General features: G+C 45.5%; 1 protein-coding gene across 1 annotated transcript; it reads left to right on the top strand.

Annotated features, from left to right (window-relative positions):
- The first annotated feature begins 29,767 nt into the window (after nt 1–29,767).
- SCAMP5 (secretory carrier membrane protein 5) lies at nt 29,768–103,548 on the top strand. Its single transcript, XM_082255408.1, has 7 exons — nt 29,768–29,881; nt 66,847–66,899; nt 78,749–78,877; nt 83,768–83,924; nt 85,782–85,883; nt 92,615–92,732; nt 102,501–103,548. The coding sequence occupies exons 2-7, from the start codon at nt 66,893–66,895 to the stop codon at nt 102,693–102,695; spliced, it is 708 nt and encodes a 235-aa protein (XP_082111534.1). The 5' UTR covers nt 29,768–29,881; nt 66,847–66,892; the 3' UTR covers nt 102,696–103,548.
- The last annotated feature ends 7,408 nt before the right edge of the window (nt 103,549–110,956 follow it).

Below are 110,956 nucleotides of genomic sequence, written 5' to 3'. Positions count from 1 at the left end.
GCTGTAAGGACACTGATCAACGGATCTACATACCAGATCCGTTTTATCAGTGTCTTTGCAGCGAGGAGAATGACAGGCAGTTTGTTTACACAAGCTGCCTGACATTCTCCCTCTCCCCCGCCGATCGCCGAGTGGCCGGCGGACATCGGGTCCGCTGGTCACACGCGCGGGGGGGTCCGTGACCACGCGGGAGCGCGCCTCCGGGGGCGCGCGCTCGCTCCCTAGACCCTCACAAGCAAGCAACGTAGCCCTACGTTAGTTTGCCTGTGAGGGGCTGACCGCCGACGTAGATAGTCGTGCGGCGGTCGGCAAGTGGTTAACCGATTTTCCAGATCTTCGAGTTTATAATTTTGTCTTTCAACTATGAACTTCAGAGACTCCATCTCCTGTTTCATGGGTAACATTCCATATTCAATCCCACTTACTCTGTCTTCCAGTTCTGTAGTGCGTTCCCGCACTTTTTGTAAATCATGTATCACTGATATCAGTTCCTCTTTAATGCCCTTAAGCTGATCTGTCATTTCTGTTAAGGCGATTTTACATACATTAACTGCTGACAAAACCTCTCTCAAGGATGTCTCCTCTAACAATGATGCTTCCAGGCCCGAGAGGTCATGGGGTCCTGCTGCATTTGGGGTACATGGTGCCGATGTTGCCTTAGTGGGTCTACTAAGCGTACTAGACCCCTTCAAACCTGGAGAGTGTAGTGGGGACAGTTTTAGTTGCTGGCCTTTTCCGCTATGACTCTGTGATGGGTTATGTGCAAATTTCTCTAACTTTGCAGCCTCGTCTTTATTTTTTTCCTTAACCTTTTGCATCTGTGGATTGGCTGGATCTTGTGTACCCAGTGTATCCCCCTTTTTTTGTGTCATCATAACCCTTTTATAGCAGAAAGACCAGAGAACAGTATATAACACAAGGAAAATAGGGAAGCGGCGATGAACAGTTCCTTCACTACTTTTCTCCTTATCTCAAGAATTTCTGCAATATTACAATGAGAAGAAGATTACTTAACTGTGTCCAATTCATGGTGCAGAGATAGGCAGGCCAATAGCTTAGAACCCCAGAAGACACAGCTGAATTTCTCCCACGCGCTCCATTAAAGGATAGCGAATGCACTGTTTTACAGAAAGGAGAAAGAGGGTTTAGGCAGTAGATAAGTTTCACTGGGGCATGATACCCTCCAGCAATATCCATCCATCCATCTCAGCCTGGTTAGCACAAGCAGGGGAACAGAGGAGGGAGCTTTCCCTAGATAAATCACTCCTTTCCCAGCCACTGACGGATACCGAGCCGCCTACACACGCCACACCAAGGATCCTGGAGACAGAGGAGAAAGAGGCAGCCGCCCCAAACAGCTGATCACCTCCAGCTCTTCACGGTCAGCTGACTACGGCTCTCGGTCCTCCCCAAGCAGAGACGGGACTCGACCTAGGCGGCCAGTGGGTCGGCAGCAGCTCAGTGTCTTCGGCTAGTCAAGATAGCATGTCTCCAACACCATACAGCCGTGCCATCTCCTCCACACTACCTCACGTTGCAGACAAACAGCTACCCTGCAGGGTCCAGGATCCAGGCAGAGCAGAGCAAAATCAGGATGGAGGAGCTCAATGTTTCCTTTATTATACATGGGATTCAGGGTCAGGGACTTAGCTTCCCCACTTACATTCTTAGCACCAGCACAGAACCACCAAAAAACATTGTCTGGAGCTGCCCCAGCTCCCATAAAATAAATACCTGCCATAAATGACAATAATTAAAGCGGAAGTTTAGATAAAAATTATTTTTAGCACTGAAGCTGTATTGACTTATTTACCTGTAAGGAAGAATGCCCCACATCATTCAGGCAGATGGGTTCTGTAGACATTGAAGGAATGCCATCGAATAGTAAGTTAATATCTATGGGTCTCTGGGCTTAATTCAATTGAAAAGGTTCCCATTGGGGACCTACCCCCTCCTTCCCTCATCGACTGAGAAAAGTTCTTTCACTGCTTTTACTACCGGTAATCTGTGAGTGGTATGCCATGGGCACAACATGCTGCAATGCAGGAGTCTCCAAGCTGGAAGGGCAACTGGGGATAAGTCCTTGGGGGGGGGGGGGCCTGAGGATGGCAGCAAGTTGTACAAGCCTTAAAGTATTATAGAGGTATCAGTTTTAGGAAGCAGTTTTCTGATGCCTAAAATGCAGATGCATGTGTGTACTTGCAACGTCTGCACTGTGCTTTCCATATTCCTGACCCCTGCACTCTGTACTCTTGATCCCTGAACTCTGTGTTTGGCAGCCTTGACAGCTGCATTCTGCATTACATATTCTGGGCCCCTGCACTCTGAGTTGCATGGACCCCTGTCCCATTGGTACGAGTGACACTCCGCGGAACTAGGAACCCCCACTGCCTACCGCTCACTGTTAGGATTCCAACAGACCCCAACTACTTCCTCCCAGGAATCCTCCTCTAGCACGGGACCCTCGAGGGACCACCCAAGACGTCCAACCTTAGGACCCGCAGAGGATAGCAAGAGCCACTCATCGGATCACTACGTATACCCGCTCTATGTGGGGTGGGTATCTCTGGTGAGTGTGTTATTCACTAGAGGGGTAACCGAGCACCTTATTGCCCACCACGGCGTCACTCACCATATGTTTACACACAAAGATTGTCACCTGCTGTGAATAACGGACTTTTCCAACCACTTTATATTTATATATTATTACCTCACTTTTATATTATAGATTACGGTTCTATATTTGACACTTTGGTCACTGGCTCATTTATCTTATTTATTTATCAGCAGCACCTGTGCACTGGCCACTTTATATATACATAGCACTTTAATTTAGTGAAAGTTTTATATTGCATATTTTTTGATTTATGGAGTACTGTGTGCATACATTTTTTTGAACATCAACTTTTGTGGTCACTAATGCACATTTCACTTTGATTATTGGTTTCTACCTCAGTCTATATTTACCTATATATATTTATGCATTATTTAACACCTTTTTATCTATGTCACCTTAGAGTACGTTTGCACCTGTCACTTTATTACATGCACATTAGATCTTTTGTGACAGTATACGCTATATTAATTTTCTGGTTTATATTTTACACCTGTATTCACATTGTTTCCTTTACATTGTATTTACAGAGCATTATACTGCTTTAGCACTTTATATCACTCTCTTGTCACTAGATAGTGACACCCCCCTTTCCTCTTTTTTAGAGTGCATTATATTCCATTCCGCACATCAGCACCTTATTAGCAGTAGCCCTCACTAGGCAGCGCCATTCCCATACCCTCCTTTTCCATTTTCATATAGTCCTTTGACTATAGTTTAGGGAGGCTGCAGCCTAATATTCTTATGTTTATTTATTTATATCCAAATAGACCACAAGCGTGGAGTTTTAAGATACTCATTTCTATGTAGTAAATTGTCCCATGATGCTAGGAGCTTCCTAAACCTAGCTATGAGGCCCAACTGGGCACCCCCTCTGTACTGGGGAACTGAACAGTCTGTCCCCCAGTATAATCCCCCCATGTGAGTCTATCCCCCTGTACATCCCTCCCAGATTAGTCTGTCCCCCAGTATAATCATCTCTCTGGGTCAATCTGTCCCCCTATGTATAATCTACCCCAGGTCAGTCTGTCCCCCTAGTACAATTCCCCTGAGGTCAGTCTGTCCCCCCCCCCCGCATACAATTCCCCCCCCTCCCCAGGACAGTCTGCTTCTCAGGTATAATTCTTACCCCTCCCATCCCAGATCAATCTTTTCCCCAGTATATTCTCTTCACATCAGAATCCCCATATTATATCAGACGTTCTCCCTTCACATCAGAATCCCACCTCTATATCAGATGTTTTTCCTTCACTTGAGAAGACCCCCTTCATGTCAAAAGTCCTCCTTACACATCAGAATCCCCCAATCACATTAGAGGTCCTCCCTTCACATCAGAAGCCCTCCATCATATCAGAAGGCCTCCCTTCACATTAGAAGCCCCCCCCCCATCCCCCAATACATCAAAAGTCCTCACTTCACATCAGATTCCCCTATTATATCAGAAGTTCCCCTTCCCTTCACATCAGAATCCCCCCCCCCCCCCCATCATATCAGAAGTCCTCCCTTCACATCAGAAGCCTCCCATTACATCAGAAGTCCACCTTTTACATCACATAACATCAAAGCCCCCTTCATAACAGAGTCCTGCTTCACATCAGAGCCCCCCTAATCACTTTATAGCCTCCTTTACATATCAGAGTCCCCCTAATATCAAGGTCCCCCCTCAGAAGCAGAGACCAGCAGATCTGAATCCTAAGTCTGTGCACTAGTCTAAGGATATGCCCCTGAACATAGCTGGCTGCGGGCTGGATAAAATCTCATAGCGGGCCAATTTGGCCTGCAGGCTGTAGTTTGGAGACCACTGGTTTAAGGCAATGCTAGGGCAAAAATTTTGTCTTTTTGGCATCCTTCACGGAGGCGCTGAGACCCGTACACCGTGAACATTCATTTATTTATGCAGCGATGGGGATGTAGCACTTGTTCTAATTTGACAGGTGCATGGGTGAGCAGTCCCAAACGTACATTGCGTGCATTTATGGTTACTCACCTACAGCTGCACGCCTGTCAAATTAGGGTGAGCATGTAGGCCGTATGTTTTCTCCACTGTAGGTAGTGCTCGACAGTAGTGTCATTGCAGCTAGAGGAGAAGTCAAGAGAAACATGATTCCTCTATGGTTTCCTGGGTCATTAGGGAAACTATCCGATTGGATGCTGCTGCCTAATGTGACTTTGACAGCCATCTTAGGTCAGATGAAGCCTATTTAAAGAGGAGCTTCATTCTCCCCCAACAAATAAAAAGTACAAATACTGTAGCTGCTTACTTTGAATGTGAGGACACTTACCTGTCCGGGGATCCAGTGCTGTTCTTACCCAAGCCCGTTCTTCACTGGGCATCGATTTCCTAGCATCGGCATCCTAACTAAGGGAAACTGGCTGCACTTTGTGAATAGTCCCGCAGTCTTCTGGGACCTGTGATGTATTCCAGAAGGCTGCAGGCAAAGTGGGGGGGGGGGGTGAACTTCCGGAAGTGGAAGCAGGTACCTGTACAAATCAGGTACCTGTTCCCCCCCAAAAAACAAAGTGCCAAATGCTAAAGAGGAGTGTGCAGGAGGCAAACAAGCAGAACTTGTTTTGGGTGAAGTTACGCTTTAAGGCCCTGGCTCCCTGGCTTGGCGCACATTTTGCATGTGGGTAGTGTAGGGATAGGTTACCTTTCCAACAGGGTTTAGCATCAGGGAGAGGTTCCAGATGAGTAGGGAAAGGATAGATACATGCTATCCCTCTGTATACCGCCCCATTTGGGCTCAGATTGGCCAGACCGCATTTCTACTCTCAAGACAGATGCTGTCGGCACACCTGTGATCCACTTTGCTACACACTGCTGTTGTTTTCTTTGAGTTTTCCTGGCCGGGTGTCTTCCTGCCAGGCTTGTTGTGAATTGCTGAATTTGAACATTAATACAAGTTCTGTTTCCTATAGCTGGACTGAGTGTTTACTGCCGCCGCACCACACTGCACTTTCACAAGCAGTTGTGTCTGTACAGCTCCTGTGTCCCCATAGACATACACTGGCTGCCTGCACACCGCACCTAGCAGCATAAAAAGTCAAATTCACTGTTTACAAGCCTTAGTGTCTGTGTGAATGAGGCCTTTTATGTAGTAAAAAAAAAAAACTTTTGCAATGCACATACAAGAAACATATAACCATTCCTAAGTGTTACAGTATAGCAGGGATACTTAAAATGACACTTTTTGATTACTGCATGTAAAAGCGCAGTATGAAGTGTGTGGTTTTTCTCACTAATATACAGTAAGTTTGGATCATATTCATCACTTCCTGTAAAATATGCATGTTTTAGCACTTTTTATTTTCCTTTGTTTCGACCATTTCCTTTTGTTCTTATAAACAAAATATATTTTGACACGCTAGTGATTAATGCTTTCCTGCTCCTTCCCTAATGTTTTCCTATCATTTTCAAGGACAATTACTAATGAGCACAATATATTTAAACAATGAGCTGATACATTAGAGAAATTGTAAAAGTTTTGTAACTAGCTAATTAGGTTAAGTACTCGCTGACCATAGAGCTCAATGTACAGTTGTTGAGCGAAGAGTATAACTGATGAAGGAATCAAAGTCCAGTGGATCACTGTAAGCATCTTAAAGGATAAGTGCACTTATCCCCCTTTCCCCCCTTTGCTAACCAATGAAAACCCCCTTCCCTTCACCCAGCTTAATACTTACCTTGCAATTTTGCCCACTACTTGTTGTTTGCGGCCACCAACGTATTACGTCAGGGGAACACCAGCATGTAAATAAACTCAAAGATAGCAGCTTGGAGTTTGTCTACTCTTTTAATGCCAGCTTTTAGAGCTCACCTGTCTATCCTAGTTGCCCAGGATCTCCATGGCGGGTCACAGGATGGAAAGTAGCTGGAGATCGGCAAACATCTGTTTGCTGATCTTCCCTGGGTTGTATGACCCCAGAAGTGCTTAGCTCTGAGCACTTCTGAGATTCAGAGCTGTCAATCCCTGGCCACTCTGGTCAGGAAAGCTGATCAAACACAGTCTGCTCAAGCAGCTTCAGCAGACTGGCAAATAACATTAGGGTCTAACAGACCTCTGATGTCTCCCTAAATTGGAAGTAAACCCATCGATTGAATAGTTTCAAAAGACAGTTACATTCTCAGCATGCCGGAAACGCTAACTGTGACATTGGTTGTGCTCTCAACCAAACTGTCAAACCATCCAATGGCTGAAGTCTTAACTGATCACATGTGCAGCATCAAGGCAGCTGAAAATTAAACAGAGGCCAAGATGGCAGCTTCCGTGGCTGAAAACAATAGGGGGGTTTACTTCCACTTTAAAGAGAACCGGTTACCTGCACTTTGCTATCACATAGGCTGGTTATCTGCCCATTGTGATGGCACAAACATTACGTTTAAAAATATTATAAAAAAAGTTTGAACATTTTAGTTTAACAAAATAAATTAAAAAACCCAAATCATTTTTTAAAAGCCCCCACCCCTATGTAAATATATACTCAGATGTGTGTGTGTTGGGTGTACGTTATTTACTTGATGACACCTCGTCAATTTTATTTGACCATAAAATTGGGTATTATATAGTGTATGTATACAATAAATTTAATTGGAGTATATGTTTGAAAGAGTGTATCAACGTGCCTTACTGAAATATATTTCATAATACATTTCAGCTCATGCCCACTTTCCAATGGAATGTGGTCCCTTGCAATTACATATTAACGAGTCAGACTAACACACCTCATTCACACACCCTGGACACTTGGCAGTTGGATATTTTGCATATAGACGACAGACAACACCTGAACACAATTGACAATTGCTTACATTAACACATCAGACTGCTGAACACAGACGGAGCGGCTTTCCCACAAAACACAATTTTGACAGAGATGTATGGGAACACAAGGGCCTTTTCATGTATTGTTTCTGTGAGATATGTTCTATTGATAAGTTGACCCATGAATTGTAACTGGTTTAAACGGGGTTTTGCCGCCCAAATTTCCTTTAAATGTGTGAGCGAAACTTGAAATAAACTAGATGTGTCTACGCTAAGCTTAAGTTGCTATGTGTCGTCGCATCTCCTGGCCAGCAGACGGAGAATTCACTATACAGGGGGAGTTGGGACTGAAGGGCCGTATATCATCTTGTAATTGCCTCCTGACGAGATTGAGCTAACAATGTTTTACTATAAATATTGATTTGATGAACAGTAGAGCAAATATCATGTAACATATACCGTAAATGCAACTGACGATCTGCCTCAATGTCCTGCAATAACCATGGAAGGAGGGGGCCTGGTAGTTCCAAATGTTGACAAGTACTTTTTGGCTGGAAAATTGGTCTTTGCACATAGGTGGTTGATGGGCCCTCTAGATGATGCCGCGGTGGCCTTAGAAGTAGCTGTAGTAGGCTCTTGTGAAGAGCTGACCGATTTAGTGCACAGAGGTCCCCACTCCCCTCACACCCAAATGAGCTCCATGAGATCGGTCCTACGGGCCTGGAGGGTGACTCATGGGATAGAGTTTGGAGTCAGTCGCAGTGCTGGGGGGATGGAGTCAGTGGCAGTACTGGGGGGATGGAGTCAGTGGCAGTGCTGGGGGGATGGAATCAGTGGCAGTACTGGGGGGGGATGGAATCAGTGGCAGTACTGGGGGGGTGTAATGAATGTCGGGGGGGATTGGATGTGATCAGTGTGGAGGGGGGATGGAATAAGTGGCAGTGTGGGGGGATAGGATGAGTGACAGTACGAGAGGAGGGTGAGATGACTGGTAGTGCTGGTGGGTTGTTGGGATGAGTGGCAGTGCTGAGGGGGAGGAGATCAGTGGCAGTACTGGGGGGATGGAATTAGTGGCAGCGTGGAGGGAGGGGATGGGAAGAGTGGCAGCGTGGAGGGAGGGGATGGGAAGAGTGGCAGCGTGGAGGGAGGGGATGGGAGGAGTGGCAGCATTGAGGGAGGGGATGGGAGGAGTGGAAGCGTGGAGGGAGGGGATGGGAGGAGTGGCAGCGTGGAGGGAGGGGATGGGAGGAGTGGCAGCGTGGAGGGAGGGGATGGGAAGAGTGGCAGCGTGGAGGGAGGGGATGGGAAGAGTGGCAGCTTGGAGGGAGGGGATGGGAAGAGTGGCAGCTTGGAGGAAGGGGATGGGAAGAGTGGCAGCATGGAGGGAGGGGATGGGAAGAGTGGCAGCATGGAGGGAGGGGATGGGAAGAGTGGCAGCATGGAGGGAGGGGATGGGAAGAGTGGCAGCATGGAGGGAGGGGATGGGAAGAGTGGCAGCTTGGAGGGAGGGGATGGGAAGAGTGGCAGCATGAAGGGAGGGGATGGGAAAAGTGACAATCTAGAGGGGGGATATAGGAGAAGTGGCAGCGTGGAGGGAGGGGATGGGAGGAGTGGCAGCGTGAAGCGAGGGGATGGGAGGCATGGCAGCGTGGAGCGAGGGGATGGGAGGAGTGGCAGCGTGGAGAGAGGGGATGGGAGGAGTGGCAGCGTGGAGCAAGGGATGGGAGGAGTGGCAGCGTGGAGGTTGGGGAGGAGTGGCAGCTTGGAGGGAGGGGAGGGGAGCCAGTGTGTAGGGAGGCAGCATGGAGGGAGGAAAGGGGAGTAGTGTCAGTGTGGACGGAGGGGAGGAGTGGCAGCGTGGAGGGGAGGCAGTGTGGAGGGAGGCAGCATGGAGGGAGGGAGGAAAGGGGAGTAGTGTCAGTGTGGAGGGAGGGAAGGAATGGCAGCATGGAGGGAGGGGAGGAGTGGCAGCATGGAGGGGATGGGATGAGTGGCAGTGCTGGTGGTGGGTGGCATCAGTGGCCATGCTTGGTGGAGGGATGGGATCAGTGACAGTGTTGGGGGGGTCAGTGGCAGTGCTGGGGGGATCAGATCAGTGACATTGCTGGGGGGAGATCAGTGACAGTGCTGGGGGGGATCAGTGACAGGGCTGGGGGGAATCGGATCAGTGATAGGGCTGGGGGGAATCAGATCCGTGACAGGGCTGGGGGGGGATTGGATCAGTGACAGGGCTGGGGGGGAATCGAATCAGTGACAGGGCTGGGGGGGGAATCGGATCAGTGACAGGGCTGGGAGGGGATCGGATCATCAGTAACAGGGCTGGGGGGGGGTGCGGATCAGTGACAGGGCTGGGGTAGGGGGATCGGATCAGTGACAGGGCTGGGGGGGATTGGATTAGTAAAAGGGCAGGGGGGAAATCAGTGACAGGGCTGGGGGGGAATCGGATCAGTGACAGGGCTGGGGGGGATTGGATCAGTGATAGGGCTGGGGAGGGATTGGATCAGTGCTGGGGGGAGTCAATGACAGTACTTGGGGGATCAGTGGCAGTGCTGGGGGGGTCAATGACAGTGCTGGGGGGATCAGTGGCAGTGCTGGGGGGATGGGATCAGTGACAGGGTTGGGGAGATGGGATCAGTGACAGGACTGGGGGGGTGATGGGATCAGTGACAGCGACAGGGCTGGGAGGGGGGGATTGGATCAGTGACAGGGCTGGGGGGGATCGGATCAGTGACAGGGCTGGGGGGGGGGTCAGATCAGTGTGACAGGGCTGGGGGGGGTATCGGATCAGTGACAGGGCTGGGGGGGTCGGATTAGTGACATGGCTGGGGGAGGGAAATCAGATCAGTGACAGGGGTAGGAGGAGGGGATCGTATCAGTGACAGGTGTGGGTGGAGGGGATCGGATCAGTGACAGGGGTGGGAGGAGGGGATTGGATCAGTGACAGGGGTGGGAGGAGGGGATCGGATCAGTGACAGGGCACGGGGGGGAATCGGATCAGTGACAGGGCTGGGGGGGATTGGATCAGTGGCAGGGCTGGGGGGGGGGATCAGATCAGTAACAGGGCTGGGGGGATCGGATCAGTGACATGGCTGGGGGAGGGAAATCAGATCAGTGACAGGGGTAGGAGGAGGGGATCGGATCAGTGACAGGGGTGGGTGGAGGGGATCGGATCAGTGACAGGGGTGGGAGGAGGGGATCGGATCAGTGACAGGGGTGGGAGGAGGGGATTGGATCAGTGACAGGGCACGGGGGGGAATCGGATCAGTGACAGGGCTGGGGGGGATTGGATCAGTGGCAGTGCTGGGCGGAATCGGATCAGTGTCAATGCTGAGGGGAGAGGGGTCAGTGGCATTGCTGTGGGGTGGGGGTTAGTGGCAGTGCTGAGGGGGGTCAGTCAGGCAGTGCTGAGGGGGATGGTCAGTGGCAGTGCTGTGGGGAGGGGTCAGTGGCAGTGCTGAGGGGGGGTCAGTGGCATTGCTGTTGGGGGGGCTTAGTGACAGTGCTGAGGGGGGTCAGTGGAAGTGCTGAGGGTGGGGCAGTGGCAGTGCTGTGGGGGCGGCAGTGGCAGTGCTAAGGGGGGTCAGTACTCACTGTGTCTCCGGTTCCGTGGTATCTGGCAGTGGTGACAACTAGGCTTAAACCCGAAGATTGGGTCTCCTGAAGCCCCTCCCACTTCACAGGCCTCATGGATCAGCTGACCTCTAGTTTCCGCCTCCCGGTCGTGCCATGGACTGAATGGGCGGCCGTGGGCTCCAGGGACAGCCCAGCTGTGTGACCGCGAAGAGGCTGGGAGAACGGCGCTGGGCTCCAGGGACAGCCCAGCTGTGTGACCGCGAAGAGGCTGGGAGAACGGTGCTGGGCTCCAGGGACAACCCACTGAGCCCAGCGACCACTGCTCCCTTGGGCCCCACATGCAGCCCCGGAGGCCTGCAGCACACCGGGCAAGTGCCTGGTGTGCCCTATGGCCAGTCCGGGCCTGCCCCTGGCTACTATTTAAAAGTACCTGTTCCCTGAAACAACCAAAATTATAGGAAGGGATAGCTCCTTCTCCTGCTGGTGTTGTTCCTTCCCTGGATAAGACTTTATGCAGATCTTTTTGGAATGCCTGCCCATACAAGCATTTTGGACAGATGCCGTTTAGTGTATTCAATCCATTACAGTATATCCCTCAGCTCTTCTGTCAGAACATGTCTTTTAAGATTAGTAGATGGTCTGGCCTTCACTCAAGCTATACATACTGTACACTTCTTAAGTTATTATTGTATTATGCCAGAAAACTCATCCTCATCTTCATTTTTTGGAAGAAAGCAGCGGCACTGTCCGTGGCAGCCCGGAAAGCTTCAGTACATAAGGCACTCCCCTTCTATTAGGCAACCTACGCCAGTAGAAGGCAACATGGAAAGTTGGTAAAGTGTGAAAAGGGTGGGTTGGGTCTCCACCTAATTATGAATTAACCGAAGTAACGAATGCCACATCTAAACAAGTGCAAAAATAAAGTTAGTAACCGCGCTAGTGGAACAAAAAAATACAGCTGCAACTTCAAGTGTGACCACACCCCAGTGAAATAGTATAAATTAAGTCGCGCTAAACATTAAAATGGATCAAATTAAAGTCCATAAAAAGTCCAACAAATTGTATTGATAATAAGAATCAGTGATGTTCAATCCAGACTCCCAATTGACATGTGCTTACCAAAAGGTGAACAAATAAAGCGAGTTATTTATAACCAAGGCCTTGTCAACTTGATTGAAGAAAAACAGGTAAGGCTCGCAATAAAAGTGTAATTGTTGGGTCATAAATAATAAAAGAAAAACCGCAATAGCGTAAAACCCAACAACAATGGATACATTCAATAACAGAAATGACACCAATGTGAATATATCCAGTGATTAAAGGAAAAGAAAAAGGTTGGTACTCAAATAGTGAATAGGTGAAATCCTCCACCAATATTTGCGCTGCTTACCAGAACACAAATTGGATATGCATAGAAATAAATCAGAGGGAGATAAGATCCAGTGCAGAAGGACACCTGTAGATACTCCTTACCAGAGATCAAACTGACAATCACATGAAACAACCAAGGAATAGTGCATCTAAACAAGTGGAACGGAACGAAAAGGAATGCATCCGAATTTACAAATTATCAGATGTAACGAATGCCGCATCTAAACAAATAGAATGGAACGAATAGGAATGCATCCAAATTTACAAATTAACAGATGTAACGAATGCCGCATCTAAACAAATGGAACGGAACGAATACGAATGCATCCGAAGTTACGAATTATCCGAAGTAACAAATGCTGCATCTAAAAGAATAGAACGGAACAAATAAAAATACATCCGAAGTTACGAATGATCAAAAGTAACGAATGCCGAGAATAACGAATGATCCGATAAACGGAAAAAAATTTTAAAATGAAGCAAACGAAAACTAAACAAAACGAATTTTTCGGTAGTGCACATGTCTAATGTATTTAGGAACATAGAAAAGTGAAGGCAGAAAAAAGGCCGAATAGTTCATCGAGTCTGCCCATGTTTTAAATTTTTTTTTCTTTTTTCTTTTTCCTCCAGTCTTTTGGGGGTCATGTTCCCGCGTTCTTGTTTTTGGTTTCATATTGAAAAAACTGCCCTCCTGAACCTTATTAACACCTTGATGTATTTACCACTTTGGCTCTCACACCTGTTTACCCCTATGGACCAGAGATATTTAAACATTTTTTGCTATGAGCCTGTTTATTGGGCGATCATTTTATCACTTTAACATAACAATGTAATACATACAATATTTTTCAAGGACAAACAAGGCTTTTTTTATGAATATTGTCCTGCAACAATACTTTTTTTTCACATTCCCTAGACAATTAAACCTAATAAAACTAAACAAAAGGCATTCTTTCGTTTTTGAGCAGTGTAAGTTCAAACATAAATAGTGTTACTGCACATAAAAAAGAGTGTATTTTATTCAGTAATTTGTCCTATTTAAACCAACACTAAAATTATGAGTTTGGTTCAAAGCATTGCAAAGTTATTTACAATTGAAGTAAAGTGTGTTTTTGCAATGTTGTACTTTTTTCAGTGTGATACGTTAATACGAGTTAATTAGTGCTGATTAGAGTAAACTAAGGGGTAATGAGGGGTTAAACAGAGGAACATTTAATTAGAAAAAACATTTTTTTTTTTTTAACTTGTCAAGGTTGCTTTAAAGAGGTTGTAAACTCTTTTTTTATTTTCTTTTTTCTTACTTACCCTGCAAGAGAAACACATAATGAGCTAGTATGCGATGCATACTAGCTCATTATGAAATACTTACCTTAGAACGAGCCCCCGCCGTGCCGTCCGCTTAGCTGGATGACGGGCGACATGTCTAGTCGCCCGTCTTCCGGGATCGCGGCATCCGGCCATCTGATTGGCCGGAGCCGCGGTGACGTCACTCCCGCGCACGTGCGCGGGAGCCGACAGTCACGGCACGGAGTTCTGAAGGAACGGCACGAGCGGCCGTTCCTTCAGTGCGCCTGCGCCAGTGACGTCACTGGATGCTTCTAAGGTAAATATCTCCTAAACGGTACATGTTTAGGAGATATTTACAGTACCTATAGGTAAGCCTTATTATAGGCTTACCTATAGGTACAAGTTGTAGAGGAGGGTTTACTTCCTCTTTAACTCTTCTCATCTGCAGATTGAAGTTTATTCCTTCAATCTGTAGATTAGAAACACAGAAAGATACAAATGATACAATGTTTCAGTGTAACTTACTGTATTCCCTTCTGAGCAATGTTGTTGATAAACATTGCCAGACTGCTTTTTTTAACAGCTCCTGCTGCCGAGCTTCTCTGTGTACTCTTCAACGCAGCTTTGATTAATTACAGCTGAATTGCATTGTACTGGGACAGGGGAAATCCTCGCAGCAGAGCAGAAGGACTGGACCTACTAGACACACCATTTGTACAATGATGACATGTTTTTGGGTGTGTCTAGTACGCCAAGAGTCTGCAACTGGTCAAAAGTTTTAATCATATCTCCCCCTTTCCCTTCTTACCGCCAGACTGTACATATTAAGTTCCTGAAGTTTCTCTTAATGTGTTTTATCTCCCAGACCTTTCAGCATTTTTGTTACCCGTCTCTGGACTCATTCTATCAATATATTTTTGTGGGTGAGGTCTCCAGAACTGGACACAGTATTCTAAATGAGGTCTAACTAAAGATCTATATAGGGGAATCAGAACCTCCTTCCTCCTGCTGGTCACCCCCTCTAGTAACACATCCTAGAATTCTATTTGCTTTTTACACTGCCTAGTCACACTGTTTGCTCATTTTGCAATCATATGAAATAAGTGCCCCCAAATCTTTTTCTTCTGTAGTGCTGGTAAACACTGTACCCCCCAATGTTATACTCTTTCAAGGGATTATTTTTTCCTAGATGTATTATTTTACATTTAGAAACATTGTACTGCAGTTTTCAATGCTTTGACCAAACTTCTAGCGATGCCAAATCACGTTCTATGTTACAGGCACCTCCAGGGATTTCAATCCTATTGCACACCTTTGTATTATCAGCAAAAGGCATTAACCAGTCTAGGGGTATGCTATTTCTAAAGCTTTATTGAGAACTTGGATAGGTGGTGGGTAATGGTAGGATACTCCAGTAACCCTTAGTAATGATTAAAGGACACTGAACTTTCTCTTGTAGAATTATGAGCCAAGTCCTTGCATAAGTAAAGGATGGACTGGGCTTTGTAGTAGCAACTTGAGGAGATTTATCTTTCTCTGTGGACAGTCCAAGCAAAGTCCTTTCACTAAGAACACAGAACACAATGTCCTCAGCACACAGTCTCTAGGATCTCTCCCACCAGTCTGTACTCACAAATGTCTTTGGTAACTTGGTTGTCTCCTTCCAATCTCCTCCAGAAACTTTCACACAGTGATACCAGACTAGATCTTCAGACAACAGTCCCTCAGTCAGCTTTCACAGCAACTTTCAGCAAAGCAGACCTTTAGGTGGCCCACCTGAAGGCTTGACACCACACAGGAACATGGTAGAATGGCCTAGTGGGCTAGAAGCCCCCCTAGGCTGTTATAGGATCACAAAAATAGGCTCCTTCTCAGGAAAAAGATCAGACTGCTCTCCGTCTCAGAGTAGTTATAGAGTCCCAGTCACCATCTGGGCACTTCTCCTCAGGGATTGGCCAGGGCTGCATAAATATTCAGCTGCCAATTAGATGCCTCCTGCCCACTAATTTCCAGAACATTTCTTGATCAAGAAATCAAGTTGCAGTCAATCCTGCAGCCAATGAAACATAGAACAGGCCAAAACAATCAACAAGCCACACTGATTACAGTGAGCCAACACTAAATTTACCTAACAATGAACTGCAGCTCCACTTAATGCAATGAGCCAGAACTAACTTTACCTAATCCTAGCACCTATCTTGGAGTTTTCTACAAAGCTTTAGATTTTTCAGATTTTTTTATTAACTTTAGGCTTGCCTTAAAGTGATACTAAATTCTGGTTTAAAAATAAAAACATTCTATTCAAGTGTGTATCATTAATTCAAAAAGCCCGCTCCACATTTCAGAATTATTTTTTCTTTGCTGCTGTGATCTGACTTCCTCTTAGAGGTTGGCTATAATTGCTTTCCATGATCCCACTGTATGTAGGAACATAGCCACCCTCTCTTGCTTGCTCTTAAGATGAACTGTGGACTTTGAGATTTGTAGTGTGTATAAAGCAGTGCATATGACCACAACTAACATGCACTGCTTGTATAGCTACCAACTGTCCCTGATTTTTGGTGGCTGTCCGTGATTTGGTACAAAGTCCCTCTGTCCCTCTTTCCTCATTTGTCCCTCATTTTGGTCTGATCTGTATAGTTGTAAATAAAAGTGCTAAACATTTCATCCAATTTCTAAATTGTTGTATTTGTAAATTTCAAAAGCCAATATAAAGGAATAGTAGTGGTAAAAAAAGCACTTGTGGGTTTAACTAATACATTTTTTTTGTAAAATTCTCCTTTAACCACTTAAGCTCCAGAAGGTTTTTTTCCCCCTTAATGACCAGACCATTTTTTGCGATATGGCACTGCGTTGCGTTAACTGACAATTGCACGGCCGTGCGACGCTGTACCCAAATAAAATTTGATATCTTTTTTTTCCCCCGACAAATAGAGCTTTCTTGGTGGTATTTGATCACGTCTGCAGTTTTTTATTTTTTGCGCTATAAACAAAAAAAGACCGTCAATTTTGAAGAAAAAAAACAATATTTTTTACTTTCTGCTATAAAACGTTATAACGTTATATCCAATAAAAAACTTTAAAAATCTAATTTTTTCATCAATTAATACCAATATGTATTTTGCTATATATTTTTGGTAAAAAAATCATAATAAGTGTATTTTGATTGGTTTGCGCAAAAGTTATAGCATCTACAAACTATGGGATACATTTGTGGACTTTTTATTTTTTTTTTGTTTTTACTCGTAATGGCAGCAATTAGCGATTTTTTAGCTTGACTGCCACATTGCGGTGGACAAATCTGACACTTTGTGACAATTTTTGGGGACCAGTGACACCAACACAGTAATCGGTGCTAAAAAAAAAAAATGCACTGTTAATGTATAAATGACACTGGCAGGGAAGGGGTTAACACTAGGGGTGATCAAGGGGGTAAGTGTGCTCCTCGGGAGTGATTTCTAACTGTGTGGAGGATGGATGTACAAGAGGAAAAGAGAGATCTGTGTCTCAGCTTAGCTGAAACACAAGATCTCTCTTATCCTCTGTGACAGAATAGCGGTCTGCCTTGTTTTCAAAGGCAGACCACCATTCTATCATTCTCCTGCATGATCGCGGGTGGCCGGCAGCAATCACGGCCTCCGGACATGCTGATTGGCTCCTGCTGTGTCTAATCACAGCAGAAGCGGCGCTCCGGCGGTGCGCGTGTACCCCTGAGAACAGATGCACAAAATCACGTACCAGTATATATGCGGGGGGCTGTCCGGAAGGGGGTGTGGCAGGGGGTGTGTCCTATGCCTTCATACTTTTGCTAATAGAGGTCCCTCGTTCTTATCTTAAAAAATTGGGAGGTATTGTATGTGTTTGCTCCAAACAAACAGCTGCAAAGGAAAAAAGGAGAGCTTTAGGAGCTCATAGAGAATGTTACAAAGTGGCAGAAAAACACAGTAAGAAATACTTTTCATGAACACAATAAGAAATGCTTTCATGTCCCCATTGGAAGATTTCCCCTCTATTCGTTTTCTGGGGACAGCTCAAAATTTTCTTTTACTTTCACTTTTAGAGATAATGGTAAACAGAACAAATAGAGAGGGTGAATCTCCACAATGAGAACACAGGCAGAAATAAAAACTGACCAGTGTTTTAATCCATCTCCACTCTTTAGTTATACTTCAAGGGTTCATGCACAGGGGGCTTATACTGGAATTTTACATGCCCAGCGTAATTTTCCCATGCTTTCCCGCTCCGAAGGAGCTAAGATGCCTCATCCAACAAATTTTCTGAACTTGAAACTTCCACATTTGGAAAATACACTGGATGCGCATACGCAGGGCACATATATCTGTAATGTTTACTTATCTCTCTCCAAGGCCCTAAGTCCTGTGTCTTTCTGCTGCTCCCTTCCTCTGTTACCAGCATGATAACTTCCGACAAGCTCTCTGACACATGAGATAAAAGCAGCTGAAAATTAGTGTCGGGGTGGGTGCAAAGATATAAATAAGCAGAGCGCTGGTCTATTCACAGCTCTGCATGTTTCTTATTTCCCCTGCCTATGTGGAGCGTGTGTGTGCTTTTCCTCCAATCAGCTGTCACACAGTGTATGCCAAGATTCCACACCTAGTGCTGGAACAGGAAGAAAAAGATCTAACACAATGTCCACTTTCTATACAGTGTAGAAAGCTGAAGAAAGCGATATAGAGATAAAACTTATGTAGGGAGATTTGTTTCATCTCTGTGTATCATATAAGGCTGTTCACTTCACTGGGTATATGTGAGGGTTTACATCCACTTTAGGGTTTGTTAAATGCTTTGCAATGAAGTTTATGCTCTTAAACTATCATTCACAAGTGATAAAACAAACATTAACAAATGACTAAACAAATACATGTGTTTAGGGCTTCAGGATACATTTTTCGCTCGAACACTTTTTTTTTGTTGAAGGGCTCATGCACACAGATGGATTCCGATATACACAGCAAGAATTCAGTATATTTCTTTGCCCCGGAGTCACAGGTGTTGGTGTATAACTGCAGCTAGTAGCCTGTACAAATCAATCACAGGCTGATAGATGTCATTGCTGTACGTCTGAATCTCACATTTAAGTGGTTATTTGTATACAGGGATGGATGAGCATGAAAGTGATTCCAGAGCTTTTAATTTTTTTTATTTTTTTTAATTATTATTAAAATAATAAACAGGCTTCCTGCCACAATCAGCTTACAGAAAATCACTCACACTACACTTTATTAACGCAGCCAAAATGTGCGTCCCCTGCCATTGGTTGTCCACATCCCCTCCATCCATAGGAGATTGGCTCAAACGCATCGCCAAAGTAGCAGAAATGGAAGACTTAATTCACCAAGCAAGAGAATCCCCCAAAAAATTTTACACTACTTGGGCCCCTTGGCTGGAATTCACCCGTTCAAACGAATACTGTAACTACTTAGCCCCACCCGCCCTACTAACAGCTGTGGGGTAATAACCGCTCTCTTAGTGTCTGTCTCGTCGTTTTTTGCCTATGTCCATTCATGCTTATCCCTACACTCTACTACTTCCTCTATGTACCCGATCTTCTCCTCTTTCTCCACCTGTCTTATTCTCTCTTACCCGTGTCTCCCTCTCCTTCCCCTCTCTCCTACTTGGTACCCTTTACTGTTGACCTACCCTAATAGGCCTTCCCTAACGGCTCCCGAACCATCTTGCCTCCTCCCTATCCGAGTTTTACTTCTTGCCATGAGAGGGGCCTACCCTTCAACCCTTTTCAACTGAGTACCATTGGGAAGACCCATCCTTGTCCAGGTGGTCTCTTCCTAGGCCTGGACACAGCATGATCCCCACGGGGGGGTCTGGGCCTTGGGGGGGACCTTCTAGACGCAATATACCCTTTTTAGCCCCCTACTTGGTTGCGCTGGGTCCCCACTATAAGCTTTAGTCCTTTATATATCTAAAGCTCAAATGTCTTTAAATTTTTCTTGTTACTTCTTATCTTTATGCTGCATTACAAACTGTTACATGCATGTTATGTACTTCGTGACCTTTGTATTTCACTATGTATTTTGTGTTTGCAAAATCTTAATAAAATGTTTTGAAAGAAAAAAAATATATATAATAATAATAAACAGGTTATACTTACCTGCTCTGTGCAGTGGTTTTGCACAGAGAAGCCCGAATCCTCTTCTGGGGTCCCACGCCGGTACTCCTGGCTCTTCCCTCCTGTCGGGTGCCTTAACAGCAAGTAGCTTGCTATGGGGGCACCCGAGCCAAACCGCTGCTCTCATGGCCGGCCCTACCATGGGTCCCGGTTGGACCATCGGACCCAGGCGGCACTAGAGAGGGGCGGCCCCCGACCGCCTCTTCTCTTCTTTGGATATCGGTAAAAAAAAAAAAAGGTGACCCGCGGCCGGCCTGACATGCACACTGCGCATGCGCCGCCGCCGCTCGGCAAAGCCCGTAAACGTTCGGCTATTTCTGGGAATGGCTGAACATGTATTCGCTTTCCCGAGCGGCGGCGGCGCATGCGCAGTGTGCATGTCAGGCCGGCTGCGGGTCACCTTTTTTTTTTGAAGTGTGGCCCTGGGCGGCGCCATTTTTAAATACTGAGGCGCCTTTACAAAGGTAAGTGAGACTGCTCCACACACACTGCAGCCACACTACCTGCCAATCTGCCATTATACAGGGCTGCAGGCATACTACAGAAGATGCAGTGCTGCAGGCATTGTACATGCCCACAGCACTGCATCTCCTGTAGTATGCCCGCAGCCCCGCATTCTCTTGTACCATACCCACAGCCCTGCATTCTCATGCACCATGCCCACAGCTCTGCATTCTCCTGTACCATGCCCGCAGCTCTGCATTCTCCAGTACCATGTCCGCAGCCCCGCATTCTCCTGTACTATGCCCGCAGCCCCGCATTCTCATGCACCGTGCCCGCAGCTCTGCATTCTCCTGTACCATGCCCGCAGCCCTGCATTCTCCTGTACCATGCCCGCAGCCCTGCATTCTCCTGTACCATGTCCGCAGCCCCACATTCTCCTGCACCATGCCCACAGACCCGCATTCTCATGCACCATGCCCGCAGCCCCGCATTCTCATGCACCATGCCCGCAGCCCCGCATTCTCATGCACCATGCCCGCAGCCCCGCATTCTCCTGCACCATGCCCGCAGCCCCGCATTCTCATGTACTATGCCCGCAGCCCCGCATTCTCCTGCACCATGCCCACAGCCCCGCATTCTCATGCACCATGCCTGCAGCCCCGCATTCTCCTGTACCATGCCCGCAGTCTCCTGTATCATGCCCGCAGCCCCGCATTCTCATGCACCATACCCGCAGCCCCGCATTCTCCTGTACCATTGCTTACCGTTTCCACCGGGTTGCCCGAGAATTGATCTGACGGTGTTGCCGGCTGGTCACAGTGCCGATCTAGGAGTAGATTGTCTTTGATTGCCTCTTTGGCTTTGGAGGACCAGAGTGACACCATGCGTTACTTACGATCCAGGGTTGAAGTAAACTATTTTTTTTTTTTAAAGCAAAAGGTCAAAACTTTTTTTTTTTTTTAGTTTTGATCTTTTGCTTTCAAACAGTAAGGAGAGGTTTGGGGTCTTTTTGACCCCAGATCTCTTCGTAAAGAGGACCTGAAATCCTTATTTTTATTACAAGGAATGTTTACATTCCCTGTAATAGGAATAAAAGTGATCAAAAATTAAACAAATAAAGAAACAGTATGAAAAAAAAAAATGTAAAGCGCCCCCATCCCTAAGGCCCCTTTCACACCTAGTGATTTGAAACACACATTTTTCACACTTTTTTTTTGCATGTTGTTAATGCGGCATGCATAGGACGGATCATTGCTTTCAATGGGCTCCCCTATGTGTGACAAACATGACAAAGTAGCTTGTGTAACTTTTTGCTGTGATCTGGTTTGCACATTTTTTTTACTGCTCTTTTTGCTGCATTTGTTGCGTCTTTTTGCGTGCAGCAAAATGCATGTTTTTGTCTGACATACAAGAAGTAGATCTGCAAAGCGGTCTTGTAGGTTCGAATCCCCATCCAGGACAAGGGATGGTGGATATAGAGAAAAATCATCCTGCAGGGGGAGAAAGAAAAAAGTGGTTGATGATCAACACAATTATCCCAATGACACTTTATTTGTTTTTCTAATAATACAGCTACTGTATCTGATCACAATTTGTTGGCTGACAAGAAGACCTCTGAAATACCTCAAAATAATGTGGTTGCCGTGGCTACCAACACCGCACAAGCGGCTTTAACATCTGATGCTATTACAGCTGTTCTAGTATCACAAAGCGCTGTTAACCCTTTGGTGTCCACTATGCATTTGACAAGAGGTGAGTCATTTGATGCCTCGTTCTTAAAAGAATTAGCTGTGTCTATTTCTTCTTTAATGTCCAAATTGTTGCCTTCTGCTCCAAACGTGACACAACCCTCTGGTTTAGGGATTGCGTCAGTTTGGGGAGAAAGCTTGCCGAATGTTGTTTCTCCTATTGCACAAACTGTGTCTATATCTTCCCCAGTAATGCCAGCCAGACCGTTGCCTCTTACATCCGCATTAGTCCCTGAAACTTGTATGAAAGAAGTCCTTTCATGTGAACTTTCACCTTTAGGGTTTCATCTCAATGCAGCGATTAAAGAAAAAATATGGAAAGGAGAATATATAGATATCCTATCTTTACTGCCTTTGGCGAAAGAGATTAGGATAGATAAGAAAGAAAGGGAAAAAATTGAAGATGACAGATGCAGAGTGGTTCCTGGCAGTTTTAACAACTCGTTACAGGCCTTTTGTATTTTTGCTAGTATCATGGGCAAGCGAAGACCAGAACTCTGTAGTGGTCTCTTCCAACACGTAGAGATTATTCTAGAAGCATACAAACACTTACCAGGAATTTCTTGTTTTTTTTTATGACGAATAATTTTGTCAAAAACTTTCAGTGCACCATTCTTTAAAATGGGCCATGAAGGACATTGGCCTATGGCTGAATCTGCTATTGCCACAGAAGCAATTTTCTAAACCATCTGTACCTATGGTCAGTGGCGGTTCTACATTAAATTGCTCCCCGGGCAAGACTCCCTCCCGGCGCCCCCCCCCCCCCAAAAAAAAAAAAAAAATAACATGACAACATAACAATAAATGCAGAGTGCCACAGCATTGTTGCCCCCAATAAATGCAGAGTGCCCCAGCAATGCCCCCTTTAATGCAGAGCGCCACAGCAATGCCCCCTTTCAAGGCAGAGCACCACATCAATGCCCCCTTTCAATGCAGAGCGCCACAGCAATGCCCCCTTTAATGCAGAGCGCCACAGCAATGCCCCCTTTCATGCAGAGCGCCACAGCAATGCCCCCTTTCAATGCAGAGCGCCACAGCAATGCCCCCTTTAATGCAGAGCGCCACAGCAATGCCCCCTTTCAATGCAGAGCGCCACAGCAATGCCCCCTTTCAATGCAGAGCGCCACAGCAATGCCCCCTTTAATGCAGAGCGCCACAGCAATGCCCCCTTTAATGCAGAGCGCCACAGCAATGCCCCCTTTAATGCAGAGCGCCACAGCAATGCCCCCTTTCAATGTAGAGATGAAACAGCATTGCCCCCTTTCAATGTAGAGATGCCACAGCAATGCCCCCTTTAATGCAGAGCGCCACAGCAATGCCCCCTTTCAATGCAGAGCGCCACAGCAATGCCCCCTTTCAAGGCAGAGCACCACATCAATGCCCCCTTTAACGCAGAGCGCCACATCAATGCCCCCTTTAACGCAGAGCGCCACAGCAATGCCCCCTTTAATGCAGAGCGCCACAGCAATGCCCCCTTTAATGCAGAGCGCCACAGCAATGCCCCCTTTCAATGCAGAGCGCCACAGCAATGCCCCCTTTCAATGCAGAGCGCCACAGCAATGCCCCCTTTCAATGCAGAGCACCACAGCATTGCCCCCTTTCAATGCAGAGCGCCACAGCAATGCCCCCTTCAATGCAGAGCGCCACAGCAATGCCCCCTTTCAATGCAGAGCGCCACAGCAATGCCCCCTTTAATGCAGAGCGCCACAGCAATGCCCCCTTTAATGCAGAGCGCCACAGCAATGCCCCCTTTAATGCAGAGCGCCACAGCAATGCCCCCTTTCAATGTAGAGATGAAACAGCATTGCCCCCTTTCAATGTAGAGATGCCACAGCATTGCCCCCTTTAATGCAGAGCGCTACAGCATTGCCCCCTTTCAATGTAGAGATGCCATGCCAGAGTGCCACTTTTCAATGCAGAGCGCCAGCGTTCCCACATCCCCCCGCGAGACCCGTCCCTGCACTTACCTTACTTCTCTTCACGTCTCCTCAGTCCTCCCGCGGCGCCTCCTCCTCGGCCAATGGCGTGGGGTTTGCCTTTCGGCCAATCAGGAAGTGGGAGGACCCGCTCCCTGATTGGCCAGGAGGAGGATCAGTGTGACAATAGCGAATTTTCATTCGCTATTGTCACACAATGGGCGGGCTCGGGGGGAGCAATGCTCTGCTCCTCGGCTCGAGCCGCTCGACTCGGCTGCAGCGGTTTTAGGCATGGGCGAACGGGGCTCGGGCGGTCCGGTACCATTTGATCCACGGACCGGTACCGGTCCACGGCCCGGGCATGTCGCCCCCCACGTGTTATGAAAAAATGCCGCCCCGGGCGGCTGCCATGTTCGCCCGTGCCTAAAACCGCCACTGCCTATCGTGGGTTCAAATTGCAAAGGTTTATGCTTTAATTTTAATGAAGGTCAATGTAAGTGGCCTAACAATTGCAAGTACAAGCATGAATGTGCTCATTGTACTGGAGCACACCCTGCTGTACTTTGTTTCAAGAAATTGGCTCCTAATGCGGCTCCTACCGCTAAGGATCTTTTTCTCAAAAGCGGTAACACTGGTGAAATTGGAATTTTTTTTTACCGTGGCTGCAACTTTATCCAGATCACAAGACGGAAGTCATAATATTTGAAGGTTTTAGTTGTGGTTTTAAATTACCTTCTTTTTCAGGTACGGTTGTGTAATTTTTACAAATGTATCCTCTGTTGAGGAGCACAAAAATGTAGTTAGAGTTAAGATTGGGAATGAAGGGAGAAGTGCCAGCCCCTTCTCCGCTCCTTCTTTTTTGAATTTCCAGATTTCTCCATTAGGGATCATTTCAAAGAAAGAACCAATCACATTTTGTGTAATTCATCATTTATCTTATCTGGACGGTTTTTCCTTGAATGATGAAATTGATCCTAGTGTGTGTTCAGTGTCTTATTCATCCTTTGATGATGCATTGCATAAAATTTGGGAAGTGGGCAATTTTGCTCTGTTAGCTAAAGCTGATATACAATCAGCTTTCCTTTTATTACCTATACATCCTTCAGCGTTCAATTCGCTGAGTTTTGTTTTTCTAGGTGAATATTTCTTCAACAAATGTCTACCTATGGGTTGTTCTATTTCTTGTCATTATTTTGAATTGTTTTTAACCTTTTTGGAATGGGTGGTCTGTTATAAAGCGGGTTCTTCCAACTGTTTGCACTATTTAGATGATTTCCTATTTATAGGAAAGGTAAACACTATGGATTGTTTGTACTTCAGAATTTCAAATAATTTGTCGGTTGTTCGGGGTTCATTTAGCATGTGAGAAATCAGTATATCCGACTTCTTGTTTAGAATTTTTAGGTGTACAAATTGACACTGTAGCTATGGAGTTTCGTCTTCCGATGGAAAAATAATATTGAATATCGATAGACTGTTATTGGATCTGATTGTGGAAAAACGGAAGAATAAATTGCGGAAGATTCAGTCGTTCCCATATGGAAGAAAAATATACATTCTTTTTTAGAAATATATTGAATATGGCCAAAATTGTAGCATTTCAAATATATTTCCAATATATTTGGGGGAAAAAATGATTTTTTTAAATATATATTTTAAATATATTTTTCTTCCACGTGGGTTATTAGGACTATTGACGTTTGCATGCAAAGTTATGCCTATTGGTCGAGTTTTCTCTAAACGCCTGTACTGGGCTAGTTCTGGAATTTCTTCCCCTTTTCATATTGTTAGAATAACTTTCGACATTCGTGAGGACTTAATAATTTGGCACAAATTGTTGTCCTCTTTATTGGTTGCTCTTTATGGCAAGCCCCCTTTTGTGTTTCTTCTGCCATTAATCTGTTTACCGACGCTTCGGGAGCTTGTGGATATGGGGCATTCTGGCAAGGACACTGGTCTGCAAGTGAATGGCATCCGTCTTGGATACGAAAGGGTTTTACGGCTAACATTGTCCTTCTAGAGTTTATTTCCTGTTCTTGTGGCTCTGGAATTGTGGGGTTCACATGTTCGTGACAAGAGAATTCTCCTGCATTCTGAAAAAAAAGGTGTCGTTTTTGCTATCAATTGTTTGCTATTCGGAGTTTATTGGCTCCTTCCACGTGGGCATGTTATAGAACTGTGTGGACCTTGTAGTGTTCATTCTTAAAACAACAAAATATGGCGAGTAATTGCTTTACGGAAGGTCTGTGTCAGGGAAATGGGCGTGGTGAGACTGGCATTTCAGCCAGTACTAGTAATAGGCGCTTCAGGCACATTCCCGTGTGCATGGGCACTGGCAGAAGATTGGCTAATGGGCTGTCTGTTCTCCTCTCCTGGCTCTGACCCTCTGGCTTGTCTCTCCTACCTTGCTCCAGTTTGGCTGTTCAGTGTACCTATGTGTCTGTTCTCTAGTATATGACCTCACCTTGTTTCACAAACTCTGCCATTGCCTTCTACCTGCCTTCCCGTTGTGACCTTGGCCAAGTTCTTGTTGCACCTACCTACCTGTGCCCCCGGACTGTTTATCGGTGCTTAACTCTCAGCTTACTTCTACACCTGTTCCCTGGTTTCACAAGTTGTCTAGTTCATCTGGAGTCTCCCAGAAGACTTCTGCCCAGCATCCTTCATGTGATCACCGGAATACTCTACTGACCCTGTTGACAACCTGTGCTTCTTTGGGCGCTACACTTCCTGTTCCATCCTCAGGGGTGTGCCGCACTCAGCCGCAAGGGGAGCCCTCTTTGCATTTCGGCCTTGGACCAGGTACATTACATTTACATTCCGGATCTGTCATTTTAAAATTATTTGATGGGTTGTCAATATTCTTTAAATTTGTATCAGCGCTACTCAAACTGGTTAATATGCAAAATATATAAAGTGCCAAAGGTTTAGTGCAAAGTATACTAAGCAAATTGCAAATCCTAATCCAATAGGTAGTACAAAATTACAATCATAAGCTGCTGCTGATAAAGGTGAGTATCCCTTTAAAAAACAAATAATTTGTGAATAAGCGCTGCTATAATAAATAAATAGCTGAAATTCCAAGTTAGCCAAAATAGTTAGCCAAAATAGTTCATAAAAATCAATCCATAAATAAATAAATTAATAAATAAGTTTGTGTGGAAATAAATAATTCTTATATAACAGTGGCAAAAGTTGATTGAAGTGCTTGTGCTGAAGATAAGAAGATAAGATATGTATGTGATCACGCTGTACTCCCCTCCTGTTTCCCCACTCACCAGACAGATGGGCAGAGTTGTGCATAGATATGATGCAGCATAGAAAATCTGTAATAGCGTTACAGATTAGCCAGGCTTCAGAAGACGCCCAGTGGGAGGGGCGAAACGCGTAAAGCAGGAAATCAGTGCCTGACATCACATCCGGTGGTTGAAATGCACGCTGCGGCGGCGTTCAGCACACAGTCGACACTTGCAGACCACCTTGTATTCTAAATGTAAGTGAATTGTTTTTATTGTGAATAAAAGCGGTTTTACACTATGGGGATCTCTTTTTAACTTACATATTCCGCACAATTGTGCCCTGGTTTTCTCGGAGATCATACCTCGTTTAGCTTGGCTTAGTCCCGAGTTGAAATATTTTGATAAAATTTGCAAATGAATTAATAGGGCAATGGGTAAATTTATGCCTGTGCTGAATGGTTTATCTTTCAGGCATGTGGATTTTGAGGTTGGAGTATTATATCCCATAGTTTGTAGACGCTATAAGTTTTACGCAAACCAATCAATATACGCTTATTGAGATTTGTTTTACCAAAAAGATGTAGCAAAATACATACTGGCCTAAATTGATGAAGAAATTGGATTTTTTAAATGTTTTTATTGGATGTGTTTTATAGCATAAAGTAAAAATTATTTTAAATTGTTGGCCTTTTTTTTGTTTATAGCACAAAAAATAAAACCACAGAGTGTGAAAGATAGACTTGGCAATAGCATGCAATGTCAAGCTGCAGCTGCCAAAGTGGGCAGAATATTAGCATGCATAAAGAAGGGGATGTATTCCAGAGATAAAACTATAATCCTACCACATTATAAAATTCTGTTCTGACCTCATCTGGAGTATTTTGTCCAGTTCTGGTTGCCAATCCTAAGAAGGGATGTGAAGGAGCTGGAGAGAGTCCAGAAAAGGGCAACTAAACTGTTTAGGGGGTTGGAGGACCTTAATTATGAAGAGCAAATACAAGCACTTGATTTATTCTCCCTGGAGAGGAGATGCCTGAGAGGGGACATGATAGTGTGATACAAGTACCTCAACGGTGATCTCAACATAGAAAAAAAACTGTTCAGTTGCAATGAATGCATGAGGACACGAGGCCATACAATGCGATTAGAGGAGAAGAGATTTAAAGCGGAGTTCCACCCAAAAGTGGAACTTCCGCTTTAGGTAGTGCTAACCCCCTGACATGCCACATTTGGCATGTCATTTTTTTTTGGGGGGGAGCGGGTACTTCGTTTTGACAGGTACCCTCTCCCACTTCCGCTCGGAGCGAAGTTCTCCTCTCCCCCTCCCTCCCTGCAATCTTCTGGGACATGTCAGAGGTCCCAGAAGATTGCCGGCCAATCATGACGCGTAGCGCAACTCGCGCATGCGCAGTGCGTACCCGGCTGTGAAGCCGCAAACTGTTACGGCTGGGTGCCCACACCAGTGATGCCGGCGCCGGAGAGCAGAGAGGGAGAAGAGCGTGGCTTCTGGCGGCCGCATCGCTGGACCGTTGGACAGGTGAGTGTGTTAGGCTGGAACTCTGCTTTAATCTTAGGATACGCAGGGGATTTTTTACAGTAAGGGCTACAAGATTGTGGAATTCTCTACCACAAGTGGTAGTAACTGCTGGAAGTATGGCTTTTTTTAAAAGACTCTTGGACGTACATCTCAATGATCGCAACATTCAGGGGTATGTAAAATGATTACAGCCACACACACCTACACAGGTTGAACTGGATGCACTATTGTCTTTTTTCAAACTCAGCTACTATGTAACTATGATTAAATACCACCAAAAGAAAGCTCTATTTGAGGAAAAAAAAGGACATCCATTTTATTTGGGTACAACATCGCACGACCGCACAATTGTCAGTTAAGAAACGAATGGCCTGGCCGTGAAGGGGGAAAACCTCCCGGAGCAGAAGAAGTTTAACCCACTCATAAAACAAGGGCCCCATCATTTGCTAGCAGAGGACATGAGTATTCTTCACCCCGGGACCTGGACTTTGTTCACTGTACCTGTTTAATCCATTTTTATTCTTTACCTCTCAACGGTGTTGGCGGCCCAGAGGACAAACCTTCTCTCCTCCCTCTCAGCGCCCGTGTTAGGGGTGAATGGATTACTGTTTCTTTTTATACTGAGAGTTGCTAGATATTGTAGGTTGTTGTTGTTATTGTATCAATACTCTGCAGGAAAAGGTTTAACGCTGGCTGCTGTGAGTTTCCACATGTTTTAAACCGTGATAATATATTAAACTTGTTTATCACTACCAGGTGTGTGTCTGTTTCTGGTAACAATTCACAGCCAGGATAACGGTATTTTCTGTTTGCAGGTTTTTTTTAACTAGGTGTGCCAGAGGGGCTGGGGTCATTTTAGGGGTTAAGGCGGAGATTAGAGAACCCAAAATCACCAAGTGGCTCCTTCGGGGGTGGCGCTACAAATGGAAATGAGGGGTAAAAGAAGAGGTGCAGGAGCTGTAAGGGGAGGTTACAAGGAGACAGAAAAACGCAGTAAGAAATGATCTCATGAAATATAGAATACAGTTCATATGTATGTTTTATATGGGAAATAAGGATTTCAGTGTCACTTTAAAATGGTTTGTTAGCATGGGTAGTAGAAGTGGTGGGCAGGCCGCGCATGCGCTGTAGCAGGCAGAGGACCGATGACGCAGGGGGAGCCAGTTCTGTACACACACCACACTGGACTCAGGGAAGGATTGTAGATATCGCGAGACTGGGACGTGGGCAGATCGGGAGAGGTAAAGCGGCTGAAGAGCGGTGTGTGCCCGGGGCTGGAGGAGACGTCTGTGGTATGGAGAGGGATCTGTGTACGGTAATGATATGGGGGGTGGTAATCGCTGTACTGGGTGGATGGACTAGGTGTCCCCGGGTCATCAGATCAGCCCGGCATCGGTCACTGTCCTCCGATCACCGGTGCACCCGGCTTATCCTACGTAGTGCTGGTGATCAGCCGTGTGTGAGAGTGGCGTGCTGCATCGCTCAGGATGGCTCGGGGGCCGAGTGACATTTATTGACATTGAGGGTCTCTTGTTTGTCAGAGGGGATCACACCCTGTGTGTGTTATCACACCCAACCGATTCCCCGTACACCCCTCCAATCCCCTGTACACCCCACCGATCATCTGTACACCTCATGCACCCCGCTGATCCCCCGTACACCCCACCGATCCCCCGTACACCCCACCGATCCCCCGTACACCCCACCGATCCCCCGTACACCCCGCCGATCCCCCGTACACCCCTCCAATCCCCTGTACACCCCACCGATCATCTGTACACCTCATGCACCCCGCCGATCCCCCGTACACCCCAACGATCCCCTGTACACCCCACCGATCATCTGTACACCTCATGCACCCCGCTGATCCCCCGTACACCCCACCGATCCCCCGTACACCCCACCGATCATCTGTACACCTCATGCACCCCGCTGATCCCCTGTACACCCCACCGATCCCCCGTACACCCCTCCAATCCCCTGTACACCCCACCGATCATCTGTACACCTCATACACCCCACCGATCATCTGTACACCTCATGCACCCCGCTGATCCCCCGTACACCCCACCGATCCCCCGTACACCCCACCGATCATCTGTACACCTCATGCACCCCGCCGATCCCCCGTACACCCCAACGATCCCCTGTACACCCCACCGATCATCTGTACACCTCATGCACCCCGCTGATCCCCCGTACACCCCACCGATCCCCCGTACACCCCACCGATCATCTGTACACCTCATGCACCCCGCTGATCCCCCGTACACCCCACCGATCCCCCGTACACCCCGCCGATCCCCCGTACACCCCTCCAATCCCCTGTACACCCCACCGATCATCTGTACACCTCATACACCCCACCGATCATCTGTACACCTCATGCACCCCGCTGATCCCCCGTACACCCCACCGATCCCCCGTACACCCCACCGATCATCTGTACACCTCATACACCCCGCCGATCCCCCGTACACCCCACCGATCATCTGTACACCTCATGCACCCCACCGATCCCCCGTACACCCCACCGATCCCCCGTACACCCCACCGATCATCTGTACACCTCATACACCCCACCGATCATCTGTACACCTCATGGACCCCGCTGATCCCCCGTACACCCCACCGATCCCCCGTACACCCCACCGATCCCCCGTACACCCCACCGATCATCTGTACACCTCATACACCCCGCCGATCCCCCGTACACCCCACCGATCATCTGTACACCTCATACACCCCGCCGATCCCCCGAACACCCCACCGATCATCTGTACACCTCATACACCCCGCCGATCCCCCGTACACCCCACCAATCATCTGTACACCTCATGCACCCCGCCGATCCCCCGTACACCCCACCGATCATCTGTACACCTCATACACCCCACCGATCATCTGTACACCTCATACACCCCGCCGATCCCCCGTACACCCCACCGATCATCTGTACACCTCATACACCCCACCGATCATCTGTACACCTCATACACCCCACCGATCCCCCGTACACCCAACCGATCATCTGTACACCTCATACACCCCACCGATCCCCCGTACACCCCGCCGATCCCGCGTACACACCACCGATCATCCGAACGCCCCACCGATCATCTGTACACCTCATACACTCCGCCGATCATCTGTACACCTCATACACCCCACCGATCATCTGTACACCTCATACACCCCGCCGATCCCCCGTACACCCCGCCGATCATCTGTACACCTCATACACCCCACCGATCATCTGTACACCTCATGCACCCCGCTGATCCCCCGTACACCCCACCGATCCCCCGTACACCCCACCGATCATCTGTACACCTCATACACCCCACCGATCCCCCGTACACCCCACCGATCATCTGTACACCTCATACACCCCGCCGATCCCCCGTACACCCCACGATCATCTGTACACCTCATACACCCCGCCGATCCCCCGTACACCCCACCGATCATCTGTACACCTCATACACCCCGCCGATCCCCCGAACACCCCACGATCATCTGTACACCTCATACACCCCGCCGATCCCCCGTACACCCCACCGATCATCTGTACACCTCATAAACCCCGCCGATCCCCCATACACCCCACCGATCATCTGTACACCTCATACACCCCACCGATCATCTGTACACCTCATACACCCCACCGATCATCTGTACACCTCATACACCCCGCCGATCCCCCGTACACCCCACCGATCATCTGTACACCTCATACACCCCACCGATCCCCCGTACACCCCACCGATCCCCCGTACACCCCACCGATCCCCCGTACACCCCGCCGATCCCCCGTACACCCCGCCGATCCCCCGTACACCCCACCGATCATCCGAACGCCCCACCGATCATCTGTACACCTCATACACTCCGCCGATCATCTGTACACCTCATACACTCCGCCGATCATCTGTACACCTCATACACCCCACCGATCATCTGTACACCTCATACACCCCGCCGATCCCCCGTACACCCCGCCGATCATCTGTACACCTCATACACCCCACCGATCAGCTGTACACCTCATGCACCCTGCTGATCCCCCGTACACCCCACCGATCCCCCGTACACCCCACCGATCATCTGTACACCTCATACACCCCGCCGATCCCCCGTACACCCCACGATCATCTGTACACCTCATACACCCCGCCGATCCCCCGTACACCCCACTGATCATCTGTACACCTCATACACCCCGCCGATCCCCCGAACACCCCACCGATCATCTGTACACCTCATACACCCCGCCGATCCCCCGTACACCCCACCGATCATCTGTACACCTCATACACCCCGCCGATCCCCCGTACACCCCACCGATCATCTGTACACCTCATACACCCCGCCGATCCCCCGTACACCCCACCGATCATCTGTACACCTCATACACCCCACCGATCATCTGTACACCTCATACACCCCACCGATCATCTGTACACCTCATACACCCCGCCGATCCCCTGTACACCCCACCGATCATCTGTACACCTCATACACCCCACCGATCATCTGTACACCTCATACACCCCGCCGATCCCCCGTACACCCCACCGATCATCTGTACACCTCATACACCCCACCGATCATCTGTACACCTCATACACCCCGCCGATCCCCCGTACACCCCACCGATCATCTGTACACCTCATACACCCCGCCGATCCCCCGTACACCCCACCGATCATCCGAATGCCCCACCGATCATCTGTACACCTCATACACCCCGCCGACCCCCCGTACACTCCCCCGATCATCTGTACACCTCATACACCCCGCCGATCATCTGTACACCTCATACACCCCACCGATCATCTGTACACCTCATACACCCCACCGATCATCTGTACACCTCATACACCCCGCTGATCCCCCGTACACCCCACCGATCATCCGAACGCCCCACCGATCATCTGTACACCTCATACACCCCGCCGATCCCCCGTACACCCCACCGATCATCCGAACACCCCACCGATCATCTGTACACCTCATACACCCCGCCGACCCCCCGTACACTCCGCCGATCATCTGTACACCTCATACACCCCACCGATCATCTGTACACCTCATACACCCCACCGATCATCTGTACACCTCATACACCCCGCCGATCCCCCGTACACCCCGCCGATCATCTGTACACCTCATACACCCCACCGATCATCTGTACACCTCATACACCCCGCCGATCCCCCGTACACCCCGCCGATCCCCCGTACACCCCACCGATCATCTGTACACCTCATACACCCCACCGATCATCTGTACACCTCGTACACCCCACCGATCATCTGTACACCTCATACACCCCGCCGATCCCCCGTACACCCCGCCGATCCCCCGTACACCCCGCCGATCCCCCGTACACCCCGCCGATCCCCTGTACACCCCGCCGATCATCTGTACACCTCATGCACCCCACCGATCCCCCGTACACCCCACCGATCCCCCGTACACCCCACCGATCATCTGTACACCTCATACACCCCACCGATCCCCCGTACACCCCACCGATCATCTGTACACCTCATACACCCCGCCGATCCCCCGTACACCCCACCGATCATCTGTACACCTCATACACCCCGCCGATCCCCCGTACACCCCACAGATCATCTGTACACCCAGCCGATCCCCCGTACACCCAACCGATCATCCGAACGCCCCACCGATCATCTGTACACCTCATACACCCCGCCGACCCCCCGTACACTCCGCCGATCATCTGTACACCTCATACACCCCACCGATCATCTGTACACCTCATACACCCCGCCGATCCCCCGTACACCCCGCCGATCATCTGTACACCTCATACACCCCGCCGATCATCTGTACACCTCATACACCCCACCGATCATCTGTACACCTCATACACCCCACCGATACCCCGTACACCCCGCCGATCATCTGTACAACTCATACACCCCGCCGACCCCCCGTACACTCCGCCGATCATCTGTACACCTCATACACCCCACCGATCATCTGTACACCTCATACACCCCGCCGATCCCCCGTACACCCCGCCGATCATCTGTACACCTCATACACCCCGCCGATCATCTGTACACCTCATACACCCCACCGATCATCTGTACACCTCATACACCCCACCGATCCCCCGTACACCCCGCCGATCATCTGTACACCTCATACACCCCACCGATCATCTGTACACCTCATACACCCCACCGATCATCTGTACACTCCGCCGATCATCTGTACACCTCATACACCCCACCGATCATCTGTACACCTCATACACCCCGCCGATCCCCCGTACACCCCACCGATCATCTGTACACCTCATACACCCCGCCGATCCCCCGTACACCCCGCCGATCATCTGTACACCTCATACACCCCGCCGATCCCCCGTACACCCCGCCGATCATCTGTACACCTCATACACCCCACCGATCATCTGTACACCCCACCGATCATCTGTACACCTCATACACCCCGACGATCCCCCGTACACCCCGCCGATCATCTGTACACCCCACCGGTCATCTGTACACCCCACCGGTCATCTGTACACCCCACCTATCCCTCGTACACCCCACTGATCCCTCATACACCCTGCCGATCCCCCGTACACCCCACCAATTATCTGTTCATCCCGCCGATCCCCCGTACACCCCACAAATTATCTGTTCATCCCGCCGATCATCTGTACACCCCACGATCATCTGTACACCTCATACACCCTGCCGATCCCCCGTACACCCCGCCGATTCCCCCGTACACCCCGCCGATCATCTGTACATCCCAGCTATCCCTCGTTCCCTCGTACACCCCACTGATCCCTCATACACCCTGCCGATCCCCCGTACACCCCACCAATTATCTGTTCATCCCGCCGATCCCCGTGTGCACCCCACCGATCCCCGTGTGCACCCCGCCGATCCCCGTGTGCACCCCGCCGATCCCCCTGTGCACCCCACCTATCATCTGTGCACACCGCCGATCCCCCTGTGCACCACACCTATCATCTGTGCACCCCGCCGATCCCCCTGTGCACCACACCGATTCCCGTGCGCACCCCACCAATCATCTGTACACCCCACCAATCATCTGTACACCCCACACACACACTCTCTGTACACCCCATACACCCTGCCCATCATCTGTACACCCAATACACACTCCACTGTACACCCCATACACAATCCACTGTACACCTCACGATAATCTGTACAGCCCACGATAATCTGTACACCCTATACACACCAATCATCCTCTGTACGCCCCGTACACCCCCTCTATACACCCCTCCTGTACACCCCACCTGTTGTGTATATATGGAGGTCAGTGGTGGGGTCACAACTGTGATGTTCACCGGTATTAGCCTGGTCTCTACCTCTCTATCGTGTTGAAGCTCCAGAAATCTCATCTGAGCGCTCATACCACTCGCCCCACTCCCAGGAGTCACTATTATTATTATTATTATGTGGTATTTATATTGCACTAGCAGTTGGCGCAGCACTTTAATTTGGTTATGACTCCAATCCAGATTGATACAAGAGTGATACATCTGTTCTCTAATTGGTTTATTTTAGCTTTATATTACAGCTGCACGATGCTGGATTAAATGAGAATCACAATTTTTTTTGCTTAGAATACTATCTTTCACATTTTCACAAAAAAGTGAGCTAACTTTACTGTTTTTTTTTTTTTTTTTTTTAATCCATTAAAGTGTTTTTTTTTTTTTCCAAAAAATTGCGTTTGAAAGACTGCTGCGCAAATACTGCGTGACATAAAATATTGCAACGATCGCCATTTTATTCTCTAGGGTCTCTGCTTATATATATATATATATATATATATATATATATCATGTTTGGGGGTTCTAAGTAATTTTCTAGCAAGAAATACTGATTTTAACTTGTAAGCAACATGTGTCAGAAAAAGGCTTAGTCTTTAAGATATTAAACTGCCCTCCTTTAGGCCCCTTTCACACTTGTGCGACCTAAGAGTTTGCCACAATTTGATAATTAGCCTAGGCTAATAATATCATGCACAGCTCCCTCTCTCAATCTCATAAGAGTTTGCCAGCAAGAGAAGAGGGGTGAGTTATAGGAGAACCAAAGAAAGCTGCAGAGCTGGAGGGGGCTGGATGAGGGCAGAGATAACAGGAAACTGCAGAGATCCATGAGTATTCATCAAGCGAGGAGAAATGTGCAGGCAAGCATTGGTGTGAGTCTGTCTATTTATATGTGTATGTGTGTGTTGTCTGTATGTATGTATCTGTGTAAATCCAGGAAGTGAACAGGCAGCAGCTTCAGCTGCCCACAGTTAAAATGGTTCTAGCCAGACTTAGTGGAGGGAGATTTCTGCAGCATATTTGGCAAGTACAGAATCACAGTATATGTAACATAATATGCAAAGTGGTTGGAGGGAAGCTTCAGAATGGCAAAGATGTTTTATTCACAAATTATGTGAGCAGACTGCAGTTACTCTTTAATGTATTGGCACTCACAGCAGGGGCATCGGCCAGAGATGGTGTATATAAATAGACCAGCTGGACCAGTGTAACTCTGTAACAAATATCCATATCTTGAATTCTTCTTTAATGTAGAAGTAAACCCTTTTTTTTATCTTGTACCTACAGGTAAGCCTATAATAATACTTACCTGTAGGTACAGTGAATATCTCCTAAACTCGCACTGTTTAGGAGATATTCATACCGCATGCATCCAGTGACGTTACTGGCACATGCGCTCTGAAGGGATGGCATACCTGTGCTGTCGTCTTACAGGGTAAAAAAAAATGCGTTTTACTACCGCTTTAAGGGAAGTAAATAGAGAAAACAACCATCCCTTCTTGCCTACCCACCAGATTGAGATTATTCTGGTAATTGTTTATGTGTGAGGTGTGTTTGTCTTATGTGAGGAATGCAGACTGGATATTTCTAGCAAAGTGAACACCATTGTCCCCTGTTGTTACATAGAGCCAATGTCACATCCGTGTTCCATGCTTGCTGTTCCATATTTCCATGGTTCTATTTTCTTAGTTCTGTAGATTCTCTTCCCTGTGAAGCAGAGAGGAATGCCACATAGAGCACCTGCTGGCAGTCAGTCTGAGCAAACTAAAGGACTTTGAATGAGAGGAACATTGCGGGCTCATTCACACATGGGTAGAGATCAGTGATTGTCTGCGCTAGAAAAATCCCAGTTCCCACAAGGGCTCACAGAACACATTTTGTTTACATTACAACGTAAGGGGCAGTGTGGAACATGTCTGGGTGCCGCCGCTCTCTGTCACGCCTTGCGTTTCTACGCACCCTGGCTGAGCTGTTGTGCATAGAAATGAATGAAATGCCACATTGTAATATGTCAATAAAGTTTAAAAAAAAAAAAAAAAGTTAAACTGTGCCTAGCACTGTAAAAAGACAAAGCACCATGCCCAAAGCCCATCCAACATGAGCAGAAACCCGCACAGGTAAAGAATGTTTTCCCCAGTCGTCTTCCAGGACAGCCCTTGAGAGATGGAGCTCCTCCTACCAGACCGGAAACACATTGCCATCAGCTCTTTAAAAGGCGGTCCCTCAGGCACCTGGTCAGTTTTTTGCGTTTCCTCACTCCGAGGAGACATGTTGCCAGGAGGAACCACCTTAGAGGGCTGGATGAGCTCCATTTCTCAGGACTGTCTAGGAAGACACCGCAGCAGCCTGGGACCCTCAGCTTACAGGATTTTTTCCAGCGGAGCAGCATGGCCTCGGGTTCCCTCCACAGATGTTGGAGTTCCCCGTCCCCCCTCTCTCCAGGGCCCAGTGAGGGAGAGGGCAGCGATGACCGCACACCAGCGGTGGATGCGGCGGGGCCGCTCGGCGGCCTCGCTGTATACAATCGTAAACCCGGAAGACGCGGGGCGTCACTTCCGGCGGCGGTGACGTCATCGCTGTGCGCCGGAGGTCATGGTTCCGGCCTCCGGGCGCAGAGAGGAAGGGGAGGGCCGGAGCCAGTGTTAAAGGAAGGGAGAAGCCTGCAAGAAAATGCCGACTGCAGCAGCGATCCCACGGAGGTCCCTGACGGAATGGAGGCTCCACACACCGCAGGGGAAACGAACACTGGCTCAGCACAGGTAGGCTGGCATCTGCCAGTATCTCTTTCCTGTGATTGCTATGCAGCATAGTGGGGGTGAAAAGGGGGTTAAGCACTGAAGAATCCTTAAGGGACTTTTTAGTGAGAGAGCACAGAGAGGGCTTTTTTATTTTAAAAAATGTTTTTTTTTTTTTTTTTTGGTGTTTATATCATGTGAATCAATTCCCTGCCTATGTACCCCTTTCTTAGAAGGAACCCTCCAAAGGAACTTCTAAAACGGAAAGGAAAACGTGCCCCTCTTGTGCCACAAAACTTTCCTCCAATTATTCCAAGACCCTATGCCCAGCATGCATCTCGGCTGTATTAAAAGCTGAGGAGGATTCACCTTTTTCAAAGTTTCTCTCCTCATTTAAGGACGAGGTACAATCTACCTTTGCGTCCTTCAGGCAACTAATCGCAGATGTACAAATACCTCCCTCTACCCCACCAGGACCTTCCTCCCCGCCTACCCCCGTAGCTTCAGGATCAGGGGAACCAGTAAGGAGCAGGGAAGACCCCTCTAGGGTCACGGACCCTGACTCCTCCCAGTCAGGTTCTGGGCAGGAAGAAGGACAGGGAGAGGCCGTCAGACCCACCGGATACAGGCTCTCCATAGAGGAAGTCAATGACCTTTTGGGAGTCATTTATGAGACACTGGAAATAAAGGAAGAGGAGATCCCTTTATCTAGACACGATAAAATGTACCAGAGCCTGAACAAAAAGAAGGCTAGGGTATTCCCAGTACATAAGATTATGTCGGAGTTTGTACTGAAAGAGTGGTCAGAACCTGAAAAGAGACCATTCTTTTCAGGTTCCTTGAAGAGAAGATTCCCCTTTGACGACGACGAGGAATCAGTATGGAACCAGTCACCAAAGTTGGATGCTCCCTTGGCTAAGGTTTCCAAGCATTCGGACTTGGCCTTTGAAGACATGGGACACCTAGGGGATCCCATGGACAAAAGAAGCGATGTCATCTTAAAGCGTTCATGGGACACGGCTATGGCCAATTTAAGACCAGCCTTAGCCACAACTTGTGTGGCAAGAAATTTTGAATTTTAGCTAAAACAGCTACAGGAGCACCTAACGGCAGGTACCCCGAGAGAAGAGATGCTAAAATCCTTCCCTATGCTTTTTAAAGCAGTAGGCTTTATTTCGGATGCTTCAACGGAAGCAGTAAAGTTGTCAGCCAGATCAGCGGCACTTTCTGTCTCAGCCAGAAGAGCACTATGGCTCAAAACCTGGTCTGGAGACACAGCCTCAAAACTGCGATTATGCAGCATCCCCTTTTCGGGAAAATTCCTTTTTGGCCCACAATTGGACGAAGCCTTAGAACGGACGGCAGATAGAAAGAAGACCTTTCCGTTCAAGAAGAGAGTTTTTCAGAAGAAAACTTTTCGTCCCTATAGGGGACAGGCCAGGGAAGACAGAGGTCACCCGGATACGGGAAGACCGAAGAAGCATTGGACAGGGCAGAAGGGAAAACCGAGGGCAAATGTGCTCTTTAACCCTCCTGGCCAAAATCCCAAGACCCAGTGACGCTGGAGGCCAGGTGGGAGGGAGGTTGGAGAGATTCCTCCCCCAATGGCTAAAACTAACCTCCAACAGTTTTGTCAGGGGAGTCATCGAGAAGGGTTATGCGTTGGAATTCAGCAAAATTCCCCCCTCGAGATTGACAATTACCAAACTACCCAGGGACCCGGCAAAGGCACAAGCCCTGCCACTACTTATAGGAGAAATGGTAGACCAGAGGGTCTTAATTCCTGTACCAAAGCAAGAGGAAGGAAAGGGTTTCTATTCGCATGTGTTTCTAGTACAGAAACCCTCAGGAAAATTCCGCTTGATATTAAACCTGAAGCCTCTGAACGCGGCGATAAGGTACAAAAAATTTAGTATGGAGTCAATTTACTCTGTAAGGAATTTGCTCCAAAGGGATTGTTTTATGGCAACTATGGACCTAAAGAGGGATCCCAGAAGCATCTACGCATAGCATTAAAGATCGGAGAAAAAATCCACCATTTTCAAAGCAGAGCTCTTCCGTTCGGACTCTCGTCGTCTCCAAGGATTTTTTCCAAAATCCTAGCAGAGGCTCTGGCTCCGCTACGACTGAGGGCCATAACTATAATCCCTTATCTAGACGACCTGCTGTTCATGGCTCCCACCAAGGAAAAACTGATCAAGGATCTAGTAGTGGCTCAGGATTGGCTTACCCATCTAGGATGGATAATCCAACATCGAAAAATCAAATCTCATACCTTCACAGGAGATACTGTTCCTGGGATATATCATCCGCTCAAAAGAGCAGGTAATGATACTTCCAGAGGAGAAGATCAGGCGCATAGATCAAAGAACAGCAGAACTGCAGACCAACCTTCCAAACTCAATAAGAGAGATTATGTCAGTACTTGGGCTCATGACAGCTTCCATCCCAGCAGTTGGGTGGGCCAGATTCCATCAGAGGCCACTTCAAGCCTTTCTCCTACAGAACCTCGGGAACAGAGAACTAGAGGACAAGGTCCTTCTCCCAGTAGGAATAAAACAAGAGCTATGGTGGTGGAGAAACCATACCAACCTAAACAAGGGACTGTCATGGACAGTTCAGATTTCATGCATCCTAACAACGGATGCCAGCAGCCGGGGATGGGGAGCCCATCTAGGGAGTCAGTGGACACAAGGAGTCTGGTCTTCTTCAGAGAGACACAATTCATCCAATTTCAAGGAATTGAAGGCCATAGAGAGGGGAATCGCAGCCTTCCAGGATCAACTCAGGGGCCAGCACGTACAAGTAAGGTCGGACAACATAACTTCCGTGGCATACCTAAACAAGCAGGGAGGGACCAGAAGTCCCACCTTAATGAAGGTAGCACAGGAAATCTTTCTCTGGGCAGAGAAGAATTTGGAGTCCCTCTCAGCGGTACACCTCAAGGGTACTCAGAACAACCTTGCAGACTTTTTGAGCAGACAACTGATCTCACAAGAGGAGTGGTCATTAGACCCTGGAGTCTTCTCACAGATAACATCCAGATGGGGTTATCCAGAGATCGACTTATTCGCCAACAAAGCGAACACCAAACTACCAAATTTTTGCTCGCTCAATCCTCGAGATCAGCCGCTGGCAATAGATGCGTTTCCAGACCGCATGGACTTTCAGACTATGCTACGCCTTCCCCCCTCTTTTTCTAATCCCAAGGGTCCTAGCAAAATTCAGGACAGAACCCACTACGTTAATCCTGATTGCGCCATTCTGGCCGAAGAGGGCTTGGTTTTCACTACTATTATCCCTGACAGATCAACAACCATGGATGTTACCCTCCAACCGGAACCTGCTGTCGCAGGGACCAGTACTTCATCCCAGGCCAGCCATGCTAAACTTGGCAGCCTGGTATCTGAATCGGACATCTTAAGATCTAGAGGGCTCTCTGACAAGGTGATCAAAACCTTGCTACAGAGCCGAAAGCCAGTCACAAGAGCTATTTACCAGAAGGTCTGGAGGAGGTTTAACTTGTGGCTGGCGCAATCCAAAAAAGGAGAGTCGGACTCGCCTACAATTCTGGAATTTCTACAGGAAGGTATTGACAAGGGCCTGTCCTTAAGCACTATTAAGGTACAGATTGCTGCCCTATCAGTTTATTTACAAACTTCCTTACAACAGGATCCCCTCATTAGCAGATTCTGCAAGGCAATTTCTAGGCTTAGACCAGTACCTTGTCGCAAGTTTCCGACTTGGGACTTGTCTATCGTATTAAGGGCGCTTATTAGGGAACCCTTTGAGCCATTATCAGAGGCTTCCTTAAGAACGATTACCCTGAAGACAGTCTTTCTTATCGCTATAACCTCCGCTCGCAGAGTTAGCGAACTACAGGCCCTTTCTGTTAGAGAACCCTTCATACAGATTCTTGAGGATAGGGTCATACTCAGGACCGACCAAACGTTTATACCCAAGGTCGCCTCTACCTTTCACAGAAGCCAGGACATAATACTACCCTCCTTCTGTAATAGACCATCCAATGACAAGGAAGAACAGCTACACCATTTGGATGTCAGAAGGTGCCTTATTGCCTACTTAGAAGCCACAAAGGGCTTCAGAACATCTGAGTCCCTGTTTATCCTGTTCTCAGGAAAACGCAAGGGGAAGCAGGCTTCCAAAGGGACCATAGCCAGATGGATCAAGATGGCTATCTCAGAGGGATACAAAATCTTGCACCTAGACCCGCCAGAGGGACTCAAAGCACACTCCACAAGGGCACTAGCCACATCTTGGGCAGAAAGAGCCGGTGCTACCCCTGAACAGATTTGCAAGGCCGCAACGTGGTCAAGCATGTCAACATTCGTCCGACACTATTGTCTGGATGTTTTGGGTAGCCAGGATCAGGTGTTTGGAAGGAAAGTCCTCCAAGCAGTGGTCCCCCCCTAAAAAGAACTGGGGGAGTACTTGTTAATCCTCTCAAGGGCTGTCCTGGAAGACGACTGGGGAAAAATCAGAGTTAGAACTTACCGGTAACTCTGTTTCCAGGAGTCTTCCAGGACAGCAGGTTCCCACCCTTTTGCTTCTACATTGATAAAATGAATTGATGTACTGTTACGTACTGTTTTAACTGTTTTTCAGCTCTGTCCTTCGGTTCTTGGATAAAACTGACCAGGTGACTGAGGGACCGCCTTTTAAAGAGCTGATGGCAATGTGTTTCCGGTCTGGTAGGAGGAGCTCCATCTCTCAAGGGCTGTCCTGGAAGACTCCTGGAAACAGAGTTACCGGTAAGTTCTAACTCTGATTTTTCCTGTGTGCCTAGCATCAGCCATCCCGAAGACACTATCATTATGCGATACCTTAAAGTGGTTGTAAACCCACCTTTAATAATTTGTACCTATAGGTAAGCCTATGATAAAGCTTACCTATAGGTATTGTAAATATCTTCTAAACTTGCACCATTTAGGAAATATTTACTTTGCATGCAGCTGATGATGTTATCGGCACATGCGCTCTGCAGGAATGGCCACCCGTGTCGTTCCTTCAGAGCCCTCTCCGTGAAGGGTGGCTCCCGTGTGCATGCACGGGAGTGATGTCATCGCGCCTTTGGTCAATCAGATGGCCGGAGGACGCGAACCAGGAAGCAAGATGGCCGAACATGTCTGCCGTGTTACTGGTAAGCGGGCTTCACTGCGGTGGCTTCGTTGTAAGGTAATTGCAGTGCCTTGCGAAAGTATTCGGCCCCCTTGAACTTTGCGACCTTTTGCCACATTTCAGGCTTCAAACATAAAGATATAAAACTGTAATTTTTTGTAAAGAATTAACAACAAGTGGGACACAATCATGAAGTGGAACTAAATCTATTGGATATTTCAAACTTTAACAAATAAAAAACTGAAAAATTGGGCGTGCAAAATTATTCAGCCCCTTTACTTTCAGTGCAGCAAACTCTCTTCAGAAGTTCAGTGAGGATCTCTGAATTATCCAATGTTGACCTAAATGACTAATGATGATAAATAGAATCCACCTGTGTGTAATCAAGTCTCCGTATAAATGCACCTGCACTGTGATAGTCTCAGAGGTCCGTTTAAAGCGCAGAGAGCATCATGAAGAACAAGGAACACACCAGGCAGGTCCAAGATACTGTTGTGGAGAAGTTTAAAGCCGGATTTGGATACTAAAAGATTTCCCAAGCTTTAAACATCCCAAGGAGCACTGTGCAAGCGATAATATTGAAATGGAAGGAGTATCAGACCACTGCAAATCTACGAAGACCTGGCCGTCCCTCTAAACTTTCAGCTCATACAAGGAGAAGACCGATCAGAGATGCAGCCAAGAGGCCCATTATCACTCTGGATGAACTGCAGAGATCTACAGCTGAGGTGGGAGACTCTGTCCATAGGACAACAATCAGTCGTATACTGCACAAATCTGGTCTTTGTGGAAGGGTCCTTTCACACGGCCGCTCCGTGTGTCCGCAAATCATCCTATTTTTTTGCGGATGATTTGCGGACATAATGTAAGTGAATGGCACTGCGGATGTTAGCGGAATACCATCCGCTGACATCCGATTTTCCTCCTTTCAGTTCTGTTCCGTTTTTTCGAATGGAACAGAACCCCATTCTTTTCTTCCGTGTAAAAAACGGAAAGGAAGGAAAATTGGATGTCAGCGGTGTCATCCGCTGACATCTGCAGTGCCATATACTTACATTATGTCCGCATATCATCCGCAAACGGATGGGATGATATGCGGGCACACGGAGCGGATGACAAAAATGTCATCCGCTCCGTGGAAAAAAAAAAAAAAAGTCCCGCAGCGGACCTTTCACACAGAGCGGCCGTGTGAAAGAAGCCGAAGAGTGGCAAGAAGAAAGCCATTTCTTAAAGATATCCATAAAAAGCGTTGTTTAAAGTTTGCCACAAGCCACCTGGGAGACACACCAAACATGTGGAAGAAGGTGCTCTGGTCAGATGAAACCAAAATCAAACTTTTTGGCAACAATGCAAAACGTTATGTTTGGCGTGAAAGCAACGCAGCTCATCACCCTGAACACACCATCCCCACTGTCAAACATGGTGGTGGCAGCATCATGGTTCGGGCCTGCTTTTCTTCAGCAGGGACAGGGAAGATGGTTAAAATTGATGGGAAGATGGATGGAGCCAAATACAGGACCATTCTGGAAGAAAACCTGATGGAGTCTGCAAAAGACCTGAGACTGGGACCGAGATTTGTCTTCCAACAAGACAATGATCCAAAACATAAAGCAAAATCTACAATGGAATGGTTCACAAATAAACACATCCAGGTGTTAGAATGGCAAAGTCAAAGTCCAGACCTGAATCCAATCGAAAATCTGTGGAAAGAACTGAAAACTGCTGTTCACAAACAATCTCCATCCAACCTCACTGAGCTCGAGCTGTTTTGCAAGGAGGAATGGGCAAAACTGATAGAGACATACCCCAAGCTACTTACAGCTGTAATCGCAGCAAAAGGTGGCGCTACAAAGTATTAACTTAAGGGGGCTGAATAATTTTGCACGCCCAATTTTTCAGTTTTTTATTTGTTAAAAAAGTTTGAAATATCCAATAAATTTCGTTCCACTTCATGATTGTGTCAAACTTGTTGTTGATTCTTCACAAAAAATTACAGTTTTATATCTTTATGTTTGAAGCCTGCAATGTGGCAAAAGGTCGCAAAGTTCAAGGGGGCCGAATACTTGTGCAAGGCACTGTATTTCATAATGAGCTAGTATGCGTCACATGTCTTTGTCTTTCAGGTTTTTGTTTTTTTCTGAGGTTTACAACCTCTTTAAAGTGGGAAGTAGCCCTTCTATGTGTCATGGCCTATATGGTTGCACTGTGTACATATATATTCTTCTCTACTGTAAATGGAAACAAGGTTTATATTACAGAAACAGTTATCCTTTAGGCTGGGTTCACACTTAAATCAAACGGCGCTCACAGCAGGGGTCCGGTGCGTCCCTGTTCTCCGTTTTCAGCAGCGAATCAGGCCCAAATTTTTGCCTGAATTGGGACCTGAAAAGGAGCCAAAGCTGCACAGGACCCCTGTGCAATCCGCTCCGCTGCCACCCTGGAAATGTGTGAATCGGCTCCATAGAGAGCCGGGCACACTCATGTCATGCGAATTGGATGCGGGGAAATCTCGCACTAGCGTGAACCCAGCCTCAACCTTTTTCAGCCAACTAGATCTGGCCCTGGAAGGGCCCTTTCACACTTGGAGTCTGTCAGGCGGACTCCGTTTTTCTCAGTGGGGGATCGATCCGCCGATCCCCCGCTGAGCAGGCGGATGACAGCTGTGTCTCTGCGCTGTGTGCGGAGACACAGCTGTCAGGTCCCCATGCATCTCTAGGGGGGAATCGGATGGGAACGGACTGTCTGTCCGTTCTCATCCGATCCGCTGGTCGGATGGAAAATAGGGTTTCCATCCGTCCAGATTTGACGGATCAGGTGTCAGTGGACATGTCTCCGCTGACATCCGATGCCCCATAGAGATGCATGGGGTGACCGTTCAGATCCGCAAAAAAAACTGACAGGCGGATCTGAACGGTCTGCCTGTGTGAAAGGGGCCTAAAAGTTTGACACGGAAGGCATTATATGGGCTTCCTGGTCATGTGATCACCATAACTGACTATTGAAGTGGATGCTGGATTGGGAGCCCATCATAAACTGTGACCAGGAGCTGTCATTGACAGCTAGATTAGAGCCAGGGTTGCCAACCTTAATTAAATTAACGGACAGTTTGTAAAATCCATGACTTTTACATCTGTCCATGATTGTCCGTAACAGACAGTCTTCCCAGTTGAGTGAGGCTGTGCATAAATCAACCTGGAAGACGGAGGACATTTTAGGAAGAGAAGTAGTACTTTGGAGGACAGCTCCTGATTGAAGGTGTGTATTGAGCTGCTTTTTTTTTAATGCTGCCAGAGGACCACCTAGGCAAGAATGACGTTGCCTTGGTCCAACCACTCTACCGCCCCTCCTTTTCACAGCCTTTTGGGATAACATCCCACATCCAGTTGTGATGCAGTCAGTGAGTCTCGTGCATGCGCAATAGGCAGCCGGCTTTGAGTCTGGGCTCACACTTATGTAATGTGAATGGGTGCGATTCTCATGCAGATTTTAGCTGGAGTTCAGTGCAATTTTGCTTTGAGATATGTGCTAAAGGCAGTGCAATTGTAATGCAAATTTAACGTGTTTTCAGATGGGATTGGGCACAGCTGCGATTTCTACGAGGGAGGGAAATGTGTACAAATCTACACAGAAAAAGCTGTATTTGCACATATCTAAACACAAGATGCGATTTCAGTGTGGTTTCCATTGATGTCTATGGAGAGGAAAATCGCACAGCAAAGCAGTAAACTCACACAGGACCCTTTTTATTGCTGCAGTGCATTTGCTTAGCAATCGCAACACATACATGTGAGCGACCTTTATTGAACACAATGGGGTTGATTTATTAATGGCAAATGGACTGTACACTTTGCAAAGTGCAGTTGCTGCAGAGCTTAGTAAATGAGCAGAAGCTCTGCTGACTTCCATCATCCAATCGCATGCAAGCAAAAATGTTTTTTTTTTTTTTTAATTTTCCTTGCATGTGATTGGGTATTCTTTGCAAAGTGAGGCTGTACCTCATTTACTGAGCTCTGGAGCACCTACACTTTTCAAACTGCAAAGCCTTTGCCTTTAGTAAATCAACCCCAATGTGTTTTTGGATGACTTGCAAATCTAAGCATGCAACAAACTTGCGTCAGTGTGAACCAGCACTGAGTCATCAGGAAGTGACAGGTGGCTCCCAAAGCCAAGAAGGCAGCATGAAGAAGAGCTGTCTGCGTGGAAGGCAGCATGTAGAAGATATTCTATATAGTGATACATACAATAGTCATAACGCAAATACAGAAATATATATACACCTATGGAAGAAATTTTTGCAAAGATAAAGTGACTTCAATTAAACCAATATTGAAGGAAATAAAGTGCTGGGTGAGGTGAAAAGAGTCCAAAAGAGAAAAGCCTCTTAAAGTGTGAAATCTTCAAGCAAGTCCATGGAAATTCAGACTGCAATCAAGGTGAAGATGGTTCACTTATTTAACCCCTTGAGTGCTGCATGCATATCCCCTGTGTGCACACATTCAGATGGCAGCTTACCAGATACAAAGTACCAATAGACCCATAGAGACATTAAACCTCGATGGCCAGGCTTTGAGATGGTAGCCAATGCAGCAAGAACGTCCAGCGTCAGCCACAGACTCTCCGCAATGGCGCCAAGATGACCAGAGGAAATGCAAATAGGAAACGGAGCAGCCTGCATTACCTTTTAAACATTTTATTAAAAAAACAGTTGCACTTACATTTAGATGATTCAAAAACAGCTTAACAAACAGAATCTTGTATGGATTGCTTGGCCGCCTGCAGTGCGGACCGAGCAGCGTGACGGTACATCCCTCCATCCGACGCGTTTCCTCAAAAACTAGCGTCCACTGGGATTGGAGTAAGGCTTGTAACGTCACTTCTGATTTTAAATGCTTCAGGAGAGAGACTTCCGACTGCACACAACGGAGCCCCTTATGCTTAAAATACAGAACTTCCTGTTTTACTCTCTGCCACTTGGAATGCAGCCACCCTGCTCGGTCCGCACTGCAGGTGGTCGAGCAATCCATACAAGATTCTGTTTGTCAAGCTGTTTTCTAATCATCTAAATGTCAGTGCAACCGTTTGTTTTAATAAAATGTTTGAAAGGTAATGCACTTTTAATAAAATGTTTGAAAGGTAATGCACTATCGGCTGCTCTGTTTCCTCTGGTCATCTTGGTGCTATTGCGGGAGAGTCTGTGGCTGACGCTGGAAGTTCTTGCCGGATCCCGGCTTGGTGTAGCAGAGGCGCTCTTCTTCCGTGGTCCTGAGTGACACTTGCTGTATTGGCTACCATCTCAAAGCCTGGCCATCGAGGTTTAATGTCTCTATGGGTCTATTGATACTTTGTATCTGGTAAGCTGCCATCTGAATGTGTGCACACAGGGGATTTGCATGCAGCACTTGAGGGGTTAAATAAGTGAACCATCTTCACCTTGACTGCAGTCTGAATTCCCATGGACTTGCTTGAAGATTTCACACTTTAAGGGTCTTTTCACACGAACGATCTGATCAGATCCGCCTGTTTTTCAGGCAGACATGATGGGACGCTCCATGCATCCCTATGGGACAGCGGATGTCAGCGGAGACATTCCTTCTGACACCCGTTGCTATCCGCTTCCGATCCTATCCCTGAAATCCGGAGGGGTGGAAACCCTATTTTCCATCCATCCATCGAATCGGATAGGATCGGATGAGAGCGGACAGGCGCTCCGTTCTCATCCGATCTCCCCATAGAGGACAGCGGGGATCTGACAGCTCGGACTCCGTCGGCGGATGCGGACCGTGTGAAAGGACCTTTAGAGGCTTTTCTCTTTTGGACTCTTTTCACCTCACCCAGCACTTTATTTCCTTCAGCTTTGGTTTAATTTGCCACTTTATCTTTGCAACAATTTCTTCCATATGTGTGTATGTGTGTGTGTGTGTGTGTATATGTGTATATATATATATATATATATATATATATATATATATATATATATATTATAATTTCTATATTTTCTTTATGACTATTTTATGCATCACTATATAGAACATTTTTTTTTTTTTATTAGCGCACTTTAATATATCAATCCAATTTCCATTCCTAAGGTTCAGGAATTCAGTTGCTGCTTTTACAATCTGGTTTTAGTGCATCTATATACCTACCCAGCATTTAGAAGAGCTGTCTGTGTGGAAGGCAGCATGTAGAAGAGCTGTCTGTGTGGAAGGCAGCATGTAGAAGAGCTGTCTGCGTGGAAGGCAGCATGTAGACGAGCTGTCTGCGTGGAAGGCAGCATGGAGAAGAGCTGTCTGCGTGGAAGGCAGCATGGAGAAGAGCTGTCTGCGTGGAAGGCAGCATGTAGAAGAGCTGTCTGCGTGGAAGGCAGCATGGAGAAGAGCTGTCTGCGTGGAAGGCAGCATGGAGAAGAGCTGTCTGCGTGGAAGGCAGCATGGAGAAGAGCTGTCTGCGTGGAAGGCAGCATGGAGAAGAGCTGTCTGCGTGGAAGGCAGCATGGAGAAGAGCGGTCTGCGTGGAAGGCAGCATGGAGAAGAGCTGTCTGCGTGGAAGGCAGCACGGAGAAGAGCGGTCTGCGTGGAAGGCAGCACGGAGAAGAGCTGTCTGCGTGGAAGGCAGCACGGAGAAGAGCTGTCTGCGTGGAAGGCAGCATGGAGAAGAGCTGTCTGCGTGGAAGGCAGCATGGAGAAGAGCTGTCTGCGTGGAAGGCAGCATGGAGAAGAGCTGTCTGCGTGGAAGGCAGCACGGAGAAGAGCTGTCTGCGTGGAAGGCAGCACGGAGAAGAGCTGTCTGCGTGGAAGGCAGCACGGAGAAGAGCTGTCTGCGTGGAAGGCAGCACGGAGAAGAGCTGTCTGCGTGGAAGGCAGCACGGAGAAGAGCTGTCTGCGTGGAAGGCAGCACGGAGAAGAGCTGTCTGCGTGGAAGGCAGCACGGAGAAGAGCTGTCTGCGTGGAAGGCAGCACGGAGAAGAGCTGTCTGCGTGGAAGGCAGCACGGAGAAGAGCTGTCTGCGTGGAAGGCAGCACGGAGAAGAGCTGTCTGCGTGGAAGGCAGCACGGAGAAGAGCTGTCTGCGTGGAAGGCAGCACGGAGAAGAGCTGTCTGCGTGGAAGGCAGCACGGAGAAGAGCTGTCTGCGTGGAAGGCAGCACGGAGAAGAGCTGTCTGCGTGGAAGGCAGCACGGAGAAGAGCTGTCTGCGTGGAAGGCAGCACGGAGAAGAGCTGTCTGCGTGGAAGGCAGCATGGAGAAGAGCTGTCTGCGTGGAAGGCAGCATGGAGAAGAGCTGTCTGCGTGGAAGGCAGCACGGAGAAGAGCTGTCTGCGTGGAAGGCAGCACGGAGAAGAGCTGTCTGCGTGGAAGGCAGCACGGAGAAGAGCTGTCTGCGTGGAAGGCAGCACGGAGAAGAGCTGTCTGCGTGGAAGGCAGCACGGAGAAGAGCTGTCTGCGTGGAAGGCAGCACGGAGAAGAGCTGTCTGCGTGGAAGGCAGCACGGAGAAGAGCTGTCTGCGTGGAAGGCAGCACGGAGAAGAGCTGTCTGCGTGGAAGGCAGCACGGAGAAGAGCTGTCTGCGTGGAAGGCAGCACGGAGAAGAGCTGTCTGCGTGGAAGGCAGCACGGAGAAGAGCTGTCTGCGTGGAAGGCAGCACGGAGAAGAGCTGTCTGCGTGGAAGGCAGCACGGAGAAGAGCTGTCTGCGTGGAAGGCAGCACGGAGAAGAGCTGTCTGCGTGGAAGGCAGCACGGAGAAGAGCTGTCTGCGTGGAAGGCAGCACGGAGAAGAGCTGTCTGCGTGGAAGGCAGCAGGGAGAAGAGCTGTCTGCGTGGAAGGCAGCAGGGAGAAGAGCTGTCTGCGTGGAAGGCAGCACGGAGAAGAGCGGTCTGCGTGGAAGGCAGCAGGGAGAAGAGCTGTCTGCGTGGAAGGCAGCAGGGAGAAGAGCTGTCTGCGTGGAAGGCAGCACGGAGAAGAGCGGTCTGCGTGGAAGGCAGCAGGGAGAAGAGCTGTCTGCGTGGAAGGCAGCAGGGAGAAGAGCTGTCTGCGTGGAAGGCAGCACGGAGAAGAGCTGTCTGCGTGGAAGGCAGCAGGGAGAAGAGCTGTCTGCGTGGAAGGCAGCAGGGAGAAGAGCTGTCTGCGTGGAAGGCAGCAGGGAGAAGAGCTGTCTGCGTGGAAGGCAGCAGGGAGAAGAGCTGTCTGCGTGGAAGGCAGCAGGGAGAAGAGCTGTCTGCGTGGAAGGCAGCAGGGAGGAGAGCTGTCTGCGTGGAAGGCAGCAGGGAGGAGAGCTGTCTGCGTGGAAGGCAGCAGGGAGTAGAGCTGTCTGCGTGGAAGGCAGCAGGGAGGAGAGCTGTCTGCGTGGAAGGCAGCACGGAGGAGAGCTGTCTGCGTGGAAGGCAGCACGGAGAAGAGCTGTCTGCGTGGAAGGCAGCACGGAGAAGAGCTGTCTGCGTGGAAGGCAGCGCTGCAATCCAGGAACTAAGTATCGGTTTCTTAAGAATCTTGTTTTACAGTACTTGGTGCTGATTTTTTATTTTTTTATTCCCAGCAAAAGTTCTTCTTTAGATTTTGCTCAGCACTGTGAAAACCCAACTCAAGGCTTCTTCCTTTAATACGTTTTTCCTCCAGCAGTACAAGTATCCTTTAAAAAAAGCAATAAAGAAACATTCTTTTAATCTTTTTTGTACATTATACGTTGGCAGCTACAAGAACGTACATGTCGCTATTCTGAGCCCTAAGAGAGACTTTCCCGGGTTGTGGAGGAATTTTTTTCCTACAATAAAAGCAGTAAAAATAACCACAAATATTCATATGTGATGCTAGTTTTATGCATCCATAGAAGGATTAAATGGAGCTTTTAGTTTTTGTACATTTTTGTAACAGTTCTAAACCAGAAAATTGCTCAGAAATGCTGTTAATGTCATTTCGTTGTGTTTGTGTGTTCCGCATGACAGCAAGTAGTGCTTTTTTAATTGATCTTTCAATGGAAAGTTCTATTTTAACAATGTGCTACAATCATGCCACGAATGACATCTAAACTAACCTCCAAAAAAAAGACTTGTTTATGTGGTTTCCATGTCTTTTCCAGTCAAAACATATAAAATAAAAAAAAAAAATAGTAAAACCTTTTTATTTCTATTTAAAAGAAGCTTTTTTTTTTTCCTTTTTATTACAGTGTTGTGCCCCCTGGGAACAAAGAACATGAAGCAGTAGGAGTTGGCTGCATTGATGACTTGTCTCCTAGCAGTTTCCTAAGATAAGTGTTGGTAAGAGGAATTTGGGGTCTTGGGGGTCTTGTCAGCCTCCTCTCTTGCTGATGCTTGTCACAGGAAAGTTCTGAGAACCTGAGACTGAGTACCCCCTGTAAATGCAGCTATCTCCTTGCTAGCAACGTTGTTAGATGGCATGGGGGGGGGGGGGGGGGGCGGCATTCTCTCCAACCAAGTAACTGGACTTCTACAGCATTCAGGCAGATAGGACAAAGTACTACAGGTAACTTTTACCCTGGGGAACAGAACACTGTTAAAAAAAAAAAGAAAGAAAGAAATGCGACTTTTTAATCACTTGCTCACTGGGCACTTTCACCTCCTTGCCCAGGCTAATTTTTAGCTTTCAGCGGTGTCGCACTTTGAATAAGAATTGCGCATTCACGCAACACAGTACCCAAACAAAATTGTTATCATTTTTTAAACATAAATAGAGTTTTCTTATGGTGGTATTTAACCACTTTACCACGGAGGATTTTCCTGCTTTACGTCCAGGCCACTTTTTGCGATTCGGCACTGTGCGACTTTAACTGACAATTGCGCGGTCATGCAACGCCGTACCCAAACTGAATTTACGTCCTTTTTTCCCCACAAACAGAGCTTTCTTTTGGTGGTATTTGATCACCTCTGCGCTTTTCATTTTTTGCGATATTAATAAAAAAAAGCGACAATTTTGAAAAAATAACAATATTTTTCTACTTTGACAGTTAAAAAATATCCAATATATTAAATTTTTGTCATATATTTAGGCCAAAATGTATTTGGCTACATGTCTTTGACAAAAAAATTCTCAATGAGCGTATTTTTAACCGCTTTAAGACCGGAAGATTTTACCTCATTCCTGACCAGGCCATATTTTGCGATTTGGCTCTGCTTTAACAGACAATTGCGCAGTCATGCGATGCTGTACCCAAATTTAATTTTTTCCCCCACAAATAGAGCTTTCTTTTGGTGGTATTTAATCACCTGTGCGATTTTTACTTTTTGCGCTATAAACAAAAAAAGAGCGACAATTTTGAAAAAATAACAATATTTTTGTTTTCTGCTACATATTTTTGGTAAAAAAAATCGCAATAAGCGTATTTTGATTGGTTTGCGCAAAAGTTATCGCAGCTACTAACTACGGGTAATTTATGTCATTTTTATTGTTTTTCTTTTTTTTTTTTTTTTTTTTTTACTAGTAATGGCGGCGATCTGCAATTATTTTTTTTTTTTTTTTTTTTTTCGGGACTGTGACATTGCGGCAGACAGATCGGACCCTTGACTGACATTTTTGACACTTTTGGGGGTACCAGTGACATTACTACAGTAATCAGTGCTATAAATATGCACTGTTACTGTAAAAATGACACTGGCAGGGAAGGGGTTAACTTTTATTGGAGAGGGAGGGGTTAATGTATGCCTGGTGCTTACTGACGTGTGTGGGTGGAGGGGACTGTGTGACACAGGCACAGATCGCAGGTTCAGCTATGCTGAATCCTTCAATCTGTCCCTGCCTGTCACTTAGGAGATCCGCCTGCTTTGTTTACTCAAGACCTACGACGCTGGACGATAACGAACCACTTTGCCGCAGTAGGCTCAATGTGAGCGGTCGGCAAGTGGTTAATCACCACTGGGTTTTTTTTTTTTTAGTAAAAGTATAAAGACCGAAAATTTTGAAAAAAAAACAAAAATGTTTTTTTACTTATAAAATTTAGCAAACAGGTAATTTTTCGCCTTTACTGATGTGTGCTGATAAGGCTGCACTGATGGACACTGATGAGGCGGTACTGGTAGGTACTACTGACAGGTGCCATTGATGAGGAGACACTGGTAGTCACTGATTAGCAGCAGTGGTGGGCACTGATTGGCAGAAGCCGATTATTGGCTCTTTTCTCCTCTCCTCCACATGCTGACAGCATGAGAAGGAGCAATGAAGAGAGCCAGTAACCGGCTGTTGACATCGTGATCAGCTGTGATTGGACACAGCTGATCACACGGTAAAGAGCCGCTGATTGGATCTTTACCTCAATCTGTGTTCACCAGTTTCCAAAAGACACTGAACACAGCGCACGCAGCCTGCGCCCAACAACAGGCGCGATCACGGGATGTCGTCATATGACAGCCTCTCAGAACTGGACGACCGCACTGTAGCCATCATTCAGCTATAGTGCAGTCAGCAAGTGGTTGTAGTAATATGAAGAGCTGGTTCACACTGGGGCGACTTGTCAGGCGACCTGGTCGCCTGACAAGTCGCCGAGGGTCGCCTGCCATAGAGTATCACAGGACCCGTTCTAATAGGAGCGACACAAGTCGCTCCGACTTAGAAAAAGGGTCCGGAGCTTCTTTGGGGCGACCCGGAGTGACCTGCATTGACTTCAATGATATGAAGTCCGTGCCGGCCGCTCCGAGCTGCGCACCGCGATTACACAGGTCGCCCCGGCAAGTCGGGTCGCGCCTGTGTGAACCGGCTCTTAGCCCCCGTTCACACTGGGGCGACCTGGTCGCCTCACAGGTCGCCGTAGGTCGCCTGCCATACAGAAGCTGCGGACCTGTTCTAATAGGAGCGACACAAGTCACTCCGACTTAGAAAAAGGGTCCGGAGCTTCTTTGGGGCGACCCGGAGTGACCTGCATAGACTTCAATGTTATGAAGTCCGTGCCGGCCGTTCCGAGGTCGCGGGGCGAGCAGCGTGCCGTGACCTGTGAGGTCGCCCGGCAAAGTCGGGTCACTGCAATGTGAACGGGGCCTTAAGGTAGAATTAAAAAAAAAAAAAATAAAGAATAAACATGTTATACTTGGTTTTATAAACATGTTATACAATGGTTTTGCACAGAGCAGCCCCAGTCCTCCTCTGGTGCTCTTGGCTCCTCCTCTTTTTCGAGTTGCCTCATAGCAAGCCGCTTGCTGTTGGAGCACTCATGCATGCCCACTCTGTGTCCATAGGACACACAGAACAGGGGGTCAGCTCCACCCCCCCCCCTTCCTCACTTGCTGTGATTGACAGCCCCAGGAGCCAATGACTCTTGCTTATGTCCCTAGCCCAGTGAGGAGGCAGAGACCCTGAAGAGCAGCCACTCTCATGCACATCGCTGCATCACGGCAGGCCTAAAGTAGAATTCCAGGATAACACTAACTAGTCTTCAAAATGCCCCCCCCCCCCCCAACACCTATACTGACTGACCTCTATTAGAAAGATCTGTATGCTTACCTGTTTTCAGACCACTTTCGTCCCGTCACATGATCTGGCCCCTTATTTGTCAGTCAGCGGTGGCTGCAGGGGAGCCTTTAGGTGACCTCGCTCTTAGGCATAACCAACTACTCTCAAGCGCTCTCTCTTCTCCCCTGCAGTTGCCACTGGCTGACACAGGGCTGCTAGCATTAGTAAATAGATAGGAAAGTATATCCCATTTACTTTTTTTTTTTTTTTTTACGTTTCTTCAGTCACTTCCTGGATTCTTGCCCAGGCAAATCCTACATCCCAGGAGTTTTCAGGAGAGGAGGGGTTTTCTCAGCTAAGCACACTCTCCTGCCTGCATGCTTGAGCTAAGGACAGATTCCAGGAAGTAAAGTCTACATGAATCATTTGCCCTTACTCAAGATGGCCATGGCCAGAAGTGCTAGGGACGTGTTTTACAAAGTGAATTCTCCACACAATAAAGCACGGAGACTTGGATGGATGGGGGAGTTTGCTTTGAATAATAACCTCTTGGCGCTGGCAGCACGCAAATATGTGCCCTTTCGGTAGGTGGGCCTTGGTGCCGAGCGGCCACATATTTGTGTGCAATTATGCAAAACCAGCTGTGCCGAGAGCGCGCGCAATACTCCCAGCGGCTAACAAAGCTCCCAATTGCTGCTAGCAGTCACATGATCATAAACCCCACCTCCTAGCATTATAAACCTTAAAGGGCAGGCAGACACCGGAGCCAAGGGGTTAAAAATTGATTAAACAAGAATTTAAATTTAAAATGATTTTATTTCCTCTGTGTTATTACCCCGCTCTAGTTTATATCATCATCAAAGGACATTTCCCATTCAGGTTTATACTTCTGGCTGCAGCTATCTGTGAATGTGGATTGCTCTGACTTTATTACCTCTGCTGTTTCCTTTTGAACCAGTCTGCTGACAGCGTGTTATCCCTCTGCTCTATTCCCAGTGTTTAGTATGTAAATTGTGTCTTCTTTTTTTGAGGATGTTCCCCAGTCGCTGTGGGATTCCTTGGATTTTTTTGTTATTGTGCACCGAATGGAAATTTTGGTGCCGAAACTGAAAATGACAGTTTAAAAAACAAAATATTATTTTTTTCGACTTTTTAATTGTCATGAATTTAAATAAATATGAATTTATTTCGGCCATTATTAGCACATTTAGTGCAAGAAAAACTCAAGAAAAACGTATCCCTTTAAGTTCTATCTGTCTTCTCACTGGTCCGCTGCGCTTCCAATGTGGTGTTTAAAATTCTGCTTGCTGCATTTTTGGTCTGTTAAAAAAAATAGTCACTAAAAACGCACTTCCCTGTTGAAATGCATTAAAAACGCAGCAAGAATGCATCAGTAGCGCACCCGTGTTATGTTTTTGATGCAGTTTTTGAGTCACATGACCTATGAAAAACACACCATAAGCACAGTAAAATCGTGTGCATTTTCGATGCCATTATCGGCACATTTTTCTCTTATTGGTAAAATACCGATAACACAATTTTCAGCCGATATTTTAGTTCATCTCTACTATTTACCAGTCTTTTCTGGATTAGTGCCAGTCCACCTGTTTGTTTCAAACACTAATAGTAATGCTGATGTCAGGTCAGGGCACACATCCATGGGTAAGTGTTGATGGGACATGTAGTCCTGAGGAGGGTAATTGGCAGACTTATGATTACATACAGAGTGCATGCTCCCTGGCTGGAAGTTCAGGGAAGCAGCATGGAGGAAGCTGGAGGCTGCGCCAGTAACCATAATAAAATGTGAGTGGTTGGTGGCATTGTTTAACCACTTCAATACAGAGCACTTTCACCCCCCTTCCTGCCCAGGCCAATTTTCAGCTTATAGCGCTGTTGCATTTTGAATGACAATTGCGCGTTCATGCAACACTGTACCTAAACCAAATTTGTCATTTTTCCCCACAAATAGAGCTTTATTTTGGTGGTATTTGATCCTCGCAAGGTTTTTTCTATTTTGCTAAACAAATAAAAAAAGACTGAAAAGTTTGAAAAAAAAAAAACTGATGAGGAGGCACTGATGAGGAGGCACTGATGGGGTGGCACTAATATGTAGCACTGTTAGGCGGCATTGATGGGCAATGATAGGTGGCACTGATCGACACTGGTGGGCGGCACTGATAGGCGGCACTGGTGGGCAATAATGGGCACTGGTGGGCAATAATGGGCACTGGTGGGTGGCAATGATGGGCACTGGTGGGCAGCACATGATGGGGAGGGCAGCACTGATAGGGAGGGCACTGGCAGTCTCCCTGAGCCCTGATTGCCATCCCTGGTGGCCATGGTGGGCATCCCTGGTGGCCATGGTGGGCATCCCTGGGGTCATGTGTGGGCATCCCTGGGGTCATGGGTGGGCATCCCTGGTGGTTCTAGTGGCACCCCCCCAAGGGTCTGCACTGGTAATCAATGCTCTGATTACCAGTGCTGACCCCCCCCCTGTCAGGAGAGCTGCAGATCGGCTCTCCTCTACTTGTGCCTGTTAGGCACGAACTAAGGAAAGCTGATCAACGGCTCTTCCTGTGTACTATGTGACCAGCTGTGATTGGAAACAGCTGGTCACATGGTAAAGATCCTACGTCAGTAGGCTCTTTACCGAGATCGGATATGCGGTGTGTCAGAGTGCATTATCGCGCTAACCCTGGGGGGTGCGCAGAGCGCCTTATCCTGCCGCCGTCATATGACATCCGGTCAGGATAATGCAACCACCTTTCCACCGTCAATCGCCTATAGGGCGGGCGGGAAGTGGTTAAGTTAAAGCTGAACTCCAGGATAAGCAAACATTGTCTAAGTAAAGAGGTGTGTTTATTCTTCCATGAATTTCGGTGTGCAGATCTGCTAAGGAATCCAGTGTGAAACTTTGCCTTGTAATAAAGACTGGTCACTGCCGTCCTTTCACCTTCACAGGGTGAATGGTCTTGTCTCTACCTCCTCCTGCAGTTTTCTGTAGCAGCCTGTAGTGGGTGTGGCCTACTGGTTTCCTCCCACAGCTCTGCTCTCTGCACAGGCACAGTGATACGGCCATTTCCACTTTTACAAGGTAATGACTGAGATTGCAACGGCATTTGATAGAGAAAAAGTAGATTTATATCTTATGTGGCTATTAAAAAATGGGTATAAATGAAAGTTTTTGTGCCTGGAATTAAGCTTTAACTTTTCATGAATTACCAAGTTAATAGCTGATCTAAAGAAATGCATATGTTGGCATGTAGAGACAAAGCGTAGCTTCCACTGAAAATCCGTGATCCTAAGGAAACCTGTCCATATAACAGTATGTGAGCTGCAAATGTGTCAGTTAGTCAAGTTTCCACATGAGATCTCTGTAATTCTTTTAGGTCTGTGCCTGTCCTGCTTTAGGCAGAAATATGGGGGGTGGCATTGCTGATTTGGGTTTGAGGGTAGTATTACATAGAAATGATAGCATGCCATGATTTGATTAATTTTTTTTGTGTTTGCAATCATCGGCTCTTGAAATACCTGTTTTTGCAGCGCCTATAACAGTCATAGTTAACTATTAAGCAGAGTTTGTTATTAAACCTGTGCTCTGGCTTCAATAAAATCTGTGCCAGGATGGGGGGAGTACTTAAAGGGACCTTTTTCAGGGGTGGAAAAAATAAAATCCGTAGTGCCCTGTGAAATTTGTAGCAGAAACTCTCATCGGCAATCCTATCCTACACTATGGGGTATGTGGGAGGGCATATACCCCACTGCCCGCTCTGCTTCCTCCTGATGTCCCCCATGTCATAGTTGTGTCGCTCTGTGACTGAGGGGCCAGAGGAGTCAAATGAGGTTGGTCCTGGGAGCTCTGCTACAGAGCGAAGATTCAGCAAATCACCAACTGGACATAAAACTGCTTTCCTTACAGGGTACTGTCATTGTAAATTTATTTACCCATTTTAACCAATTGCTGACCCTGGCTTTTTCTGACATTTTGTTGTTTACAAGTTTAAATTCGTATATTTTGCTAGAAAATCACTTAACCACCTAAGCCCCGGAAGATTTTACCCCCTTCCTGACCAGGGGGTATTTTGCGATTCGGCACTGCGTGATTTTAACGGACAATTGCGCGGTCGTTCGCTGTATCTAAACGAATTTGGCGTCCTTTTTTTCCCACAAACAGAGCTTTCTTTTGGTGGTATTTGATCACCTATGTGATTTTTTTGATCATGCGCTATAAACAAAAAAAGAGCGTAAATTTTGCAAAAATAGCAATATTTTTCAAATTTTTTTTATATGAAATTCCCCCAAAAAAATGTAAAAATCAAAATTTTTTAACATTTTCGGCCAATTTGTTTTATGCTACCTATGTTTGGTAAAAAAAATCGCAAAAAGCGTATTTTGATTTGTTTGCGCAAAAGTTATCGCGTTTACTAACCAAGGGAAAGATTTTTGTCATTTTTGTTGTTTTTTTTTTTAACGCGTAATGGCGGTGATCTGCGATTTTTTTTTTTTTTTTTTTTTTTTTGCGCTACTGCGACATTGCGGAGGACAGATCGGACCCTTGACTGACATTTTTGACACTTTTGGGGTTACCAGTGACATTTCTACAGTAATCAGTGCTATACATATGCACTGTTACTGTAAAAATACACTGGCAGTGAAGGGGTTAACTTTTTTTGAAAGGGAGGAGCTATGTGTGTCCCTAGGGGCGTGCTTTCTACTGTGATTGGCTGTAGCTTCAGATGTATGAACAGTGATCAACGGTTCTACATAGTAGAACCGTATGATCATCCTTCATACACAGGGGAGAATGACAGGCAGCTTGTTTACACAAGCCGCCTGACTTTCTCCCTCTCCCCCGACGATCGCAGAGTGACCGGTGGACATCGGGTCCGCCGGTCACACGCGCGGGGGGGTGCGTGACCGCGCGGGAGCGCGCCTCCGGCGGCGCGCGCTCGCTCCCTAGACCCTCACAGGCTAGCCACGTAGACCTACGTCGCTTTGCCTGTGAGGGGCTGACTGCCGACGTAGATCGGCGTTAGGCAGTCGGCAAGTGGTTAAAAATGTATTTTACTTTTTTTATTTTTTTATTTTATTTTTTGTTTTTACACTGTCCCTTTAGGCCCTGTTCACACCTGAGCGTTTTTCAGCTCGTAAAACGCTCATGTCTGAAGTCTCAAAACGCCCAACAAGCAAAATCCCTTTCATTTTAATGACCCCTGTTCACACATGAGCGTTTTGTCACCTGAAGCAAAACGCCTGAAAGGGTAACTCCACTTTCGTGGGGGGAAAAAATAGGAAATAAAGAAAAAAAAACAATATAGTGTATACAATTGCAACACAAATCATATTGAATGTTCTTAAAAATTACCTTTTCCTTTTCAATCTGTAGCTGTTGTAATTTTCTGAAAATGCAAAGCAATAATGGTTACCTGGAGGTGTTCTGTACACAGAATGTACTGACCACACCCCAGAAACATAATTTCCTGCTTGTGTGATTGGCTCACTGATTTTCCCAGAAGTCTGCACTATGATATAAGTCAGATTTCTGGCATCCCCTGCAACAAAAATGTCATTTTTGATGAGATACTTCCAATAGGAACACGTCTAAAGGGATGCAGGCCCAGCAGCTTTCCTCATTACTGCTCTGCAGCTGCCACAGCTGATAATTATGAAACCACTACCATTTGACCCACTCAGCACAGAGGCACAAACGGGGATTTCTTCAGAATAACAAAAGGAAGGAATCTTCAACAACATTTGTTACAATCCTTAAAATGTACAGAGATCACCCAGAGGGGAATGTTTTTTTTTTTTTTTTTTTTTTTTTTTTTGTTCTCAACAACAGTGGAGTTACGCTTGAAGCTCAAAAAAGTACATAAGCTTCTTTTTGGCAGATTACAAGCGTTTTTGTTAGATGTCAATGCCTGCCTCCAAACACCTGCAGAAAACGACTGTAAAAACGCCCAAAAAAACGCCTAATAATGACACGCTCAGCTGTGAATATAGCCTTCATTTTTTTTGATCACTTTTATTCTTATTAATGTAAACATCCCTTGTAATAGAAATAAGCATGACAAGTCCTCTTTATTGAAAGATCTATTATTTACCTTTTTATAAAAGCAAAAAAAGACATTTTCCCTTCAGGTGTCCAAACTATGGCCCTCCAGATTTTCAGGAACTACAATTCCCATGAGGCATTGTAAATCTCTGACATTCACAGTCTTAACTAGGCATGATGGGAATTGTAGTTCCTGAACAGCTGGAGGGCCATAGTTTGGACATAGGGCCCCTTGTTTATGCCTGCGAGTGGAAAGTGAGGTCAGACATTGTTCCGTTCCTCCAAGGGCATAGAGTTGAGTGGGGGCTATCTTGCCCCCATTTAGCTTCCTGCCTAGCCATTGGCCGCACGGATCCGTTTCCGGGTTACTGAAGGATTCGTTAAGCTCGGTAACCACTGGGAAGTGGCAGGAGGAGGGTACCTCTCCCACGGCCTATAAAAGTGATCCCGTGGTGAATCTCCCGCCAGGATCACTTTTATCTGAAAGCCGGCTGCCTGTTGTAAATATACCAGGGTTATGGCAGCTAGCTGCTGCCATAACCCTGGTATTTAACGTAAAAACATAATGTATACTTACAGCTAGGTGGTCAGCAAGTGGTTAAAGTGATAATAAAGGCAATTTTATTTATTTTTTTTATAGTAAAAAAAAAAAAAGAGGGACTACTTACCTGTTCTGTGCAACAATTTTGCACAGAGAGGTTGCTTTCCTCTTTGGTCTTCCCCCCCAGTGTTGTTGGCTCCTCCCTCCATCTGGTGCCTCTGGTAGCAAGCAAGGTTCTAATGAAGCGCCCATCCCTGTGTGCTCCTGAGCCAGGCTGTGTGTGTCTATAGCCCCGCCCCCCGCTCCCTCCTCACAGCAGTTTGACAGCAGCAGGGGCCTATGGCTGTGCTGCCCTCAGTTTCTCTTGTGAAATTAGGAAGTGAGGGGAGCAGTGACGGAGCCAGGTAAGTGTTTAGGGTCAGAGTGGGGGTAGGACAGTGAGTGGGGAGTTTTTTCCCTCAATACAGAGAATTCATTCAGGTAGAAAAAAGTTTAGACTTCACTACCACTTTAATCTCTGCTTGGTAGGCCCCGTGTACAGCCTGGGCCTATGATCTGAGAAGCTACATGAGGACACAGGGATTCATTTAACTGCTTCCCATGAATCAACGTACCTGTACCTTAGCTCGGAGAAGTGGTTGTACCGGGATGATGCCAGCAGCTGCAGGCATCAACCCAGTACCGTTCTTTAGAGCCAGCTGTCGGCTTTCAGAAGATAACAGCCAATGCGGCTTGGAAGCCGCTCAGCTGTTATACCAGCGAGCGGGAGGGGACATCCCCACCCCCGCAGCTCTGCCCAGGTCTCCCATCCCACCAGGAGACCCGAGCAACCAGCCGCCACGCTTGCGGCTGCTGCACAAAAACCGTGTGACATAAAAAATTGCAACGACCGCCATTTTCTTCCCCCGGGGGTCTCTGCTACATAGTGTGTGTGTATGTATGTGTGTATATATATATATATATATATATATATATATATATATATAGTGTGTGTGTGTGTGTATATATGTGCCACTTTGTGTTGGTCTATCACATAGAAACCCAATAAAATACATTTACATTTTTGGTCGTAACATAACAAAACGTGGAAGATTTTAAGGGGTATGAATACGTTTTCAAGGCTGTGTATGTGTGTGTGATATATACACACACACACATATCTCTTGTTTGGGGGTTCTACGTAATTTTCTAGCAAAAACTGATTTTTACATAAATGAGCAAAATGTCAGAATTGGCCCAGTTGGCAAGTGGTTGAAATGAAAAAAACTCTGAGCAGTATTGCAGAAAAGACCTGCATTGTCTCCACTGCAGTAAAATAAACCTACCTACCTGCTCAGTCTTTTGTAGAATGTACACTGTGCTGACGTCATCCCGCACCAGGCAATAAAGATGGTTGAAGACTGGCAGACAGGAAGCTGGTAAGAAGAGGTCAGTGAGGGACCTCACAGGCAATTGGACTGTTGAAGTAGAGGTAGGTATTGCAGACTTTAGTTCTGTTTTAATGTGTTTTGTCCCGTTTTCCTCTACCTTCCTCGACCTTCCTGTCTAAGGCCAGGTGTGGTGTCAACAGGGCGCCCCTCCTCCCACCATGTCTGACAACGCAGCTACCAAGGAGATGGCTGCTTTGACCAATGGCACTTTTCTTTGTTGCCAAGCACTTGCTCATTTGTCTGGAACAGTTTAGCTCCTCTCTCCCTACGTTTCTTGTAGGATGCTTGTCTCGGTCAGGTGTTTGGAGACTGAGAAAACGGCCGTCTGTCATAGCAGCTATCTCATTGCTAACTGCGTTGTCGGAAGGCCATGAAGAAAGAAGGGGTGCCCTATCTGACCTCACATAGGAAGATGGGACAAAGTACTACATGTTCTTGTCCCCTGGGGAAAAGAACACAGTAATAAAAATTTAGGCAAAACTTCTTTAAATGAAAGTTCCTTGCAGGGCACCAAAAGGTTACGTTGTAGTAGTTTGGGACTTGTCTGGTTGGCTCTAATATTAGGTAGACATGCCTTCCAATATTTGTAACGAGCCCTGCCATTTAATGACGGCTACGAGGAAATAACTGCAATGTTTGGGCGGAGGTCTCTTAGTATTTAGGGTTTGCCTGTTAGTTCTGTGTAATTATTTGTTTTGTAATGGAAGTTTTCACGTCTTTTCCACTGCCTGTTTCTGTATTCTTCCCTTTGTAAATACAGGTTATGAGAAAATTGATACTTTAACCCCTTCACTGTCACAAGCCCATTACATTTTTTCTCAGTGACAATGGTTACCAGAAAAAATAGAGGGGTAATTATCCAAGCAGAGACAGCAATGAAAACTTGACAGAGGGTCTAACCCTTCCCCACTATATCCAAAATTAAATAAAATGGTTTTGCCTAGAGATGCATTTTAAAGGAGTTGTAAAGACAGAAGGTTTTTTATCTTAATGCAGTCTATGCACATTTGGCACCTTTCAGGGGGGAGGGGGGAACGGGTACCTGTTTTTGACAGGTACCCTTCCCCACTTCTGGGATACAGCGCCACGGCGCCGTCCCTTGGAAGTTCAGCCCCCACCTCCCTCCTCTGCCGCTGAGCCAATAGGAATGCGCAGCACGCTTTGCGCAGTAGGGACCCACCCGTGAAGCCGCAAGGCTTCACTGCCAGGTTCCCTCACCAGCAATGGCGGCGGCATCAACCGACAGCCGATGGAAACATTGGTCCTTCTTCTTCCTCCCTATATTAAATACTAGAACAAAAAGCTAAAAAAAAAGTTTGTGGCATATCGTACACTTTATTGATTCTAATGGAATGAGCGATAAGCAGGAGTTGTATGTGACATTGTCCTTTCAGAACTGTAGTTTTGTATTTTTCCATATTTTGTACTCTGTGACCCATTAATAATATCAGTCACCCATACAAATCGAGGAGCCATTTTCAGGTAAAGCAAATGTTCCGAAAGATAATATTGGCAGTTCTTGACAAAAATGTTGTTATAGACCGATTCAGTTAAAAATAACATAAAGAACCTACAAGATATACTGAATTGACATTATTGATATATGTAACACACACACACTTCATAGGTTGAACTGGATGGACTGGTGTCTTTTTTCAACCTCACTAACTATGTAACTATGTACAGCACACATTAAAAAGTGATGTTTGGGCTATAGAAAAAAAAAAAAAACTACATACTTACTCTCATACTGCAGCATCGGTGTGATGCTTCAGCTGATCTCCCGCTGCTTCTAAGCCTGAGAACTGAGCAATCACATTACCGCTGATTGCTCAGTTCTCGGTCAGTCACCACTCTCCGCTCTGTACCCTCCAGTGCTGGGCTGGTGAGGGAGCAGGCGTGCCTGAGAGCCAAAGCCACATTTCAATCAGGCATCTGGGTAGATCCCAACACTGTCAGGATTCATCCAGAGCCTGGAGCGGCTCAGTGAGGTCAGCCAACAACAGGAATTTACTAATTCTAGGTCATAGGATTGCAAAAGGTAAGTGCACTCCTGTGACCCAAAAGAGAAGATTGGTTTGCAGTGTGATGGATTGTTGAGCAGTGCCCAAGATTTAAGGATTGGATTTTGGTGTGTTGGGTCATTAATCAGTTCCCTGGATCGATTGAGTTGTGGTGTGAGGTCATGGAGCAGTATCTGCAACTAAGGATTTGGATTGTAATGTGTTGAGTGGTTTAATAGTACTCTAGAACTAAGGATTTAGGTTTCATATTGGATAGATGAGCAGAATAAAGGACATGGTTTGCCATATTTGGGTGTTTCGACAGGACTCTGGAATGGATGGTCTGGATTGGGGTGTGTTGTGTGACTGAGCAGCACTATGCATCAAATGAACTAGACTGTGGCATATTGGGTGGTATAGCATGTAATCTGAAGTGCCAAATGGTACCTGAGGCATCTGCATTTTCCATTATGTACCTACTACCCCAACATAATTTCTACAGACAAATGTTAACATATCAGAGAATGTAATACCGAACAGCTGTTATCTTTTTGTCTTTTAGGGTTTAAGATTTAAAGAAGTGTGATACCCACCTACCTGCACTGATCATGTCTGGTGAGTATTCAGTACTACATATTCACACTAAGGGGATCTGTCCAAGGAATGAACAAGTTGACATGCAGAAGTTCAGTCATATAAAACAACATTTCTCTTACGTCCTCCGACAGTCGCCGCCCCTCATACAGTCTTCACCAATGGGTATTGACTTCCTCTCCACAGGAGTAGGGGATCTGTCCAAGGAATGAACAAGTTGACATGCAGAAGTTCAGTGATAGAAAACACCATATTACCATTCAGTCCACATTAAGTTGATATTTTAATTACAAAATTTGGTATTTATGCCTCAGTTTTGCCGGTTAAATTGAGCAGGGCTATTTGGTTTTGTGCAATTTCACTTTTTTCATTTTAGTTACTAAAACTGCTGATTTTCCAGTATGAAAACCTAAGTGTTAGTATACTGTGAAAAGTTCATTGTACAGAGTGTTTGATCTAGATCACATGAGATGGAATGTTTTTAAATGAATGACCATGTGTTAACATATAAAGTGCAAGTTAAGTTGATGTTTGCCTATTCCATGCTCCATTCACACCTAGGCGATTTGAATTGCCGGTGGAATCACCACATTTTGCCCGCGATTCCAAATCGTGGGACATGTTTGTGATGCAAATACTTCTTAATAGCACCCCAATCATGTGCCATTAGGGAGCGGGCTCTTCTTTTGGGCGACAGTGTCGCACGTTACGGTTTGCCACGATTGCAGCGCGATTTTTGCCACGATAATCTGTACAAAGTGCAGTGCTTATAAACATAAATAATAGACTGTGCAAAATTGTGATCCCACTCCGTGTTTTGTAACAACACCAAAGAATTATGTATAACATGATCACTCAAAAATACATATACCTCACAAATTTTGCAACATGTGTAAATAATAAAATCAAAAAAACTCCATAGAAAAAATCCATACAAGTGCAAAACTTGAAAAAGGAAAAAAATATAATGTGTTCAGTGTTCTAGCTCTATTCTCGGAGAAAGGGAGTTTTGTAAATGCATGCAGAAGGAAAGCCAGCTTCCCAAGACTCCTCCGTGAAGCAACACCAGTTAGTAAAAATGGCTGCTTACCAGAGCATATTGGCCTCCATCCTAATGGAAAAGCTAACCGAGCCTTAGGCCCCTTTCACACAGGCTTTCCGATCCGCCTGTCAGTTTTTTAGGCGTATCGGATCGGATGCTCCATGCAGCCCTATGGAGCAGCGGATGTCAGCAGAGACATCTCCGCTGCTATCCGATCCTGTCCGTGAAATCCAGACGGATGGAAACCCTATTTTCCATCCGTCTGGAGGATCGGATCGGATGAGAATGGACAGGCGGTCCGTTCTCATCCGATCTCCCAGTTCCGTCTCTGCACACAGAGCGGAGACGGAGCTGTCATCCGCCTGCTCAGCGGGGATCGGGGGATCGACCTCTCGCTAAGCAAAATGGACTCCGTCGGGCGTACCGCCCGTGTGAAAGGAGCCTTAAAGGGCTCTTTCACATGGTCCGCCGTGCTTCTCAGCGGGGATCGATCCGCCGATCCCCGCTGAGCCGGCGGATGACAGCTCCGTCTCCGCTTGCAGTGCGGAGAGGGAGGTGTCACAGCTCCCGCTGCTCTCTATGGGGAATCGGATGAGAGCAGACCTCCTGTCCGCTCTCATCCGATCCCTGAACGGATGGAAAAATAGGGTTTCCATCCGTCCAGATTTCACAGACAGTATCGGATACGGATGGCAGCGGCTGTCAGCTGGGATGTCTCCGCTGACATCCGCTGCCCCATAGAGCTGCATGGAGGATCCAATCAGATCCGCCTAAAAAACTGACAGGCGGATCTGATGGGACCACCTGTGTGAAAGAGCCCTAATTAGGGAAATACTTCCCAAACACTTCCAAATTGAAAATGGTGATTCCGGCATGCTCCGGATCCAGCTATCACTCCCAATATAGATATGTAAAAAACATATAGGCTCATACCATAATACTGTTAACTAACACATTTATTAAAAACAGACGAGTGCACTCACATGATCCAAGATTAACAACGAGCATATATGTAATAGAAAAAGCTGCGATGGCCATACAGTGAACAACAAGAAGGGGCCAATAAGTGTAGCACCATGGCATGCCATTAATCACTTGCCGACTGCCGCACGACTATATACGGCGGCAGTCAGCCCCTCCTGGGCAAAGCGTCGCATCGGTATGTCGCTCGCCCACGAGCGTCTTGGGGGCTTCCTTGCGCCGCCGGAGGCGAGCTCCCGCCCCCGCTCGTTCCCTGACATCCCCGCGCGAGTGACCGGCGGCTCTGATGTCCGCCGGTCACTCGCGATCTCCCGTTGGAGAGGGAGAAAGGCAGGCGGCTAATGTAAACACAGCCGTCTGTCATTCTCCCTGATGTAACTGCAGAGATCATACGATCCTGCTATGTAGGATCGTATGTCTCTGTGGTTACATCACAAGCCACGCCCCTTGACAGTAAGAATCACGCCCCTAGGAACACACTTAACCCCTTGATCACTAAAAGTTAACCCCTTTCCTGCCAGTCATTTTTACAGTAACAATGCATATGTATAGCACTGATTACTGTAGTAATGTCACTGGTACCCCCAAAAGTGTAAAAAATGTCAGTCAGGGGTCCGATCTGTCCGCCGCAATGTAGCAGTCCCGCAAAAAAATTCGCTGCCATTACTAATTAAAAAACAAAAATGACATAAATCTTTCCCTTAGTTAGTAAACGCAATAAATTTTGCGCAAACCAATCCAAAAACGCTTATTGCAATATTTTTGGTAAAAAAAAAAAAATGTAGCAAAAAACAAACCACAAAAATTTTGATTTTAACATTTTTTTTGGGGGGGGGGGAATTTCATGTAAAAAATGTGAAAAATATTATTTTTTCAAAATTGTTGCTCTTTTTCTGTTTATAGCGCAAAAAGTAAATATCGCACAGGTGCTCAAATACCACCAAAAAAAAGCTCTGTTTGTGGGAAAAAAAGGACATAAATTTAATTTGGGTACAGCGTTGCACGACCGCGCAATTGTCCGTTAGTCACGCAGTGCCGAATCGCAAAATAGGCCCTGGTCTTTGAGCAGCCAAATCCTCCAGGGCTTAAAGCGGTTGTATCCCGCTTTTTTACACTTTTACCTACAGGTAAGCCTATAATAAGGCTTACCTGTAGGTACAAATAATATCTCCTAAACCGGCACGGTTTAGGAGATATTTACAGTGCATGCAGCCGCTCGCGCGAGCGGCGCATGCGCTCTGAAGGTCCGGGGGGACCTTCAATCTATTTGCCGGGAGCTTGCCAGAAGTGACGTAATCGCGGCTCCGGCCAATCATCGCGCCGGAGCCGTCTCTTCCAGCCACTCACCGCGCCGGAGCCGCCGAACCCGGAAGAGACGGCGAGGGATCATGGCAGCGCCCGCAGCGATGTCCGGGGGTCCGTGTCGGGGCTTCGTTCTAAGGTAAGTAATACATAATGAGCTAGTATGCGATGCATGCTAGCTCATTATGCCTTTGTCTTGCAGGTTTTTTTTTTTTTTTGGAACTTTGGGTTTACAACCGCTTTAAGTGGTTAAGAAGTATTGGCGTCGCAAACGCGTCCCGGGGTTTGCCAAGATTTGGAATCGCAGGCAGATTTGAGGCGATTCCAACCGCAATTCAAATCGCCTAGGTGTGAATGGAGCCTAGGGATTTATTAGCTTAATTAGTACAAACATTGCTAGAATTGCTTTTCACATGTTGGCGATTCCTAGATTTAGTTTTTTCAGGTATAGCCCGTAGGGCTATTTCTAGTCGCCAATGCGACCTGGCGCCCGAGGTTTGTCGAGCCCTGATATATATATATATATATATATATATATATATATATATATATATATATATATATATATATATATATGTGTGTGTGTGTTATAGTACACACGCACACACTGCTTTGAAAAAGTATTCATACCCCTTGAAATTTTCCACATTTTGTCATGTTACAACCAAAAATATAAATGTATTTTCTCTGTCGCTCATTGACAGACGTAGTCCTCTTTGATTCTCATCAATAGGGTTATGCTGCCTCCGCAGGAGTAGGACTAGGCAGAAAGAAAAACGTTCTGGCTCCACCCTAGGGGCAGTCCCAGAGGGTATATCCTCCCTCTCTCTGCTACAGGGAATCAGTTTTTTTCTGTCTAGTCAGGAGTAAGGACCTAAGTTCCTTGCTGGGATCTTTTTGGTCCTGGCAAGATTTTTTTTTTTTTAGAAAAAATATTTTTTTAGGTAGTTTCTCCAGTTTTTTTCCTGTGAGATCTTCAAGCTTTCCGGGGGTGGAGAATTGGCAGGCAGATTATCTAAGCCGTCAGACTCTGGATCAGGGGGAATGGTCCCTCCATCCAGAAGTTTTCCACCAGTTGTGCCTACGTTGGGGCACCCCGGATGTGGATCTGTTGGCATCTCGATTCAACAGGAAAGTACGGAGATTTGTGGCTCGCTCCCGCGATCCTCTAGCAGAGACCGCAGACGCACTGGTCGCCCCGTGGGGACAATACCAGCTAATGTATGCCTTCCCTCCTCTCAGGTTACTGCCAAGACTTCTTCGCAGAATAGAGGGGGAAGGAATTCCAGTAATCCTGGTAGCTCCGGACTGGCCTCGTCGAGCTTGGTACGCCGACTTGGTCAGACTGGTGGCGGACGTCCCGTGGCGACTTCCTCTCAGGGAAGACCTACTGTCTCAGGGACCGATCTTCCATCCTGCTTTACGATCGCTGGCTTTAACGGCCTGGCTATTGAGACCCAGGTGCTGAAGGACAAGGGATTGTCAGCTTCAGTTATTCCTACTCTAGTTAAAGCAAGGAAAGCGACTTCCAGAAAGATTTATCATCGCACATGGAAGTCCTACATTGCATGGTGTGAACCTCTGGGGTTCCACCCACGTTCCTATTCGGTTAATCGAATATTAGCCTTTCTGCAACAAGGGGTTGAGCAGAAACTGGCCTTGAGCACTATCAAGGGTCAGGTTTCAGCATTAGCTATCTTCTTTCAGAAACCTTTGGCTACTCATTCCTTGGTGCGGAATTTCATCCAGGGGGTGCGACATCTGGCTCCGCCAGTGCGCGCGCCGTTACCACCCTGGGATCTTAATCTAGTATTGTCAGTTCTTCAGAAACCTCCCTTTGAAGATATTAGGGAGATTCCTTTACCTACGTTGTCCCAGAAGGTGGCCTTCTTGGTGGCTATCACTTCTGCACGCAGGGTGTCAGAACTGGCTGCATTATCTTGTCGTTCCCCATATCTGGTGGTTCATAGAGATAAGGTGGTTCTACGCCCGAATCCATCTTTCCTACCTAAAGTAATTTCAGATTTTCATCTGAATGAGGAAATTGTATTACCTTCCCTGTGTCCTAAGCCCAGCCATCATCTGGAGTTTGCTTTACACTCCTTGGATGTGGTCCGGGCGATCAGGGTATACTTGAAAACGACAGACTCGTTTCGCAAAACGGATTCACTTTTTGTGGTCCCGGATGGACCCAAAAAGGGGTTGCCTGCATCTGCCGCGACTATTTCCAAATGGATCAGACAGACGGTGGTACAGGCTTATTCTATTAAGGGTCGGGAGCCCCCGTTCCCTGTTAAGGCGCATTCCACTCGGGCGCTTAGTGCGTCATGGGCCTTTCGCCATCAGGCGTCAGTGGTCCAGGTGTGCAAGGCGGCTACCTGGTCATCGGTGCATACCTTTACAAAACATTATAAAGTTGATGTAATGGCATCGTCTGATGCCTCGTTTGGCCGCAAGGTTTTGCAGGCCGCAATTTGAGGAGACCAGTGGTCTACCTCGAGGGTTTTTTTCCGTTGGAATTTTTATTTGAGTCTCATTCTTTGTTTATAATGAGCCTTTAAACTTCTAGTTGGCAACGGTTGGGCCTTCTAAATTGGATTTTGATTTCTGTCAATCCCACCCCTCATTTGTGGCACTGCTTTGGGACGTCCCTATTGATGAGAATCAAAGAGGACTACGTCTGTCAATGAGCGACAGAGAAAATTGGATTTTTGTAAGATCTTACCGTAAAATCCTTTTCTCTTAGCTCATTGACAGACGTAGTACCCGCCCCTCTATCATTGAGTTGGGTTGGGTTAAATTCTCTGACACTGCTTTGTAACAGAACTGATTCCCTGTAGCAGAGAGAGGGAGGATATACCCTCTGGGACTGCCCCTAGGGTGGAGCCAGAACGTTTTTCTTTCTGCCTAGTCCTACTCCTGCGGAGGCAGCATAACCCTATTGATGAGAATCAAAGAGGACTACGTCTGTCAATGAGCTAAGAGAAAAGGATTTTACGGTAAGATCTTACAAAAATCCAATTTTATTGGGTTTTTATGTGATAGACCAACACAAAGTGGCACATAATTGTGAAGCGGAAAGAAAATAAGTTTCCAAAATAGTTTACAAATATCTGAAAAGTGTGGCGTGCATTTGTATTCACCCCCCTCTGCTCTGATACCCCTAACTAAAATTTAAGGTAACCAATTGCCTTAAGAAGTTCCCTAATTAGTAAATAGTCCACCTGTGTGTAATTTAATCTCAGTATATATACAGCTGTTCTGTGAAGCCCTCAGCATCATAAAGGCCAAGGAACACCAGACAGGTCAGGGATAAAGTTAATGAAAAAACAAATTTAAACCCGCGCTACACAATAGTGATATGTTATTCTGTGAAAAAACTGTGAAGGAGTGCAGCTGCTGCAACACTAAGAAATTCTTAGAATAAATGAATAAAACCAAATTAATGCAGCGCTAGCAACAAATAATATCAAAAATTACAATTTAGTTAAATTGAAACCAATCTATGTGAATACAATATGTAATAATAAAATATATTAATCACATTAAAGTGCATAAATTTCTATATAAATATTTTAAAGTGCATATTTAAACTAAAATATAAACATTCAAATGTGAGATTTAAAGTGCAAAAATGGTGGAATAAAGTCCTTATTGATGATCCAAAAAGGTGCCAAAGTGCCAAGTAAATAAAGGTGCTTGTGAGGTGAAGGTGCCCTCTTGGTTCCCCACTCACCGGAATTAGATAGTATAAAAGCCCTTGGTTTTATTGCACATTTGCCCAGGATCAGATATGGAATTCCTCCGATGTGTCCTCCGTATGGAAATCGTTCCCGATAACACCATCAAAAGAAAAGAGGGCCATACATCGTGAAGTACGTAGGTATAATTTTATTCCCCAAAATACGATTAAATACTTACAAGATCAAGGAATAAAAATGGCATATAGCATACAAAGCAAGTGGCGCCGCTCTTGGCGTGCGTTCCACATACAGGAAGTTCCCGACCGGAAATGACGTTACGTCCGCAACCGGAAGTGCGTCAACGCGTTTCGCCGTCACACACAGCGTCTTCAAAGGACATCACTTCCTGTTGACAGAGGCTCTTTATACTATAACCTCTCCTACATCATATCCGGATTTGTTTAGGGAACGTAACTTAACTGGTCTTAAAATTCATATGTAACATGTCTATTGTTGGTCTAGCGATATTAATCACCTAAACCAGAATTGAAAATAAGCTTATTTGATGACTTTTAGAAAATATATGGACGTTTCTACATCCGGGCGTAACTTCCTGTTTACAAATATAACATCCTATTATACACTCGCAATGAATATTCCTTTAATATACAATAAAACTTCATATAGCTCAAATTATTGTGATTCCTAGAGCTATTTATTATTTATGGAGATGGGTTTGGATTAATTATAATAATATCGTGCTATATTATAGATATATCGATAATTAATTAAATAGTTTATTAACGGGGATAAATACCATAATTTTAAAATAACTTTTATTAAAATTATATTAAAATTAATATCAAAATTAATATAAAAACATACATTTTGTTAAAATTTAAATTTCTCTCCCTTTCTTGTTTTTAACAAAATGTATGTTTTTATATTAATTTTGATATTAATTTTAATATAATTTTAATAAAGTTATTTTAAAATTATGGTATTTATCCCCGTTAATAAACTATTTAATTATCGATATATCTATAATATAGCACGATATTATTATAATTAATCCAAACCCATCTCCATAAATAATAAATAGCTCTAGGAATCACAATAATTTGAGCTATATGAAGTTTTATTGTATATTAAAGGAATATTCATTGCGAGTGTATAATAGGATGTTATATTTGTAAACAGGAAGTTACGCCCGGATGTAGAAACGTCCATATATTTTCTAAAAGTCATCAAATAAGCTTATTTTCAATTCTGGTTTAGGTGATTAATATCGCTAGACCAACAATAGACATGTTACATATGTTAGATATGAATTTTAAGACCAGTTAAGTTACGTTCCCTAAACAAATCCGGATATGATGTAGGAGAGGTTATAGTATAAAGAGCCTCTGTCAACAGGAAGTGATGTCCTTTGAAGACGCTGTGTGTGACGGCTAAACGCGTTGACGCACTTCCGGTTGCAACGTCATTTCCGGTCGGGAACTTCCTGTATGTGGAACGCACGCCAAGAGCGGCGCCACTTGCTTTGTATGCTATATGCCATTTTTATTCCTTGATCTTGTAAGTATTTAATCGTATTTTGGGGAATAAAATTATACCTACGTACTTCACGATGTATGGCCCTCTTTTCTTTTAATGGTGTTATCGGGAACGATTTCCATACGGAGGACACATCGGAGGAATTCCATATCTGATCCTGGGCAAATGTGCAATAAAACCAAGGGCTTTTATACTATCTAATTCCGGTGAGTGGGGAACCAAGAGGGCACCTTCACCTCACAAGCACCTTTATTTACTTGGCACTTTGGCACCTTTTTGGATCATCAATAAGGACTTTATTCCACCATTTTTGCACTTTAAATCTCACATTTGAATGTTTATATTTTAGTTTAAATATGCACTTTAAAATATTTATATAGAAATTTATGCACTTTAATGTGATTAATATATTTTATTATTACATATTGTATTCACATAGATTGGTTTCAATTTAACTAAATTGTAATTTTTGATATTATTTGTTGCTAGCGCTGCATTAATTTGGTTTTATTCAGGGATAAAGTTGTTGAGAAGTTTTAAGCAGGTTTAGGTTATAGAAAAAATATCCCAAGTTTTGAACATCTCACGGAGCATTGTTCAATCTATCATCCGATAATGGAAAGAGTATGGCACTTCTGCAAACCTACCAAGATATGGCCGTCCACCTAAACCAGTGGTTCTCAACTCCGGTCCTCAGGGCCCACTAACAGGCCAGATTTTAAGTATTACCTTGGGGAGATGCAGACTAGAATACTGAAATCCCTGAGCAGAAAATATCACCTGTGATTTATTTCAGTTATCTTGCAAACCTGGCCTGTTAGTGGGTCCTGAGCACCGAAGTTGAGAAGCACTGACCTTAACTGACAGGCCAGGCAAAGAGAGCATTAATCAGAGAAGCAGCCAAGAGGCCCATGGTAACTCTGGTGGAGCTGCAGAGATCCACAGCTCAGTTGGGAGAATCTGTCCACAGGACAACTATTAGTCGTGCACTCCACAAATCTGCCCTTTATGGAAGAGTGGCAAGAAGAAGGCCATTGTTGAAAGAGAGTCCCATTTTCAGTTTTCCAGAAGCCACGTGGGAGACAGAGCAAACATGTGGAAGATGGTGCTCTGGTCAAAGGAGACCAAAATTGACTAACACTGCACATCACCGTGAATACACCATCCCCACTGCAAAAAATGGTGGTGGCAGCATCATGTTGTAGGGATGCTTTTCTTCAGCAGGGACAGGAAAGCTGAGACCAAGTTGTTGGGAAGATGGATGGAGCCAAATACAGAGCAATCTTAGAAGAAAAGCTGTTAGAGTCTGCAAAAGACTTGAGATTGGGGCAGAGGTTCACCTTCCAGCAGGACAATGACTGTAAACATTCAGCCATAGCTACAATGGAATGGTTTAGATCAAAGCATATTCATGTGTTGGAATAGCTCAGTCAAAGTCCAGACCTAAATCTAATTGGGAATCGGTGGCAAGACTTGAAAATTGCTGTTTACAGAGGCTCTCTATTTTGCAAGGAAGAATGGGAAACAATGTTACTCTCTAGATGTGTAAAGCTGGTAGAGACATCCTCAAAAAGACTTGAAGCTCTAATTGCAGCGAAAGGTGGTTCTACAAAGTATTGACTCAGGGGGGCTGAATACCGAACCCCCCCTCACGCTTTTCACAAATTGTTTTGTAAAAAATTTGGGACACCATCTTTCATTTTCCTTTCACTTCACAATTATGTGTCATTTTGTGTTGGTCTATCACAAAAAAACCCCAGTAAAATACATTTATGTTTTTGGTTGTACCATGACAAAATGTGGAAAATGTAAAGGGGTATGAATACTTTTTCAAGACACTGTATATTCAAGTAATTGTTCTTAAGTAGTGGATGTTTATGGGTTATTTTTGAAGGATAAGGATATTGTTTAGTGTCACTTTAAACTGATTGTAAAGTCTCTCTCTTTTTTTTTTTTTTTTAATAACAAACATGTTATACTTAGTCCCCGTTCACACTGGGGCGACCTGTGAGGCGACCTGGTCGCCTCACAGGTCGCCATAGGTCGCCTTCCATAGGGAAGCTGCGGACCCGTTCTAATAGGAGCGACACAAGTCGCTCCGACTTAGAAAAAGGGTCCGGAGCTTCTTTGGGGCGACCCGGAGCGACCGTCATAGACTTCAATGTTATGAAGTCCGTGCCAGCCGCTCCGAGGTCGCTGCTCGCACCGCAACCTCGGAGGTCGCCCCTGGAAGTCGGATCGCCCCAGTGTGAACGGGGCCTTACCTTCTCTGTTGCAGTGGGTTTTGCACAGAGCAGCCAAGATCCTTTTCTTGAGTCCCTCTTTGGCGCTCCTGTTGAGTGTCCCCATAGCAAGCAGCTTGCTGTGGGGGCACCCGAGCCAAGTCACAGCTCCCTGACTCCATTCAGACATGGAACTGTGACCCGGCACCGCCCCTTCTCTCTCCTGATTGGCTAACTGACTCTGAAAGCAGTGGGAGCCAGTCACGCCTCGCTGCTGTTTAAGCCAATGCTGAGGGGAGTCACGGGCAGCTGAGAAACTTCTGCAACATTGCTGGATAAAGATGGGGCTCAGGTAAGTATTAGGGCTGAGGGGCTGCTGCACACAGAAGGTTTTCTTTTTCCTAATGCATAGAATGCATTAAGATAAAAAAAACCTTGTGACTTTACAATCCCTTTAAGTTCTGAAGTGCTATAAAGTGCTATAATAATCGCATCCAGTATGGTGGTCCCCCTTTGGTTATAGCCGTTATAAGTTCCCTAACTCCCTGTGGTCTATAAGCTAAGCTTGAAATTGCTGCTCTGTTGTTTCTTAACCTAAGGGCTCTTTCACACGGGCGATCGGTTTTTATTCTCCGCTCCGGTCCTTTTTTTTTTTTTTCACGGAGCGGATGACACTTGTCATCCGCTCCGTATGTCCGCATATCATCCCATCCGTTTGTGCATTATATACGGACATAATGTATGTCTATGGGCATTGCGAATGACGCCGATGGCATCCCATTTTGCTTCCTTTCCGTTTTTTGAACGGAGGAAAAATAGGGTTCTGTTCCGTTCCCAAAAACGGAACAGAACTGAAAGGAAGAAAATCGGATGTCAGGGGATGGTCATCCGCTGACATCCGCAATGCCATAAACGTACATTATGTCCGTAAATCATCCGCAAAAAAAATAGGATGATTTGCGGACATACGGAGCGCCCGTGTGAAAGGGCCCTAAGGGTTGCAGGAAGAGTAATGGGGCAATGCAGATTGGGGAAAAAGTATACTATACTGCTTCAAATATTTAACATTTTCTTTCCACACAGATAAACAGAACAACTTCCCCCCTCTACCTCGTTTCATACCTCTGAAGCCATGTTTCTACCAGGATTTTGAAACCGATATTCCCGACCAACATCGGACCACGGCTAAACGTCTTTACTATCTATGGATGTGTAAGTATAAACCTGGACTTCATGCTTCTTATGTGACAGTGTAGCTAGCAGTGCCCACATACAGACTTTTTTTTTTTTATATTAAAGCTGATGTTTGGCTTAAAGTCCCTACACTTAGAGTCCCATCATTCATCTATAATGAAATTTGTCCCGTGTTGTGCAGACAGCTGGATCCTGGAGAAATCTTCACTGCCGGGTTGCCCTGTCCTTTTCCTGTCTCTTTGGCACTGCAGTGGTTAACCGCTTTGGTTCTTAAGGGGACAACAGCCGTAAAGATGGTCTGATCGGGACACGTCATGAAAACCTTTCTGAATGGAGGGGAGGGTAGGAGGGGGCATGTCCCTGTTGGGTCATCTTTCTTGTAGCTGAACCCAAAGCTGTTAGCCCCCACAGTGCTGGACATTTAGAGCCAGGAGAAGGACATGTATTCCTGCACAGATGATTTTTTCCAGGATCAAGCTTGCCAGTACAGTATCTTTCATTACAGGTATGTGATAGGACTAAAGTGGTTGAGGCTTTCCTTGGAAAAATTGTTGAACCTTCAGATAAGCAGATGAATACAAAAACTCTTTGAATCAAAGAAGGCATTTGGGCTGTGTTACAAAGTCCTAAACAAATGCAGGTTGCCCAAACAGGTCATATTCTGAGGATTTCCCTTTTGGAAATAACTGGGACAATAATTGATCTACTGCAAGTAGAAGGGAAGCCTGAACACATGATTTTCTGTAGGTGATTGATGAATCAACTTGAGATAACTTGGCCCAAAGTATCTACTCATTCCCGCTGACAGCACACCTGTTTTCTAGTACAGTGGTTCTCAAATCCGGTCCTCGGGACCCACTAACAGGCCAGATTTTAAGTATTACCTTGGAGGATGCAGACTAGAATACTGCAATCACTGAGAAGCAAATGAGATCACCTGTGATGTAATTTAGTTATCTTGCAAACCTGGCCTGTTGGTGGGTCCCGAGGACCGGATTTGAGAACCACTGTTCTAGTATACCATTGTAGCTCAGAAGGTTGCTGAAATTCTGTTGATTTTATTCGAAGCCACAATCTTGAAGCAAGCACGTGGTGATCTCCAGTTTTTTGTATTCAGAGGAATAGACTCGACAGAGACATAATCTTACCCTTGTACAAAACATTAGCTTAACTGTTTAGTTTTAGGGAGCAGTTCACAAAAAAGATGTTTCAGAAGTGAAAAGTGCATTGAAGGGCAACTATATTCATACGAGGCATGGGGAAGCTCCGCTTTGGGGAAAGATGAACTTGAAGTGATTGTAAACGACAAACTTGTTATACTTACCTGCTCTGTACAATGCAATTGCACAGAGCAGCCCAATCCTCTTCTTCTTGGTGAGCCACTATAGGAAGCTGCTTCCTGTGGTGGCACACCTGCAAGCTCAATCCTGAGCCATGCTGCCTGCGGCTATAGACACAGACAGCATGGCTCAACCCCACCCCTACTCCCTCCTCATAGGATTTGACTGACAGCAGCTGCCTCAGCAAAGCCTGTGGGAGCAGAGAGAGAAGACAGAGCCACTAAAGGAGAGCACAGTGCTGGATCGAGTAACCGTGGGGAGGCTAATGGAATATTTTGTACCTCCATGCAGGGAATGCATTAAGGTAAAAATGTTTAGGCTTTAGAACCGCTTTAGCTGAATTTATTTTCTCTTAAAAGAGGTGATGCTGTTTAAAAACAAAAATAATCCATTTAACAAACTCCAGCGTGCAGTTGTTCGCTTAAGGGCCCTTTCAAACAGGCAGCGTTCTTTCCGGTCAGCAGAGGATCCCTGAACAGATCCCCCACTGAATCTGCACAGAACAAAACGGTTGTCTTTTTTGTGACATCTGTGTCCGTTATGGTTTTCCTGACTGAAACAGGAATATAATGGATCTATGTTAGCCTTGGTTAACACTGGTGTGATTTGACAGTTTAAAATTGCAAGGCAAGTTGCACTGGTGTGAACCAGTGAAGTTAAGCCGCACTAGTGTGAACCAAGGCTTAAGGATCTATATATAGGTAGATGTAAATGGATGTGCCTCAGATCCGTAACATTTAGATCCAAAAAAAAAGGAAAAGCATGTAAACCTTTTTTCTATTTTTTTTTTTTTTTTTCTGACCTACAGTATCTCACAAAAGTGAGTTCACCCCTCAAATATTTTTTTATATCTTTTCATGTGACAACACTGAAGAAATGACACTTTGCTACAATGTAAAGTAGTGAGTGTACAGCTTGTATAACAGTGTAAATTTGCTGTCCTCTCAAAATAACTCAACACACAGCCATTACTGTCTAAACCTCTGGCAACAAAAGGGAGTACACACGTAAGTGCAAATATCCAAATTCGGCCCAATGTGTCAATATTTTGTGTGGCCACCATTATTTTCCAGCACTGCCTTAACCCTCTTGAAGTTCACCTGAGCTTTACAAATTGCAACTAGAGTCCTCTTCCACTCTTCCATGACGACATCACGGAGCTGATGGATGTTAGAGAGCTTGCGCTCCTCCACCTTCCATTTGAGGATGCCCCACAGATGCTCAATAGGGTTTAGGTCTGGAGACATGCTTGGCCAGTCCTTCACCTTTACCCTCAGCTTCTGTAGCAAGGCAGTGGTCGTCTTGGTGGTGTGTTTGGGGTCGTTATGTTGGAATACTGCCCTGCGGCCCAGTCCCCGAAGGGAGGGAATCATGCTCTGCTTTATCATGTCACAATACATGTTGGCATTAAAGGTTCCCTCAATGAACTGTAGCTCCCCAGTGCCAGCAGCACTTATGTAGCCCCAAACACAAACAGCCACTAATAATAAAAGAGAAGTTCCGGGTTTTTTCTCCAAAATCATACCATCCTAGGTGGATGCAACATTGGTCCTCCCTCAGCTCTGAGACTGAACCGAGCGATTAAAGACTACTGATCCGCCGGTTCTCAGAACTCCCTGAGCAGAGATCTGATGACTGTCAGTCACGGGCTCTCTGCTCTAAGGCTGCATTCACATGTCAGCGTATGGATCGCGGGCAGAATCGCCGCGATTCCGCCCGCTATCCGGAAATCATTGCAAATCGCGGGACGCCTGTGCGTTGCCCGTGATTTGCAATAGCACCCCAAACGCTGAGCGATGTTGCAGCGATTTCCGCCTGCCGAATCGCGGTAACATCGCACAAAAAAAAAAACGCGGGACGCATTACGCCCTAAAAAAGTACAAGAGCTTCTTTGGAGCGTATTGCGTCCCTCGATTTTTTTTTTGCGCGATGTTACCCCGATTCGGCAGGCGGAAATCGCGGCAACATCGCTCAGCGTTTGGGGTGCTATTGCAAATCACGGGCAACACACAGGCGTCCCGCGATTTGCAATGATTTCCGGATCGTGGGCGGAATCGCGGCGTTTCTGCCCGCGATCCATACGCTGACATGTGAATGCAGCCTTATACCCCCCCCACGCTCACTGGAGTGCTGGGTTTTGGATGGGACGGGATCTCAGGCTGAGCCAGGTGTCTAGGGTTGTGGGCAGATTCTGACTTTATCTTGCCCCAGCCTTGTACGTTCTGTGTAACATCAGCACACAGTGGGCTAGATGGGACTGGCTGAGATTGTCCATCCATGGGCAGGCTGATTGTTCCCAAGTTGATGCATTGATCAACCTAGGTACAGCCTGCATGTCCGAATTTTAGCAATGCAATTATTGCCAGCGTCTATAGCTGCTAGCAGTAATCCCTGTGTTCTCCCAGCAGCTAGGACTCCCTGCGCTCCCTCCCATTGTCGGGGAAACATACAAGCTCAGTGGGAGGTATTCCCCCATCAAGACTGACAGTGTTGATGGGGCAATCGAGTGATTTTGTGAAAATCGCATACGCAATGGCCTGCTTAAGACATTGATGGCATTGCATCCAGGTTACTAGCATTTTCAGAAACAGGTCAGCAGTGGCAGCCCATAATACATTTCTTAAATATATGCTGTATGTGTTATATTCGATCAGGGAGAAATATAAAATCACCCTTACCCATTATCTCTCTCACGGTGTGAATATTTGTGTGGTTCAAAAGGTTTTTACATACCATAGGCAGGCTAATATATATATATATATATATATATAAAATATGTCAGAGGTTGCTGTGTAAGAATTAGATGCCTGAAATGTCACACTGTAATCCTGATTTCATTCTGCAGATTGCAGTTCTGCTGTGTTCCCCCTGAAAACACTGCATGCAGATTGTGTACAAATGCTCTCATTGTGTGCTGACAGTATACATAAAGCATAGCGATCAATGAATACATTCCATGAATATAGTGATTAATTAATTTATTTTTTTATTCCCCTCCCAACTATATACTTGTCCATTATCCTCCTAGTTGTACGACTGGACAGTATGTGGAGCTTTTGATGTGACTGCGCTTTTTCATCATTGCTCAGATGGTCATGTAAGAGATTGTTATTCCCCCAATCCTGCAGCAATGAAAAGAATACTGCTCAGGCGCAGAATGCTTGTCAAGGTGAATCTGCCTTTGTCTGCTCCAGCTCTTTTATATAAGGTTTCATTTTATACACAAGCTACCAATTAACTGCTGCACTGGTGTTCCAGACATGCTGTGTGTGTGCTTTTATACATGCGTATAATATTGCATGATCACCCTAATGTATACACTGGTAGGATGCACATCTTCTGTGTGACGCACAGCTTGCCTGTGTTCATTCTATGAGTATATGATATGATCTGCCTTCTCATGCACTGTGTGATATTCTCTTAGTGTGGTTTGGAGCTCCAGGGTGGGAGGGAGGGTTATAGATCCTGACTCCTTTGCTCTGACTTTGCCCCAACCTCATTCTTATCTTTGGCTCTCTTCTTCTTGCTGCATGTGTGTGCCTCTGCGTGGCCCGGTGTGTGCGTGCAGTGAACAGCATCACGCTGGCGGTGAATCTGATTGGCTGCCTGGCGTGGCTGATTGGAGGAGGCGGAGCCACTAATTTCGGCCTGGCATTTCTATGGCTCATCCTTTTTACTCCCTGTTCCTATGTGTGCTGGTTCAGACCTATTTACAAAGCGTTCAAGTAAGTATGTGACTGCCAATTTACATTCAATCAATTTTGTCCACAACACATGCTTGTTACCTTCATAGATGACCCAAAGTGTAATAACACCTCCTGCCTACCCCATTACTGAAACAACAAAAATTGCAGAAGGGATTCCTGATAAACAGTGATGTGCAAAAGCTTTAGGCGGGTGTGGAAAAATGCTGTAAATTAAGAATGCTTGTAGGATTAGAATTATTGATAGATTATTTTCATCAATTCAAAAAAATAGAAAGTAAATGGATAGAGGAGAAATTCAAATCAATATTTGGTGTGGCCACCCTTTGCCTTCAAAACATAAATTCTTCTAGGAACACTTTTTTTTTTTCTAGAACAAGTCGGCAGGTAGGTTGTTCCAAACATCTTGGAGAACTAACCACTGATCATCTGTAGATATAGGCTGCCTCAAATCCTTCGCTCTCTTCATGTAATCAGAATCGGCTGATGTTGAGATCAGGGCTCTGTGGGGGCCAAACCATCACTTCCAGGACTCCTTGTTCCTCTCTACACTGAAGATGGTTCTTAAAGATGTGATATTTGGGGTCGTTGTCCTGCTGCAGAATACATTTGGGGCCAATCAGATGCTTCCCCGATAGTATGACATGATGGATAAGTATCGGCTTGTATTTCTCAGAATTGGGGACACCATTGATCCTGACCAATTTTCCAACTCTATTTGTAGAAATGCAGCTCCAAACCTACAAGGAACCTCCACAATGCTTCACTGTTGCCTGCAGACACTCATTATTGTACCGCTATCTATTCCTTCAAACTGCCTCTTGCTACAGCCGACTTATTCAAATTTTGACTCATCAGTCCAAAGCACCTGCTGCCATTTTTCTGCATCACAGTGCCTATGTTTTCATGCATAGGATGTGGAAACAAGGCTAAGCCACTCAACGGTGCACAAAAGGCAAAGGGTGGTCACACCAAATATTGATTTGTATTTCTCCTCTGTTCATTTACTTTACATTTTGGTATTTGATAAAATAAAACACCTCCATTTCTGAAAGCATTCTTAATTTACAGCATTGTTTCCGCACCTGCTTAGGACTTTGCATAGTATTGTACTTGACTGTTTTTGTGAAAGCACATGTCTAGGTTTTGACAGAGGCTGGGTGTGAGACCTGATGGCTGATCCTCCAGTTCAGTATGATCTGGTGAACAAATGCCTAGGTATTTACTCACATGACCAGGCTTTGTGGTTTTTACTTCAAGACCGGGAAGTCTTTTAGGAGTTACTTTGGCCTATTTGACTTTAATGTAGGACAGAGGGTGGAGGTGTTCTTACACTTTATCTACTTTACCCATGAGTCTGTATACTTTCACTTTCTCTTTTAGGCTAAGGCTACACTACAGCAAATACTAAAAGCTGATGACAATCTAATCCATGATTTACAACCTGAAAATAGCATGTAATTGGTCCTTTACCAATCCTACATTTGTAACTCATTCTGCATTGTCTTTTAACATTTTTATGAAGTCTGTGGAGAGACTAAAAATGTATATGTAGCTCTAGCCTGTCAATCTTTTAACATTCCTTTGTACTTGTATATAGGTCTTTACCTATCCTCTTGTTTTACTAAACACTGCAAACCATGCCAAGACATTTTATTTAATGTAATAACAACGTCCAATGTGGCAGTGATTACTGAACATGTTAGATGTATGTGTATTATCATATATATAGCTCTTGGTGCAGTAACTGGAAACCCCTAACTTTGTGCTAACATGGATTGTTTGCATGATTGGAATACTTCCATGTGAGCCATGTTTCTACATTTACTTTGTTCTTTACGCATTCTGTATTTGATCTATGATTTTCTCCTTTGACAGGACGGACAGCTCCTTTAACTTTATGGCTTTCTTCTTTACCTTCATGGCCCAGTTGGTGATTAGCATAATACAAGCCGTTGGTATTCCTGGCTGGGGAGTCTGGTAGGAGTTTATGTACATTTTATGACAATAGTGATGTTAGGTAATTTCTTGGGTAATGACCATTGCCAGTTTTTGCATTTAGTCATTCGAGATGCTCTGGGTTAAGGTCATACAGGGGGCTTTTTCGTTGACTGTGTCCTGATAATCTTACCATGTAATAACCTCTACACATGGGCACGAATAAGGGTCATTCATTACCATTTCAGCCCCAGAAGGTTTCCCCCCCTTAATGGCCAGGTCATTTTTTGGGATATGGCACTGCATTACTTTAACTGACAATTGCGCAGTCGTGCGATGCTGTACCCAAACAAAATGTATGTCCTCCCCCCCCCCCCCCCCCCCCCCCCAAGATAGAGCTTTCTTTTGGTGGTATTTGACCACCTCTGAGGTTTTTATATTTTGTGCTATGAACAAAAAAATGCGACAATTTTAGAAAGAACAAAGTACCCAATATTTTTTACTTTCTGCTTTAAAACGCATTCCAATAACATTTTTTTAAAAATTCTAATTTCTTTATTAGTTTAGGCCAATATGTATTCTGCTACATATTTTTGGTAAAAAAAAATCCCAATAAGCATATATTGATTGGTTTGCTCAAAAGTTAGCATGTCTACAAACTATAGAATATTTATATGGCATTTTTTTTATATTTATTTTTTTTACTAGTAATGGGGTCGATCAGCGATTTTTAGCAGGACTGCAACATTCCTGCAGATGCCTAACTGGCACTTTTGTCAGTTTTTTGGGGACCAGTGACATTATTACAGTGATCAGTACTAAAAATATGCACTGTTCCTGTACTAAGGACACTGGCAGGGAAGGGGTTAACATCAGGGGCGATCAAAGGGTTAAATGTGTCCCTGGGCAGTGCTTGCTAACTGTGTGGAGGGATGGACTGACTGCAGGAAGACAGAGATCCATGTTTAGCAGAAACGCAAGATCTCTCCCCTGACAGAACGGAGATCTGCCTTATTTACATATATATATATATATAGCGGGTCGTTGCAATATTTTATGTCACACAGTGTTTGCGCAGCGGCCTTTTTTGGGGGGGAAAAATACACTTCACTGAATTTAAAAATAACGAAACGGTAATGTTAGCCCATTTTTTTTGTATATTGTGAAAGATGATGTCACACCGAGTAAATGGATACCGAACATGTTACGGTTTAAAATTGCACACACTCGTAGAATGGCGACAAACGACGGTACTTAAAAATCTCCATAGGCGATGATTTAAAGGTTTTTACAGGTTACCAGTTTAGAGTTACAGAGGAGATCTTTTGCTAGAATTATTGCTCTCCCTCTGACAGTCACGGCGCCTCACATGTGTGATTTGAACACCGTTTACATTTGTGGGCGCGACTTACGTAAGCGTTTTCTTTGGTGTGCGAGCACGACAGGGCGCTTTCAATTTTTATTTATTTTTTTCCCTATTTAATTCTTTATTTTATTTTTTTATTTTTTTACTTTCCCTTTAAAAAAAATTTGATCACTTTTTTTGCTGTTACAAGGAATGTAAACATCCCTTGTGAAAGTAATAGGCAGTGACAGGTACTCTTTATGAAGGGATCTGGGGTCTAAAAGACCCCAAATCCCTCCTTTGCACTTAAAAGTATTCACAACTGCAAAATCATCGTTTTTGAATACTTTAAATTTTTTAAATCAGCGCCGTTTCTTCATTGAAAACCCGATCGAAGCCGAATTCCGTGAACGGGAGACCTGGTCAAAGTGGCAGAAGGAATCCTCCCCCCCCCCCCCCTTTCCTCCTTCCCCTTCCCCCCTGCTCCTTTTTATGACGTCCCAGCTTTAAGGTAGTCCTGAACTTTGAGTAAAGATATCTGGATGATGCCTGCAGATACAGACATCCTCCAGATATCTTTTATTTTTTTTTCAGCCTGTGATTCATTGTGTTTATAAAAGCCATCCTAACAGCTGATTAGCTGCTGGATTGGTTTTACAGGCAGCAGGAGAGGACGTCTTCCTCCCTTCTCACCCTCTTTGGGCTCTCCTGTGTGATCGGGGAGACGAAGATCCGATCCGGCGATCTCCATAAAGAAGACCATGCCTTATTCTTATTACAAGAGATGCTTACATTCATTGTAAAAAGAATAAAAGTGATTAAAAAATTAAAGGGAAAGTGTAAAAATAAAATTAATAATAATAAATTTTTTTTTTAAAGCGCGCCCTGTCCGCTTGTGCTCACACGCAAAAGTGAACGCATACGTAGGTCACACCCACATATGTAAACAGCGTTCAAACCACACATATGAGGTATTGCTGCGATCATCATAGCGAGAGCAATAATTATAGAACTAGAACTCCTCTATAACTCTAAACTGGTAACCTGTAAACATTTTAAAGCGTTGCAAATGGAGATTTAGAAGTACCGTAGTTTGGAGCCATTTCATAAGTATGCTCAATTTTAAAGCGTAACATATTTGGTACCTATTTACTCGGCGTAACATCTTTAAATTTAAATTTTACCCAACATTTGGGTAATATATTGTGCTTTTTCGCATTAAAATTCATCAAAGTGTTTTTTCTTTTTTTAAAAATTGCGTTTGAAAAATTGCTGTGCAAATACCGTGTGACAGAAAATTGCAACGACAGTCATTTTATTCTCTAGGGCAGGGGTACTCAAATGTAAACTTGAAAGGTCCACTTACAAATTTTCCATTCAGTCCGAGGTCCGGAAATGTGACCGTCAAATTCCAAATACATAACGCCAACAACAAAAAAAGGCATTCCCAAAACTTGCCCCCATCCAATGCAGAGTGATCAGTGTGCGTGCCCCCATTAATGCAGAGCGACCAGTGTGCGTGCCCCCATTAATGCAGATTGACCAGTGTGCGTGCCTCTATTAATGCAGAGCGACCATGTGCGTGCCCCCATTAATGCAGATTGACCAGTGTGCGTACCCCCATAAATCTGGACCGCAGAAGCGGTCTGCTTCCTTCTGTCATCAGCGGGGGGGCAGAATTGAGACGATCGGGAAGATCAGAGTGGCTGTGTCTTACACTTGCAACACTGCATGATTACAAAAAGCAGAGTACAAGTTCTTACTCGGCGGAGAGGCTGTCCTACAAAGTCCCGCCTCCTGGACACCAGCTCCTATGATAGACGTCACCGGTGTTCTGTCTATCATAGGTAAGAGCCGGCCCAGGAGGCGGGACTTGGTAGGACATCCTCTCCGCCGGGTAAGAACTTGTACTCGGCTTTTTGTAATCATGCAGCGCTGCAAGTGTAAGACACAGCCACTCCAATCCTCCCAATCCTCTCCATTCTGCCGCTGATGACAGAAGGAAGCAGACCGCTTCGGCGGTCCAGATTTAAGTCTGTGTGGGTCCGCAGTCCGCCTATTGAGGACCCCGGCTCTAGGGTTTCTGCTGGGTCTGCGACCACACGCCGGGAATCCTCAGATAGTAAGGATGATTCCTCCACTTCTGCAACTGCGCATGAAAAGGTGCTGGTGGGAACACTAATTGTATCTGTGCGTAAGACCTTGAAGATGGTGGATACAGCTGCGATGGAGGCGCAGGTTCCCTTTGGCACTCACAAGCCATCTAGAGCAGCAAAGGTGTTTCCTTTTTCCTTGCCTATTTTGACAGAATTCTCGCTAAAGAATGGGGACGACCAAAGCGTCCCCTTGGGTTCCCTAAGCAATTTACTAGGCGTTACCCTTATTAGGAGTTCCTTATTAAAAAGTGGACCCTCTGGTTTCCAGACTGAACAAGGCATGATTCCAGTTGAAGAGCCCCCGGCCTTTAAAGATCCGTCTGACAGGAAGGCGGAGGCTGTGGCCGGCAATATGTACACTCTGGCTGGCTGGTTTGACATTGAGGCCGGTATTCACCATTGCCCTGGTGTCGCAAACTCTGACCTGTAGGCTAGCTTTTATGCCGTGACCTGGAGGGAGAATAGCCCCCCCTGCCTTTGCTGAGCTAGCGGACCAGGGGCTGCAGTTTATCTGTGATGCCACTTTGGATGCGGCTCCCCTAGTGGCTCGGCTCTCTGTTTTGGCAATGGTCCTTCGGCGTGTCTTTTGGCTTTAAATGCTGGTCTGCGGACCAGACTTCTAAAAAGGCCTTGACTGCTCTCCCCTTTCAAGGGGATCACCTGTTTGGGGCTACTCTGGATGACATCATTAAAGATCTCACAGGGGGAAAGAGTACTTTTTCTTCTGTAGGCTAATAAAGGCAAGGAACTTTGTCGTAGACATTGACCCTCCTTAGCTCACAAGAACTTTTTTCATCCCTCAGGGGCGACTGACAAGGGCTCAAAGCCTTTTTGGGCCTCCTCTAGAGGATCCAAACCAACCTGGTCTGGCATGCCAAGAGCGGGCTTCTCCAGACCCGCGGGCAAGGCTCCTTCAGCAAGAAGGTGCGCCCTCACCTGTATCAGGGGTGGGGGGACATCTTTGTTGGTTTCCAGACCCGTGGACTTCCCTGGTACAAGACAAGTTCCTCCTTTTAAAGTCATTTGGTCCAGCTACAAGATCGAGTTTCACTCTTGTCCCCCAGCAAGATTCTTTCCTTCCAACTTGCTCCTGTCCCCGCATCATTTTCAAGGGTCTGTTTGGGTCAATACAAGGCCTGTTGCTTCAGGGGGTGATTGTTCCGGTTCCGACTTCTGAACATTATCGGGGGTTTTTACTCAAACATGTTTACAGTTCCCAGGAAGGAAGGCAAGGTGTGTCCAATCCTGGACCTCAAGGCGCTGAACTGCTTGGTGCAGAAGTTCAGGATGGAGTCCATTCACACGGTGGTGGCATCCCTGCATCAGGGGGATTTTCTTGCCAATATTGACCTTCACATTCCAATATGTGGCAGTCACCAGCGCTTCCTCTGCTTTGCCGTGGGAGAGGAGCATTATCCGTTTGTGGCGTTACCTTTTGGTCTCGCCTCTGCTCCTTTGGGTCTTCACAAAAGGAATAGCCCCAGTGCTAGCATTGTTAAACCAACTAGGGGCTCGCGGTACTGGGCTACTTGGATGACCTCTTTGTGCGAGCGGAGTCTCCTGCTCTGGTGGAAAACCTGGAAATCGCCATATGAACCCTGAGGGAGTTCAACTGGATTCTGAAATTTCAGAAATCTGCTCTGGTTCCGTCCAAAGTACCATGTGATCTGGTTGCGGTGCGGTTCAAAAATTGGTGCATAAATTACTTTGGTGGGATGTGTTGCATTTTAAACCCATTCAAATCGGTGTCACATGTGCATTAAATATGAATGCGTTGCGCTTCCAGATCGATTCACATGCAGTTCATAGTGTGAACCGAGGCTAAGAGGTTTTTCCACCCGTGTATAGATGAAGTAGATGTTAATCACGTGACCAGCTCTGGTCCTCGTGGACTTGAACTGCTATGCAAGATTATTCTCTGCTCTCACACAGGTGACCCATTTGCTGGTTGGTAACTTTTCTCATTGCTCCCAATTGTATGCATGGCTTTATGTATGAGGTGCATATAATTTCCTATTTTTTACAGTTAAAGCGGAGTTCCACTTAAAAGTGGAACTCTGCTGATCTGCTTACTCCCCCCCCCCCCCCCCCCTCCTATGCCCCATTTGCCACCTTTCAGGGGGAGGGGGGAATGGGTACCTGTTTTTGACAGGTACCCTTCCCCACTTCCTGGGAGACATTGCGACGGCGCTGTCCCTCGGAAGTTCGGCCCCCTTCTTTGTCCTCCGCTACCGGGCCAATTACATGCATGCGCAGTAGGGAACCAGCAGTGAAGCTGAAAGGCTTCACTGCCGGGTTCCCTTACCCTGGATGGCGGTGGCACCCGAGAGCCGATACGTAAATCAGCTTCGGTTGCCGATATTGTTGGGCCCCCTGGACAGGTAAGTTCCACTATTTAAAAGTCAGCAGCTACAGTATTTGTAGCTGCTGACTTCATTTTTTTAAGGGGGGCGGAACTCCGCTTTAACAAAATATTCTAGAAGTAGTGCATTTATAGATTTGTTTGCTAGAATATGATTTTCTGCTGTACACATAAAAATTACTGGAAAGAGCTGAAGCAAACTTAGTATCCTCTTTCACAATGTTTCCTTTTTAGAATTGTTTAACAGCTTCCTGCCCACAATCTGTAGATAACCATTCCTCAGCACCATGCCCCATGCCATTATTATAACTTCTGTTTTGGGACTAGGAGCCCACAGCGGCTAAGCTAATTTCATTTACAGCTCTGGTCTCTAACTAATTATTGACAAGCAATCCTATTGGTTCCTGGTCTTCTGATCACTAGAATAGCCAATAATGGTAATCACATTGATTTGTTTATTATACAGGATTTATACATAGCGCCGACAGTTTGCGCAGCGCTTTACAATATGATTACAAAATAAACCCACACTCTGGGCCCCTACAGTGTCAGGAACATTGACATCTAGTTGGGGCTGTTAAAGTAAAAGTTGGAAAAGCAGTGAAGAGAAAAAAATGAATTTTCTAAACCTTTTTGTGAATTTTATGGCTTACTTTGGAAAACAAAAACAGGGGGTTTATTAACATTGCACCAAATGCTCTTTTTTATATGTCCTTGGAAACCAATATAAAAAAATAATTTAGGTAGGCAAACTAGTCAAAACATGATTAACTTTCCCAACACATACTGACGCTGCTGTTTTTGGTATGGCATCTGGGTTTCAATGTTTCAGGTCAGGAAAGGGTTAAATCAAATACTGTAGTAGATTTCCTCCTCTCATGTGCCTTTTGTTCTGTTTTCCTTCTTTCAGCGGATGGATTGCAGCAATTTCCTTCTTTGGAACAAATGTGGGGTCTGCGGTGGTGATGCTGATTCCTACCATTATGTTTACAGCTATGGCCGTCTTGTGCTTTATAGCATTGACTAAGGTAAAATGGGAGTACAAATGTTGTGTTGAGCTATTTTACTTGTTTGGTGATTGCAATTGTTGACAGCTGACTAACTCAACTATTCAGAGGGCTGAGTGCGAGTTCACCAGCTTTACATGTAAATGGGTTGTGATCGAATGTGATTGCACAATGCTTATCTTGTGTAATGCCCATCGAAGCTGAACTACCGGGAAACATAAAAGACCCAAATTAATTCAGCTCTGGGGTGTAAGCACATGTCTGATCACTAGAGGTGAGCATGCCAAGTTCCCAGCACAGCAAGAACACTGACCGTGCTGTGCTCCCATGCCTAGCGTGGTCAGTTTTTAATAGGAAAATAGAGAGACCAACAGGAACATCAGGGATTTCACACAAAGGAAGCAATACAAAGAGAGTAGGATACTTTTTCATGCAGCAGGTCGGCTTTGTCCCACAAAACAACATACCCGTACGTCGCTTCGCGGGGACATGCATGCCGATTTGCCACAGGCGAAGCTAATCAGCAGGATTGCTGCCGGGCACCGTGATCGCTCCCTGTGGACACAGAATGGCGGTCTGCCATTGTACACACAGCAGTCCACTGTTCGTTCAGTTATGAACATATAGGGATGCTGTGTTCCTCCTATTTAATAGGTCTCTGTTGTTCATGCAGCAAGCCCATCCCCCCCTACAGTTAGAAAGCACTCCCTAGGGACACATCTAACCCTTTGATTCCCACTAGTGTTAACCCCTTCCCAGTCAGTGTCATTAGTACAGTAGCAGTGCATATTTTAGCACTGATTTACTGTAGTATTGTCACTGGTCCCCCCCAAAAGTGTCAAAAATGTCAGGTGTCCGATCTGTCCGCTGCAATGTCGCAGTCCCGCATTACTAGTAAAAAATAAATAAATAATGACATAAATCTTTCCCCTAGTTTGTAAAAAGTTATTTATTTATTTTTTTTTTTCAGAATTGTCGCTCCTTTTTTTCTTTTTTTTGGTTTATAGCTCAAAAAATAAAAATCGCACAGGTAATCCAATACCACCAAAAGAAAGCTCTATTTGTAGGGGGAAAAAAACATAATTTTTTGAAGGATACAGCATTGCAGGACTGCGCAATTGTCAGTTAAAGTAACGCAGTGCCGTATCGCAAAAAAGGGCCTAGTCATTAAGGGGGTAAATCCTCCCAGTCCAGAAGTGGTTAATATATAAAGTAGGCAGATCTGGCCTCAAGAAAGTGAAGATGGGGCACTGACATATGGAAAAATCTAGTTTTAACTGCTTGCTGACCATATACTGTATACAGTGCCTTGCGAAAGTATTCGGCCCCCTTGAACTTTGCGAAACCTTTTTGCCACATTTCAGGCTTCAAACATAAAGATATAAAACTGTATTTTTTTTTGTGAAGAATCAACAAGTGGGACACAATCATGAAGTGGAACAAAATGTATTGGATATTTAAAACTTTAACAAATAAAAACCTGAAAAATTGGGCGTGCAAAATTATTTAGCCCCTTTACTTTCAGTGCAGCAAACTCTCTCCAGAAGTTCAGTGAGGATCTCTGAATGATCCAATGTTGACCTAAATGACTAATGATGATAAATAGAATCCACCTGTGTGTAATCAAGTCTCCGTATAAATGCACCTGCACTGTGATAGTCTCAGAGGTCCATTTAAAGCGCAGAGAGCATCATGAAGAACAAGGAACACACCAGGCAGGTCCGAGATACTGTTGTGGAGAAGTTTAAAGCCGGATTTGGATACAAAAAGATTTCCCAAGCTTTAAACATCCCAAGGAGCACTGTGCAAGCAATAATATTGAAATGGAAGGAGTATCAGACCACTGATCTACGAAGACCTGGCCGTCCCTCTAAACTTTCAGCTCATACAAGGAGAAGGCTGATCAGAGATGCAGCCAAGAGGCCCATGATCACTCTGGATGAACTGCAGAGATCTACAGCTGAGGTGGGAGACTCTGTCCATAGGACAACAATCAGTCGTATACTGCACAAATCTGGCCTTTATGGAAGAGTGGCAAGAAGAAAGCCATTTCTTAAAGATATCCATAAAAAGTGTCGTTTAAAGTTTGCCACAAGCCACCTGGGAGACACACCAAACATGTGGAAGAAGGTGCTCTGGTCAGATGAAACCAAAATCAAACTTTTTGGCAACAATGCAAAACGTTATGTTTGGCGTAAAAGCAACACAGCTCATCACCCTGAACACACCATCCCCACTGTCAAACATGGTGGTGGCAGCATCATGGTTTGGGCCTGCTTTTCTTCAGCAGGGACAGGGAAGATGGTTAAAATTGATGGGAAGATGGATGGAGCCAAATACAGGACCATTCTGTAAGAAAACCTGATGGAGTCTGCAAAAGACCTGAGACTGGGACGGAGATTTGTCTTCCAACAAGACAATGATCCAAAACATAAAGCAAAATCTACAATGGAATGGTTCACAAATAAACATATCCAGGTGTTAGAATGGCCAAGTCAAAGTCCAGACCTGAATCCAATGGAGAATCTGTGGAAAGAACTGAAAACTGCTGTTCACAAACGCTCTCCATCCAACCTCACTGAGCTCGAGCTGTTTTGCAAGGAGGAATGGGCAAAAATTTCAGTCTCTTGATGTGCAAAACTGATAGAGACATACCCCAAGCGACTTACAGCTGTAATCGCAGCAAAAGGTGGCGCTACAAAGTATTAACCACTTTACCACCGGAGGATTTTGCTGTCTTCCGTCCAGGCCACTTTTTGCGATTCGGCGCTGTGCGACTTCAACTGACAATTGCGCGGTCGTGCGACGCCGTACCCAAACGAAATTTACGTCCTTTTTTTCCCACAAACAGAGCTTTCTTTTGGTGGTATTTGATCACCTGTGCGATTTTTACTTTTTGCGCTATAAACAAAAAAAGAGCGTTTATTTTGAAAAAATAACAATATTTTTAACATTTTTTTTATATGAAATTCCCCCCAAAAAAGATGTAAAAACCAATTTTTTAAAAAATTTTTGGCCAATTTGTTTTATGCTACATATGTTTGGTAAAAAAAATCGCAATAAGCGTATTTTGATTGGTTTGCGCAAAAGTTATTGCGTTTACTAACAAAGGGAAAGATTTCTGTCATTTTTGGTGTTTTTTTTTTTAACGCGTAATGGCGGCGATCTGCGATTTTTTTTCGGGACTGCGGCATTGCGGCGGACAGACCGGACCCCTGACTGACATTTTTGACACTTTTGGGGGTACCAGTGACATTACTGCAGTAATCAGTGCTATAAATATGCACTGTTACTGTAAAAATGACACTGGCAGGGAAGGGGTTAATTTTATTGGAGAGGGAGGGGTTAATGTATGCCTGGTGCTTACTGACGTGTAGGGGGGGAGGTGACTATGTGATTCATGGACAGATCGGATGTCCAGCTATGCTGAACAGTCCGATCTGTCACTCCCTGTCACTATGGAGATCCGCCCGCTGTGTTTACACACAGCGGGCGGATCTCCAGACTCGATCCCCGACGATCGGGTAAGAGCAGCGGCGATCGCCGCTGCTCCTCCCCTGGCCCGACTCCCGCTGTGAATGAAAACAGCGGGAGCGAGCCTCCGGCGGCGCGCAAGCGCCGCCCAGAAGGGGGAGTGTCCAGTCGCGTTAATACTACGTGGCTGGACGATAACGAACCACTCTGCCGCAGTAGTATTACTGTGAGCGGTTGCAGAGTGGTTAACTTAAGGGGGCTGAATAATTTTGCACGCCCAATTTTTCAGTTTTTTATTTGTTAAAGTTTGAAATATCCAATAAATTTCGTTCCACTTCATGATTGTGTCCCACTTGTTGTTCTTCACAAAAAAATAGTTTTATATCTTTATGTTTGAAGCCTGAAATGTGGCAAAAGGTCGCAAAGTTCAAGGGGGCCGAATACTTTCGCAAGGCACTGTATATACAGCAGCAAGGTGGCTCAGCTAGCGGGATCGGATCATGTACCTAGTATGTGATCCTGCACCTCCGGGTTTGGGGCACAAGTGGGTACAGTGGACTTGATGTTCGCTGGCACCCACTGATGCTTCGGTACATGGGCAGAATGGCGGTCTGCCTATGTAAACAAGGCAGATCGCCGTTCTATCAGTACAGAAGGCATGGATCCTGTCTCTATGCTAAGCAGGGGCACCAATCCTTGTCTTCTAGTACAAGCACCTCCCCCACAGTAGTAAAACACTGGTCGGGCACACATTTAACACTTTGCTTGCCCCTGATGTTACCCTCCTTCCCAGCCAGTGTCATGAGTTACGGTGACAGTGCATATTTTTTAGCACCAATCACTGGTCTCCAAAAAGTGTAATTTAGTGTCCACCACATTATCACAGTCCCACTATAGGTCGCTGATTGCCTGCCATTACTAGTAGAAAAAATAAAAATATCCCCAAGTTTTTAGATGCTATAACTTTTGCGCAAACCAATCAATACACGCTTATTGAGATTTTTCTTAACCAAAAATTTGTAGCAGAATACATATTGGCCCAAATTGATTTTTTTTTATTGGATGTGTTTTATAGCAGAAAGTAAGGAATATTTATTTATTTTCAAAATTGTCTGTCTGTCTTTTTTTTTTTGTTTTGTTTATAGCACAAAAAAATAAAAAAACACAGAGGTGATTAAATACCACCGAAAAAAGGACATCAATTTTGTTTAGGTACAGCGTTGCAGGACCACAAAATTGTCATTTAAAATAATTCAGTGCCATATCGCAAAAAAATTATTTTTGGTCATGAAGGGGGGTAAATCTTCTGGAGGTCAAGTTGTTAATTTTGTCTAAGCAGGATCCTGAAAAGTGTACTTTTTTTGTGTGGAGCTCCTCCTTAAAAACAGTACTTCCTAGTATGTAAGGGTGCCTCATAGCTGGGTATCTGCAGTGTGAGATCTTAGGCTCTGCTGCCTCTGACTGCTAGTCTCAGTGGTTGGGAATGAGATTCGGTGATGTCACTACTATGCTGCTTAATGTTCTTCCTGCTGGAGGCTCTGACATGAGGAAGCAAAGTCCTGCCTCTATCAAGATGGTCTCCTCCACACAGACCGAGCACAGAAAAAGGCATAGTATGTTGGTAATGGGTAAAAAAATCATCTGCAGGGAGCCCGCAGGTATTACTAGTGACTAATTCTTTGCCTACATTTTTTTTAACACAGCTTTCAGAGTTAGGATTCGCTTTTAAATGTAAGCACTGTATTTGCATTGCTGCAATTCTCATCTGCTAATAAGAAACATACTGATCGGGAAAGCGTGACAGATGAGCTCATGAGTCTGCTGCTTCTCATTCCAATCACAGACTAAGGGAGGGACAAGACATGTAACTATGGGGCCGCCATCTGGGGCCACCATCTAAAATATGCTAAAAGCCTTTCTGTGGACCTTAATCTGGGCTCAACACAATCTATAACTTGGATGAACTCTGAGGTGAACAGATCTATATTAGAACCAGTATTCAACTTTCCCCATGAAGTGACAATGTAACAGTTTCTACTGTTCTACTGGTACCAATACTGGAGCCAGAAAAATCTGTGACATTACGGTTTTCTCTGAGTGTATCCAAGTTATATACCATGTAAACCTTGGTGAAGAGGAGTGTTGTTGCCCTCAAAATGCATTGGATGTTTTTATATGACTCATTTACCAACAATTACAATTTATTTTGGACTCTTTTGTTCGTTTTTGGTCTAGCACTCCTGTATTTCTATGATTTAGTTTCAATCTGTTTATTGGTTTCCTTAGTAGTATCAAAGGGACCTATGTATACATACAAATGATAATGAGAAATCACAAACAGACTGGGTTTCTTGTCCAGTTGAAACTGTAAGTGAACCATCATAGAAGACATGCACTGTGTAGTATAGCTAGGGTTCTCAAAATTGGGGGGCCGCATTGTCCTAGACCTACTGCATCCTAGGACAAGTATTGTATCCTGGGTTGCCATGTTTTACTAAATTTAGCTTGGATGTTATGGTTGGTGCAGATTATCTTATCTTTAATCATGATCCAGTTTAATTTTTGTTTGACTTAAGGGCTGTTCATGTGGGCTTAATATCAGGCACCATTCGGCCCGTGTGTATGGCGGCCTGTCTGACAGAAGCCGGACGTTCGGCCGGCTTATGTGGAAGGGGCATGACCAAAAAAGGTCTGCCGATCGGCATTTGACTGGCGCTCTACAGTGTGTCCTGGCCGGGGGGGCCATCCCCCTGTCAGAACACAATAGCTCAGCACGGGAGATCGCTGTGCTAACCTCACATAGCCAGTACAGGATCTGCTCCCGAGCTCTTTGGTTTTTTTTTTTTCATTCAGCCCGCTAGGTTGAACAAAAAAAAATAAGTGTGTACAGTATTAGGCTTTAGTCAAATGTTACTACTGACTGGCTCCAACAACGTACAGTGGCTATGCTAGCGGCCAGGATCATGTATGAAATCGAGCATGTGGTGTATTTAGAAAGACCATTATCGCATTTCTAAAAGAGACCAATCTCCAGGGATCTAACCAGATTCTTGTCTATACCTGAATGGATAAAATGAAACACCTGCTCACCACCTCCAAATATGTATTTCTATGGTTTAAATGACTTGATATGTCTGACTACAGTATGTTTACACCACCATCTTTGAGACGGCATGCTGTAAATAAGGGTTAAAACTACAGTTGTGCTCATAGGTTTACATACCTTGGCAGAAATTATGATTTCTTGGCCATTTTTCAGAGAATATGAATAACACAAAAACTTTTCTTTCACTCATGGTTACTGTTTGGCAGAAGCCATTTATTATCAATCAGCTGTGTTTACTCTTTTTAAATAATGACGACAACAGAAACTACCCAAATGACCCTGATCAAAAGTTTACACACCTCGGTTCTTAATACCGTGTATTAGGGCTGAACGATGGTCGATATGATATCGACTATCGTTCTGCGGACGTGGGCGATATTCATAGCGCCGAGGTCACAATATTTTGCATAGGCAGGCAGGGAGAAGTAGGGACTCGGAGGAGGACTCACAGCCATCCCACAATTCAGTGGTGAGCAGCTGCACAGCTAACCAATCACGCGTGCCTGCACACCTGATTGGTTCGCTGTGCCGCTACTCACGGGCGCAGGGCCGGACTGTATGAATGGCCGCCCCCGCCCGTATGAATGTATCCTCCAGTGGCAGTCCGAGCTCTCTGGGACGAGCATAACTTGCAGCCAATAGGAGGCGAGCTCTCCGCCCTGAAGAGGAGTGCGGACACTGAGAGAAGAGCCGGGAAGTGCGGAGTGTCCGAGTGATGCCTGCTGTGCTGACCCCCACACCATGAAATAAAGTAGCCGGCCCCGCTCCGAACTATTACACAGCACGGCCAAAAACATGCTGGGCATGTACGTGCCAGACAGATTTTCCCTGAAGTCTTCCCAGGTCCAAGACGGAATGGGGCTGTACACCAGCAGGAGAGTGAAAAAGGTTTGTGTCCAAGGGAGGGGGGCAGAGAGAGAGGGAGAGAGCCGGGGTACAGCTGGGCAGAGTGTGGGCAGCGGAGAACCTGGAGGGGAGATGCCAAGTCTACACTATGAGCTCCTGCAGTGCTGCGGGCATGGTACAGGAGATTTTTCTGTACCATGCCCGCAGCACTGCATCTCCTGCACTATGTCCACAGCCCTGCATCTCTTGTACAATGCCTGCAAGCCCTGTACAATGCCTGCAAGCCTGCATCTCCTGTACTATGCCCACAGCCCTCCATCTCCTGTACCATGTCTGCAGCCCCTGCACCTTACCCGCGGCCCCTGCACCATAACTGCAGCCCCTGCATCTCCTGCACCATAACTGCAGCCCCTGCATCTCCTATACCATGCCCGCAGCCTCTGACATGTTCTTCTGTACTATGCCCGCAGCCTCTGACATGTTCTTCTGTACCATGCCCGCAGCCTCTGACATGTTCTTCTGTACCATGCCCGCAGCCTCTGACATCTCCTGCACCATGCCTGCAGCCCCTGCATCTCCTGCAGCCCCTGAATCTCCTGTACCATGCCCGCAGCCTCTGACATGGCTGTCCCAGGTGTCCCTTGTAAGGTAATTGTTGACTTTAGCCTGGATTGACGGGTCTCTCAATATCGCAATATATATCGTTGAAAACAAAAAAATATCGCAATATATTTTTTTTTCCAGTATCGTGCAGGCCTACCGTTTATTGCCCCCTTTAACATCAATGACAGCTTGAAGTCTTTTGTGGTATTTGTGGATGAGGCTCTTTCTCTTCTCAGATGGTAAATCTGCCCATTCTTCCTAGCAAAAAGCCTCCAGCTGTAAATTCTTGGGCTGTCTTGCATGAACTGCACGTTTGAGATCTCCCCAGAGTGGCTCAATGATATTGAGGTTAGGAGACTGAGATGGCCACTCCAGAACCTTCACTTTCTTCTGCTGTAGCCAATGACAGGTCGACTTGGCCTTGTGCTTAGGATCATTGTCATGTTGGAATGTCCAAGTACGTCCCATGCGCAGCTTCCGGGCTGATGAATGCAAATTTTCCGCCAGTATTTTTTGATTACATTCTGCGTTCATCTTGCCATCAATTCTGACCGAATTTCCTGTGCCTTTGTAGCTCACACATACCCAAAACATCAGCGATCCACCTCCGTGTTTCACAGTAGGAATGGTGCACCTTTCATCGTAGACCTTGTTGACTCCTCTCCAAATGTAGCGTTTATGGTTGTGGCCATTAAGCTCGATTTTGGTCTCATCACTCCAAATGACTTTGTGCCAGAAGGTTTGAGACTTGTCTCTGTGCTGTTTGGCGTATTGTAAGCTGGATAATTTGTGGCATTTGCATAGTAATGGCTTTCTTCTGGTGACTTGACCATGCAGCCCAACTTTCTTCAAGTGTTTCCTTATTGTGGATCTTGAAACAGCCACACCACATGTTTTCAGAGAGTCCTGTGTTTCACCTGAAGTTGTTTGTGGGTTTCTCTTTGCATTTCGAACAATTTTCCTGGCAGTTGTGGCTGACATTTTAGTTGGTCTACCTGACCGTGGTTTGGTTTCAACAGAACACCTAATTTTCCACTTCTGGATTAGAGTTTGAACACTGCTGATTGGCATTCTCAATTCCTTGGATATCTTTTTATATCCCTTTCCTGTTTTATACAGTTCAACTACCTTTTCCCGCAGATCCTTTGACAATTCTTTTGCTTTGCCCATGACTCAGAATCCAGAAACGTCAGTGCAGCACTGGATGAAGGATGCGAGGGTCTGTCAGGAGTCCAGAAACTCATTGAACTTTTACACACACACACACACACTAATTACAAGCAAACAGATCACAGGTGAGGATGGTTACCTTTTTTAATAGCCATTCAAACCCCTTTGTGTCAACTTGTGTGCATGTTACCAGGCCAAAATCACCAGGGTATGTAAACTTTTGATGAGGGTCATTTGGGTAGTTTCTGTTGTCATTATGATTTAAGAAGAGTAAACACAGTTGGTTAATAATAAATGGCCTCAGCCGAACACTAACCGCAAGTGAAAGAAAAGTTTTTGTGTTATTCATATTCTCGGAAAAATGGCCAAGAAATCATAATTTCTGCCAGGGTATGTAAACTTATGAGCACAACTGTACTTAGCTCCTATGTCTGTCCTGGGTCAGTGACTTAGAGTGTCCCTACTATTCTGTATTCTATTGTGTTCTACTAGACAGGACTGTTCTGTGCAAATCTCAGAATGGACAGAATTTGGCATTTGGATTTCTGAAAAGAATTGGAAGATATAATGATCTTCTTTCTCCCGTATAGGTACACAAATTTTACCGTGGTGCAGGAGGCAGCATGAGTAAGGCACAGGAGGAATGGACCTCAGGTGCTTGGAAAAACCCCCATGTCCAGCAGGCAGCTCAGAATGCAGCTCTTGGGGCAGCACAGGGTGCCGTGACACAGCAGGAACCTCAGTACTCTGCCACACCAAACTATGGCTACTCCAATCAAATGTAAGAGTTTCTCGGGACTTCAAGAAATACATTCCCTGGGGTTGGAAAACTCCTCATTTCCGCTGTACTCTAGTAGTTAAATTGTCTCTTCAACTCTCTTCCCATTCCCTTTGATATGGTGCATAATTGATAGTGGTGTGTGTATATGGTGTCCCAGAGAGTATCCATCCCTGGTTAACGGGGGCAAATGTTTGTGAGTTCAATTTAAATACATACAACGCTACAGCCTGGTGCTTGAACCGGTTGCTAGATATTGTTACAATAAGTAAAAAGCATTCAAGGGAAAAAACAGATTGTATAGATAGTATAAATAGTTACAAATATATGGTTAAAGAAAGTGAATGGAATTGCCATATAGGTGATGGTTTCAGGCAGTCTGAATCGGCCCAGATGGCCTTGAATGAATTATGTGACTCCAAATCCTGCAAGGCAATAAAAGGGAGACACAGTAAGCAATACATGGATGATGTACTTACCTCCTATGTTTGCTACCTGTTATCTTGCATCCATCTTCCAAAGGCTTGGCTTTGTAGCAAAATATCGCTCTAATGAAAGACCATTGCCTTTTATATATGGTATTGATACCTCGTTCACTCCAGGTCTGCACCCATTATTGTTAGTATTTTGGACAGACTAGGTCTGTGCAGTTTTAATCACAAATATATGTTCAGAATCTCCAGAATTTCTTAAACCTGTTGTGTTTTTTTTTTTGGACATTGCTGTTTAAATAATGTGAAAGTACTGATTCTGCGCTATATAATTATGCATAGTATCCCTATGGAACTAATGTGTGAAAGGTTTATTTGATATCCAATGAACACTAAATATATCCTTTATGCATTGTACACTCCAGCAGAACACAGTGGGGTTGATTTACTAAAACTGGAGAGTACAAAATCTGGTGCAGCTGTGCATGGTAGCCAATCAGCTTCCAGGTTTTTTGTTAAAGCTTTATTGAGCAAGCTGAAGTTACAAGCTGATTGGCTACCATACCCAGCTGCACCAGATTCTGCACTCTCTGGTTTTAGTAAATCAACCTCTAAGTCCCGGTTCACACTACCGCGACTTGTCAGGCGACTGGTCAGCCTGACAAGTCGCGGTCCATTCTGTGCTACGGGAACCGTTCTAATAGGAGCGCCTCAAGTTGATCCGACTTAGAAAATAGTTCCTGTACTACTTCGGGGCGACATCGGAGCGACTTGCATTGACTTCCATTATGTGAAGTCAGTGCAAGTCACGCCGAAGTCGCGGTGCACGCGACTTCACAGGTCGCCCCCGAAGTCGGATCGCCATAGTGTGAACCGACACTCAGTGTTGAGGCCACAAGACATCATCATGCCCTGTGTGTTGTTTTTTTTTTATTTGTTAGTATACATGAACAAGTGATGCACAATGTATAGAGATTGGTGGGCCAATCTGTGTTTGCCATGTCTCCAGGCTGCTCTTAACAAATAACTATAATGAAACCTCAAAAAATCGAGCTTTGGGACCTCAGATTAAAAAAGTTTTTCTTCTATATTTTATGTGGTACACTAACAGTTGTGTGACCAAACAAAACCCACGCAATGTATAATAGTGTGTTAATTATAAGCGATGGTACTTATAATAAAATAATCAGGCATCTTTAAATGTTCTGTTATAGGCTTAATGCACAACGATTGAACACAAGGATAAGGATCTTATTTTTAGCAATGTCACTGTCATTTTTATACTCATTGGCTGAAAATAACTGTCACTTAAAAAAAAATAGAATCCTTATCTTGGTGCGTTTTGTGAATTGAACCTTGTGTTTAAACAATGTAAAAATTTCAAGATATTGACCTGTCTCCTCATAGCGTATGGTGCTACCAGCTGCACGTGTTTACATAAAAAAATATAATGGGGAAATAAAATGTTATTTGTGAATGAGAGATACGGCAACTATGCTTTCTTCTTTAATTTTATTGTTCTAAATAAAGGAAATAAAAATCAGCATTTGCTGCTAATCCCTTGATATAAGTAGAACATCCTCGTACTCTCTTCTAAACAACATTTAGACCCTTGTGCCCCTTGCGTTGGGGTTCTTTTAACAATGCGGACCCCAAGGACCCAAAGTCTTACATTTAATCCCTGCTCACCCTAATACTAATAATTTTAACAAGCTATAAACTTTATATTATCCTTGTTGCCTAACCTTTGGCAAACTCTTGTGGCCTGATTCCAAAACAAACTTAACTTACCTGTACAATAGATACTGGTTAAAGGGAGAGGTGTGTTTAGGGCAGATGTCCATGCAAAGAGAGGGCATGGTGCAATGTCTAACAAGGAGAAAGGGCAGGGAAGTCACCACATACAATTGTTTGCTCTGTGGACTGAGACCATGAATGTGAAGGAGCCATTCTACTCCAATTCTCAGGCTTCTATACTAGGTGTTCGCTCCAGTCTATCAGATTACAGTTCCTGGTATTAGCTGGAGGTTTGTTTGCTGGGGACCTAAGAGAAATTTTCTTCAAGTATGTAGGCAGCTATGTTATATATATTTTTTTCTTTTTTAAAACCCCAGTTGTGATGTTTGTTTGACAGTAAATAAAAAAAATTAATCTTTATTCAAAGAAGTCATTTTTACTTTTGTATTTTTCCAAATTATGTTTGTAACACATGCAGCAATCTGTGTGTAAACCGGTAAAGGTCATCTCCACCATAAGTGGATGTAAACCCTCACATATACCGAGTAAAGTGAACAGCCTCAGATGATACACAGAGATGAAACAAATCTCCCTACATAAGTTTTACTAGTATATGTGCTGTCTTCAGCTTTCTAGACTGTTTAGAAATTTCTCCTCCTTATTCACCTGTGGGAGGGAAATTTTGGCCATACACGGTGAGACAGCTGATTGGAGGAAAGGCACACACCCCCTCTCCACAAAAACATGAAGAGCTGTGCTGTGACTAGACCAGCTCTCTGCTAATCTATTTTATAGCACCCACCCCAACACACATTTTCAGCCTGGGTTTATCTCAGTTGATGGAGAACTTGTCAGAAGTTATCATGCTGATAACAGAAGAACGGACAAGGAGAAAGCCTCGGGACTTAGGACTTTGAAGAGAGGTAGGTAAACACTGCAAATAGATGTGCCCAGGTCAAATTTCATGAATCGGGTTTACATCCACTTTTAATCTTCGTTTTGCTTTGTTAAATATCCCTAACTACTTACTCAGTAGCCTTGTTCCTCGATATATAAAGTCCTACAAAGCTCATTTAAAGTGGTTGTAATACACATATACCCAGTGAAGTGACTGGCCTCAGGAGATACAGAGATAAAACACATCCTCCTACATAACTTGTACCTGTTTATCTGCAGTCTTTTCTTCTCTAAAGCTGCTCCAGTGCAGAATTTTCACACCTTGTTTGAGCTTTCAGAAAACAGGCTGGGTGGCTGAAGTTACATTCTGCAAAGAAGAGCTCTGAGAGCTGATTGGAGGGAAGGAACACACACCCCTGCACACAGGAACAGAGCTGATGCTGTCAATCACAGGCTGTGTGCTAAAGAGCCCTGCCTTGTCACCTTTTTAGCTCTTGGTGTCTGAAAAACCGTTCAGAAGTGACTGATGCCAATACCAGAGGAGCAAGGCAGCAGAGAGAAATGACGCTTTAATGCTCTGGATTGAGACAAGTACACACTATAGAGGGGTATGCTTTATTCCTACTTTTTTAGGTGTTTACATCAACTTTAAGCTTTGTGCCTGTGTGAGGCAGTCAGAATAGTTTTATTATTTCAATCTAACTACCTACTTAGGGAAATGGAGCAGAAAGGCACCAGGAATTACCCTTTGCAGTACCTTGGCTTTGTGTGGAGTTGGATCTGTTGCATCCTAGACACATCCTAAAAAATATAATTTTTTTTATTTTTAATATGGTTTGAAATTCAGACATCCCATACAATCACGTTCATATGTCAATGTGTCTGCTGCCCTTTGAATATCAGTATTAGAAGTATGTGGCAGTTATTTTCTGAACTTTCATTTTCTTGGTAGAAGGGTTGATGCACAATTCAAATGCTGTTTATGGCTTTTATTTAGTTGGGGAAACTGTTGATTCTTTAATAACTTAAACCACTAAGTAGCTATTAATGTAAGTATGGCCAATCATGTTATATTGTATTATAATTAGCATTCCCTTAGTAATGTTTACATTTTTAACACCTAATAATAAAAAAGGAAAGTGCACAGTAATACATGTGATGATCTTTCCTTTGAAACTTGCAGTTGACAAGTTCCTCCATGTATATTGCTATTTATGGGATCCTTGGGACGTTCTTTCCAGTTCCAATAATGAGTTCTGGTATTTTGTCATTTTATGTGTTGTTTATCTTGAATTATTGACGTTCAGTGAGAAGAGTCGTGGAAAATGATGTGTGTGATCAAATACAAAAATAAAGAAAGCTTTCAAACTAGGCTACTGTGTTCGTTATTGAAAATCAAAGCCATTTTCATCATGACCAAAAAAATGGAGAGTTCCCCATTCAGATTTAACTGTGCCATGCCAACAAAATGGATCCTAACCGTCCCGGAGAGGATCTGGCATTACCCCCACTGAATGGGTATTCACCTTTTTTTGTTTATACTTTGAGTGGTACTTTTACAGGAACTTCCAAACATGGCTCTAAAGACGAACTCTACTCTTACATGTCCAATGCATTCTTACATTGGACCAGTTTGGCCTATTATAAGAATGTATATGTGATACCCGATCGTCCCCTGTAGAAGCTGTAAATCACTGTAGTAACCTGAGCTACTTCCTGGTCCAGAACGGTCATTCCCTGGGAGCGCCAGTGGGGGAAGCAGCTAATGGAGCATGATCTGTGCCTCATTAGCTTTATTTGAGTTGCATTGGAAACTTCGGGGTTTAATATGGTGTCTCATTAATCACTTCAATACTGGGCACTTTCACCCCCTTCCTGCCCAGGCCAATTTTCAGCTTTTAGTGCGGTCGCATTTTAAAAGAGAATTGTGCAGTCATGCAATGTATATGAAATTTTTATCTTTTATTTTTGGTGGTATTTAATCGTCACTTGTTTTTTCTTAATTTTTTGCTCATTTTGAAAAAAATCAGTTTGTTATAAAATTTTGCAAAGAAGTCGTTTTTCTCCTTTACTGATGAGGCTGCACTGATGGGGACTAAGGAGCGGCATTCATGACTACTGATCGGTAGCACTGATAATAAGGTGAAATAAATGGGGGGTGTTTTTGGATCTCCCCTTTTTATTATAAATATGTATTATCTTGTCTATTTCTATAGTTAGCTAGTCTATCAAAGGTTAATGGTGAGGATATAATAACATTAGCTATAAAAATAAACACACTGCCTAAATAAGCAAGGATCTAATTTATTATAAAGAAAGTAGAAATGCTAACATAAAACACTAAAAGGCACAGAGGCCTTTCCTTATACTTTGACTCAAATGCTGGTCTGTGGAATATCCATGCAGGAAACGCCTATTTTGTATGCCCTTTGATGGGGAATGCCTCTTTGGTGAACCCCTGGGCAACTTTATCAAGGAAGTCACTGGAAGAAAGAGCACCCTTTTCCCCCATCAAAAGTAGACTGTCTCATCCTGGAAAACCACCTGGCTCAAAGGCTAAGAGTTCCTTTAGTTTGTGTCAGGGCTAAGCATGGGACTTTGTAATTCCTGGTTCCGCCATAAATCCTGAACTCCCACGTCCCCCCAAGCAAGCCCTCCCTGCAATGAGGGGATGCCCTCATTTGCGGGGGGACATCTGTTGGCCTTTCTGATCACCCAGTTCCAGTACATTTGGGGTGTTTAGGTCCAGAATGTGGTATCCAGGGGCTGCAAGGTAGAATTTTAAACTCTGCTTCTGCCCTGCTTCATGTCTAAAGTTTTAAGGTCCCCCCCCCCCCAAGACTTATTGACTGCCACACGGCTCTGGCACAGCTTCTCTCTCATAGCCATCGTTCAGCAAAGGAAAGATTTCAGGGTATACTCAAACCTATTCACTGTTCTCAAAGAAAAAGGGGGTAGTCACCCCTTTCTAGAGCTAAATATTCTCAATACCTGCCTTACATGCATGTAATATAGCAGGTCAGTCATTGCTTACCCCCCATCCTGGGGACTTTCTGACCTTGGTTGACATTAAAGGTGCGTACTGGTATGTCCCAATGTTTCTGGCACACCAACGCTTACTGGATTTTGTGGGTGGGACACTCAACATTACTAATTAATTGCCTATCCATTTGGTCTATCCATTGCACCCCAAATGCAAATGCTCCAGTGGATTTAGTGCATAAATAAATATAGTTTAGTTTATAATTTAGTGCATAATAAAGCTGCCGGAGTGATTCAGGTTTAGATCTCATCCCAGACTTCTATTGCATAGAAATAAGATACACCTGTGCTTGGATCCAGATAACATATACAGTATAACCCATCAAGTGGTAAAGGGGGCTGTTACCACATCTTAATAAATTCTGGGGGGGGGGGGGTGACCTGCATGGGCATGTAAGTCACTAAGTTCCCCCATTGAATCCTGCTGTGATCTTTCCTTCCACCGCTGATCGGCTCCACACCACCTCAGCCTGCTAGCCTGTGTCCCAGGGAGCCCTCTGCACTGTTTCCCATCGCTGGCTGCCTGAACAATGACCCGCAAAGGCCAGGAGGAAACCACAGCCTCAGAGTTCCAAAATGGCGTCCAGCAACCCTTGCAGCAGCAGCCCCCATGGAGCTGGGAAAAACTTAAAGACAACGTGAGTAGAACTCTTAAACCCCCTAAGCAGATGGGGAAGGAACCCCCAAAAGACTTGGAGCCCTCTCCCATCTCTGACCCGGTGTGCACAGACTGGGCAGCCATATCGGCGGGGAAGAACTTCCATAGGGGTGCAAGACCTAGCCACTGATGACACTACACAACCTACTCTCAGTGAAATTCTGCATGCTGCGCAGGAATGCACCACTTTGGTGGTTGACCTAAAAGAGAGATTGGGCAGGTTGCGTGGGGAGGTCTCTCTCCTCTACCAGGATTTACAGAAAATGTACTCCAAGAAAAGGATTCTACGGTAAGGTAAAAATCCTATTTTTATTTACTTGCAAAGTGCCTTTGATCCTGATGGAAAATGTGACCACCCCAGGAAGAGTCAGTTTCCTAGCACAGCCTGCTTCCTCCTTGTACGTCTCAGCCCTCTCCTATTCCGGCATTATTTAACTACTTAACGCCAAATCATGTACATATATGTCATTTGGCTTGAGGTGGTTATACCAGGATGATGTCTGCAGTTACAGTTTTTTTTTCAGTGGGCAGCTAGCTTTTATGTAAAAGCTATCCTAGCGCCTAATTAGTTGCTGGATGGCCTTTACAGATGGCTTTTACACCTCTCCGGGCTCTACCATGCTGGCAGTAAACCAAGAATGAAAGCCAGCGTTTGTCAACTTATCACAGAGATTGTCGAGCATTTTTGGCACTTCAGGTTTCACGGATATAAACAGGTCAATTGTTTTTAAATTGGTAAACGTGTCTATGTGTGTAGAAAAAGGCCTGGTCTTCAATTTGTTAAATTGTAACCCACAGCTCTGAGTCTGTTGGGGCAGCTGACATCACATCCAAGATGCCGGCACGCAGCAGCCGTCTCAGGCCTTTTGCATGGCTATACAAGTGAGACTTCCACAGCTATATAACATGCATAAAATAAGTTAAATGCACACATTAACTTATGGGAATATTGTTGCTGAAATGATGGGTCTGTTGATTGGGTCTCTTCAAAGCCCTACTGAACATTCCATTTAAAGTAGCTAAATACATTCCACATATCGCAAATCAAAAGGTGTTTGATGCCTTACAGTTTTTGTTTTCTCTATCGCTCATTGACAGACGTAGTCCTCGGTGATACAGCACCTTCGGGTTATGTTGCCTCCACAGGAGCAGGACTAGACAGGAAATTAAAATGCTCTGGCCACACCTTAGGGGCAGTCCCAGAGGGTATATCCTCTCTCTCTCTGCCTCAGCAAATCAGTTTTTTTCTGTCTAGTCAGGAGTAAGGACCTAGATACCTTGCTGGGATCTTCGGTCCTGGCAGGATTTTTTTCTTAAAAAGATTTTTTTTAGACAGCTTTTTTCTCCAGTGTTCCTGTGAGATCTTCAAGCAAGAAAGCTGAACTGGGCGACGGGCTGGATGTTGAGATCCAGTGGTCACCCCAGTTCAGCCTACGAGCGCTGCAGGCCATAGCTCCGCGCTGGGTCGGCCGCGACATAGTCCCACTGGAGGGACTGACCCCG

Source organism: Pelophylax lessonae (assembly GCF_965119305.1).
Source record: "Pelophylax lessonae genome assembly, chromosome: 4".
NCBI classification, from domain to species: Eukaryota; Metazoa; Chordata; class Amphibia; order Anura; family Ranidae; genus Pelophylax; species Pelophylax lessonae.
This window is presented reverse-complemented; position numbering and strand designations above follow the sequence as displayed.

Bases quoted from the DNA above. Each gene is read 5' to 3' on its own strand.
- SCAMP5 (XM_082255408.1), top strand. The intron at 83,925-85,781 runs GTAAGTATGTGA...CTCCTTTGACAG, and splicing joins CCTATTTACAAAGCGTTCAA to GACGGACAGCTCCTTTAACT. The intron at 85,884-92,614 runs GTAGGAGTTTAT...TCCTTCTTTCAG, and splicing joins ATTCCTGGCTGGGGAGTCTG to CGGATGGATTGCAGCAATTT.